This window comes from Opisthocomus hoazin, chromosome 6 (assembly GCF_030867145.1).
Source record: "Opisthocomus hoazin isolate bOpiHoa1 chromosome 6, bOpiHoa1.hap1, whole genome shotgun sequence".
Classification (NCBI taxonomy): domain Eukaryota; kingdom Metazoa; phylum Chordata; class Aves; order Opisthocomiformes; family Opisthocomidae; genus Opisthocomus; species Opisthocomus hoazin.
This window is the reverse complement of record NC_134419.1, coordinates 35,033,409-35,177,587: the sequence shown is the minus strand read 5'-3', so window position 1 is coordinate 35,177,587 and position 144,179 is coordinate 35,033,409. Positions and strand designations below refer to the sequence as shown.

The following is a 144,179-nucleotide window of genomic DNA, read 5'->3' as shown; positions in this document are numbered from 1 at the left end:
AAAGAGACAGAGCATTGCATCATCGAGGTGAGAGGCAGCCGCGCCCAAGCACTTCTTATTCCGAGCCACAGAAGGAGTCAAATTTGCAATTATGATGTATTTCTGTTGTGCAACTCAAACCCCACCAAAGACAGCACAGCCTTCCGCCTCCGTCACAAACCCCACCAAAGACAGCACAGCCTTCTGCCTCCATCACAAACCCCACCAAAGACAGCACAGCCTTCCGCCTCCATCACAAACCCCACCAAAGACAGCACAGCCTTCTGCCTCCATCCAGTTTTGAACACTCATGGAACAGCAGCAACACTTGGGGACAGCGAGTGCTTTGCTCAGAGGATGCCGCAACATCGGTTTCCCAGCACCTCTGCCATTTCAGAACTGCACATACCCAGTCCCATCACGAGCAGCGGGAGCTATTGCTCGCACAGTAGGAGCGGCTGAGAAGAGAAATGCATCCTTCAGCGCTAGGATGCAGGAGGCTTTCCCGTTCTCCCGGCCCTTTTCATTACTGTCCATCTGAGTTTGTCTCTGACTGCGAGACAGACACCTATTGCACCCGTGGTACCAGCTGATGAAAACAAACCCATTCGGAAGCACTTGAAAAAATACATAAAAGTGTTTTATTTCCTACATAAGCAGAATGAAGATTTTTGGGGGGAGGGAAAATTTCTGGATAAAAATGTGTTTTTCTCTCTCACGCTCGAGCTAGCTGGGAAAATGGAAAAAGAATAATTTAGCTCTATCTTTACTGAATCTTTTTGTTCTCGCCTGAGGTCCTCAATCATGCCTTGCTCAGTCTCTGTTTTTTGCATGTCTGTATTAAACCAGCATAGTTTACATTGTCTGGATTTTTGGTCTGTGTTGGATAAGCCTAGAGTTTGAGGTTTCAAACTACCGCACGCAGCTGAACACCCATTTCTGCACTTCTCCTTGATTGTACAGCATCTTAGAGCTGTGCAAAGCTGACTGCCTCGATAACACAAAATCAGGTGGGTTTCCCACGCCTGAGCCCAGGCTGAGCTGGGCTGAGCAGACCAAGTGGGGTTTGCCCACAGTAGATCCCTGCAGCTCTGTCTCTCCAATGAGCTGCAGAGCTCGGTCCCCTCTCCCTGCCAAGGGCTGCAGGCAATCGTCATCGTCAGCCACGCAGTCCAGCTGGAAAGGCGTGCATCCTGCAATACTATTTCACTTACAAGATATGAAGAATCAATTGTAAATATCATAGAATAAAAAAAGGCACCAACATAAAGCTACGAGAGTAAATCCGCACTCTTCTAAAACATTGTGGCATGTTTATCTCAGCCAAAACGCTGTACCCTTATGATCAGTTCTCCACCTGCAGTGTTGTCTCTTCCCCAGCTGCAAAGTACCTGAATGTTACATGAGAAGCTGTAGGCAATTTTTTTTTCCCCCCACATTATTCCAGAGAGGATGGTTTGTATTCAGCTGTGGACTTCTAGATGCTTCATCCTTGAGGCTAAACTTTAGCACCAAAGAGAAGAATGGAACCGATGTACAAGACTATACCGCTTCTTGTAAGAATTGGCCTGATCAGGTTATAATTTACTACTGCATGTAAATAGATTGGAGTGATTTTCTGTAACACTTTACACTAAAAAAAGTTCTTTTTCATATTTCAATTTGCGCTGATATAAGGATACATCTTTTTTAAAAAAAATTTAAAGTACATTCCTACTTCAAACAAACCCTTTTATCTAAAAGTGAGACCAGGTTGTTACCAGAGGTTCTTTGCATAAAATCTCATTAGCCTATTGATTCTAATTCTAACACCTTAGCTAGTACTTCATTACCATGCAAATAAAGACAGACTTCTTACATGTACCTTAATGCAGGACTGATTATTCTCTTTTACATAGCATGACAACAAAGCACTGTTAATGAAAGTCATCAATAATTGTTCAACAGGTGAAAAAGGTCAGGATTGAACCAAGCCTTTCTTATCAGCAGGAGCTTCCCTCTCCCCTCCAAAATACCCGTTTTGTTGATTACTGCCCTCGGGAAACTGAGTTTCATGTTTTTCTCCCACAGATGGGCACACCGCGTTAGCAGAGTGAAGCGTTCTGAAACTCAAAGTGCAAACCCGACCCCAACGAAGCCGTAGGGCTTGCAGCACTGGCCTGTGCCCCCAAACCCCAGCCCTGCGCCTCTCGGCTCCGGACAGTGACAGCTCTGAGGCGCGCACCCCCTCTGCTTTTAATTTAAACCTTCTGATACGGAAGGTCACTGCTTATTGTGGCACGCAGTTTGTGAGGAAGAAGAACATCTCCTGTGAACATGCACTCTCTTTATGATTTAGACTATAACAAGAACAGTAATATCCAACTAGCCTGTTGCTACGCAGATTTTAGAGTAAGTCCTTATAAATAAAGTCACCACCTGGTTCAGAAGGGATAGTATAGCCAGAGAAAGGAGAAAAGGCTGAGATTCCCGACCCTGCTAGGAGTCTTATTTTATACAGGAAGTCCTCAGATACTCTAGAGGTCACTTCTTAACCAGTGTTATACATTTACCCTTTTTTACACATTTACTTTTTTTGCCCTAGCAACTCCAGGTGGTAAATGCTGAGGAGTTTTGGTAGTTCCAGGAGTTTAACCTAGTTTTCGGAGCTTTAACCACCGAAGCCTGCATGCACGTGAAGCTAAATGGTAACTGGTTCAAAGAGCATAGGTCTGGGCAGAGATCTCGCGCTGCCCTCGCCCTGTGAAGTGGTATTTGCAATGCAGCAGGCTCCAAAGCCACAGTACATTTAACCACAGTTGCCCTGCAGAAGGCAAGGAGAATGTCACCATGACTCCCCTGGGGTCAGAAAGTTCTCCAGCAGGGAACGTTTGTTGGCAGAACAGCCTCCATCGGGGTAATGAAGCTGTCCCTGCAAGCAGGCTTGCCCAAAGTACCCGGCTTTTTCCAGACCACCCTCAGCACTGATCCAGCAGGAAAGAAACCAGATGAGGAGAGGAAAACACAAAAAAAAAAATCCCCAAAGCAGGTTGGAAAGGCAGCAAAAGGCAACTGGGCTCACCAGAGCAAAAATGCCTTGCCAGGAGACCCAGCGTGAAGCCCGTAAACCGCGAAGCCCGCGTGAACAGCGATATTATCGCTTTTCCTTGCGTGATCACGCACATGAGCAGCGTGTCGTCATTTCAGACATCACAAAGACATTAGTGGGGTGAAATTCGTGTAAAGCCTTGCCACCACCAAAAACCCATCTTCTCCAGCTTGCGATGTGCAGAAGGACCCAAGGGCAGCTGGGTACAAACCCTGCAGGGCGGGTAGCGCAGAGTCTGCGTGGGAACCAGGCCCCCCAACAGCAGAGATGCGCAGCGGGGAAAACCAGGGGTGCAACCAAAATGCAAGGAGAAGCTCCCAGCGCTGCTTCCATAAGGTGTCTAGACACAGGCACAAAGCGGCAGGCAGAAAACTGCAGCAGCAGCACTGGAAACGTGGCTGGGAGATTATAAAAGAAACCGCTTTTTGAACAGAGTACTGGGGGGAGAATAAAAATCCCTCAGATTTTAAGTGAGAAAACACTTCCTATCTGTTTTTTCATAAAGTTAACAGCAGTGGGGCTTCCCGCATAGGCAGACAGGACTTGGCTATTAATTTCTTTGGCAAAAGAGAGCCTGCGAGAAAGCAAGCATCAAGCAACTGGCCAAATCGAAAAGAAAGAACAGTTTTGGCCTCACAGTAAAAAGTGTAACCTCTGAATTTTTGGATTTCTTCTCTAACAAGTCCAATGTATTGCTCACTCCTCCTGTTGGCAGTGAAAATACAAAGCAGAGCAGCAAGATGCACACACCGATTGTATTCACTGGTGGCCGCATCTAGTTCTTCTGCAGCCCTGCAGAAATTCTGGTCATTACTGGAGTTTCAGGTTGAGCTTTTCCCCTAATTATGGATAAGAGATGCACAGCATTTTGGGAATATGTTTACAAAAAAAAAAAAGGAAGGAAATTTCTAATTACGTGTGCATACAGTATATAATGAATTGGGCTGAATTTCTGTACCAATTGCTAGCTGAACACCAGAGCTTTGCTGTAACTCAGTTTGATTACTGTTGTTGATTTTCTTTTCATTACTTTTTTCCAAAGAGACAGGTTCTATTTAGAAGAGTAGGAAAAGCTAAGAATCGATTATCAAAAAGTACAGCAAAGGGGGACGAAGGACTGAACACATGAAATGAGAAGTTAACTGTTCAGAGCAGAATCTCCTGCTTAAAAGAAAAGGATTTTGCTGCACAGGCAAATGTTGCTTAATTGCCAAGAAACAACAAGCAAAAGGGTAAAAAAGAAATATGTAAGAAGTTCTGTTCTGTGTAGCTAAAAGCAAACCAACTGTGTAAGTATACATAAAATACTAATGATATTATACAACTCCAGCAAAACCAGCTAATGAACCCCACGGACTAAAAATGCCTAGTTCAGTTTTCAGCATTCCAGTCACAGCTGCCACAATTTTCACTTACACTGTCACAGGACAGAGAAGGCATTAAAAAAAGCATAATCTTAGAAAGGCATGTATAATATTTACTAAGCGCCACTAATTCAGAAAGATTTAAGAATTCATATGCCTTGCACAGCCAAATATCATCTGAAATGTTTTAATGCTCCCCAAGATCCTGATTGTCCTTTCACTTGCAAGTTTTATAGACAAGATTTCATTTTCTTGGTGGTTTTTTTTGCGCAAAGAATCTACTCTATGCAAGTAATTAGCATTATATGATTAACACAGCTAAGAAACAAACAATAATATTAGTACTGCAAAAGCAGCACTCGAGTCATGTGTAGGGTAGGAAAGAAATGCCACGTTCCTGGTACTATTAAGTGAATGATGCTAACTCCTCGATAGACATCATGCAAAACACATCAACCAGAAAATGTGATGTCTTTAGTAGTAGAGATACCACTGCTTTTGTCATGAACAGATGCTCCGCTGCCAGTTCAGACAAATGTTGCTATTGATCTCGGACAACTTTCTCCGTGCTCCCTTCCTTTGACGCACTTCAGAAAATGAGAAAAATTAAATAAGCTGACGAAAAATGTAGTGCCAGAGCTTACCCAGAAAGGTGAGGGGCTTTTGTTCATTTTTTTGTTTCTTTTCTTTTTTTAAGAGCTATAACCTGCATATCCAAATTTGTATGTGATGAGCCAAACCCGTATTTTGTGAAGACGGTTAGCAAACGACCTTTCTGCTGGGAAGACAGGAAGCAGCAGCCCACTGACTCTGAAGGCTGACATCATTGGACAGGGTTGGTGTTAGGAAACACAAATGCTGTCTAGTTCACACTTGATACCAAGGCAACATACGTTAAGATGCAACTAGGTGTATGGCTAGGTTACTTGTTTCTTCTCCAATCCACTTTGAAAGCTATTAGGTTAAATTGGACCACTACAAATTGCAAGACAATTTGCACTCCTGTTTAAAAATCTATAGTCTGAGTAAATTGCCCTCAAATCTTTATCTCAGTTAAACTGAGATATAAGACTCAACATTAAAGAGCAAAACTTACCTGTTGACAGTAATGATGGACTATCTTTGCTTAAAAGACATTGCTTAATTAAAAACAAATTGAGTTAACATGAATTAAAGCTACTAGCTCAAGTGCAATCAACAGTCAAGTCAATCTGAGTGTGGTGTGACCTTTAAAGGAGAATGTTTTCACTCATTAAACTCATTGCTGACTTTTTGGAAAGAAATATAAAGGTAAAAAAAAAAAAAAAGAGAAGAGGATGTTAATAGGTGGTAAGAAAAGCATCTACAGAAAAGCAATCTTACATTTTGCTCTTCTGTGTCAAGTAAGTCAAAGACCTATATTTTTAATGAATATTTTCTGTACGCTTTCATTTCTCTCCTCTCTATTGTTCTCCCTAAGTGCCTACAGTTAAATCAAAAGAGATACTCACTAGGGAAAAATAACCCAAACGAGTCTAACAACAACACACAGTACTATTTTCCGCAGGAATAACACAACTTCTAAGAAAAAAGAAAGTCAGGGAACCGTTAATTAGAAAATTAGTTCCAACCAAGCTAGCAAGGTTTATTTTTATGTGTAAAATGGGAATGCTGCCGCTTACATCTCTCAGAGGCCTTTCGCGACACCGACTGTGAACAAAGTTAGAAAGACTCAAAGGTAGGATTTTTCCACACTTCAAAGCTCAATGGCAGAAGAATCAACCAGCGACCTCCAGTCTTCTCCACCCACGCATGAAGAACGCTGCAGAGCCCAGCTGCGGCGCTAGTGAACAGGGGAGCAAACTGCTCCTGAAACCACGCGGTGCAGGAGCATCCTGCAGACCAGCACCGGCACCTCGCCGCCATCAGAGAGGTCAGGGACTGACCACCAGTAACGGCCTGCCGGCGATGGCCTCCTTGGCTGGGCAGGCTCCCTGCAAGATGGAGTTGAAATGGAGCAGTGAGCACTAATCCAGTTTAGAGGTGCAGGGCTGCTCTTATTTTTGAATCATGGCAAGTTGGTAAAATAAAAGTGGTCTCCTTGTAAAGTATCATGAGTTTTCACATCATTTCAACTAATCTTGCCTTTAATTGGCAATCAATTAAATTAATTTTCCCCAAGTCAAATCTGCCTGACCTGTGGTGGCAACTGGTAAGTGTCCAGGTTTTTTTTTTTAATGTATGTTATCTTATTTTCTCACCATGACCTCTGAGGAGTGGGGAGTGAGAGAGCAGCTGGGGGGGGATCTGGCAGCCAGCCAGGGCCACCCCAACCCGCTGTTTACCCACAAAGATTCCTAAATGCTTGGGAAAAGGTTATTTCCTTCCCTTCCAAAAATTACTAGTAAAAGAGTCTTTGAAGGATGTCATGCTGCCAGTATAGCCCCAGCTCTGTTCATCTGGGAATTTGAGTTAGGAGAAGAACACAGGCCTCTGAGGCACTTCCCGTGCTTTGAATGGGATTGTAAGTTATAGGGCATAGGTGCCTGCAGAAAAGTTATTTTGTCTTTTACAACTCGCTTGATTGCTTTTTCCGTTATTATTGGAAAGTCATTCCAGAACCTCATTTCCTCTATCTATGAGCAAACTTCTGAAGTCCAGCCTAAATTTACGAGCAGACTATTTGAAACCATTCATTCTTATGCTAACATTTTCCTATAACTTTCTTCATTGATTACTTTTCTCTCACAAGTGCTTCTAAAGAGAAAGTCTATTACCTGTCAACCTTAATTTCACAAGGTATCATCATATAAAACAGATCTCTATTTCTTTGGTCAATCTAATAATTTTTAGAAAAGTATGAGGCATTTTGGAAGATAAATGTTGAAGAGTTAGGATTTAATGCGAGTATTAGGACTTTGCGTTAGAGAAAGCCTCGAGGCAGGAGGCCTTTCTGTTCTCCATCCTTCCTGCTTCCTTCTTTAAAGTGACACCTCCGAAAGATGCTTGAACAAGCCTGAACTATGCAGTAAAACTTTAGAAACACATATCATGTACAAAGAAAATAAACTAAGTGTTGTCCTCACTAACACAGGAATTTTCAGGGATTGAAGCATACAATTCTTTCCTTTCTTTCCAAAGCAAGGGCGTATGCACATCTTTTCTCAGTTAATAATCAGTTTGAGGGTCTCTTCCAAGGAATATAAAAGGCTACAAGACAGTAACAGTCTTGCAATTGATCTGCTCTGGGAAGTTCCCAGTGTCCCAGACTGGAGATTAAATGGACCAGATCAGGCTGATCAGGCGCAGTTCCCAAAACCGACAGGAGAACAAGCAGAAGGAGCGCTTTCTCTGCACGCTGTAGAAAGAAAATGTGGAGTTCTTCATTTATGCATAACTTCTGAAAACAAGTATGCAAAAAAGAAGAGTTTTCTGTTACACAAGGGATTCTGGCATTTGCAGACTCCAAAATACCAGGAAGTTTTAGACAAGTCACAGATTTTTCATGTCTCCTTCCTGTGTCTTTTCACGTGTGGTTTCCATGTACCAGGTTTTTAAACAATGTATTTTTTCAGGTGATTCAGGGTCCTGCCTTTGGGCCCTGGAACACACCCATATGACCCCACCCACGTCAGCCCACTGAGGGGAACACATTGGCCCTATGGAGTGGACTAAGGCTTGGGGATACGATGACATTCTGGGTTGAGTGGGGCAATGAGGAGCAAGGGCAAGGAGCCAAGAAGAAAGTCCAAGCTTTTAACGCCAACCTGTCTACCTCCACCCAAACCCTTCCTGCCTCAAGTGTTTGGAGAGCATTTACTTCACTGAGGATGCCTGACAGAGCTGCCACCCAACAAACCCTTTCCCACAATTTGGAAGTACTTTGGCAGTTTGAGAGTGTTTTTGTGGTTAGCACAGGAGCTCATTAACCTTCTCCCTGTTGGGCAAAGAGGAGAAGAGCAAGCTACCTTTGAGGGTGATCTTTAGTACAGTTGTCTTGTTAAACTGATGTCTAGCAAGACAGGAGAGGAGATCCCATCTTCACACAGAGACGGCTGAGAAAGATCATCCTTTGAATCCACCGCAAGGGATGTTTTGCAGGTCGGACGTATGCTGTGAGCCCCATGAAGGGCTGATGGTGTCAGTGATAACAGCCTCTCCTGTAACACTTTCATAACACAGAAACTGTTATATGATTTACTGGCGTTATTGCTTTTGCCCTGAGCACTGATAAAAAAGTTGGTTTGGACAAAGTAGAAGTAAACAAAACATAAGAGATATGATTTTTTTCTTATTATTTTTATTATCATTGCTGCTCTTATTTCAGAAGGAAGTCAGGAGAGGGGTCTCCCATGAAACACCGGTTTTCTTAAAGACCTACTAATTGAAACTACATCCAGCCATCACCACTATGTGAGTAAAACGAAAGCAAAGGGCATAAGGAAATTGCAGCCCTCAAGGACACTGATTTTATCACTGTAGCCTTCTCACCAGACAGCAGACAAACGCCTGGTTCTCTGGTAGCTGCTCTCTTGGTGTGACCACAGCGCAGGAGACACTCGCCCTGCCATGCATCCCTTCCACTCACCCTTTCCAGCTTTTAGAAAGCCTTTAGAGCGCGTTCACTGCTAGTGGCAATAGTGCACGAAGGTGATGCTGCTGCTGCTGTCTGATGCCAGACTAGCTGCCATTGACAACCCTGAGACACCACAAAACTTCAGGAGCACCAGGTGTCCACGATATCATTGGGACCAAAAAGTGCTTTAGAGATGCCTTGTCGATCATATGGCATTACTTCTTTCCTTCAGCAGCTCTTAAAGTCCAGTAGCTGGTTCTGATCCAGGAAGAATATGTGCCTGCCACCTCAGCTCTGCCAATTTGCAGTCTAGGATGCTATCTTGATTTATCAGTAATACCAAAGCGTGAATGGGAACAGCCAGAGCACAAATGCTTATTCCCTCCTGCCACTCAATAATAAAGTTAATAAAATCCATTAAAGGGGTAAAGTGGACAGTTCAACACTAAAATCTTAATCTGTTACAGCAAGAGGTCTGTAAGCCCTCCCTAATGCAAACCTCTTCCAAAAATATATCCCTCAGAGAAAAATAACAATGGAATTTCAGATAAAATGGAAAACACTGAGTTTACAGCACACAAATGCACTGGCAACAGGGTTTCGTGGTAGAGTAGCCATAGCAACACAATGCACCAGTGGCTTTAAAAGAAAAACAGCAACATGAAATCCCACACAGGCCTTGGTAAAGTCTGTCACTCTTACATCACTGGGCTGTTGAGGGGCTCTGGATTCACTCATTGAGTATGCCCCATCCAAAAAGCCCAGACATACACAGCTGTGTGTCGACTCAAATTCAGATTTTATTTCCCATTTTAAATACACAAAGAATACTTTGATCTGATAGTTGCAAACATGAAAATACAAATTTAATGCATATACAGCAATTAAAATTCAACTCACCAGCCTGTACATAGAGTAAATGTTATATCTCTCTTATGAACAAATAGTTGACAAGCTGGCTGCTTTCTGTAAAAAAAAAATAATCTTTACCACAATGCTTCCCAAATCCATAGCAGGAAACTGTAGCCAAATTAGAAGCCTATGATACTTACACATTATAAATTTACCACTCAGGATGTAGTTACTATTAGCCCAGATATAATTAGTATTCGCTTGCCTTGATTCCAGAAATAAGTATACTAAACTAGTGTAACTGTCTGTGGTATACATATATTATTGTAACCCTGGGACGACACAGCCAGGCACAATGCACAAGTGTGTGAGCGATGTGACCACCAAAAGGGTAAAGACAGGGGTGTGTAGCTGCACACAAGGCAGCCAGCAAAACTTTTCAGAAAAAGGACAAGAGAAGCACAGGGGACTACTCAGACTGTCAAATACACAGGAAGGATGGCTGGCAAGGCAAGAGAAAACAAGATAAACAGCAACACATTCTCCGTTTTGGAGGGAGGACAATAAAGTACAACAATCATGCCTCAGCAAGGAAAATGGGAGAAGACAGACAACCACCCACTTCAGGTTGGCCTTTTCTCCCTGAGGAGCTCTCATCCTTGTTCGCCTGGACCTCAGCCTCTAGGGCCCACCAGGGACCATGGTCACCAGCACAAGGCAGCACCACCTCCCCAGTCCTGTGTCCTCACAGCTAATTTAGAACATTAGTGGTAAAGAATAATGGCTTTGTGTACATAGGCCTGGTGATTAACATTGTGTAAGAACTGACCGCTAGCCAGCGGTGTGGTGTTAATGAATGGATTTAGTGCTGTCCTGTTTTTTCAGTCTTCATACCACCCCACCACAGCAATCTCCAACTCCGACTCATAAGTATATACACATATATTCAGTTCCAACAAAAAGCTGTTGGTCTTTTTATCAAAATATTGTACACAGGAAACTTGACTTCAGTTTTGGAGCTGATCTCTCCAGGGATTTGTCACATCACCTGGTCCCTCTCTACCTCCTTTCTCCTCTGCAATGCAGGCAATAAAAACCTCCATTTTCTCACTCCTCATACATCTCATTCATTTTCATTTAAACAGTCCCTTACAAGCTGTATAGCGTACACTTTTTACATGAAAACTTGCAAATGCACCGAGATATCCAGCATGAATACAGATAGGTTCCCTCGCAACACAATTCAGGGTAGCAGCTATATTTCCAGAGGTGTTCTGTGCCGAGCTGCAGAGCTCCTGCTCCCATCTCCGAACACATTGGTCCTCTGCATCCACAGTACTCTCAAGCTGGATATTCAAAAGCCCCAAACTGAACTAGCAGTCCAGTACAATTTCAGCATACCACTGGAATTAGAGCACAGAGACAGGAGGAGTCTTCCTCAGGCATCCTTGAAACTCCCTCCAAGAAAAGACAAGGGGATGTTGTGAATGTATTCTCTCTCAGTAAAGAGAAAAGCTGGAGTCATGCTGTGGTCATCGTAAAAACCTTTTCTCTTTTGGTTTCTGATGTTATTCCACATTTTTCAAACAAAGCTTCTAGCAGTTTGTTGTTTCTCGATAAATGTCTTCTTCAGTTTCCTCTCCAAGTTTGATTTATCTAAATTTTATCAGAGAGGCATGAATGACAGCTCTACCTGACTAGCAATCTTTCTGGCTATGTGGTGCCTGATAAATGAACACATGAATGTGCTTTCTGAAGCTGCTGAAAATCAGGGTGAATTCCTCATGGGTAATTTGCACATGTATCAGAGTGACACGCTGGCGGTACAGCTCCAGCAGGGTTTAAGAACAAGAAAGGAGCTGATAGCCTGTCTGCACAAACAAACAGTGGCATCTTCTCCGAAGACAAGCAGAGCTTGTTTCTAAATATCCACATCAACAGCTTGTTGAGGAGAAGTTTAGTTAAAATAAACACAATAAAATGGACATTGTTTACGAATGACTAAAAAAAGCCACAGTACCTAGATTTCTAAAGTCAGCTGAGGAACGTAGACCCACGTCTCCTGTTTCTTTCTCAAACCCTACCTGCTTTGCAAGTATCTTTATTCTGGATGCAGCACCTCACTCTCCAAACCTCTCTGCATGTTCTGGAGGGAAATATCCTTCCTGTGCAAGCCAGAGGAAGCTGAAATCAACTCCTGCATATGAAGTTCTGCTTATAATCACTTTTTTTTAAGGAGCTGGAAGTTTGGGGAGCAGATTCTGGTCAAAGATGGACCTGCCTGACAAGATCAAGTGATTTGTGAAGAGAAAATTGTTGCCACGTGAATGTAATTAGGTTGCATTAAAAAGAAGCTGCCAAAGTCACAGCACCCTCCATTGGGGTGAACTGGAGTAATTAAAGCAGCTTTAACACCAATTCACACCAGCAAAGAATCTAGCTCTGACACTAGCTGTCAAATAAAGGAAGGTAGAGGTGGTGAGATTACATAATTTCATTAAAAGCTATTACTAAATAGTGAGGTGCTAGTGCTGAAATATCTAATTATCCAGAGGTATATTAACCTCTTTGCCAACAGACGTCAAAGTGTGAGATGGAAACAGCGCATTCGGCGCAGTCGCACATTCCCCTAGCCCCTACCAGCGTGTAAAACCATCAGCCACAGCCAGCAGACGCAGTCACGTTTTAATCTGCTGTGAAGGTTCAGATCGTGTGTTCTGCTCTCCAGAACCCCCACAAAGGGTTAGCCAAAGTTTTCTGCGGCAAAAACGTGTCGACGGAAAGCCTTTGGAGGAGAGGAAAAGCAGAAAGTTTTAACTGCTTGAGCACAAGTTGGATAACCCAAAACACAAGTTACCCAAGCTGCTGACTTGAGAAAGCCCCCCCTCAGCTCAGCTCTCCCATGTCCAGACTATAATACTCCTGATCTCGTTTCTCTTCCTCTGTTTCCCAGGAAAAAAATTGCAGTTAAGATGTAAATACCATCCACAGGAACCCAAGATAACCTTAGCTGGTGAAGAGATAAGACTTAATATCTTAACTATTATCAATGTTTCTGTAATTCCCATATGTTCTTAAGATTCTAGGGGCAGAAGTTGTTTTGCCTTTTTTTAGTTAAACTAAGCAGAAAATTTGTGCTTACTCTAATTTTCCCCTTGCCAATGGAAGACTTTTGTACAACAATCGCTTCTTCCCGTTGCCTCCATTTTACCTACGAACTCAAAGCTGACTTCCCTCTATTGCTGACAAAGTGAGCTTGAGCAGTGGGACAGCAGCGAATCTCAAACAGCAGCGATGCTTTATGTACCTTAAGTACTGTAAGATTAAAAAAGTGGTTTTATCACAGTGTGATACCAACGTTAATAACTAGTCCAGAGCAAGAATTCAAAGCTTTCCGTATTCTGTAATTGAAAGTAGCCCAATCGCACATGGACTCATCTAGCAACCGAGCAGCTCAGATCATCCGAGTTGGTATTTCACTCGGATCGGAAAGCCTGAGAAAGGCAGCGAAGCATCACTCTGCTGTGTATTATCAACGGGGGCACGCCAAACGTGGGGCCTGCATTAGCGAATGAAGCTACATGCAAGTAACAATCTGACACCATCTGATTACAAAGAAGGTCAGGCATGCAGAAAAATTCATTTATGGCACTTGGTGAAAGCAGAGTGAACATTAAATTTTAGATTTTCTGGCCACCAGCAATAATTTTACCTGCAGCTACATCTTCAGTTGTCACAGCAACGAGCAATTCTTTTTCTTTCAGCTTTTTTTATGATTGCATCTCCTTTGCAACAGCCTTTTGTAAGACAATTATTGCATAAATCTTAATTGTTGTTTCATTTCATATTGAAACTGAACTGAACAGCCAATACCTACGTCATGTCAGAAACCAGCTGTCCCTCACAAGCACAGAAACAGCGACTGCATATCACACTCCAGGACTACCATTCGGCTGAAGTCATCACCTATCAAAAGGATGAAGAGCAACAGGAGCAACAGAGACCTGAGGAACCGCCGCCTGCTTTGAGTATGTGTAGACTGATGCACACAACACGAGAGCCCACCAGGAACCGCCACAGCTCCACGTGCGGTCATCGAGCTACAGCATCATCAGAGTAACAGAGACAGGGTGGGACATGGAAAAGTTTGTACCCTTCACAGTCAGGAAAAACATGCTTTGGAGTCTTTTTAGGCTGCAAGACACAAGTTTGAAAGCCAGAGATATCCATTCACGTTTTCTTTTCTGATGCCTAATACCTTTCCAGTTGCCCATTTGTGAGAACAGCCCCTGCAGGGGATAATGAGGAAAAGCAAACATCTGTACTGCAAAAATTCTTTCTTCCAGTAAAAACACTAACAGGGATATAGATGTTGAAGGCACTTTCTGTGCACTCAAAAAAACCTGATACGGAACTGTAGAAACATTTTTAGTCATATTTATCACCAGAAGTTACATTTAGAGATCAACCTGTTTGCAAAGTAACCAAAACAGAATTAACGATCACGGCCACACCTGCCAAACGGAAATCGAAAGCAAGGGGTGAAACTGTCACCTCCCCAACCTCGCCAGCTTGGCTTTACACAGACCTGCAAGAAAATAGGCACCCAATATATATTTGAATTTGTGTCAAATTCAGCAATTAGCTGTTTTGCTAAAAACCTAGAACTTTTGCTCTTGGTGTAGGGCAGGAATGTGGCAACTTTGTGAGCCACTACCACAAGACAGCTCAGTCTGTGCAATTTGACCAATTTGCATCCTTAAAATTGACGAAAATTCAAGACTGTTTGGCTGCCCTTTCATCTTCCCTGCCAAAAAGGCAACAATTAGTTAAAACCTTCAGTTGAAATAATAACTGAGAAAAAAGACAGAGTCATGCCACCAAAATTTAAAAATAAATGGCTTGTAGTTTTTTGTTCCATTTAGCTTGTGACCAGCTCTGGGAGTTCTGTACCTGCTGAGAGTAAGGGGTCAGGAGATCCTGAAACTGGTTCTATGTTTTTCCGGCTTTTCAAACAGAAGTACAGCAACAGTGCCCGAGAAGCTGCTGACACCATTTTACAACCACAGCAATGTTATGAAAATATACGTGAAAAATGCAGCTGGATTTTTTTGTTTGCCTATGGTTTAAACCATTAACTTGAAAATCAATGATAAAATCATACAGCACATAGCACGATTTCTGAATAGTCTGCTGGTGCAGAGGGTGCTGCCCACACAGCCAGCAAGGAGGACGGCCCCCAAAACGCAAGCGGGTGATAGAATATGGAAGAATTGTTTTTCCATGAAAGATTTCCCTGTCTTATCAGCACTGCGACTCCACACCAGTTCCTGGTCTTCATAAATACGAACTGGGCAAAGAAATAAGCAACTTCAGTGCACTGCATGAGGGGAGAAGTATTTCCCCAAGATTATGTTTTAAACTGCTTTAAATTTTAAATTTAAATTTAAAAAGTGCATTCTGGTAAAATTAAAAAGTGAAATGTACACTTGGAGAAGCATTTTATGATCTTGAAGGATCTGCTGTTTGACAGGAATAACTTGGCGATGGAGGGAGGGGAGATGAAGAAGTGGCTGAGTGAATAAGTTATAACAACACTTTCTTCTCTAGCTTTTGACAGCAGAATTCTTAGAAGAGACAGGAAAAACTCAGATCCATCATAATTTTGAGAGTCTTCAATCCTCTGCCAACCAAAGACAGTTATATTCTCTAATATTATGGGGAAAATTTTGTCTTTCAGAAATCTGTAACTTAGTAGGATTTCAAAAACCATGTTGCATCTGAACTCACGGATGAAGTGAGATACTCACAGGTTACAGCGTTCCCACTGAAAATCCTCCCTGGCTGGAAAACAATACCATTTGTAGTACTTCCCCCTCCTTTCCCCTGGCCACTGTGCTCAACAGACACACCCCCCTCCTCAACTGTTGCACATTCAAAAATTATGGCATTAATATGCTGGGGGAGGAGACAAGGAAATAACTCCACCTCTGTATTACCCGGCGAGTTTTTGCTTACATACAGGCTGGAAGAATTCTTGTGGATTTCTTTATTAACAGAACTGGCAAATCCTCATATCTCTATTAGTCATTTTCTGTCTTTATTACTACTGCCCAATTGTACTTTCAGCACTGTCACCAGCAAAATACATTTTCTAACATTTAACCAGCACCATTTGATCATGAGTCTGGAAAATGTCAAGATTTTAGAAGCTAAATCCAACCTAATATAAATTGAAGTAAACATGCAAATATGGTTAGGCAAAAAGTACTCTTTGTCTCTTAATCCTACTTATGTTCATGGTAGTTTCTGTGCCATTTCAATTATTTTGTTTTTTTAAACAGGCAAAGAGGAGAGTCACAGGAATTTAATACATTTGCAAAATTTAAAGGTTAAAATATGTAAATATATTTTCATTTATCCTATTTAACTCTGAAATATACCACTAAGCTGCTAATATCTAATAATCCATTTATAGAAGCTGAATGTTATCTGTAAATTTTAATTGTTTACATTCACAGTGTCATACAGTAAATATAAATGCTCATTCGTTATTTAAAATGTATGTGTCTCTGCAGCACATTTACATGATGGCAATTTTCTGCTTTCCCCACTCAGATTTGGCGAAACAACTCCACAGATACGTGAGCACCATCTTTTGGCTAAACTGTATCCTGACCTGGATTTACATCCTCTTCTTACAAAACCTCTCCCAAATAGGGTTGTGGTAAGGAGGCAGCAAGAAGGGTGGAAGACACATTCAGATTCATATTGCTGCCATAAACGCTAGTGAGAGTTAGTGAAGAGCTTTGGAAGCAAAGGGTAATGCAGTTGGTTACCTGCTCTCTCTCTGCATGGAAAATTTAAATTGGGCCAAGAAATTGGGACTGACTGAGGTGGGGGGACAGCTACCCACCATACCTACAAAAACCACTTCTGATATGTCCCTGGGCAACACCTTCTGAGCACGAAGAGCCAAAATGGGTGTTGAAGCTCAGGCTCTGGCTGATTACCCAACTAAGAGAATCCTGTTGGTCCCAACCTGTATTTACACTGAGGTGCCTTTACATTGTTATAGCCCTAAACCCAAATTTTTATCACTACTTTGTTGTCCTAGAATTATCCCAATGTGCTTTTGTGTACAAATGCAAGTCAGGCCCACTGATTATTAATCAGTTGTGGATACTTGTTTGCATCATAGTTTTCATAACACCTGTAATGGGAGCCTGCTCTAGCGATCTGCTGCTGCTTTGCCATCCTCTTGTACTTTTTGCTTCACATTACCTTGTGTCAAAAGCTCTAAATTCAGAGTAAAGATGATTTGTAGAAAGTATTTTTCCCTCCTTATGTTTTGTGTTGCATTTTTTTAAGTCTACTGAAATTAATAGGGGGATGAAAACGTGGCTTCTTATTTAGGCAGAAATGTCCACTTATTTCTGTATTAACATTAAACTTTTGCCAACAGACAGCATGTCATGAAAAAAAATCTTACATATATTACATCTACTAATGGATCCTCAACAGGATCATGTAAGAGCAAGGATGGCTACCTGTGCAGTGACCAGGCTGGAGGGAACATGTGCCAAGTAAGGCATAAATCCAGGACTTCAGGAGATTGCACAAGCTGAACTGCTAGTATTTGCTGGAATTCTGAGAATACTCCAAAAGAGAGAAAATAAATAACAATCTTAAAAAGATTTTTTTTTTTTGGCTTTTCTGGAATTGAGGTGATTCTGGATAATAGTTTATTTTCCTAATTTCAAAAATTAGGACTTGTGGAGCATAAAGGACCCCAGAAACAGTAGAATCACCTTGCTGTCACAGAGGCAGAGGGCCCTCTTGGTCCAGCCTTAGTTTCACCCAGGTGAGGTGTTACATTCTGCTTCCCCTGAAGTCTCTGAAGGTTAGTTAACGAGCTCAGTGAAAACATGTCAGCTGATCTGAACTTGCAAGGCGCACTAGGATGACCAGGGTGCTTGACTACTTAATTTGCCTTCCAGAGTTACATTTGTTCTCTCAATGCAGATCAGAGGATATCTGTTTCAGTGTATCACCACACGCATGCAGCTGGGTGCACCACCCTTTGTACCAGAGGAAGTACCGTTTTAGAGCAAGATAAAAACTGCAAACTGCAAACACGGGTGATATCTCATTGGACAAGGACAGAGTTTGAAGTACCTTGCTGTTGAGTACATGTCATCTGTAGAGCTATTAATCCCCTCAGAATTCCGTCTACCTCACTTGTAAAAACAGTATTCTCCCAGGGCAAAACAACATAAAGTATTATGTCTTTTTAGTATGATGCTTTATATTCCAACTACTGCAATATGTAATCAATTTGACATTCTGCTTTGCAAAGCAGTCATCATTCATCGTCACCCTGATCTATGAGTGTAGATACATCATGATTTGCCCATGGCATCGACTACTGCAGCTTTGTTAATCTATAGCAGAAAGATAATTTACTGCATGACAGCAGCAAATGCCAGTGCAAAACGTCACATAAAAGGCAAGTAATAACACTTAGAGAGAAATACGTGCTGTGTGTATATTTAACATGGACATACTAGAAATGCGTGCTTACTGGTAGCAATTACTGGAGTGGGATCAGATTCTAGCAGCAGTGCTGCTTTGGATTAGCCCACAAAAACTACGGTTTTTTAAACTGGACTACTTATGCCAAATTATTGTTATGAAACTGTTCTTTGTATGTCACTAAGTGCCAGTTTGATTGTAGTCTGGTGATCTGGCAGTTTTGCATGGTTTGCAGTGGGACTACATTTACAGTGCAGCTCCATCTCGTATAAAACAGGTTGAACCTGTCCAATCTAACAGCACTGTTACGTTCTTTTTTTTCCCCTCTTGAGTTATTTAGAGACAATAAATGAAACTGGCAATGATAAGCTAAACTGACTTGCACGTAAAGCCATGCAGTTCAAAAATCTCCTTTATCCTCTCGGCAAGTTTATACGTACCCTTAGAGAGAAGTGCAAGACAGCTGCTGTAACTGAGCACAGCAGGAAGGAAGCCCGTGCAAGGGCTTTGCAGTCTGAGGAAAGTCACAAGAATTTAAATAAAGGCATCTGATAAGGACTGTTAACATCGCCATAACCAGATGCCTGCTCAGATCTGAACAGCAAGTACATAGAAAGGTATTATACGTGTAATATAATGTATATAACTTGTATCTATATAATATAACATACCTATACCAATAGCTCTGCTTATGTAATTTGAATCTTCAGGGTTGAGAAATCTAGAAATCCTGAAGTAATAATGTATGTGTGAACAAGAATGTTTTAAGGCCATGTGGAACCACATCTGGAAATAGGAGCAAGACAACAACATCTTAAAAGAATATTGACCTCTATCTGAGGAAAATTATACTAGAATTGCTAGTCAAAAGAGAAACAGGTTATTTAAGAAAAGACGCACTGGTGGATAGCAACTTGAATGGACATGCTATCAAAGAAAAGAGGAACCTTCTGCTGCAGAACAATTACCCTTGTGTAGGGAATCACATCACTCATCTGTGCATAAATGTTGACTGTACAAACCACAAAGGTGGAACTACCTCTGGATTGTGTACCTAAAACTATAACAGACTGCACTTAGTTGTTTCTGCAGAACTGATCACGCTGCCATCCCACACACGTACCACTACAGATGTCAGTACTGCCTTGTTACCAGGACAGGGGAGCGTGCCTTAGTATTTGCTCTACACACATGCAGACCAGTTGATCGTTCTAGTCGCCTGCAGCTTGTGTGCGGTGATTGAATCCGGATGTGGCCAGGAACTGTGGAGTCTTCCCAAGCCTGTCTCTGGTGTCAGTCTTCTGATATTCATGAAGCTAGGTGAATTATTGCATTGGTGGATGCAATACCAGAAGTGAACCAGAAAGCAGACAAAAAAGCAGAAAAGGACGATAGCTTGCCTCATTCTAACTGGCAACCATTACATTAACAAGGAATTTTACAATACCATCACTGGAGCTTTATATGAGAGAGAACCCCATAGCCTGACATTTCAAAAAGGTGGGGGAGCTTTCGGTTCCCATTATTCAGTAAATGAGGGGGAAAAGTGGTAACAGAGCTACACTACTTGTAAGCTTAGACTGCTCATATTTTCCAGCAGGAGACAACCTTCAAGGAACTAGCAGGTTTCTGCTAACCACCTGAAGAGCCAGCATATCGCAGCTTTGCATCATTGACAGAGTACGGTGTTCATAAAATGGCTATCAAGGGACCCAGCCTGGCTGAATCTCATTCTAGTTGCTTCCAACCACATCCAGTGGAAAAGCTACCCTGACAACATACACAAATAATAAAATCTACTACAGCAAAATTTAATATAGGAAAAGCTAAGAGGAAAGAACAAAAAGGAAGGAAAACATTTCTCATTATGTGGACAACACAGACGCAAACCCTGAAATCACCTAGAGCAAGTTAAAGCTGGTAGAACTGAAAAATTGGAAAAATGAGTTTTACTTTGGATTTTGGAAGACAAAAACCTCATGACATACCTATTTGCATGAGAAAGTTTACGTTCAAGAAGATATTTTGGACAAACAAAAAGAAACCATAAAACCTGCATGTTCCTTTAAATGTAGTGCCCCAAGTTGTTGCAATTAGTTTAAATTGATTCAGAAAGAATTTAAACTGCACCAGAAAAAGTTTCTAAATGGAAATACACTGAAATAAAGGTGAGGGAGGAGTTGTGAACTTGCAGGAGTGATTTTTCTCCCTGTTGCACTGATTTTACTGTTTTTTAAAAAACTTCTGTAGGTCTTCTAGATCTATCATCCTTGTTAAATTTTTTAAGTGTGGAAGCTTTGAAATTTAAGCCTGAAAGATACAAATCATACAGGTTTTTTTCACCTTCACAGTTAATATTTGATAATTGGCTATGAAAGCGCTTATTTGAACAGGATCCAGACAATCTCGAATACTTTGGGTACCTACCGATAAAAGCAGTATTGTTATGCAACTTACAAATGGCAATTTTCCCATGCCAACCACAAATTATTTTTAACACTCATTTGGCTCACTGTGTGTCTGCTGTATCATTATCATGGTAAATGTTTTGTTTATTGAAAACCCACTCTCTGTGAACAACTAAGCCTAGTAACATTAGGTATTAAATAGCACTCTTCACATTGGTCCCCAAGCAAATGCTGTTGTGCTCATATCTTCAACCACATTATTGCAAACAGCAGAATATTAGCTGCTGCCAAACACTTAAATATACTTTTTTTAAACCAGCTATGAACATCTGAAGGAAGCTGACTCATTTGAGAGCATTCACGTTACTGTTGGAGGAGCTGAGGGGATGGCATTGCCGTTGCCTCCTTGTACACGGTTGAGGAACAGTGCAGGGAGACACAAAGCAAAGAGCTTGTCTTGGGGAGTCCCAGCTCCCAAAGTGTCCAGAGCTGGGTCAGCGTGTGGATAGAGGACAGGCTTTACCACCCTGCTGATCCCCACCATTCCTTCCGGGAAGCATCAGCAGGGGAGAAGGGTGGGAGAGGGAGCTGTCAGGAACATGATCTTTCTGAAGAGGGAGAGAATAACCAAATTTTTCTTGTGCATTGAGGGAGAGCTGGGAAAAATAGGTTTTGTCTCTCTACTATATTGTCCTCCACAAAAAAAAACCAAACAAAAAACCCCAAAACCAGAACAGGAACCGTACTGGAAGACCTTAAAAAAAAGGAGGAAAAACCCAAATAACAAACCATACAGGAGTTGTCATCTTGGATGATCCATCCCCTTCTATAAACCTGAATACTGCTTCCCTTTTGGCAGGAAAGGATCATTTTAAACATCCCTAACAGACACACTTCACTGCCCAACACTCAGGTTTTCTCACCGTATAAAACCATCCATCACAAGTCAGTGAAGACACAGAAAGAGATGAAATACTAAGCAGGCTGAGCTCTCCCCTGCATTTAAAAATCAACCTAAACATGAAAAAAGATATCAAACTTCTCACAAGCACTACATTTCACAGGCTAAACCATAAATGTATTCAACCAAGTCAGCCTTTGAAAGTTTTCATTTAGCTGTATGAAGATAAACATTAGATCAGCATTTTCATTAAAAAGAAATGTCATGGCTCATTCCTTTCTGTGATTGAGGAGGATGTAGCAACATCTTTCAAAACTCAGGAGAGAAACATACGCTTGCAATAAAAAAAATAAATAAGTGATCATTGTTCCAGTAAATGTTTCAGTCTGTGATTATAATTACCTCCTGATTGGGAAGAGCTCCCATGTTAAAAACCCTATGCGATAATAGCTGAAGTAGATCAAAACAGAAATGGGGAGGCTCACTGGATCAGCCAGGAGTTGCTTCCCTAGGCAAGGTGCAGGGAAGGAAACTTAATGGCTCTTGTTGTGTTCTTTTTCTATTATAATTGTGCAGCTGAAGCTACTTTCATCCCCAATTAGTTCTGTGCTCCCTCTCTAACCCACAGAATTTAGCAAAGACCTGGAAACAAAACTACTCATATAGCTGAAGTTACATCAGATTTTGATGGAGGCAGGTCAGAAAGTCCTTAGACAGGCAGTTGCAGAGGAGAAATAATATGAACAGTTAGGACTGGCCAAGACAGTGGGCTCCAGCTGGCACAGAGGCACCATGTACAGGTCTCTCCCTTTGATGTCAGACTGGGATGGCTCAAAGACTGGGTATGAACAAGTCATTATCGATTTACCTAGAAATATTTCTTCTGGATGAAACAACCAGTTCAAATCAAGGGCTGATGGAGAAAACAAGGGAGGAGGAGGGACAGAGCATCAAGCAGCAGTAGCTGACCTTCCCAACATTACAAGCAGTGTATCTAGTTCTTATCATGACCCAAAACTAAGAAATACGTAACATGAGAAACAGGAGATACAGCAGCTCTGTCTTACAGAGAACTCACAACAGCTCCTGTACAGGGATGCTCCATCCAGCACCCACAGTAGATTAACGGAGATGTAGCCAAACCCCAGGCACTCTTAGCCAGACTGGCCTCAGCCTCCTCTCACATCTTCCTGCAGCCCTCAGCAGTGCCATCTCCATTCCTCTCCTCCCAGCAAACCCCTTGGCTAGTACTCTGACATAACCCAGGATGGGAGTTGCACTCGAGCTGCCGGGTATCAAGGCAGAAGCTAACACTTCACTTAAACTGTAACATGGGGTCCAACACCTGGGGCCACCAGGGAAGCTGCACAGAAGCTCCTGCTCATGTGACAGGTTGTACCAGGAGAGCTTGTCAGAAGAGAGTGGAAGGAAACGGAAGTGGCAGGTTTGGCTTTAGATCCCTGGGAGAGGTAGAAGCAATAGAGATAGGAAGGTATTAAACCAGGGACTGGGAATAAGCTGCCCATGCGCTAAATCCATCTTTCAGAAAGTGGGACTCCTGGGAATTTGTAAAACCATTCAAAACACAAAGGGAATCTCACAATGGCACCGCGGTGATTGGTGCTCCATACGCTAAGCTGGAAGGCAAAGGCCTCCACATTCCTCTTCCTGAGAGGCAGTAAAATAGACACTAATTACTGGACACGCATTGCTGAGCAATCTGGAGTTGAAGAAAGCTTCTAAAGTCCATGCTTCTTCCCTTTTACTGAAAGCTTCTTGCCCGATTGGTGCATAAACTCCAGCCAAGAGCAGAAAACACTGGTGATCTTCACAAGAAGTCTTTCTGTAAGAATCCAAGCCCAAATTTGCAAACTAAAGTGAAGACCTGAAAGAGTTTTGGATGTTTATACAGGATTGTCCTCCAGCTCTTTAGTACCATAATGTGATATACTAGTGATTTAACATAAATATATAACTGTACATAAAAAATATACACAGAACCACTCAGGAAAAGCACACAGAAAGCCTAGAGACAAGGAATTGGAAACCTGCGGTGTTGATTATGACTACTTTCTTTGTGTTAACTTTAAACTAGTAATGATTTTCTTTTATCTTAAGCACATGAACAATGAAGTAAAACAGTGTCAAGTCAGATGAGAAAAATCCTAAGTCACTTCAAACAATTGGGATCTGATGCATACTGTAAGTATAGTTCTGCTTTCAAAGGATTAAAGTACTCTCAGATCTATTTTTTGTTCTAGTCAAAGAAAGACACGTTGCATAAAACATCAGGGGGCTTTCTTTGATCAGATGCACATCTTTACATTTCTTGTTAAAGAGTTATAAAAATAAAAAAGCCTTATAAGAGGTAAACTCAGAGGATATTTATACTTTTCCAAATGACAGGTCAAACAGGGTCTTGAATTTATTACTGCTTTCAAGACGTAAAAAAAAATTATTTGAACAGCAAGCTTTGGAGTTATATCCCTAGGGGAGATCAAGGAGTAACCCACAGCTCTGTGCAAAACAAGTCCCACTTGGAGAGGGTTGTTACCTGCAATGAAATAAACCTCTGCTGAATATCACTGGATTAGAAGAGCGAGAGTTTCTGAGCATTAACAGGGCCTTTTTGTGCCACTCTGGAAGTCCACAGGAATGATAAAACTGTCTTAATTAAGTCTAAAGATTTTCTCAGCATAAGAGATTATCCCTCCGAGAGACAGCCAGAGCAGTTCTTTGTCTTCAACAATTAGATGAGATGAGGTACAAAAAAAAAAGCCCAGAACAGGAGTTTCCAAAAATAAAGCATGGCAAGATAGTGGTGGTGTTCAGCCTCAACCTATAGCCTCGTTTATTGGGGGGTTTTAAGGCTTTTCCAAAAATAAAACTGAATTTGAGCTATCAAGGTTTTATATTGATTTTCCTCCGTGTCACGAAAAAAAGCATGTTAATCAACGGCTAAGAAATTGGAAGGAGATTAACCACAGAAAAGAACTTGTAATACGAAGGAAAATGGGGCTGTCAAGACCCCTTGTACTTAGGGTGAAAGAAAAGCCACGCCGGAATGAGGAAGGTTTATATCTCCATCCTTTCTTTATCTTGCAACTCTGCAGACTTTAGCATCCAGTAAAATAAATCTAACCAGGCGCTGAGAGCCTGCCTTTCCCTGGACTGCATCTGTGTGTCAGCTCACCGCATCGCACTGAGCGCCACGGATGCATGGCAACAGTTTTCCTTCTCCGTGTTACCTAGGCAACTTAGTTTTAACAGTCAGAGCAAGAGAGAAGGAATTCTTAACACATCAAGAAATCAAATAACATTCTGCCAGACTGAAGAAGTTTACCCTCGTTTATCTAAACTCCTCATCAACATGCTTAAGGTCAAAGGGATGTGGGTCAGCTGTTCTGTCCCTTCTTCAGTGGCATCTGAAACCATGACACAGCAACCGCTTTGAGCAGCATCTTCTCAGTCTCTGCTTGCTAATCCCACTCCATGTCAGAAATGATAACTTTCATCATCAGAGACATTTAGGGGTTTTTCAGGAGGGCCCTACTTTGTGTTGTGAAGTGCATTTTTTTCTTATGACAGCAATATGTCAAATACCAGAAAGTCTTGGTCTTTCAAGAAAAATGTTTATGGTTATGCAAATGAAGGCCAGCTCAACAATTTGTATTTTGAGTTAATCAAGATGGAGCAATGGATTTCTACAAACAATCTTTTCAGACTGCAAAAAGCAATTTCATCCTGATTTGCAAGACCACAGCCAGGAGCTGCAGTGCTCCATCCCGTTAGCAGCCCGGTCTCCGCACAATGCCTGCGTGAGTTTTACAACAGCTTTGAAGGCGTGGTAGAAGACCCATACAGTAGCTCAATTACAACCCTATGTGTGTTAAAACTACATACCTACACCTTTGCTGTATGCCTGCCAATGTATTGTTTATTCTCCTTCCAAATACTAGAATAGCTTGTGGAAGGGTTTTTTCAGACCAGCACCTCCAGCTGCACACTGCAGTATCTGTGCTGTGCAGTTACAACAAGGCTGACCGTTCTGTGTTCTCTCAAACCAAGTGCAGCTTCTGTACCTGAGCTAGACCTTCCATTAAACTGGTGTAAGAGGTGAGGAATGATTCAAAACCGCTTGTACTAGACCATCATTCTCTTTCTCTATAGGACTGGAATTTGTATGGACTACCAAAATTCATAGAAATAATTTATAGTGGTAGAAAGATATTTTTGTCTGCAAGTGAAGCTTCGATATTCTCAGACAAGAATACTGGCAAGATGGTCAAATCACATCATCCCTTGTAGAACATTTTTCATGCTTATGAGGTGAGGATCTGTCCACTAGGAAATCCACTGAGGCTTTTGATTCATCTGTCAACCGCATATCAAGCATTCAAAGATAAACATCCTCCTTGCAAACAAATACCTTTGGTAGCACAGCTTGGGAAAAATAGCTTCATCGTGACACCCTGCAGCAAGAGACATTCTCTCCTGTCCACGTTTGTGCAAAATAATTTCCAAATACTAGGTACAATGGGATAGGGGGAACGATGAAGAAAAACTCTTTTTTGAATTCATAGGCTTCAGTGTATTGTTTCAAAGTAGTTCAACATGGCCATGTGTTCAAATGTTCATGCCAACCATCTGCATGTTCCCCTCCAAATAATAGATAGTGGAGACTCACTGAACAAGAATCACAGCTCAATTCCATGTCTACACAGACACACCACTGACCTTACAATCTCCTTTACAAATTTCAGGACATTTTCTTGTTTCACATTCTTGGAAACTCTCACGCAATATTTTGCTTGTATTTTAGTGTTTATATTCACTATGATTTTTCCTTCATTGCACCGAACCCCCACTGGGTGTGCTTCTCCACCCCTTGGAAAACTTCTCGCCACACTCCGTGGTTTTCACGTTGGTTTTGACAGTACCTTCCCATATCTGCAACAAAATCCAAGATTCCAAGTAGCCATAACTTGCCAAATAAGAAATTCTGTTCGCAGTAGCAAGTGATCACTGGAAGGCACTGGGAAGAAACACCCTCCATCTCACAAGAATGCATCCAGGCATAGATGACAAATGGGAGCATGTTGGCAAACCAACACATTGGGACACAGCAGCTATTTAGCCAACCCTCATCTTTGTCATCTGGCCTTTTGTGCCTTTTTTTTTCCAATGAAAGAATGGCTACTATGTCATGTAAATAATGCATTCAATTCTTCATTTCAATTATGCAAAACCAAATCTACACAGGAAACTAAGTTTCCCTCTGGCTCCAATTTTGATATCAGAGAGTTTTTCTAAGCTGAAAATGCAATATGGGGCCATGGTGGAGACAGTAACCCTGACTTCATTTTGCAGCTGTTTGAGGGCAAAAGAGTCATCGCTAGAATGATTAAAAAGCTATAGTTCTCTCTCTCTTTCAAATTAACTGCATATGAGGCAGTACAAAGCAAGCACGCACGCAGAGCAGTTTGTGAAGCATTTGATTTTACCGGAAGTTTCTGCCAGGACCCAGACTCCGGACCTGCACCGTATATGCATATTTAGACTTGCCTGCATGAGTAGCTGCGTGGGCATGGTGGAGGTGGTTCCTTGTAGGACATGGCTGAAGGACACGTTTTGCAAAATGGAGTTTCTATTGTAGAGAACCACATTTCATGAACCCATTTCAGGTAAATTTTAGAGTATTGTACCTCAACAAGACACAGATTTGGGTCTGAACAGGAAGGACCTCGCAGCTGCAACCAGACAGCATAACCTAGAATCAAGTTAATTCTACTAATTTCAGCTAATTAAGCAGTGCAGATGAAAACCCCTTGGACAACTGTTACACACATACACACAGCCCTCCCAGTAAACCATTGCACATATACTTATGTTAAGGTTACCCCCAAGGCAAATTAAACTTCCAGGCAGCAGGAGAGAGAACCAATGTGCTGGTGAAGGCACTCTTCTTGGAGCTGACTTGAAAACCTTTCAGATAGAAGAAAAAGCTGTACTAAGGTCTGGTGCAGCACAGATGACCCTGAAACCCTACCTCTTCCCCCCAGGGTGGCTTTCATGGAAGAGAGACCCCTCCGGCACCAAACTTCAAAAGACAGCTCTGACCCTTCTCTGCCAGCCACAGAAAGCCATGAGCAGAGCTCGCACAGCCCAGGCTGGGACAGGACAGACACTCCCAGACTGCCCTGCTTGTCCACCTCCACCGCAGCCAAGGATCAACCAGCCAAATCACTTCTGCCTGGGACTTCTCTCCTAAAGCTACCAGACATTAAACAGTTTCTGCAAGAGATACAGTTGGCTTGGCCATGCCAAATTATTGAGCTATTACTACAGACAATTAAAATTTATGAACAACTTTGGATTAATTAGACTGTATATAAACATTTTAAAACAACACATGCAGAAATAACTAGGAACAGGAACTAAAGCCACCAGGAATTTCTTTGAGAAGTTTGTGGTTTTGCTCTGAAAGCACGTACGTGTGACCACAGGCTTTACACCACGCGTACGTAGTCATGTCTGGCGAGAGATCCATTCTCTGGGTTTTGTCCAAAGCTGCTGAACAGCTTCGAAACACCCACCTTCCCCCGAAGAGCTGGACGAAGGATTTGGTGTATATGTCTTTTCTGGTCCTTGAAAAGAACGTTCAAAATTGAACACAACCAGCTCTTCCACAGCATAAATTGTCTACTATTAATTAACATTCGTGCCACACTCAGCTGAGCCTACAAGCCCTTTTCCCTGGTCACTGCACACACTGATAATGAAGGATAGACAGGTGCAGCGATTAAAAAGTAAGACTGGAGAGGCAAGGCAAGGCTGAGGCCACCCAGCAAGTCCCTGATACAGGAACACAATCTGGGTTTTAAGCAGCTTAACCCTGCTGAGGCCAGTGTCTCTCTGCACATCGAGTCCCCGGGCAACCCGAGAAGCAGCTGCTGTTCCCCAGTGCTTGGGTTGGGGAGGTAGCTATTGATTTGGAATTTAAGGATAACCAATGCAACATCACCTTCCTGAGACTGCAGGCAGCCTGGAACAATTCTGGGGACGTTCAGTGGGATAACTGGATGGTTTACCATCCCTAAACTTCCCAGTGTGATCATAGATTGAAAGCCTGCTCACGACTTTCTGCACTGGCATGTTTTACTGAAGCTCTCCTAACCAGATGGAAGGAAACAAGGTAGAAGTCAAGCTTGTGAGATAAAACTCAGGAGCTCCGCAATGAATTAGGTCTGAGCTACCTAGAAGGTCAACAGTGCTGAAAGCAACAGGCTCACTCCTTCCCACCTCACACCAGGAGCTGCTTCCCACTGTCCTCAGCCAACCACTGGAGCTACTTGAATGCCAGTGAAGAACACAATCTCCAGGGAGGTGGAGGATGGGGTCCTGTCCCCCACCTCCTAGTGTTTGTCCACCACAAAGCTCACTTCATCGGCAGACAGATTTGCAACTTGTTTCTAGATTTGCAGGGATTTTTCTAGGTTGTTTTTCTGCTGGATTAACAACAGCGCAAGTGAAGTGCTGAAGCTGGTGCAGAGGAACCTACGACCACGTATGATGGGACTGAAATGAGTTGATAGGCTTGCACTAGCCCTCTTCATTTGGCTGTATCCCTAAGGGAAAGAAGGAGGATGAATACAACAGAAGAGATGTAAGGACATAACAATTCTCTTTAAAATAAATTTTCCTAACTGCTAAACAACAATAAAGATGAAAATATGAGAACCCAAAGTTAAAATTGTTGACAAACTTCACAGCATATTCCTTTAATCCCCACACTAGTAATAGAGAGTGTAAAGCTCATTATAATTCTTTGCAGGACTGAAGTCATAATCTCACGGAAGAGTTAAAAAGGATAGCTTTACTTTGTGCTGTTTTGCTCTTTAAGCTGTTGCCACGTGCTGGATGCATTTAATGCACTTAGAAAAAGGGCGAGAAAGGTCTCCGCAACCAGGAGATTTTGAAGGAAATTGTCACTTTCTACACTTAAGTGACAATTTTGTAAATTCGAGATGTGACAGTAACAATCGAAAAAGTAAATTATGGCGGGGGGAGGTTGGGAGGTTGCTGGTGATGGGGAAGGGTTCGACACAGAGAGCTCCTCATGCTCGGTGCCGGAGGTCTGGTCAGGAATTCAGGAGAGCTGCGTTAATGAACCTCTGCAGAGCAACAGTAACATCTAGTGGATGTGAGGGAAACTTCCACGGCAGGACACTGCGGCTCCGCATCCACCCTTAGGAACGGAAACAGATTTAAGGAGAACAGAAGGGTAGACCCTTAACACCCTCCCCCCTTTTTTTAAATATACACATACACCTATTTAAACAGCCCTAGTCAAATCTCACTGCTGCTTTGCCAAATTGAAATAGGATGCTTTGCCATTTCTGCTGGCAAGAGGTAAATTAACTGCCCACATGGCAAAAGCCCTCCCACAAAATCCACAGCAGACGGGGAGAGGATGATGGGCTGCAGGAGGAATGCTAAAATCGGTCCGCATGCACCCAGCTTCTGCACTGAAGTACCAAACTGAGCAGTCCCCTTTATTCACAGGGTCCCAGGACATTATTTCACATAGGCAATACACTAGGGCAGACAAATCCATCTGGAGACACTCTCAAAGCAAGGGAAACTGTATTTTGTATAGAGGCGGTCTAAAACTTCTGCCCAGAGAGGACCACATCTCCACTGAAAGCCAGTTGCCTCCAGCCCTTTTGCCTCATCTTGGCTTTGTTTTTAAAGGAAATTTCTGCAGCTGGACTTGCATTTTCTTTGCTGGAAGTAGTGCAATAGCAACCAGACAGAATGAAATACAGTCCAGCAAAAACATTTTCCACCATCCATACTCCATTTTTTCCCAAGTGCTGAAAGGTTTATAGGCCAGACCAACTCCCTACCCAACCCATGTGAGCCGAAGGAGCACACCTGATATGCAGGGCCAAGCATTTACTGAGCATCTAGTTAAAGTCTTAACAGTCTAATCCAAGAATTATTATTAGTCCAATTACAATGATACAAACATTTGTAGTCTGAAGCATCCAGTTAGAACAACTCTTTTGCAATGATAATATTCTTAAAATCCATACATGGAAAACTGTCTCAAAGGTACCCTTTTCTCTGGTGTCGTGCTCACCCTCCACTGAAGGTCACTACAGCAGCAGCATCCCACACTCCTCACCAGGAGGATTATAATGCGGATAATGCAATTTGTGCCTCTTCACTCTGGAGTCCGCATCAGTTATTTTTGTGACTTTCTTAACAGATTGCTTACTTGCTTTCTTCTCATTAGTGCATAAATTCCATGTTCTATCAAGTTTTACTGTATATGGTAGAGTTACTGGATGTTGGATACTTGTTCTGTTTTCTCTTTGTTATACCTAGAATCAGCTTTATCGGGTGTCCATGGTTACATCCTTTAAGGACCCGTAATAACCACTCATTGCAGGTGGTTACAAGTAGTTACTGTTCTGTGCCCCACACTCTCAAGGCTTCTGTAGCATCTCACACTTGTATTTCTGGGGACTGCTGCCATAATCTTCTATTTTTTGTCTGCTAACAAGTTATCAGCACAGGCTACTTGCACGTACACCCTCATTCCAGGGTCACCGAATGGTGCACTCTAAAAACAGTGGTCCATTAGAAGGCGCACAGACATGTGCAGACACACTTCTCTGGTAACCATAGAGTAACAATACAGTAACACCTACAGCAACTCCACCGGTATACCGTCAGGACTGCTCTGCTGCTTGTTGGACTCCCACACTACTTAGAGACCTCATAGCAGGAAGCTTCCTTCCTGGTGAAGAACCAGAAGGAAAGCTGCAAGCCCTAGAGGAAATACTATATCTCTCTTATTTACACATGAAACCAAGCATCTTTAAATTACTCTACTACCAGCAGACCTTGATATTTAGTTTCCTTCTATCTTTTGGCAATTTGAGACTTCCTTTCTACTGACTGCAGACCCTTCTCTGAACCTCCCAGCTGACAGTAATTAATGGTTACTTGAAATTTTGTTTAAAGATCTAAAGAACTAAATCTGAATAAGTCAGCTCACCCTCCTGGGGCAAATACTGCAGGACCATCAGATTTAGGTTCACTTATTCACCTTCCTAAATGTTCATTATTTCTCACTTCAGGTTCTGTTCTAGCTGTGACAAAGGAAGCACCCAGAAGGACTGGTGCCTGCTCCATAGGTTTTAATGCGAGTGCCAGCTTCTAGCAGCTTCTCCTAGAACCTGGATCCCACCTATGGAGGTCTTATTCTACCTCTTCAATACATCGAGAACTGAGCTGATTTTCTTGGGAGTCAAATCGATGGTGGGATTTGTTGTTTCTGGGTAGATTCTCACTGCAGAAGTCAGATCACTGCAGTCTGGTTTCCCCAGCCAGCTCATAACATGATAGGTGTCTTCCCCGTCCCTCTACTCTCTTCTTGTCATGCCTGAAAATATATTAGACTAGCTCTGAATAAGTGATTACTACTATTTTTTTTTTAAATTTCCCAAGGGTAGAAGAAACCTCATTAAGTTTGCCACAAACGCGTTGCCGCCAGGAATAAGCTGCAAGTGGCATTGAGGAATAGAAATCAGCTACCCCAGGCAGCAGGGCCCCGTGAGACGGCACAGATCTCACCTCGACACGATATACCTGTGCGAGCAGGGGTGCCCAGGGACCCGCTGCACTCCAGCACCAGGCTGGGGGAGCTCCTAAGGACCGAGCTGCCAGCAGAAAGAGGTCAATAACAGTGCTAAGTTATAGACTACCTGGAGCAAGAGGCACCGGGAAGACCCTGCACACTTTTTTAGCTTCCACAAAAAAAACCCACCAAATTGCATGCTATAGTACTCTAACCAAGCAAATTGCAAGTAAATGTATTCCTGCAGAGAGCTTCTCCACCGCTCCGTCCACGGGGAAAGCGATAAAGCCTTCTGCCACCTCGGAGGCAGCCACGGGTACTTCGCACTGGGGCCGGACTAACAACGCAGCCTTGGAATTCCCAAAGACTCCGTCCTTGGAGCATCCGACTTCATACTCAGCGTTCTGCGGCTGAAACGCCTTGCAGCCCTGAGGGGCAGCAGTGTGTCACGTTCTGCTCTTTTAGCTTTAAAGACAGATATGGTATCTAGAAGAGGCTAAATTCTCTTTTACTGTACCACCAGCTGAGCCACATCGATGTGCAAATGAGAATTTATCCGATGTCGCCCACATCCCAGGACTCAGTGCAGGCTTGCTGGACCCCAGAGTGGCACATCAGCATCATTCCCATCTCGATCTCTCTGAATCATTCCCCTCAAAGAAATAAAAATGTGATTTTGAACAAGATGTTATGAGCTGACATTATCAACAAAAGAAAAATTTCTTAAGAATAATTCTGTTTGTTACTTGAACTACAGATTGCCAGTTTCGATGGTAATCTATCCTTTCTCATTTATTTTTTGTATTAAAATAATAAGCCACAGTCAAAACTGAGGTTAAAATTAAAAAAGGAAATTCATAGCATTTTCAAAGCATTCTGTATGTACAAATACATCCATAGTGACTTCTTGGGATTCTTTTAATACTGTTCCTTCAAACTTCAGCTTTGCAAGCTCAGATCAAAGCATTAACCTGTTGAACTGTCCTTGGAGACGCTTTCAGTTTCCCCTGATCTATCCCTTCCGGGACTAAAGGAGTGGAAAAAAATTTCAGTCTGTTTTAGGCCCAGGGTACATACCCAGACTTTCAAAATCCCACATTAGCCAAGTAATTTCCACAGCCTGTGACTCTTCTTTGCTCAACATTGGCATTACGTATTTGCTAAATTTACCTGGAATTTCTGTTTCAAATGAAATTTTTACATTCACATAGCGTTTCAATCTCCAGTTTAAAAAAATTACAGTCATCAATTTTATTCCAGCTTGCTTCTATGCCTCTACCAAAAAGAAAAGAAAATAGAAAACACAATGTTTTGTTTATTTTTATCAGACTCAGTTCCTACCCGATTACTACCTATTTTTCTTTTCTTTCTCTTGCCTTTTTCTGCCCACTTCCCCCCCCTCCCCCAAAACCTTTGGTTTTCTAGGTAAGGAAAAAACAAGGTGATTCAATGGAATAATTCCAATTTTGCTGCTTACCACACAGGAGCTAGAGGAGGACAAACTCAAATACTCAGAAACACGATCCTGCGGTGCCACTACATGGGAAATGGGTGATGCCACACATCTGAGGGCATCCTCAGGGCTGGCCCGTGGGGAGAACCTGGCTGGACGGGCTGCTTCATCCTGAATGTTTTACAGTTATATAAACCAGTCTGGTACCCAGCACAGACTCCAAGAGTAAAGAAGTTATATTACCCAAGGTGAGTAATGCTCCCTGCAAACCCCTTTCTCTTGAAGAAAACTAGGCTTCAATTCATGCCTCAAAACTCAGCTCCAAGCATAATCCATTCAGAACAACTTTGTTTTTATGGAACAAATCTGGTCCCTTGAATTATGACTAGGGTAGCAGAGAACAGCCAGTAAGAGCATATTTTGTGGAGCGGACAGTCATCAGTACGCACTTGAAATAAAGCCCTGTGTCTGGTTGGGGAGGGGATAGGGGAACACAGAACAACCCATTTTCATCTTCGGGAAAAAAAAAAAAAATCTAATCAGACCCTGGCACTTTATTCCCCAGCGCTTTGCTCCTGCCATGCTGCTATTGCTGTCCCAGTTAATTCGAGCTGTAATGAGACTAAATGATCGACCAGTCAGAGATGCAGTGATTTCCAATTCCTTGCCTTCCTAATGATTGTACTGCCTCTGGACGTGACCAAGCAGAGCTCTGTGAAATGTCTGCTGAAAGGGGGGGAGGAAAACCCCACAAAAACCAACGCTGCCACTGCAAGCTGTGCCAAGAGGAAAGCATCAGCTTACCGGCTGTGCTTGCGGTGGTCTGCTGCTCCCGAGCATCACCACCACAACAAACAGAGCCCACCTGAGCCCCACGGCGCTCCGGTGGGCTGCCCACCTTCTGAGCGCGCAGGGAGCGGCCACCGACCCACCGACGGCAGGGCGTAGGCACCCCGGGACAGAAGACGGCCCTAGGCTTAGTAGGGCTGAAAACGATGTCACCTCTGGTTGTAAAACCCAGGGCTGTTCTCGGAGGTGATGGGTGTGCAAGTCACAGCTGTCAAGAGGAATGACAACCGCTTGGGTGCCGAACAGGGGAGCATTCCAACCAGCTTTTCACTGGTGCAGCTTAATCCCATGATTTTGTCTTTGCCTTCACTACCTGAACTTTCCAGCCTACCCTTTAGATATTTGTAGGGCTTCCTCTGCTCCTTTAAAGCTTTCTGTTGCTTCTTTTAATAGTCCTTTAATACCTGATTAAGATAGACTAACAGGAAGGACTATCCTCACAAGCCATCCCATAGTCCTGCTGTTATTAGTCACGCTGTTCTCTCTGCCTCCTGGCAATTAATGTTGTCTCCCCCAGCCAGAGCCAAACTGCAAATAAAGAGGAACATAAAAACGTCAAAGTCCCATCCATTACAAAACACAGAGGTTGGCACCCCTTGTTGCGGGAATTTACAGACTGCTTTTTAGTTTTATCATTTTATCTTCCTTTAATGGCAAAATCAGTTAATCCTGGGTGGCACCATAAACCTGGCAAACAGAGGCAGACCGTAAGTCAGCGAGTCATTTCTAGAGCTCTGCAGCACAAATCCCCGACGCAAAACACAGCAGCAGTGAACAACTTCCACTTCTGCCCCTCTCGCAAGGGCTCAGGGCAGGCTACAAAACCGCTGTTTATCTAATTAGCCCCACTAATAGAGCTGCAATTCCTGCCCTTTAAAGGTAGAAAGCAGCCCGGAGGCACAAGTCCCTTAACTGGTGAAGCACATTTAGTTTTGGAGCAGGGAGATAAGCTTGTTTGATGAGGGGGCTCAGAGGATGGAGGGCTCAGATACCGCAGGCGCGGAGCAGAAAGGTTCACTTCGAGTTAAGGTGATTTCACAGCGCGCCTTCCATCCCACCTGCCGTTACGCAGATGTGCAATTCTTCCGCTGACACCCCAAGAGCCACTCCAGCGCTCAACGTTCAGGCATTAACGAATGAGATTTTCATCCAAATGTGAACGCGGGATCCCAAGGGAAAGCCCTCGCCATCTGCTCGGTCTCCTTTCCACGTGCCACCGGGGGCTCGCAGGCGTTCATGTAAAAGCCTCCGACACATGCCACGCTGGGAAAGCCTGCTTCCCCGAGAACAGCAGCAAAGGAACTGAAACGCGGCATCTTAATTGATTATTGAAACTTTAATCAGTTGTCTAAGGGGTTGGCGGAATGAAGAGAAAAGCAACAGCGAACGCACCTGGGCTTCTGCAACTTCATGAACAGGATGCTGAGTCTCATCCTTTGATGTTTTCACATCAGTCTGCTTTCTCCCTGTAGGGTACTGTGGGTTTCTTTGAAAGCTCTGGCTCATCTTAGGGACTGAAATCCCCCACGAAAATAACAAAAATAAAACAAAAAACCCCCAATAACTAGACAAACCTGACCTGCTTCCGCTCACAAATGTGTGGTTTACAGACACGGTTTCTGAACTGATTTCGGAGATGCAGATTTTTCTCATTCCCTTGGGATGATGTTACTAAACTTCCCTATGATGCCAGAGGAATGCTTCAAATGAGCTGCTGCCCCTCACTTTCATGGCTGTCCCCACCAACAAACAGAACTCCAGGGCACAGAGCATCCACCAGCCGCACGTTCAAGACCAAATGGAGGAGACCTGACCACACACCCTAGACCTCAGTACGGTATAGAGAAGAAAAGGAGCCAGATATGGAAAATGCATTGAAATCGTACAACCAGGATCCACCTTTCGCTAACACCTGCATGTTTTGCTGCCAGTCTTCACAGGAGATGACCTCATAGAAGACCACGGTTGTAATATTGCTCTGCTTTTAACCAAATCGTGAAGAAGGTAAGGTTCTCATAGGCATTACAGCTGTTTTAATATCATTTTCCTGAAAGCCCAGTGTTGAATGAATAGAGCATGCCGAGCACGAGGGCTTCCCAAGCCCCACTGAAGCTGTGATCTATCTCCAGTGACCAAGAGATGGCGCCCAGAAACCAGTAGACATTGCCTGTGAGACTGGTTTGCGGTGGGGCACTGCCCAGCAGAATGCTGCTCGGACCAGGGTCAACAGGGCAGGTGAAAAACTGAGATGGGAACCTGACAGATTTTTGGTAAAATGCATAAAAATACAAACAGCCCTTCCCAGCCTCGATGCAGCAGCTTTCCCAACGCCTCCAGACATCTACATCTCAGGATACTACAGCTTTGCACGCCCCAAACCAAACAATTTGCTCCTTTGCCACGTCTTTGCAGACCGATTACTGAAGACAGGCCCTCGGCCTCTTCTGCCGGCCCCAGCTCCAGCTGTACTCAGCCCTTGGAAGGGCGTTTGAACACGGTGTGTGCAAAATTCCGTAATAAAACCCCATGGGCTTTTCTAGTCCCTTTTCCACTTCCATTGAGCTGAAATTTCTCAGGTTTAAAGTTAGAAGTGAGTATATAATGTTCACATTTTAAGCACAAATTACTGGCAGTTCAGAGATTTTTACTATACTGTCTTGAAGTTTTGGATACTCTTGATGCCTCGATCACACGTCTTGCACTTCTATACCGTGACACTGCGATATGGGCGGGGTTGGGTAAAATTGATTTACATGCAGTCTAGTTCATAGATAAACAGCCAACAGGAGCACTCACCCATAAAATAAAAGCATATGAATAAAATACATTGGCAAAAAGACCGACCTTTCAAGGTAATGTCAGAAGAGAGAGTCAAACATTTAGAACTCATAGGTAACAGGGTGGAGAACGCTAACCATAGCGTAACGTGCGCTCTGCTGCCAGCCAGCCATGGGGCATCTCCATCACTGCGTGCTTCAGTTTCCCTGAACAGGGGAGGGCAGGCCTGACCTGCAGCTTCAGTATATTCCCAGATGGAGAAAAATAAATCTTTTCATGTAGAATGGAAATTAATAAAGTTAAGCAAATCAAAGCACAAGTCTATCACTTCTTGCTCTTTCACATCACAAACACAAGCTGATGATCAATACTTTGACAAAAAAAAAAAAGAAGAGAATGGAGAGAGTATCTGGTTAAAAATTGTCTATGAAACTCACTGTCAAATGATTTCATTGTGGCCAAGACATTTTAAGCATTTAAAAGATACTTTTTTATACAAATAAATGAAATAATTTCAGGATTTTGAGAGGTTGATAAGCCAGTACTTCAGAATACCAAATCACTGACTAAGAACTATAACTATTGCGGGCTGAGTTTTCTATAGATATTTGTGCTAAAGCTTTTCTGAACACGAAGCTTAACCCCAATTAGCAGCACGGAAAACATCCCATAAATCCACCCTATGATTTTATCAAGGGAAAGGAGTTGAAGCTGAAGAAATCTTCTAACAACTTTATTTAATGGTATTTTTCTAGAGTCAGAACAGCCTTCCGCATAGCTGCCACTGGCCAAAAAACAGAAAAACATGGGGCGGCTGCCAATATTTAAACATACTTCTGAGAAAACTCTGAGATTTCATTCTGCACCAAACCCAGTGGACCCTCTTTTGTCTCTTGAAGAGGGAAATAGAGCTCTGGAGGTTTCACACTCTAGGCTTCACACTGCATACACCTGCTTTAAAGCCATGTTCCATCTGGAGTGCTGTAAGTGTTTTAATTAAACTATTTTCATGGCATAATAGCAAGACAGCAGAGCAGTAAAGTCAAATACAGCCACACAGTCTTCTTTCCTTTACACAAAATTCCTGGGAAGTCTATGGGTTGCTTTTCATCCCATGGCTTAGTTTTTTTCTCTGCCTGCGTGGCGTACCATTTTTTTCCTCGTTTTCCCCTTCGATTGCTCTCCAGCTGACAGCAGGATGACAACCGACTCCAAAGCCATCAGCACAATGGGCAATCTTCGTGCAACAGCAGTAAAACCAACACGGATAGAAGTACCCAGTTTGCCAGCAAGGTACTGATTTAACTGGAAATTCTGCAAATGGGAGAATATATTTATTCTCCCCATGAAGCTTAACAACAGGGTTGAATTATTTCACTTAAAAAGGGAGTCTTTCATGCATATATTTATCCGACAAACGCCTACTATATTCTTCCATTCCTTATAGCGTGCTTTTTTTGACTTATGTCTAAAGTCACCTCCAGCTGCCTTTGTAATTTGCTTGATCTACTTACTAGCAAGCAATCGGTGGAAAACTCTACTGCTTTTCATGCCTTTTACCTTTTTTCCCCTAAGCATAAATTACTTTAGAAAAGCACTCTGTCTTCACTATGAGATTTCTCAAGCACAGGAAAATTAACCTCTTATCCAACACAGTGCGTGCTCTGTATTTATTTACCTCATTTATTGTGGGTGCCAAGCAGTGTAATAGATAAACAAATTTCTTCAAAATACTCACAAAAATGACATTTACATTTAAATACTTCACCTACTAGAATGAAAAGCCTTCACAGTGATGTGTTTTCTCCCACCCTGTATTACTGGGTCTGTCTTATCTTCCCTGTCATTCTGATTTAGGCAACAACATGCAGAGGACAGCTGAACACTTCTGGAAGGATCGACTGGACTGGTTGTCAGGCAGCTAACACAGCATGGCTGAATTATTTTCTTTAAGAGGAAAAGGAGCAAAATCTAAGCCTTGCAGAAAACACAGGGTCTGACAGAGCTTACAAAGGAGAAACAGTGAAAAAACGTTGGACTATCGAGCCGCTAGGTAGATTTTGTGTCCACGCTGATGGAGTAACCCAAGCAGTGTTTTACACATGGCATGGGCAGCACTTGCACTCGCACCAGTCACCCCACGCAGCCCGAAAGAGGGGAGTTGTTTGGGCTCAGCTCAGCAGCAAAGCAGTAGCCCTCAGCTCACGAGACACAGGACGCAGCCCCAACCCCGACACGCGTCTGGCCCTTCTGCACTCCTGCTCCATCCTCAACAGTAACGGCAAACGACTCACCATCACGCAGGGGAACACAAGGGCTTCTTTGCCAACCAGGATCATTTCCAGTTCCCCCCTGGAACCACCCCCTTTCTGCAGCCAAATGCCACCCAGCTGACAGCCAATGTTGGCTTAGAAATGGGAGGATCTGTTCTCAGCTGGGAAGAGGCCCCTGCAAGCAACCAGCACCTGAAGAAATGTTGCTTGATTTCACCTCTGTAGGGTGGGGCAGGACCAGGCTTAACTTGCAAGCTTGCAGACATCCATTTTAGAGCTAAACCTGCCTTCAATTAACACCTTCACTGCAACAGCAGCAGCAGTCCACATGGGTGAGCTACCCTCATCTCCAGGTCAAGGGTCTGCAAAAGCAGCTCAGAAAAAGGTTTAAGATGTTGCTCCTCCTTCCACAGCCATCACTGCAGCTCGGTGTTTGCAGAGCCTTAACCACGTGGGATGCCCATACCAAGCCTTACCCTCAGCTGCCTAACCCATTCAAACGCTTACCAAGTGACAGTACATGAAATTAAGACTTTCCAGAAATATAATGTAAAATTACCTTATTTGCATTGCTAAAACCTTCTCTGGACTCTTTTTTCATTTCACACCAAATAAAAATATCCTGTATTAATTCTGAAACAAGGAACTGTTAAAGCCACTGACAAAATATCTCACCCTTACAAAATCCATGACCTTTAGAAACATTTCTAGCGGTTTTTACACATGTTCTGGTTTAGCCTCAGCTGGCAAAACAAAACCACACCGTTGCTCTCTCACTCCTGCCCCCTCCCTGGTGGGATGGGGAGCAGAATCAGAAGGAAAATACAAAACTTGTGGGTTGCGATGAAAACAGTTTAGCAGAACCACAAAGGGTGGAGAAAATAACAACCATAAATATCAATAAAAAGAATATATAGATGCAATGTTCTCACCACCCAATGGTCAGCTGATTCCTGAGCAGCAAAATCCCCTTCCCCGAGCCAGCTCCCCACTTAAATACTGAGCCTGACAGCAGAAGGCATAGAACATCCCCTTTGATTGGCTGTTTGGGTCAGCCCAACCAGCTACTGGTGACAATTAAACCTCTCCCAGCTGAACCCAATTCTGAAAGTTCTCTCAAATTTTGAAACAACTCTAATTATTGATTTATTTGGTGAATTCTAAAACAAATTTAGCTGTTAGCAGAGAGAGATTGTTTTGGATAAAAATACAGTTCCTGGTGCGAATGTCCTCAAGCAGAAATCCAGATGAATATGAGCTATAGTTCGATACGATATTTCATTTGTCTTCCAGCCTCAGGATTTTGCAATTGGTTGTCAGGAAGAGAAAATAAAACAATATATAAATAAAATAAATTACAAGACAGCCAGTGAAATAATCACATCCTTACTTTCACGGGTAAATATTAACTAAGAAGGAACTGAAAGTTTGTTTAGTTCTGGGTTGGAGAATTAAAACAATACTGTACACACCTGGGAAAAACATGACGGCTAATTAGTTCCTGTCTGGCTGGCTGGCGAATCCGGGCGTTTGAAAGCATTGCTAGCTACCAACAAGGGAAAAAGAGCAGGATGACTTCCATCAGCCTTTTCATGGATGTCCAGATATTAGAGATACCTATGGCTGTGTGTGGGGAGGACATGCTAGAATTTATTCTCTTTCACTTGGTCGACCTCCATCCCTCACGCTCTGCCCCAACCCCTGCATCTGTGTGACACTGCTCACTACGAAATTCTGATAAAGTGCATATTTAATCAGAGATTTTCACCTGCTGCTTACAAAATGCACAAGTCCCAGAGGCCAGGAGGTGGTACGCTCAACACCCATAGCCTTCACAGGGTCAGAAGCAGAGGAAAACAAAGATGGGAGAGAAGAGAAAGCAGTTTAGGAAACAGCTGCAGGAATTTTTGCTAGTGGTAAAGAAAAGGGGTTGAGATCAAACCTCCTATCATATTATCAGTGCATGCAAATCATCTACACTACATCTGGATCAACCTCTTTGTCTTCAAGCAGCTAGCCAGCAGATTCCACGTATGAAAGAGCGGCACGTCAACCTGCGGCAGAGCACAGCCAGCAGGCACTGCCCAAGGCACAGCCCAGCGCCCACAAAGCCGGGGGTCCTCCGCCGTGGGGTGTTAAACGCAATACATTTGGAGTGTTACGTCGGAGCTGTTGCTTCGAAAGAACATCTGCTGTAACTATACGCACATATGCATGTGTGTATATATATGTACCTATCTGCATATAAAATTATTCTGTGTAAAAATGAACTCCAACTCATTTTCTTTCTCACCTGCTCAGACTGGAGTGACACATCATAGTATATTAGCAACCTATCTGTTAGGTCTGTTACAGCTGAAAGGACCTAAAGGCAAGAAAAACAGTAAGGCACAGAGCAAAATATTCTCAAGCCTGCGGAGAAAACCCATTTCCCCCTGGATTTTTCTTCCATCCCCAAGGCCAGGTCCTCAGCAGGGATTTGTCACATGAGCAGGCTCACTTGGAGCATAGATGTCCTATGTTTTCTTCACTTTTTTTGTTTCCTATGGCTGAAATTCACCCTAAATGACTACCAACCCCTGTGTAACATGGCAGTGGCAGAGGAGTTTATTCGATGTGAAGCCCACGGCCAGAGCCCCGAGGACACAGCAGCCCATCAGTGGCCCGCAGGCAGGTACGGCAGGAGCCTGACAGGTGTGCCCGAACGGAGCAGACAGGCGAGGGTCACAGCTGTGGGCACTGACTCACTGCAGCTCCCAAGAGATAAGAGAAAGGGCCAGCAGCTCTGCCTGCATTTGCCGCCTCCACAAAACCACTGGAAATCTGAATTTGCCTACTTTTAGAAGCAGCAGTTTATTTTCTTTTTATTCTTACTCATGGTTGTCCTTGTTCATAACACAAGCTGCAGCCTGGCGAGGATTTTTATAGCCGCAGACTGCTACAAAGCAGGTGGACTGATAAGTTGCTTGGCAAATAACCATACTTCAGCTAAGCTAAAGGTCTTGAAGAGCATCTCCAGGTGGAGTGAGCCAGGGTGGGCTCAGAGGCTCAGTACATGGATGCGCTGACAATGTCTTCTCCATGCTTTCCTCAAGCTCCACTGCAGAACCCACAAAGCGCAAAGCTGCTCAACAATTCGTTCGTGAAAGTCTCGTATCGATATACGTAATTCTACTGCAAAAAAATGAATAGACATGAAATTATTTTTACTGCAACACCACTGAGAAGTAGGAAATGTTTTGGGATAAGATTGCTGAAAAAAATCCTTATGACAAACGGGCAGACATGCCTTACCATAAAGGAAGATGGAAACCAGTTCGGTTTTGCACTGCAAACATTTCTGTTCCCAGGGTAATTAGCTTTCTTTGCAGCTCGGTGGACTGATGCCGCGGTGGCCTGTCCTGGGGTTGCAGGAAGGACTCGCTGGGGTACAGCGGTTACGTCCTCCTCACCTGACGGCCGCCAGACCGCTCGGAGGCTCTCCGTGCTAATCTCCTGTGAAAAGCCTGTTTGCGTGTCCAGGAGAACTCTCATGAATCATTAAGTCCCCATTACTGAGCTGATAGATCACAGCATCTGGCACCTGGTTCTGTCTCGGGGAAGGAAGGGCTTCCTCACCTCCGTGGGGGGAGGGAGGCTTGAGCCTGCCCAGGAGCAGCGCGTCACTCCCCGGGACTGTCCTTACCATGCTGGACTACATCGCTCTGCCACAAACCATCAGCCGACAGCAGCAAGGAGGGGGAAGCGGTGGTGGTGCGAACACCGAAGAAGCCAAAGCTGGAGTTAGGGAGGTACTTGAGCACTGTTTCCCCTTCTGCCAGGAGATTTTTAAATTATTATAATTTTTCAAGAAAGATGAGGAGCTACTGGAGAGAGTCCAGCGGAGGGCTATGAGGATGGTGAGGGGACTGGAGCATCTCTCCTACAAGGAGAGGCGGAGGGAGCTGGGCTTGTTCAGCCTGGAGAAGAGAAGGCTGAGAGGGGACCTAATATATACTTACAAATATCTGCAGGGTGAGTGTCAGGAGGACGGGGCCAGACTCTTTCCAGTGGTGCCCAGCGACAGGACAAGGGGCAACGGGCACAAACTGAAGCAGAGGAAGCTCTGTCTGAACATGAGGAAGAACTTCTTCCCTCTGAGGGTGACAGAGCCCTGGCCCAGGCTGCTCAGGGAGGTTGTGGAGTCTCCTTCTCTGGAGATATTCCAGACCCGCCTGGACGCGGTGCTGTGCAGCCTGCTCTGGGTGACCCTGCTTGGGCAGGGGGCTGGGCTGGGTGACCCACAGAGGTTCCTTCCAGCCCCTGCCATTCTGTCATTCTGTAATTCCTGAACAACCTGTGCTTACTTGGAAAGCAAAAGACCATCACTTGGGTATCACCTGTATGAGACAAGGTTTTGTGTTTTGCAAGAGCTTTCCTCAGTGTCCCGCCACACGGGGAACTAGGAAAATATTAGCAAAGGTTGTTTTCTGCTGCGGGGGTTTGCCATCAGAACACCATGATTCAGCCGCATCCACGAAGTCAACACATTTTCGCTAAGTGCATCTTACAACATCTCGGGCAATTATAGAAACACATTTCAATGAAGCTGAATTCTTCAATCTGACATTTATTACATTACACAACACAGCAGAGAAGTTGGCTTTCGTCACAATGTAGAACATAAATGAAATTTTACGTCCTAGTAAAATGTTAAAACTCTACTGAAGTGAGTTGTTTAGATGTGGTTCGGCTACAGGACTCCAGCTGCTCCTTCTGCTTTGAAAGGAAACCAAATTCCAAATAGCAGATTCTCTTCAGGTCCATACGCAAGGTTCAAGTTAGCAACCTTTTTGTGCACAGTTCTCATATTTTTCCAGCTTAGCTGCCACGATGTATTTTTGCCAGAAGACCTTCGGCCTCTCCCCTCCAGCCACAGTCATGGAAGGAGCCGCTGGTTTTAGCTTGCCTGTGTGTTGTGCTCCCTCCTTCCTCTTCTCTTCTGTTTGAGAAACAACCGAAGCCCAGTGGATGTTGTTTAGATGACACATATGTTCCCTGTGACCAGACTGCAGAGCTCAGCCGTTGAAGGGAACCCACCACCTGCTGCTCGGCTCTCCGCCAGCCTTCACCTACTCCCGTCCACATGTGAAAATTCAGGCTGCGGAATGAAGCGCTGAGCTCCTGGGATTGTTTGATTTCAGTCAGCTCCAGCGACATCAGCTGGCCTGCCTTCTCATCTGAGCATCAGCCACGTCATGGGCCCGGTCCACATCTCTCCTGCTGTGTGCTTTGAAGTCAAGGCACCAAAACTTGCTTCAAAAACAAAGCATTAAATAAAAAAAGCACTGGTCCAGGCTGCCCAGGGAGGCTGTGGAGTCTCCTTCTCTGGAGATATTCAAGCCCCACCTGGACACGGTGCTGTGCAGCCTGCTCTGGGTGACCCTGCTTCAGTAGGCGGTTGGACTGGGTGACCCACAGAGGTCCCTGCCAGCCCCTGCCGTGCTGGGATTCTGTGATTCTGTGAAAAAGAATAAAAAAATAAAAGAAGTTGATCAAAGACCCGTTGGCTGCTTGGGTTGTGCTGTGTCAGGGATGGGTCAGAACGTCGTTGGTTCGACAGAAGGGGGAGTTGTGGCAGAAGGCAGAATGGCTGCATTTTGTGTAAAACATAACTATGGGCTGAAGTCCGTGCCTTTGAATTTTCATTCACATGAACTGAAGTTTGGCTGACACTGTGGGCAGCTAGCTGCTGGGGTTCGTTCTGTGCTGCAGATGACACCAAGCTGGGCAGTGTGGTTGTCACACCGGAGGGACAGGCTTTTCAGCAGGGCTTGTTGCGACAGGATAAGGGGTGTAATGGTTTTAAACTGAAAGAGAGGAGATGCAGACTGGATAGAAGGAAGAAATTTTTTACCATGAGGGTGATGGGACCCTGGCACAGGTTGCCCAGAGAGGTGGTGGATGCCCCGTCCCTGGAAACATTCAAGGCCAGGTTGGACGGGGCTCGGAGCAACCTGAGCCACGTGAAGGTGGCCCTGCTCATGGCAGGGGGGTTGGACCAGATGGCCTTTGAAGGTCCCTTCCAACCCTAATTATGACATGATGCTATAAGGAAAACGTCTGTGTTAAAGTATATGCCGTACGAAACACACGAGGCTACAGCCTGCAGGATGGAGAGCATTTCTGCCTCTGGTCGTGTGTGAAGCCCTTACAGGGCAAGTACGGCCAAATGCTCTGAACAGGAGTGGAAAGAAATCAAGGGACGCGACCTGCAAATGGCAGGTTTCTGTCTACAAAGGGCAGTGTGACGGAGGACAGGTTTCTCACACACTGCCCTGCCTTTGGCTCCCGCAGCCCGGCGACGTTTGGGACACGGCTGTCCACGCGTGTTCCACTGCAACACCCCGGGTCCGGCGATTCGGTGCGGGGAAGGATGGCGGCCATGGCCAGGCCTGTGGCTGGGCAGCATCTGCAGAGGTGTGGGGCTGGGGACGGCTCCAGAAGCTCCTCGGGGGAGCTGGGACCAGCAGCGACGCCGCGGGGAGCAGCTGCTCCCAGGGTGGCCACACGGCCAGCGTGAGGACCAGATGCTTTTCCTTTCCTTTGGTATTTTCCATACTGAAAGCGAGTTGCAAAACACCAAAATTTCCAGTGGACCGAAAACCTTTTTTGTTGTTTTTGTTTGCCGCGGCCGCATCCGGAGCCGCTCAGCTACCGGGCGGCTGCCCAATGTTCCACCACCCCACGCTGCTCCCCGCTGCCGGACCTTGGGGCTGCCCCGGTTCACAGCCACGCTACGAGACTCCATGTAACGGAACCAGAAAAAGGTGAAACACGTCTGGCCCGGAGCACGGCGTCTCGGCCGACATCGGGAGCGGAGCCCGGCAGCCCCTCCGAGCCGCAGGAGCGGGAGCCTTCTGGGGCAGGCAGGGAAGCGGGATGAATTTTGAGCTGTTCTTCCACGGAATAAAGAAAAAATAGCTGTGACCTTTCGCTATTTCTATTAATCATATTTCATAATGCAACCTACGGTTTCCGCAGTCTCCTTTACTGCAGGACGTGACCGTTATCCATCAGCGAGTTAATGAAGCCAGCTAATTACAGGCATCTCACTAATCTAGGCGTCGTTTCCAAACCTTGCTTCAGCGGTGCCACAAGCGAGCAGGAAGGGAAGGAGAGCACAGCTCGTCCCCCCGAGAGCTGGGAAGGTGCCCGACGGGTGAGTGGCTCCCGCCCCGGCTGCCCCCCTGCGCCGCTCTGTCCCGCTGCCGGAACAAGGGCAGAGCCCGGGCACAAGGGCACGCCACCGCAGAACACATCTACGCTCTGCTGCGTTACTGAAACCTGCTCGAAAGAAGCTTCTCCATCTAAAAAAGGGGGGGGACATGTGGCTTTAAACGAGGTGTTAAAAGAGACTTGAAGCTGAGAAACAGCAAACAAGAGTTAACCAGCATCACTAAACTATGGACCTCTGCAAGGTCAGATAAGGACCAGTTCAGAACATGAAGAGGTTACTGGAGGCAGAACTGCTGAATTGGTGTTTTCCATCAGCTTTATTCGGCAAACAGAATCACAGAATCACAGAATCACAGAATGGTCGGGGTTGGCAGGGACCTCTGTGGGTCACCCAGCCCAACCCCCCTGCTGAAGCAGGGTCACCCAGAGCAGGCTGCACAGCACCGCGTCCAGGCAGGGCTTGAATATCTCCAGAGAAGGAGACTCCACAGCCTCCCTGGGCAGCCTGGGCCAGGCTCCGTCACCCTCAGAGGGAAGAAGTTCTTCCTCATGTTCAGCTGGAACTTCCCCTGCTTCAGTTTGTGCCCACTGCCCCTTGTCCTGTCACTGGGCATCACTGGAAAGAGCTTGGCCCCATAAATGGGAAGATGCTCAACACCGTGCAGGCTGCCGGGACGTCGGTTCTTCCCCGGCTCGGTCGCCAGCTGCGAGCGCTGCAGCGGGATGGCAAAAACACGGCTCCGCGACGGCCCGTGGCGCGTGTCCTGGGTCAGCGCCGACGCGGCTTCACTCGCTGCCTCGGCCCTCGTCTCAGCCGCTGCTCCTGCCGCCGTCGCTTGTCCCGGCCCGAGACCCGCGGGAAGCAAGGTCGTGCCTCCTCGGCAGCCATCACCCGCGGTGTCCCGACCGAAAGCGAGAGCCCGGGGGCCACAGGCAGACGGATGGACCTCCACCGCCACATCTGCCAGCGCGCAGGGACCATCCCGGCCGTCGGACTGTGGCTGTCCAGGCTGACAGCTGGCACGGATGAGCGAGTGTCACAAACAGCATTCGACCATGACACAAAAACGCCCAGTAGCAAATCCCCGGGGTTTAGCGAAACGGGACCGGAAGGAAGGGTTTGCATCACATCCACAGCTGCAAAGCATCAGCATTCCTGAACAGGCTGGAAAAGTACTTGCCTCAATTTCTTTTAAATTCATCGCATTAATTCCATTTCATATTTTCCAGAACACACCCTAAACAACGTGCTGGCAGCAGCAAGTCCATAGCGTGTGTTCCGCACAGGCTGGACGCGGGACCTGCCTCCTGCGTCACCTCCGCGGCTCTGGCGCCCGCCGGTCCGCCTTGCAGCAGAGGCGAGCGTCCACCTCCCGCGCAGAGCAGCCACTGGCCCTGCAGCCCTCTCCATCCACCCCTGCCACCCCCTCCAGAGAGCTGGGCGAGGAGCAGACAGGAAGCTCAACTAGGAAATGCTAACGGAGAAATTGTACAACTTTACCTATGTAGCTTGTTCTGCAATGGCAGAAGTGACGAGGAGAGGCTGAGGGAGCTGGGCTTGTTCAGCCTGGAGGAGAGAAGGCTGAGAGGGGACCTTAGAAATGCTGATAAATATCTGCAGGGTGGGTGTCAGGAGGACGGGGCCAGACTCTTTCCAGTGGTGCCCAGTGACAGGACAAGGCGCAATGGGCACAAACTGAAGCCGAGGAAGTTCCGTCTGAACATGAGGAAGAACTTCTTCACTGTGAGGGTGACGGAGCACTGGAACAGGCTGCCCAGGGAGGCTGTGGAGTCTCCTTCTCTGGAGATATTCCAGACCTGCCTGGACGCGGTGCTGTGCAGCCTGCTCTGGGTGACCCTGCTTGGGCAGGGGGTTGGGCTGGGTGACCCACAGAGGTCCCTGCCAACCCCTGCCATTCTGTGATTCTGTGATTCACATCTGAGTAAGAGTGGAGCTGCCTATTTTTCGGTCCCTTCACAGGCTCCAGGCATCCCTCCCTGCCCCATCCCTTGCCCTGGGGTCCTGTCGTGGCTGGGGTTCCCCTTCAGCACCCCATCTGCCCCCACCTATCTCAGACCCGGTTGTGTTTGCGGCACGCCGGAGGTCCAGGTCCCCCCTGCCGTGCTGGGGATCCCCCAGCTCATGGCTGCCTGCGCTGGGACTTCTGTTCCCCTCCGTCTCAGGAGAGCAGCAGTCTTCTGGCTTGGCCTTCGGTCCCGCATTTCTGCTTGAGTCAAGCTTGCGTGGCTTGACACTCGTGGGTGAGATGGTCACATACGGAATTCCCGCTCCTGGTGCACCAAATATTGTATTTATCGGACAGTTTAAAGGTTAACCAGCTGCCCTGCCAGCTCCACCGCCGCACTGCCTGTCCTGGGCACGCAGAGCAGCCTCCCGGCTTTGTCATCACGGGGAATTCCTTGCCTGCGGACTGTGACTGTCTTTACTTTCTACCCAGCGTGAGCGGGGCCAGCATATGGAGCTTCGCCGGCAGAGTGACCCCCATGGACAACTCCCGCCCACGTGTGCGGTGCCAGAGCCGTCAGAGTGACGGGTGAACCTGCAGCTCCAGGACACGTCTGCCTGCCTCTGCTCCGAGCCAGCGCCGTGGCCAAGGCGCGATGTCCGCGCCCGCGGTGGCACCATCCGCTCCCCAGCGCCGCTGGTCCGGCAGCTGTCACACCGCGTGGCTCTGCAGCCAGCCCAGAGCTGGGGAGATCCGGAGGGAACGCACTGCCCACCGACGCCGGCTTCTCAAGTTCCATTCCGCAGAGAAAACGCCGGGTCAGACCAGAACGGGTGGCCGTTGCGGCCCCGTTCACCTGCCAAAATGATGCAAGTGCTCTGGGGGTCAACGGTCTCACGCTTTCCGTGTCGGGAGGGTTTGATTCCGAGCGTTCGCTCCCGCTGCTAAGGAAAAAAGGGGAGCAGGGATTTCAGATACCCGTTGTGGCGGCAGCTCCTGCGGGGAGGAAACCAACCTCGGGGCCGGGGCTGCTGCCAGGCTTCCCGGCTGGTGCCAGGCAGGGACAGGTCAATGCCATGCAGGGACGGGTTGGTGGCAGGCTTCCTGGGAGCGGGATGGGTCAGTGCCAGGCAGGGACAGCTTGGTGTCAGGCTTCCCTGGAGCAGGACGGGTCGATGCCAGGCAGGGACAGCTCAGTACCAGGCTTCCCTGGAGCAGGACGGGTCGATGCCAGGCAGGGACAGCTCGGTGCCAGGCTTCTCTGGAGCGGGATGGGTCAGTGCCTGGCTTGCCCGGAGCGGGATGAGCATGGAGCCCACGCCTGCTTTTCGGGAGCCGCGCTTACCCGCGATGCTGAGCTGCTTGCCGTCGCTCTGGATGAGTGTGGCAGTGCCTCCACCTCCGTCAGGCATCACCTGAAGGAGTTTCTGACATCTGAAATCGTTCTCTGAACCCCCCTTTCCCTGCCTTCAAGGCATAACACTTTCGGCTGGGAAAAAATATTGCCGGCAGAGACCAGGTGAGCCAGGGAGTGGAGGAAGGGAAAGCGAGAACCACAGGACTAATGGCTTCGGCTCAGATAAAACATGCAGGCTCTTGGTTTCACATCAGTTTTCAGAAGTGGAAGACGTTTTTTCCTGCATTATTACTCTCCTTTGGCATGATTTTTAATACCACGTGTGACTGAGGCTGTAAGCCCTCACACTCTGCTCTGCGGCTGAACTGAAGGAAGGTTCCAGCTAAGCTGGGTTTTTCCATCTGAAGTTTATGGACATAGAACTAAGAGAGTTTTTTTGTTCGGGACTGTAGTGAAATCAGTTATGAAGTTAGCAATGAGCTTGCGGGGAGCCCAAGAGGCTTCAAGTATTTGAAAAAGTCAGAATTGGTTTTTTTTTGTTTTTTTTTTTACGACAAACTCGCTTTCAGCAGGGGCAGAGGACTCCAGCCCAGCAGACAGAGAACGAGCAGACCCATACCAGCCCCGACAGCCCCGCACAGCACCGGCTCCACAGGGCTCGGCCCGCGTCAAGACCCTTGCTGCTCCCTCCACCGAGGCGTTCCACCACGACGTTTTGGTGCTCTCTGACCCGCTGGGCACAGCTGGCTCAGCGGGGAGAAGCGCTCGCAGCTCTGCTCCCAGGGGTGCCCGCGGGGACAGGCCATTCCTGGTGGGCAGCAGCCCAGCCACGGTCCGAGACCCCAGCCGTGGCCCGAGACCCCAGCCGGCCGAGCGCTCAGAGCGAATGGTGTGCATGGGACTCGCCGGGGCCGAGGTGCTGTCCCCAGGCACCGGACCCTCGTGGGCGGCACAGCTCTGGCGCCGGGACCGCAAAGTCCGCCGGAGCAGGGGAAGCTCGGCTCTCCCGGCCGGGAGCTGCCCCAGCCGGCCCGTCCCCCAGCGGCGGGCAGCAGGAGCTGCCAGCGATCAAACTGCCGGAACACAGCGGGTGCCAAATACAGTCAAGTTTTATTCTTTTGCTGTCTGATCACACTGTGACAATATAAACTGTGTAAAGCACGATAAAACATCCCATAAAACAGAGTAGGTACATATTATAAAATAAAAAATACAAATGTTGGCAAAAGAAAAAAAAACCCTCAAAAAGAAAATATTATAATAACAGTACCAGTTTCTTCCTGTATTCCAAAATAATGTTTAAATTATGCAGCGCTAAGATAAGTTACTTTTATTTTCTCTCTCGATTTTAAACATGCACTAAGTCAAAGAGGAATAAAACCTATTAATCAATACAGAAAATGTTATTAATCATGTAACATTGCGTGCGGGTTTGAGGGGGGATGACGCAGTGGCCGTTAAAAGAAATGCATTATCAACACTTCCCTTCCCCTGGGCTCACAGATTCTGGCAATTAAAAACAGCTCGATAACTCACAATAAAAGGAACAGCCACTGAACTGGCAATAAATTCTGATAAACAAGGAGTTCTTGTAATAATTGTCAGGAAACCATCGAAGCAGCGACCAGCCGTGCCCCCAGCGACGGCCCTGGCCACGCTCGCCGGGACCGCGCAGCCCGGTCAGGAGGACGGAGGGGGATCCTGGCCCCTACTTGCCACCGAAGCCCCCAAACCCGCGTGGCTCCTGCCCGACCCGGCCCGCCGCCAGCGGCATTCCTGGGGAGCGGCGCGCTCTCCTCCCGCCCTCCCGCGACATCGCCCCAGAGGAGCCCGCAAGCGCGCAGAGCTGCGATGGCCGTTTTCTACGCAGCGCCTGTTGAGGCAGCCCTAGAATCATCTCTGCCTCTCCACGGTCTTCCATTACTCAACGTACCAAAAATGTGTTTTTAAAACCAGCCCTTAAGGCACCGGCTACTTCGCATCCCTACCCAGGAGCATTTTATCTGTCCCAGTGAGCACTGCCACTCTCTGCAGACACGTGCTGCTTCGAACCATGACCAAACGCAAAACCACTTTTAATTTATTCGTAAGCATTTTGGCCAGAAACACATGAATTATCGATAATTTTAACACGTAGGTGCTACTAGCTCAAGAACTCAAGCAATGAGATTTTGCAGAATAAAAGAAAGAGCGGTGGGAGTTTCTGCTGAGCGGATACACGCACTCTGAAACAGCACTAAAGTCGACTTTGATTTTTGTGAAAATATTTGAGACTGAGATTCAAGAGCAGATCCTCCCTAGCACCAGTTACAACAACTCTACCAGCATTAGTAACCAGCTGAGGATCCTACTCATAACGCCCAAGCTGTATGATCCCCCCTGCTTTGATACCTGCTCCTTCTCAAAAGGTTGCTGGGGGTTTCTTAGGAGACACCACTCCCGGCAGAAAAGCGGCACCTGGAACCCCGCGTGGTGAGGGGGTTCGGCAAGGCCCGGGGTCAGCGGCAGGCAAACCCCCCCGGCAGAAGAGCCCGCCCTGGAGGGGCTGCGGCGCCGTGCGGATGCGGCACTGCGGGACGTGGTGAGCAGGCGTGGTGGAATGGGGTGGCGGTGGGACTGGGTGACCTCAGAGGTCTGTTCCGACCTGCGTGATGCGGCGATTCGCAGCGCTGGCAAGCGGCCGCGCGACGCAACGCGCCCGGGAGCTGCTGTCGCCAGGCAGGAGCGAGCAGTCACCGACTTCTCAAACCAAAGTCGGGGGAAGCCTCCTCACTCACACACAGCGGGGCAGAATTCGGGCACAAGCCCAGGTCTACACGTTGTCTCTGCTGTTAACAGAGACGATAACATAAACTGTAATAAAGTTTTTTTCTGTTGTGTTTCCAATTCCACCTTACATGGCAAGATATGCCCAGCTCACATCAATTAAACCCCAAACAACTGCCCCACTGTGAGAAACCAGCGTGTGGTTACAGTTTTGTAAGGAAAAAGACACTGAACCCAGTGACCACAGTCAAAATAAACCAATTCCACAGTTTTTAAAATAAAGATATCAGCGTACTGAAATGTTTTCATTGTGTTTAGTTTAAAAAAAAAGCAGTACAAAATTATGTTGAACTTGAAAATTCACAAGCCAGCATTTCCAGGAGCTTGGCACAGCCCTGCCGAGGAGCAGCGCTGCTCCGGTAACGTCTTTTCGACTCCAGTTACAGAGACAGAGCCGGCTTCCGGGCGGAGCGGACCTGCGCCACACCGTCTACGTAGGGTTGTTGTTCAGATTGTTCTTGTTAAAGAACCTCCTTGCTTCAACACTGCTCAGAGACACGGAGCAGCGAGACGGGTTCTCTTTTCTGTACTCGATGCTTTCCATCATAGCTTGCTTGATAACCTGGAAAACAACAAGCAAGGTGTCATTACGGGAAACCCGCCACGTTTCCAGGATTGGCCAGCTGATAGAAAAGACCCCTTCACATGTTAACGACTTCTGCTCCTTTTTTTGTCACTGCTCCACCATGAACAAAGCGATTGCTGAGCATTATTACGAATACTGCTTCTCGATTGTGTAAGACCCTGATTCTAACGTAGTCAATAAAAATGTGACAGGGTACCACCAACGGCAGAGAAGTCACACGAGCACACACACCATCGAAACCCAGTCCCAGCAAAATTCCAAAGGGTAAATCAGAACACTGATAAAATCCATACTCAAAGGATATAGAAAATAATTATCTTGAGAAAGATTAAATCTCCACTTTTGCTTCCTAAGTCCTGAAGTAACAGGATTTCTTTGGCACATTGAGGAAAAAAAAAGTAATTTCTTTATCTGGATGATTATTTACACTTGTGAACACGGCAAGTCATCTGTGGATGCTGGGGTCATGGTGTCATGTCACAGCTCGTATCAATGAAAAACAATTACGATTAGTTGCTAAATTTCCAGGGAACTTTACAGAAAACTCCCAATTTCTTTTTTTCCCAGCCAGAAAATCAGCGAACATAAGGAACGGAGTATAAAATCCTGAACATAGTGTCTCCATCCTCCAGAGCCACCTTTGCTCGGTTACCCCGCAGGGCTTGTGATGGCTAAATGCAAAAACAGCACAGGGACCCAAACAGCAAGGCGGGTGAACTGGAAGGGATCCTAACAAGCACAGGCTCAAACGTTCTGGAAATTACACAGCGTGCACCCCCATCGCTCCTCCATCTGGAAGATGTCCACAACATTACATCGATCTCAGCCCCAGAAATACTGTTCAGACCTTTTATCCCCCCACTGGAAAGCACCTCTGGCCTTTTCAAAAGCCACTGCTCAGAGGTTTATTACTGAGAGAGGACCAGGTATGGTAGTACTTCCCACCACACTGCTATTTCAGTCCTTCAGAGACAGCAGTCAAGTGAACAGAGCGAATTCTCCTCACTGAATTCTCACTGCGTGTCTCGTCCAACTCCCTTCAGGTAACTCCAGCTGCTGCGTTACTTACGGTGCCTGGACTCTTCCTTCCTTCCCAGGCTGGAAGGACGCAAGCTGATCACACCACAGGTTGTGCAAGCTTCTGAGCAAGCTCATGAAGAACTTACCTAGGGTATACTCCAGCCCTCATTAAAATCAAGCAGATTTTTTCCACTAATTATAAAGGGTTTTGATCCGGCCTCAACTTTGGGGACAGCAAAGGGCACAGCTAAGTGCAGGAAGCACTTCATCTGTCACGACAATCTGGCAGACGCTGAAGTAAACCCCTGCACCTTCTGCATGACAGATTTAGGGCTTTACTCGCGTCACCTACTTCCCATGTGACAGCCTAGACCCTTTCAGGCCCTTCCACACTGGTGTACGTACGTCGATGTTATTGAGGGTGTTGAACTCCATGAGGTCATGAAGCCTCTTGAAAGCCTCGTTGGGATACTGGAAGTTGAAGGTGGAGAACGGTGTATTCGGATCATCAAAAATGTCAAAGTCTGCAAAATCCTTCTCTTCCTGAGTTTCTCTCAGAATGCCTGCGTACAGAACAAATACAAAAACAGAATCTAAATGTTCGGTCTGACGACTTACCACCTTCCATTTTAACGGCTCTTTTCAAATCCCCAACTACTACAGAGACACTTACGAGTTATTTCTGAGACAAGCCCTTTCTCGCATATAATAATGACTACGTCACTACAAAGCTTCACAGGAACAGCCGGGCTTGGCGTCAGTGCCTGCGCGCTCACCTGGAGCTCTGTACTTCCGGAAGTTGATGTTGGCCAAAACAAAATGGATGATGGTTGGACAGTCCTTCTCTGAAGACGTATCCTTCGGTTTGAAAACATAGCACTCCTTCATGCCCTCTCGATCAAACACGTTGGGGTCTATTTTCGGGAAAGGAAGCTTGTTCATTTTGGCCCACTTTTCAGCAAGCAAAATTTCCTGAAAAGATAACAAAGAGTCAGGGGCTCGTAAGCATCCGCTGCGAGGTGAGATTTTATGCAGAGAGACACGGGTCAAACTGGTTATGAGAAGCAGTTTCCTTAACCCACGCTTCTTTATGGCAGGAGGACCGATCGAGTCAATCTTTGTACAAACGACCCAGCCTGGCAAACTGAGCACCTAATGGAGCCCGCCCAACCTTCACCACCTGCGATGATTCACAGGAAGGAAAGAGTTGGTCTGTCACATAAATCTGTGGGGGAGCTTACAGGGCTGACAGCTAGAAAAAACCATCCGTAATTTCACATGCAAACCGAGCATCAGTGCTATGGAAACCAGCGAGCGTTAATAAACACCAATCCACGTGTTATGTTCAGTCACAGCACAGCATCTGAAAGCATGCTCAGCGCAGAAGTCTGGAAATCAGGCTTTTTTTTCCTCGTGACAACTCAGTAAACAACATAATTTGTAAACAATGACTCAAAAGCGTGTAATGAGGGTGTGTGAGAGGGAGGAAAGGGAAGGTCAACATCTTTAATCTTGCTTTTGAATGAAATAGGACCCTTCTTTGGGCAACTGTTTTTGATACGCAAGAGATTAAAAGATAGTGGGTGTAAAATGATGAAACTCCAAGAGCAAGGTCATTGACTTCAGCTGGCTGATTTCCCCATGTGCTGGAGTAATGAAAATATATTAGAGTGCTACCATCGATACAGGCCAACTCCTGAACGGGCATTTACTCTTTGTAGTGCAAGCAGAACCAATGGGATCCAGTAAACGAAACTGGTTTCTGTCCCTCAGGCCATGGGCACACGGCTTCTGCTTGCAGACTGCAGCGTCTATGAGCTGGAGGTACGTCACTGTTACACACACCTTGGCGCTCCAGAAACCATGAACCATTCCCTTCCACAGTGGCTTCGTGAAAACCTAAGGCACCATTTAATTTTCCCATCATGTTTTCTTGCGTAAAAGGATTTAGCCCTTTTACAATCACAGAAAAACCTTCAGGACACCGCTTGACTTCCAATCAATCTCTCCACGTTCTGGCTTGCTCCCCCAGACGACGCAGAAAATGCACCGATGGAGACAGAAAGCTCCGTGCACAGGGCAAGGGTATCAGAGATGCTGACACGCAGCCCTCTGCAGACTCCACGTGCAGAACACAGCGTAGGGAGGGAAGAGAAGACCTTTCAGAGGAGACGGCAGTGTCGGGCCAGTAAATTTATCTGATGGGGAAAATACTCAGTCGTGACAAAATCTTAAACAAATAGAAAATTAAAGGAATAAACAGGCTGTGGGATTCAGTCAGTCAAGGACAAATGAAGGCTCTCAGCCACTGAGTTCTCAGTGCTCTGTTCTTCCAAGTCGTTCCCAAGAGACCTAGAGATTACGCTGCTTACTCCTCTCTATTCTCCCGAAGCTTGCTTTAAAACTTTGCATTGACGACACTGATCTAGAGTTCGTTTTGCTACTGCTGTTATTTTATAGCAATGTTTGGGAGTTTTGGCCCTTGATAGCAAGAGGAAGGAAAAAAAACCACTGGTTTTGTTCTAATTGAAATTTGCCTGTAAAGCAACAAAGAATGTGAGTTGTTTCTCAAACAGGCATGCTTTCTTGGTTTCCTTAAAAATTATTTTTAAAAATCCACTTGGGTTTCAGACAAATATTGCCATTTTTTTGAGAACCTCACAACAGTCTCACAAGAACTGCTTTTTCTCTGTCAGCTACCACAACGACCCGAGGTGAAGCCCTCCTGGTCAGCTGGAGCCGTCTGGATGCAGCTGTGCTCCCCACACCTGCTACAGACCACAGCCACCTCCTTTAATCCACATTGCTCTGCCCCACATGGATTTTGGAGTCCTCCTTAAACCAGTACTGGGATTATCTTACTGAGATGTAAATGAACACTTAGCCCCACTTCCAAAATGTTATAGATTTAGCAATACCAGAGCGACTGAGGCACATTTCTGCAAAGCGATGACAGAAACCCATTCATTTCCACCCCAGCATCACAGAGGAGAACAGCTGTACAGAGCTAGAGCACTAGCACAATGGTAAATGACTGACTTAATTGTTTAATACTGACATAAACCAAAATTCTGCAATTCAGTGTGAAGGCAAGACTTCCATAAAAACAACAGAGCTACTACTTCAAATGAATGATCTTAGCCGCCTTTGTGTCAGCCGTCTCATGTGAGTCATGTAAACAGGAACCGAGGCAGAGAGCAATATTCTGCCTTGACGTGGAAACAAATTGCTCCAGTGCTGTCGATACAATAGCACTCCAGCCTTCTGGAACCATGAAATGCGCAACCAACCCAACTGGAAGAATGCAACTGGGTCAACTTCTATTTATGAACACAAAGAAAGGAAAGGCCTCTCTTACTTACTTTGAAAGGAGGACTGGAATCACTTGGCCTTGCTGAAAAATCAAACGAGATGATGAGATCGACGCCTCTCTGAGGTCTTAAGATAAGCGGGTACGGCAGGTTAAAGGTGAGCCCACTGTCCACTATATGAATCTTCTTGCTCTTCACATCTAGCGGCTCATATATCCTCTCAAACTCATCAGGATCTGTGTAGGACACAAGAAAACAAAACAAAACAGGAACACATGAGTTAAGAACTGAAATTCTGATGGGCTTTCCAGTGGTTCCCATAGTACTACAGGTTCCACAGAGTTTAAATTGTAGAGTATCCCAGCTAAACACACCATCAAATCATGTGTAACCTTCAGTCTCATCTTATCAACTGGAGGATGAGGGGCAATAAACAGAACTGGAAGGAACCTCGGGAAGTCAAGCACAGAAACATCCCATCCCAAGGCAGAGGTGGTTCGAGGCAGTGCTGAAGGTGACAAACGCCCAGCTTTGACCCTAGCCTTCCCACTTTTACCCTGACATCCCTAATGACCCATACACAAAGTAAAGCATTTACGGGACGCTAAGAGACAGATTCCTGGCATACAAGCCCTGCCCAAACCTCGTGGTCCAGGTTCCCTCCCAATCCCCCGTCCTTCCCAGCTCCGCTTCCCCAAATAACTGAAATTTCCCTAAAAAGCCTTGATGTGGCTCAGTTCTTGCTTGACGCTTCTCTATGTCTGCTTCTGCCCATTAAAATTAGGACTATCGAGTCTTGTTTGTCAACCTACGCCAAATCTCATGACCTCGTACTCACTACTACAGTAGGGAGAAGAACGGTGACGCCTGTCCGTCGCAGAACCCCAAGCACTGGGCAGGACTGCACACCAGCCGGTCACTGCTGTCCCTGCGCCGGTGCAGTACGGAAGAGTCTCCCATCTCCAATGCCCAGACAGGGGGCTGGAGGGGATGGTGTTTCCCCTTTAGCCCCAATACTTCCTGCGTGCAGCTCAGGAAAAAACAAGCAGTGTTTCCTAAGTGTCTTTGCATTTATTCAAGTCTCTGGATGCTACTAAACGACCCCTGCAGTACTTCAAACTCTTCCCCTGACAGTTTTTCCTTGTCCTAGATTGTAAAACGATCCCCAGTGCACGTTTTTGCCTTTCGACTAAAAACCAAAGCTCATATCTGTAGAGGGCAGTGTAATCTAAGGAATGCTGAATAGAATAATACAATTAATTCTTGTATAATTAAATTTCCTAGCACCTACTTATTGCCAATGGGAGAAATCTGAAAAAAGGGCATTTTAATGTGAAGAAAATCCATCAAAAATAATTCAAACTCTATTTCCTATAATTTCAGAATCCAGGAGAAGTACCTATTGAAAAAAATCTCAGAACAGATATTTTGACTTTTTATTTGTTATTATTTATTTAGAGGGCACTTTGCCAAGAAAAGGGGGTAACAGTTTCCTAATATTTGCCTTGATTTCTAAGGGGGAAAACACTTGCAAATCATTGCCTGTTGCTAAGGGGCTAAGTGTGGTTTTAGACCTATAGAACCGGATATATTTCATCATCATGAATTACCATAAATTAATGGAAATATATTGGTGTTTATCAAATTCATCATAATTAAGAAAACTGCTAAAAAAATACACTTACTATAGATCCTTTTCGCACAATTAGAGTAGTTTCATTTCCCCCCTCCTTTTTTAAAGACGTTTCAAACATCATCTAACCCTTGTTCTCAACAGAACGTCTAAAAAATCGCAAAAACATTTTTGTTCAAGTTTTGTATTATCTTATTTTACAAAACCTGACTTTGACAGTCAGCAGTGCTCCTTTAAGCAAGAACAGTGCCACATATAATAACATTTGTGATAGCAGTGCTACTGCCCACACAAACTTCCGACCCAACAGGCACTGAAGAACACACAAGTTCCTACTGCTTACACTCTTTGGGACTCTGTAATCAAACTGATCACAATGATTTGATGATATTTTAAATGATAAAACATCATAATGCCATCAACAAATTTATAATGACCACACAGATTGTGGTCTTCTGTGACTACAAGAGAAATTCAGCTTCAAGGTTTTCCTTTTTACCGTAACTCACTTCAGAAGTACATTTCCAGCCTTTGAACTGAGAAGCAAAGCTCCAAAATGCAGGCTGTGTCCACGCTACGTGGTCAGAATTCCACAAGCAATGAGGATCACCCGGTGCGCTTCGAACGCGTCAGAGGCAGACCAAGCAGGGGGGTCGGTGTGACTTGCAGCAGACAGCCCCGCAGTGAGCCGTGCACGCAGGCAGAGCCAGCGGCGGGTCGGGACACCGCCAGGGAGCCTGCCATCGCCCCCAGGAGAGGGGTCACGCGCAGCCGGCACCCCGGTGCCGCAGGAAGCCTCACCTGCTCTGTAACCCATGCGGCAGCTATTCTGCAGGGCTGGCTGCAACAGCGTTGTTCTTTGTATACCCCACAACCCAGGAACCCAGGACCATCGTTCCATGCAGCCTAGCAGCCCTGGCAAGCCAATCCCTCACTCTTCATCAAACAGTCTGAGGACTGCACAGAGTATTCACGCTCCAAGAGCCCAGGACATCAACCTTCAGCCCATGCGGGCTGCTTTTATGAGAGGTGCACCCATACTACCAGCAGCTCTCACTTCACCAAGCTGGGAGAATCACCAGCTGTTTACGAGCACCGTGCCGTGTGGCACCAGCACAGCAGGCCTACCTGATCCGCGGTCATCAGATACATCGACGGATATTAAGAATTGTTTGGAAATAAAAAAGGGAGCACGTTCTAGAGACCACACTTTGTCACAGACGGCAGCTTCAGTGGACGCATGGGAGATGAAAAGGGCATTTGCTACTGACGTGCGTCCACTATAACAGTTTCCATAAATACTGAAATAAGGAAGCAGAGACTATGAGTTATTTTTTCCCCATTGTTATTTACTTGGCATTTTCTCAAGTGATTTTAGTGTGTTGTAACACCAAGGCACAGAAACAGAACAAGTCTGGGTTCACAGTGAAATCATTGCAGGGGTGTAAAGTTCTAAAGCATATTTGAGGTCAGTTAAGAAAATGCTCAGCATAAATAAAACCTGTAGCAAAGCGAAGCCAAGCATTTGACTTGCAGATTGAGCAGCCAGGATCTCTGCAGCATGCACTGCGGACCCTAACTTCAGTCCTCCGCCACGACTGTAACACTGCCTTAGGTCTGCCACTGCTCATCCTCTGCACCGCAACTCTGGGGTCTACACAAGGTTTGAGCCAACTGGAGATGCAAAGTATTATTTATATCCCGCTTGATTCATTTATTTCTCCTTTGGAGTGTCTGGTAATAAAGAGAAAGTAAGCCCCAAAGTAATTCAGACTACCCTGAACTCAAGCTGACAGGTAAACTGCCAGCGGTAGGAATCGATGTGCGAAGCCTGACTGCACCCAGCACCTTGGTGACGCACACTATGTCAAACGTACCCCAGAGCCTCCTTGCCATCTGCGCCTCTGGGCTCCCAGGCTCTTACATACATTAGCAAAACCCACAGCATTGTATTGCGGATACACTTACCACACTACTGAATGGTTAAATTTTATATTAACTACTGAAATCTCAAGTGTTTTTTAACTATTCTTGACCATAATATTGCAACTGCTCATAGCTGTTAGATTTGAGTTGTTAGTTCAGGTTCATGCGTGTGGGCTTCAGGTAACGCTAAAAAAAAATGCAGGTATGTCTAAATTTTTGCCACACATTCTACCCAAAGAAATTTCAGGCACTCAAAAGTAATTGTCTCAGAAGTGCAGGCTCATGCTGTCAAAGCAGCATTTCACCTCAATTGAAATTCAAACCCAGGAAGCTGATAGTTGATTCTGAAGATTCTCCACGTCTTCATTATGCAAAATTCTCATCAACTGTCATTTTTTCCAACCATAAATTTACTACCCGCTTTCCTGCCTCTTTTACAACTACTATAAATATTAAGATTATCCAGTTGTAAACACCTCTGAGATGACAAAAATATTTGGAAAGTGGAGTACAGATGGAAATTACTCTGCAGCCACTCAAAGGGATTTGTTACATTAACAAATACACATTAGAGCGCGTCTGCTACTTAAGCTTTTAAACGACATCTGGTATTTACTATCGCATAAGGACCAGACAGACTATCTCTTTCCTCTGAAGAGAAAATAAGTGACTGCTGTTGTCACGAGGGAAGGCTGGCAGTGCTGTGCCGCTACACAGGAACGTGGAAGGGACACCACTTTCAGAAATTTATAGCTCCTTGGCTTGATGGATGCTAGTAATAATCCATAATAATCTCAAAGCATTACAGTCTGTATGACAGGAACTGCATGTGGAGGCTCCCCAAGTCTGCACCTTTGCTGTGACGCAACTTCTCTATAGAGCAACTCATGTCCTTAACGCGCTGCGCTGCTGCCTACTGAGGAAGGAAAAAAAGCACCAGTGCCAGAAGAATACTAAGAAATTTATTGGCTTTCACTGAGAAGACTGTAATGAACACTGTCTATAGCAAATCTTCAAAATACTAATTGAACTATATTCCTAATTCCCACACCACAGACTTCACGGAGTGGGGGAAGACAGTGAACTTTCTGCAAATTAACATTACTCTGAAATTCTTATTTCCCTTCCACATTCTGGCTTCCTGCTTAAGCCAAGGTGAAACGCAGATGTACCCACACATCAGTCACAGGCAAAACGTGAATGCACCTGACAGATCAGTCGCACCGGCAAGAACACGGCGTCAGCAAAGCGAGGATCTACAAGCAAAGAAGTGTGTTGCCTCCATAGGTTTTTCAGAGGAAGAAAAACACAGCAGAAGAGCTGCCAAAGTCTTGCAACAGGGAAGCCCTATAGGAGGACAAGGAAAGGTTTTCTTTCCACCAGAAGGCTTAGCACCAGTTTGAGAAAAGCAACGACACGGGATACTCTCCTGGAGTTCTCCAAAAGGTAAGCAAGTGGCCTTACTGGAGGGCACCACACACGAAGGCAGCTTGGTGACCTCTGCCAACAACTTCCAAACAAAGAGCCAGTGCCCCCCCACGGCCCCGAGTGTTCTGCAGACACTGCCAGGGACAGCGGAGGCAGGCGGCAGTCCCTGCGCGGTGCCCTTCGAGGCACCGCCACCTCCCCACCTCTGCCACCCACCAACACGCACGGCTGCTGCCGCAGCAGCGCTCTCCTGCCCTCGGGTACGTGCTGTCGTAAGCCTCGTGGTTTTACGTTATCACACTAAGAGCTCGCTGCTTCTGGTGCTGCTAACGAACATGCAGCCACACAGGCCTTCTGCGAACTCACCTGCCACAGCCGCATCCAGCTCATCTTCCTCCACGGACTCCTGGGTCAGCAGGTCTGCCAGCGGGGAGAGCGGGTAGCAGCTGTTGAGGTTCAACCCCAGCATGAAGTTGTGCACCTTCCCGGCACGCCCTTCCCTCGTGTTGAAGAGGGCACTGTCGCCCACCAAAGCCATCAGCATCCGCTGCACCCAGCTTTCTTGGCTGCTGTTCTGATATTCTTGATTTGCCTCGGCATTTTCAGTGCCTGTAGAGGAAAATGAAAATAATCAATGGTGAGACAGTTAACATAAAAAGTATAAAACCAAGATTTCTGGGACTACTAAAATAAAGGTCCTATTAAAATAAAAGGAACTGGGTCATAGCCTTCTTTCAAGGAGCCGTGGACTGAATGCAGGAGCTTTGCTTCTAGAATTTCAGAGGAACGGAGAGAAACCACCCTCTTTAGTTCACAGGCCAGTGAAACTTCTCATCTGTGGTACAGTTGTGTGGATGCGTCCATCAGGCAAACAGACTGGGAATGTCTTAGATGACCTGAGCCAGACGTTATTAGTCTGGATGGAAAGGGCAATGAGCGTATGGCTTTCTCTGTGCTGGCACCCAGAATGCAAACTCTGCTGGGCTCGGAGGACAGACCAGAGTCGCCAAGATCCATACTCTGTGTAGACCTAAATTTAATTGGATGTGTACTTGCACCCTTCTCCATATTTTGCTGATTGCTAGAAACCCAGCTTTCCTTAAGAAGGCAAAGTTAGTCTCCATAAAAGAGAATGCTCTAGCATAGGAATTCTAAAATTTCTGAAAATATCCTTACAGTAAACTGTAGACTACAACCAATATCTGGTTTTACCTAACTAAAGAGTACAATCAAATGTCCAGACTCAGATGTCTATAACTAGACGTTGCAGTAACAATTATTTGGACTGGCATCACCTTGCATCTGTAAACTGTCAAAACTGGACTTTTTGGGGTGTTTTGTATAAGATAATTCAGGGTCAGGCTTGACACTTTCATTCCAGCACTGAAATGTGCCTCTTTAATCCAGGCTTCAAAGGAGCTGATTTCTATACAAGCAGAGAGAAAACAAGCATCAAACACCACTAAGTCCAACATCTGTAAAATAATATTGTATAGCAGTGAGAGGGATTACCAAGTGTTTACAAATCACAGATTTGTAGGTTGTCCACTATGGCTACAAGCTATGACAGAAATGTAGTGTTTCATGCTGGCTATAGTGCTCAAACAGGAAACCCACAAATAAACACAAAATGTGGTATTGCCCTCTCCCTATTACTTTGCACACAGGGGGAACTGAAGAAGTAATCATTTAACTGAGCGAATGACATAATTCACTGTCTCATTGCACAAGATTTTCTTTTCTTCCTGTAGATCCCAAAATTACAGAGAGCTACATTGCCATCTTTGCTTTAGTTGCTAAAAACATAGTCAGTTTCTTCAGGTGAAAGTCACTGCTGTCCCCACAAGTATCATCAAACACAGAAAGCGTTATTAGGACGAGACAGAGACCCTGAGTAAAATCACAGGAATCCCCAGGTGGCTTAGGGACCCAAAGATAATTTTTGACAGGACATTTTCTTCCCACTGCCCAACGTTCCCCTTGTGGCTGTGCCTCTTCTGGGAAACTGGTCCTGGGCATTAATACCTTGTGCCAAGCACTAGGAATTTCCAATATCACACGTCATTCGCAAAGCTGCTAGGAGGCATCTGTGAATGCTGGAAACACAAACTACACCACTCTCAGGTAAATATTTGATCAAGGCACCCTTGAAAGCAATGGATAGTGCTAGTTTGCTGGCTGGTAGCAATTTGAACATTCCTCTGAGCTCAGCAGCTTGCTGGGAACAGACTTGTGGAGATCACTGGTTCAGCAAGCCTGATTTTGGGGTGTATGTGAAGTGACAGACCTCTGTGAAGCCCTGCTGGGCTCACCCCTAGGCTGAAGACATGTGAGAGAATCACTCAATCACCAGCTTGAGCAGGAGGCACAAAGTCATCCAAAGGCCCTCCTGAGGTCTCCTGTCCAACACTTCTTGATTTTGCTGAGCCACTGGCTCCTCTAAGATCCTCAGGCTAGCCAAGTTTTACCTTTGGTATAAATGAGAGCAGAGCTCTCAGTGATATGAGACTGCTGGTAAGATCAAGGAAAACTGCTTGACCATGCCGCATGAAAGCTGATGAAAAAAGTAAGCTATGAAATAAAATGTGAGGATTTCCTTACCTTTTGGATGCTGTGATTCATCTTCACTGTCTGAACTGTCATTGCTTACAAGGTGCTTTAGCCTAATATTTTCTGTTGAAAGAAATATAAAATTATTTCAAACTGCTAGGGCTTAATTGTCAGAACAGATAAGAACTTCAAAACAATTTGAGTCGCAAAATTATCATAGTCTTCATAACAGAAAATACAGCTGAAGAGATTTCATCTGCTTTGGACATCTCTACATTCAGAATCTGATTAGAATATATTGGCTTTATATATATATGTGTGTGTATATATATATATATATATACACATAGCTACAGAGACTGGAGACAGGGACCGAATTCCAGTGATGCCAATTTACCCAAGACCAGACTTTTGAAAACTAAAACTTTTTATTCCCTAGCATCATGTATGCTAGGAATCATCTCTAAATGAAATTTGAAGCCAGTTAAAATAAACTGAATGAGGGCTGTTTCCTAACGAACTTGAACATATTACCAACTAATTGTTTTTTCCCTTAAAAAATGAAAAGAACATCTACTTTTTCTCACAAAATGATAATGCAGACATTGGTCTCTGGTACCATACCTCTGCTTTGGGCTGTAATTTCCAAGAAATGCTGCAATTTCTACCAAATGCAGTATCAGAACAACGACAACTACACTTTGCACTTCTCGCTAAAGTCCGAGTCTAATTCCTATAAGCACGCCTGGCTAAAAGAGAGTCACTGCAATAACAAGCATAAAAACCCACAGCCTTATTACCCTTGGTAATGAATACTGGATACAGCTGGCCACCACTGTTGCTTTTTTTCTAAAGGGGATTATGCCCTCTTCGACTTACACACAACACTGTAAAAATCCCCACAGGAACAGAAGAGCTTAGTCACCGTGTATTTTGCCTTAAATACTTTTTCTTTTTAATACTCAGTGGGTCCTCAATCACTACTCAAGAAGCGTCAACGGACAAACACGCAAAGACAAACATGTACAAATTCCTGAGCAGTGACACAGGAGACGGGGCAAAATAAAAACCAGCAACCAAGAACGGAAGCTAACAAAAACAACCAATGCACTTTCTGGACATCAAATTATCTCTTTAAAGCAACCCCTCTGCAGGATTTATTATTTACTGCTCTAGGAGTGATTTACACATGCTGTGCGCAACGCTGGCTCTCCTGGTGCCCACTGGCATTTTGCCATTCACTTTGGGGGTACCAAGGCGTCACCGGCCATCTTCAGCTCTGCTAACAGATTGTCGCTCCAGCCACATGAGTATTTTCACATCTAATCCCACTTCAAAGCATATTTTTTAAATTGTATGTGAAATCAGCCACACATGAGAGATAACATTCTGTCTCTCAACATCTTAGAAAAGCAATAACACAGGCTTCTCCAGTATCAAATCTACTGACAGAGAGCCTCCATCAGTAGGTGTTAACACTCGTGAGGTGTATTCAGAAATAGGAACCTGGAGCCACAGCTCTCACTTTCATCCACAAATAAGTACGTTATCTTAAGCTTATAAGTTTACTTATAAGCTGAATACCATCTATTAGGAGACAGAGAGAGCTAAGGGGCTCGGGGATTTTTGTTTTTCTTTTTTTTTTTTCCCCCAGATCAACTCAATCCGCATTTTCTCTCCATGCTCTTCAGAAAAATCTGGCCGTCTGGTACAATTTATTTATTGGTTATATACTTCCCTGTAATGTCATTTTCTGAACAGGAAAAAAATTTAAAAAAAACCTTTCATTATCAACTGCATTCTTGAATAAAACACAATACAGTCTACCCAAACCAAGCTACAGCTCTTTCCTTACAGTCATTTGTGCATTAGAAACGAAACCAAAATCATTCAAATAGTAAGGAAAGGATCAGATACCAACAGGTAACTTGTGGTTAGCATGGAACAATCTAACAACCCAGAGATGACAAAACGTGGTTTAACTTCATTAATCCTTTGACTAACACAGCCCAGTGTCACGAGACTACACAAGTAACTACCAAGTATTTGCCATCTTCTGCTCTCCAAAAACTAGCATAACCACCTAAAAAAGGGAGCTGGATTCTTTTAACTTCATGAAAATAGTTGGATACATGCGTGTGACTGTCAGTACCTCTGATACTGATCAGAAACAAAAGTGAAAGCAAGCCATTACCAACCCTCTTTCCCTGACTTCGTCAGCATCTCGTCATGTCAGCAATTAGTCAAGCGCACTCCGCATTCTTACAATGACTGTGAGCATAGTGCCATCCCTCCGCAGAGTGAGATGACACCGATTAGAGAGGACTAATTGCTTTGCATAGCAGAAGAATTATCGACTAATATTACCTAATTCTTCCTCCATGGTGGGACCTTTATTTTGAGAATTGGAGACGCCAAGGACTCTGTTAAATAATATAGAAAACGCGCTGCCCCAGACGCCTGAAAGGGAAAGAGTAAACAATGAATGGAGGCTGGCAGCAGAAAAAAACCACCCACCCACCACACACTGCACTGTTCAAGCAGTTGCTTGCTCTCTGAACGCAGCTCTGGTTTTGGAACACGCTAAGTCAGAAGCTCAGCCGTACACACCAGAAACAAAAAGAACAGGGAATGCCAAGTCAGACCTCTGAAGTCTTTCAAATGGATGTCTTCCAACAAGCTGAGGACTCTCCTCCTTGTCTCACACTTTGTGTGATTACATTTAAAAGTCTTCGTCCATTAACCCCTGAAATTAGTTTTCTTTTAAAGTCTCTTTCTGTCACATACTCACCCATCAAGAAATGCAAGGGATTTTCACTATACTTCTTCACCACTGTCCCCATAAAAAATTTGCTTCCAAACAAATCGGGAGACATGAAAGTGCCGTACTTTGCCATGCCAATCTCATACGGACTGAATTCCACCCAATCTGCAAAAGAAGAAACAAAATTTGCCTAGCGATCTCAAACTGAATAGAAACAGAGGATGGAAACACACACACAGAAATGAAACCTCTCTCCAAGCAAAGAACTGTAGTTAAATAGGAAGCTAAATAACCAACAGGAAGATCTCTTCGGTTGTGCAGAAGTCAAAGTTTTGATTTCAAATGAGGACAGCCTAATGCCACAGCAGAGAAGGAATTCTCATTCTTTCTTATCACAACAAACTTCAGTGAAAAACTACGAGGTTGTAAAAACAGAAGTATCAAAGCAACGATCATGAATGAGAAAACAAAATGACATCTGGTTTTTATCTTCTGCTGCGGTATGGCTCCCTGTCATGTGAAACGCTACGAGGCTCTCAGTTCCAAGTTTCTTTTCTTTCACTGTGATCCTACCAAAAATTTGGAGGGCAATGGCAAAGGCAACACAAAAATTATTTAATATCACAAAAGTTGTGAAATATTCTAGGAGAGGCATTTGGATTCCACCAAAACCCAAAGTTTCCAGTGCAATCCAACATGAAAAGGCAAAGCTGAGAGGCAGCTGAGAAACTCATTACTACCTAACAGTGCCAAACACATTTTTAAAAGTACATGCCATTTTATTGGAGAGCTCAATAAAAATACGGAATAAAATGTTCAAAGGCATTTTCTGATCACAGAATCACAGAATGGTAGGGTTTTAAAATGGATTTTAGCTGATTTTGAAATACTTTCTTTGATACCGGTGGAGTTGCTTGCATCAGAGAATTCATTTCAAAAAGGGAGCAACAAACAACAAATACCCTACATTTCACCTACTAATCTATTTTATCATCCACATTTTCAGCTGTGATTGATTTGACTGCTTCTGTAAACAAAGGAGAAGTAATTCTGAAGAGGAAAGGCAAAAGAAACAGCTTTGAAAAATCCCCACAAGTCATAGCGTGCCATCCACTCTCAAGATATTCAGTGTTTCCACTGAAACATCCAGCACAAGGTTAAGCACTTCTCCTGAAAAGGGAAGATTTAATCACGACCGCTGAGAGTTTCGTTTCATGGGGCAATGCTTATCTATGCTAAGTCAAATACAACATCCCATTTTCCAAATAAACCACCCACAAATCTTCACATTTATTGGAGCAGAAGGAAACTCCTTTGAAGACCCAGTCCCGGAGTTCAATGGCATTTCCCTTTAGATATCTAAACTGGAATTGGCAGATATGTATTCAGAACCATGCTGACAGCAACGCTGAATTTAGAATTAGAATTCATTTAACCTGTGATAGTCCACTTCCATTTTGATTTGCACTGAAGATGATTTCTCAAATCACATATTCTGCTTCGGGAGATAAGATTTCTGCCTTAAAATGAAAGGGCTTCAGCATTCGTTTCTGCCATTCCAGAAGCACCTTGAGACAGTGGCCTTTTAAATGAGTAAGACTCGAATGTCCCAAGAGACGAGAACTCTGTATCAAGAGAATTACTGACTGTTCATATCCCAGTAAACCAGGCTAGTTTCTTGGCTGTGGCTTAATGCAAATTGTACTGCAGTCAAACCTCTCAGCTGTGTTTGCTGCATTTTGGATGTGGCCCTGGTGTAAGTCAGCTCATAACTCTGCACTGCTTCGTATCAGCTGCAGATGCCACGGTTCCTTCCCATTCTCCGGAGAGAAGACAGGTAACACTTTGCCAGTCTCAAGCACCCGGCAGCCTCAAGACAGGGCATACATACGCATGGACCGTACTCACACAGCGAGACCAGGCTCCCTGCGCAGCCCAGCCTTGCTGCGTGCGGGCAGAGCAAAACCCCACAGCCAGTCCCGTCCGCTTGACGAACACGGCCAGCCGAGCACCGGCTGCAGGAGCCTGCTGGAACCCGGAGCCTGGGATCCGCGGGCTGTGAATCCACGCCTCAAGGCAGCCCTGCTTCCCAAATGAACTCTGCAGCACTTACTGGTATGGAGCACCACACACACTCACCCTCCCACAGACCTAAGTTTATCATAACGACTTTGAAGAGCGAAACCCCAAAATCCAAATTTTGACTGGTCTGGCATCGCAGCAGCCAAGCTGGTGAAGAGGCTGTTCGGGGATGGAAGCACGCAATACCACAGCTGAACACTAAATTCCACTCCCCTCTTTAACACTGGGTATCAGTATCTGCACGTAATTTTTTATCCTTGAAGAAGATACCATAATTAAAAAAAAAAAAAAAAGAGCTGTCTAACTGAACCACCATAACGATGTTCAATTAAATTGATTACTGCAGGTTTGGGTATGGCTGCCGCCGCCTGGCTCCAATGCTGTTGGGAGGGAAAATGTGCAGAGCCCGGGGCATGAAAGCTGTCAGCAGCTGCATGAAATCCTGCACCATCGCTCCAGGAAGGAATGTTCTCTGACACAATTAATGCATTTCAACTTGAAAAAACACGAGCAATCTCAACTACAGCTACAATCTAATAAATAAAAAAAGTGTAAATATTTCTGTTGAAAACTTACTATGTATTTCACATCGAGAACAGCTGTTCCATTCTAAAAGCAGGGAAAAAGCTTACAATAGAAAGAATCAAGCTCTAGCATCCTATATAATGATGTAGACGATAGCCTCAATAAAGCAAAAATCAGCTCGACTGGCAGAAGCAATACCTGTTTTAGACCAATTGGTAAGGCTAGAGAAACTACACCAGCCTTCGGGTGCTTCTGCTCTCGCTTAGAGAAGGCCATTACTAACTAAAGATCATTGTTTTTAAAACGGTGAATACGTCACCCAAATACCAGGTCTCAGAAAACAGAAGCTCAGCAAAAAGCAACATATGTTTATTTTCAAACACAGAGGTTTCTGTTTCCTAAGTAGGAACGCAGACGTTCTCCCATGAAAAATTTAACCTAATTTACAACCTCCTTTTCCATTATGAACAAAGTTTTGACAGCAACTTTTCCAAAGAATTTTGCAGGAAATGTAGATACAGTGTCTGACTTATAAACCTTGGGCAAGCCACTTGATGTTCCCCTTCTCGGTCTTCTATATCCAACTCTACAGCTACAGAGATGCTTTTGTACAGCACCTAGCACGACTGGACCCACTCTCAGCTGAAGCTTCTAGATGGGACACAAACCTCTGAAATAAATGAAAGCAAAAGCCCCTTTTGTGTTACCAGCAGTACTTTACACTGTGCAAGAAGTAAAAAAGAGGGAGTATATTTAATTTGTTTGTTCAATTCTAATTTCACTCGTCTTGGACAAAGGAATAATCCTGTATGACTGAAGACATTTCCCTTTGCCTGCCTAATAAACTGATTTTAAGCAATTTTCTGCCGCTGGAGAAACACCAGCTTTCTCGCTGTCTTGACTCTACTTCGCTACTTCATGGATAACCGATATTCTTTTCAATTGCTAGGAAATAATTTTGTTGTAACATACAGAGAAAAAAAACTTGGCCACCACTTAACAGTTCACAGAAACCTAAAGAGGCCATTACTCTGTTAGACTTCTTTTCAGGCAAAAAAGTAAAAATAACCTTTGCAAAATGGTCTAAGAACAAGTCTCCAAACCCAAGAATGATAAAGAAACCAAAGGCCACTGACCTAAAATAGAGTCTGCTGACTTTCCACGGACAGGAAAAGATGCATCTTCAACACCAAGAACCGGCTCCGTTCCACGGTGTGCCATGAGGAGCACGTCCTTTTGCTGCCGGTTCTGCACAACCGTGTAACCTCGGTGCAAATACTGCACCAACCCAATAAACTTCCACCTACCTCAGTATGTGATCACTTGTCCCCGAGTATCTTCTGCTCATCATCCTCTGCTGTCAGACTCCCAGAAGCTGCTGAACACAAATGTGTCCCTTTCCCCACCACCTTTCAAAACCCTTCAGAAGTGTCCTTACGATGTACCTGTTCGGCATATCCTTCAACGTCACAACTTCCTCCTCTTTTTACAAATTTAAATCTCCCTGTACTCAGTTTGTAACAACACCAATTCTGTTAAGCCCCGAAGAATGTTTCATATCACGGCAAATTCTTTCCTAATCCTTGCCATGAGACTAATGATTTCTGTGTGTACAAGTTGCAGGATACAATTATTCTCAGAAGTATTAAAAAAACAGAGTTTTTTTTCAGCCACGCCCTTCTCTCTCCTTTTCTCAAGCGACTCCATACATAGAGTGGGAACGTACCTGCAAACATCAGCTCGGAGACGTCTGGTTTGACATGGAGACACGTGAAGAGTGGGAGAGCACACTGCGCATTATCGATTTTCTCCTTCATGTCACTCAGAGTGGTGTCCATTCTCTGCATGGAAAGAGAGACATTATGTCCAAACGGGTCCTGCAAAGGCCTGCTGATCTTTGGGAGGCTACACACTTCTCTGAAACCCTCACAGAGAAGGAAAACGGACAAACTCCGCTCCTTCCAGGAAAAACAGAACAGAAGGCCTTGTAGAAGGAAGTGATCTGCTTGAATACCTTTTAGATGCACAGTTTGGGAAGGAAGGAGGGGGAGAAGACATGAGAGGAAGATTAAATGAGCATGTGTGGTAGAACCCTAAATAACATGGCCAAGAAGTAAACAGCATTGCTGGACAAAGCAAGTTTTTTCCCTCTGCTACTTTAAAAGACCAAAACAAGGGAAAACCTCCTGGGAAGAACTGCCATAAACAATCACGTAATGTTTTTCAAGCTGTGCTGTTTCTGAAAAGTCAGCAAAGATAACGAAGAAAAGCAAATGGACTATTAAGAGGCCGACATTTGTTAACCAAGGATCTGCATCTCCCGCAGAAAATACTTTGGAGTCTGCAACGAAGCAAGACTGAAAGCCATTCTGGCATAACGGTGCGAAGCTGTCTTCTCTGTGAATAACCAAGAGCCTTCTTGCCGCTTTTCGCTGACTGTGTCAGGTGCAGGCTTAAGCTCAACATCTGTGCATTTGTTTAACTCCTTAGCAAACAGGGACTTCTAACCAACCTCACAGGATCATCAGCATCCCTTCATTGCCAGAAGCTCACCCCATATATCACAATTACTAAAAGCTGCGTTGCCTGTTTTTCAGTATTTTAGAGTGTTTAAAACCGAACGGCAATGCACCCTCATGACAGGTACCGGTGCATAAAACAAGTCGGTGAACCTGTTAACACCTTTCAATCTTACAGTAAGATCAAACCCAAATTCTGCTCACCTGACTCATTTGAACTTGAAGTCTGTGTACCTGATTCAGTCATTTAAGATTTGTCAATAAAAAATACAACAGTATGAAACCCTCCTGTTGTCTCTTTTTTCAGCAAAACAAGTACTAATCAATAGATAGGAATCTTTCACCTTGAAATTAGTACTTTGTTAAGCAAATGTTGCTAATAGCGAAATGTGCTTAAAGACGTTACACCATTTTGCAATTTTTTGTTGAAATTGTTTGAGCAGTCATTTTAGTGGTTGATACACAATGTTAAGAGCTTGCTGCAAGTACCCATCAGTCGAGTTCTTTCTGTTGCACATGAATGCATGGTGTTTTCCTTGCTCTTAACGAAACGAGGGCCATTCAGAAACATGTCCCAGAGCAAGGCAAGCATTTTATAAGTTTCTTCTCCAGTATCTCTTCAGCTGTAAGTATCGGTATTGCTAAACATGCTTTGTTCAATGTTACCAAGGTCATTTAAAAAAAAAAGTCACAGCAGTTACTACACAACAGTTTCACAACTCTAACAATCAGAAAAATGAACTCACATCATGGATAAGGGTTTCACCTATCAGCATGCCAAAGATGTCGGTGAAGGTGACAGGCTGGCCGGAGCTCTTCTTATTCCACAGTGCTTCAATGTAGCGTTTGACTTTCTGAGGAGTGAGCAGCAGAAGTGGGTTGTGACTCACAGAGTTCATCAACTCTTGATTAATCTCCTTTGGTCCTTTTTCTGGAAAATCCGGGTGTGAGTACAAAGTTGACATGTACCTGCAACGGAACGTAGGCTCCGTGAGTATCCAAGCCTGCTTCAATGTCAGCTGCCTGAAGCGTACAATAAGCTCATAAATAATTTCATACAGTTACTGAGTAAGTCAGATTCATTTACTCGCCATTTATAAAGTAAATTGTCATTTCTTTTTTCTCAGGGCATAGAAAGCTAAACAATTTGTTCTGAATGTAAGCATACAATCACCCACTCCACACACATTTCCATCATGTGCACGGGGTAGAAGATTCCCGTGTTCCTCATCTGTCTGTTTAAGGGACAGTGGATCATCGTAAGCTGAACAAACAGCTTCTCGCGTCGTCACAGCGTACCTCCGTTCGGCAGACCGGAGGTCCTAGCGTACACACATGCAGTTCTTTCACTCGGAGATCTACCTCTCTGTCACTCTCCAGTTCATTATTACTGTTCAAAAATTCCTAGCACATGCTAATATCTGGCATGCTTTCCCCGATCTAGATGTTTTCATAATCAGCTGCAGCACAATAACAACCACCTCTGCAGAGGCAGAACTGACCCCGAGGATTCAGCAGAGGCCTGTCAGGCAAATCTTGGTTTTTGTCACTGACTAACTCTGGAAACTGAAGTTCTGTTTACTGAAAGTTTAGACACCCACGCAGGTAACGGTGGTTTGCACTTGGTTAGCTTAAGTAACACTGCGGGTGAAGTCTCAAGATAGGCTTCCTCATCTACTAGACGCTCGTTTCGCTGCTATTTATTCAATTAGCCGGCGCAGGCACACATACCATGCTGCAGGCATCATTCTGCACAGCAGTGGGATCCACAGCGTGTAAGCCTGGCCCTGAGCTCACTGCCCAGCAACTCACTCCACAGCACGAGGAGCCCTGCCCCACGTATGATGTCAGAACCTGATTCACCCGTCCTTGTGCAGCCTCTAAGGCTCAGCGTGCACGTCAGCTCACGGGTGGACCGAACACGGCAGCAAGTTTCCACGCGAGCAGAGAAAGGAAAATGCAGGATGAAGAATTCAGTGCGAGGTTCAAGCAAGATGACAGAAGCAATCAGGGAGGTAAATGCATTGCTCCGAGATTAGGCGTGCGTCCGAGGAACAAGCAAAAACCTGCCTCTCCCTGCAGGAAAGGATTTCTCCACCCTTCGGAAAAAAAGAAAAAGAAAAAAAAAAAAGAGATTATTCCCAAATAAAGAAAAAAAGAAAAGAAAGGGAGTGCCAAAGTGTCAAATTATTTACTCATCAAGCAAGGGAAGTCTGAAGAGATGACATCACCAAGACTGCAAAAGTAAAATTGTTTAAATACAACTGTTTCCAACAGATGTTCCCGACTGAATCAGGTCAGATAACCTTGCCACGTTAATACAGATTTTACAGGTGTGCATTAGCTCAACCATGCATTCACACCTGGGTTCTCCCAAAACAGGACCTGATGGCCAGCTGCCTGACGCCTTTCCAGAGCGTGGACCACAAGCCGTTCCCTAGAAACACAGCCAAAGTGTTTCACGCTGCACCGCACTATCCGCGTCCCTCAGCCAGCCAAACAGCATCTTCCACCTTTTGCAAAGTGACAACAGCACATCCAGGTCTCTCCACAAGCAGTGACAAATCTGCACCCCCCACCAGGGACAGAAAACCCAGGGTCCAGGGATACCAACTGATGTAGTCCAAAATCTGAGCGAGAAACGTCCTCTCGTTCGTAGGCACCCTGGCATTTCAACACCTCCTGGCAGTCCGCAAGCTCCCTCTCTAGTCTGGGAGGGGGGAAGCCAGCGTCACACCAGTGAAAATCATTGAAAAAAGCCAGCGAAGGAATGGAACAGATCATTCTGTGTCGAAGCAGTTGGCAGCTTTGGGGTTAGTGTACTGCCTCAGGAAGTGTGGAACTCAAATTCACGTGCTTCCTTAGAGTTAACCCAGCGGATAAAAGTCAGCCCCGGCAGATCCCCTGCTCATTGACATTTAGCTACTCCAACAACAGCCTTTCTCCCTCACTCTCAAAGAAAGGTGATATTCCTATGATCTTGTACTTCTGGAAGGAACCTTGAGGTCTCTATTCCCGCTTCCCGCTCAATGCAGAACCAACTCCAAAGCCAGATCAGATTGCTCAGGGCTTTGTTCAGCCAAGGTCTACTTTCACATGGAGCAGTCACTGAGCGAGGGAGAGGATGACACCTCACCCAGCCCAGCCAGCTAATGCATTCCAGCGCGTGACCACTCTCACTGCAGAATAATTTTCCTAACAGCTAGGCAAATTTCTCTTGACATAAATTACGGCCATTAGCCCTGTCCTTCCTCTGTGTGTCTCCAAGAAGAGTCTAGTTTCTTCACAACCCCAGCTGCCTCCCTTTGTCATGTGCTCCAGCCCCCTGCAGTGCCCAGGTAACACTGATGGGATGAATCCATTTTGACAATGCCTTCCTTCTAGTAGGTGGCCCTAAACTGGACTCAGACGCAGCTCCAGTATTCAAACTGGTACATATAAAAAAAATGTATGTAAAATATATGTATAATGTATACTAAAATAAAATCGTATTATGTGACATTTGGGATGCTCCCTTGAAAAGTTCAAGATTTTCTTACGATGTAACATCCTTACTGCAACCTGATCCAATGACATTAAAACCAAGTTTTAAAGTTAGACAAAAAAAAGGTCTGCAATTTTTCACTTGGTGAAAAATCTGTAGCGTTACGGTGTTCAAACAGTGAAGAAATTTGGATCGAATTTCTCAGATGTCTTTGGCTGATGAAAATTAAACAGCTTTTAAATTTGTTGCATCATTTCGTTCAAGCAATATCAAAACAAATAGTTTCAACGTTGGTAATAAATGTAAATTGGGCCAACTTTTATAAAAGTCAAGAAGACAACAGGCTGCAGGTTCACAGCACTGGGCAGGGAGCAGAGAAACCCTCTCATTCAGCAGAGTGGCTAGGGCAGACACAACACTGGGCTTCCAAGCATTCTGCTGCCTAAAGAGCCCCGAGCTCGTAACGCCCGGCGAGTGCATTTCACGCAGTGACGTCACTGATTTTCTCCCGGTGATGCTGTTCCTGCTCGTGGGCTGGAGCATTCACCGAGTCAGGCAGAAGGACACCATAACTACCCGATTAGGACACGCTCACTGAGACATCCTGGACAACCCACAGCAGGGTGCCCTGCAGCACGGCAGTCAGCCGGTATTCTTTCCCACAAGCTGAAATACATTTGCTCCAGTCTCCTCACGCTAAGAAAGAATCAGTAAACAGGTCCTAGGCATCCCCAGCAAATCCACTAAGCAGGGGTTTACTGAGCCTAGAGTGGAGCAGAAGATCTTACAGTGATTTTGAGAATCTCTAAAAAGGGGCCTAAAGGATATAATCCATTTTGGGTTGAATGAGCCATCACCTTCAAATTGCAAGAATTTTTTTTTTTTCCCCATTTCATCAGGAAATTAGAACAATACAAAAAATATTTTGGATTTATACCAACAGATCAAGTTCTTCATTTTTTTGGTTATCAAGATGGAAGAATCAGTAGGTACAGTGTTGGCTGTCGACACAGAAATGTGGTGCATACGCGTAACGCCTCTCTCCATCCCTTCGTGCTGTCGAAGCTGCTAGGAAGATCACCTGGAGACGAGCAGCCCTCACCCCCCCAGGCACTCTGGAACACCTCCACCAGCAGACCTGCTCCACTGACCTGCTACGCTGCAAGACACCTACCTCTGCATGTCCTTTCTGTACTGGTTGTGCATCCATAAAATTTTCTGTGAATTACAAACTTAGCAATATGTCAACTCTCATGAAAATTTGTTCTTGAATTTCCTGAAGGAAAACTGAAGAAAAACAAAAGAAAAAACCCTTACCATGTGGATCCTGAGAGCCCAGCAATGTAAGTCGCACAGTCTAAAATTCCTGATTCATAAAGTGCTTTCATGACTCCAGCAAACCCCACCATGGCACGAAATCCACCTCCTGACCCCAGTATCGCTATCACTGGTACCTGCACAGATGAGAAGAACGGCACATCACCACATCAATTCTGATAAAGACTTCACAGTACTAAATAAACGTTATCCATCAATCGTCGGCCAAAGGTACCAGCCTTGTGCAGTTAACAGCTCACCCTCCAGAGACCCTCCCAGCAGAGAAGAAACCTGCACTTTTCCAAATCAATGCACAAAAGCTCTAACAAGCCAGAAAGTAAGTATTCTGCAGTCTCTCAGTGGTACCTGTGTGCAAGAACAGCAAAATACCTCAAGAGAGCACTTTGAGATATGACTTTAACCACTGTACGTAGAATGGAGCAGTACTGTAATCCCACCCACGAAGTTCCCTGTCCCCCTCAGGTTCTCTGGCCCCAAGAGCGATGTGCAGTATCTGTACGTCATCTCTCAGCCCCTTCTGCTTCACCGAGAGCCGGGCGGCAGAAGCACTTCGGGGCTGCAGCACGGGAGGAGAGCGCTGCTGCTCACGAGTAAGGGAAGCCAGGAACCAGCCAGCAGCACGAGAGGTTCTGCCTGCCACGGCAGAAACCTCACCAAGGGCAGAGCAGACTTCCTCCCACCTTCCTATTTATCCTGTACCTAGGGACCACGAGCAACCAGTAGGTAGCGAAGCACCTGGCACACAGGGATATAAGGGGAAGCTGAATGCGCCTGGCTCCTGCGCAGGCAAGAAGGAAAGTATGAACAAGGCAACACCAGGACAGGAAGAAAGCACATTGCCCCACGACACCCTGTTACTGACAACTCTGACTGCCTGGTATCTGAAGAATCAGAATTTATTTGAAGAAGTCACCACTTGTAGCAATATTTCTAAACAAAAACATACTCAGAATTTTTTTCTAATGTCTGTCCTTCTTCTCTATAACGCGAAATAGAGAAGATATTAAACTTAATTATTAAATAAACTATTTAGTTACAAGACCACATAAATTTTTAAAGCAATCTAAACACCAGCTTTAATCCGAGCGATATCTTTGTGACAGAGCCAAAAGCTGTAAAAGTTACTAATCAGAAACAGAAGAGAGACAAATAATATTTTGGCTAGGAGTTTAAAAACATTTTATAATAAAAACATCTGATATTACCACATAGCACGAAGACAGTCTCAAATTTACAACTACCTTGCAAAAACTACAGGAGAGATAAGGAGAGTTTCTGCGTGTCTGTACACCTCCTCAGCTACCAAGAGACAGCAAAGTGACCAAAAGCAGACCCAGTTACAAGCGACACCAGACTGGAAATGTATCTACAGGGTTTTTGTTTTATGCTTCTTTCCCTCTTACTCCCCAGCCTTCCCAGCCCTGATTCAGAGCTGTTCCCTTCCACTGCACAGTTTCCCCAAGTGTCTAGAAAGACGACAAAATAAAATGAAAATTCACTTGCCACCATCATCAAGGGTTTTAGGCTAAGCAAAGCTCCCATCTGGTTCCCAGTTTCTGAAACCCTGAAGAATTTTCCACCATCAATGGTAATAAGGTAACGCTCTCTCAGTTGTTACTAAGCATAAAAAGAATTACACAGTTGTGCAGAAAGCCCCTATCTGATCAAACTAGTCATCAGTCAAAATGTCACTGAAATGCAATTTAGGGTGCCAATGGATGGGATCAGTTATACGAAAGGCAACCACGTGACTACTGAGTTCCGCTTCTTCCTGCAGACCCACTGCAAGGCGTGAAACTCGCCCGCGGACTGGAAACGCACAGTCGCGCCGAAATGACCACGCAGTGACCAAGTCAGGTGAGACATTTCCCGAGGCTTCCATTCCGCAAACACTGCTCATTCTTGATGCAGTGAGATTATCTAACTGTCTTCTTCATAAGTGTTCAGCTTTAGTAACAGAAACCGCAGGTATTTACTGGCATCAGCATTCGTCATGCCCCTCCAGAGATAGCTATCTACCAAAAAATGACAAAAGAAAGGTGAAGATTTAGGACATGCCTGTTTTGTTAAGCCAACACCCCAATAACGGAGCAGTTGCTTTGAACAGAAGAGCCATATTACTAATCACAAATTTAGTAACGTACATTAGGCTTTGAAAGCTCTTTACAAACACTACCTAATTAACCTACAAAGGCAAATCCCAACAGGATGAAGATGGTGGTGTGCAGGTGGAAAAAGTATGTGAGGAACGCTTCCAAAGTGCCACTATTCAACAAATCTTCGTCACTGAAGTGGCATGAGCACAAGGGAAAATCTGAGTTTTCTTCAGGATGCAGAGACATCTGTAAGGAGGATCAACCAGGACAGCTGAGCAGAGTCACCAGCACCCTGCCCACAAATGCCTCCTGTCTACCTCACCCACAGCCCTTCTGGGAACCACAGACCCCTGTACTGGGGGAGGGTGGGTATACCCAGGGGTAGGTGGATGCGCAGTATTTCTTCATTTCCCCTTGATATCAAAGCAAAGTATGAAGAGTTGCAATCACTACTGTATTTCCAGAAATGAAATTCAGCGGAAGAGCTCTAGGGTAGAGGGCAGCAGCTTAAGCCAGCTTCCCACAGTAAATCCAGCTTTTAAATAATGAAAACAATAACTGAAGAGAAGCATCTACCACGCATTTCCATTCATCTGCTTCAGCCAACTGAATACAAGTTGACTCGTAGGCGTAAGCCAGGTGTTGAAAGTCAGGAGTCCTCTCCTGCTTTGCAGAGGAAGGTCGAGCACATTTGCAAGCAGGTAGGTTTGTTAAGGCAGCTTTTGAGCTGCAATTCAGTTTCCAACATGTTTAAAGGTAAGAAATGGTACAATGTGAGATTACACACACCCATCTTACAAGTTCCTCTGCAGGATACATCAGCAGAGGCAGAGGGAAGTAGCTGCGGACAGAGTACAAAGGGAAAAGAACCACCAAGAAGCCATCTCACAACCAAGAAAGAATGGAGAAAAGGCAGGAGACCAAGGCATGCACGCTTCTCCACGTACACCAGCTGGGGCTGACGCGCTCCGCTCTTGAGGCAGTCTGAACCCAAAGTCCTTTGCACATGATCAGTAAAACCTGGGCAGAGGTACTGAACCCATTCCAGCAGATTAGTAAACGGGTAGTAAGGTGACTCACAAGAAAGTGACGCTGTGAGTCAATGGCAAAAATGTGAATGAAATTCAAGAGTCTTGGCAACAAAAGCCCAATTCTCTGATCCCTGGCCACACTGCCACGCTCAGTCCCATACTACCAAAAGGCCGTGCCAGCACGGCTTTCTGCTTCCTATGGCCGGTCCGCATGGCACAATGCTGAGGGACCCAAACTGGTTTTGAACAAACCAGCTTAGCTATCATCCAGACAAACTCAGCTGAGAAGGATTTAACAAGGCTAGTGAAGTGTTTGGTCAGCGCATCTGCACCGCTCCCAGGACGCTCAGCACAGTCCAGTTCCCCTTCAACCAACAGGTGCCTCACCTCAACAAGCGCCGATTGCTTAATCGCCAGACTGGGCACGAAAATGAAAAGGATTCAGGAAACAAGATATGTTTTAAGAAAAACGGGCTCCAAAAAAGACAATCTCAATCATATTTTCCAGTAACCTGGCAAAAAAAGCTAAAACATACGCTAAAACTTATTAAATCTTGTTTTGGGAATGAGTAGTGCAGACATATTTATCCCGATGCGCTGGAAACACAGCGCACAAAATCTGGACGAGAATGCCTGTGGTGGAAAAAAAATTGCCACAGGGTCCACAGAGGACTATTAAAAATTGTGCAAACCCAGTCTTATATGCTTTCTTTAATTGATTGAAGTATTTTTAGAAATTGTTTAAATCAACAAAAATTACAAAAATAAACTGAGCGATAAAACAAGTATGAGCACTGTCATCCTCTGCGTTTCCAGAATGTGCCTCAGGATTAAGTACGGAAATCTGAAAGCACTCACTTCCCCGTCTGGGGATGCGTGATGATTTCAGAGGTATTAAAGTCTCACAGCATCCCTGCGAGGCACACGTGTTGCTATCCACAGATGAAGGAACTTAAGTGAACTTTGAGTAAGTGACTTGTTTAAGATCAAACAGTGACTCACAGGCAACTATGAATACTCATCATGTCTCCTGACTTCTGATGCCATGTTAAGACTACGAAACGTCCTATAAATCCTCCTGCTATCTCCCATCTGTAGCAATAAAAGGAAACATGACAGGCTATAAGGACAAAGCTATATTTTAATTTGAACGAAACGGGTTTTTCATTGCTGGGAGCAGCTAAAAATTCTGACAAGTCAGCTTCAAAACACGCACTTGGCATGTGAAAAACGGGCGGATGACATTACCTCAGTCCTTCCTAGGGCCGATAAGCCTACAATCGGAGATCGCTGTCTGGTCCTGGAAGGTGCCAGTTAACTGATAAGCTTTCAGTGTTTTAGACAGTGAGGGACACCAATGGCAGCTGATGCCAAAAAGCAGATGAAATCTCACCTCGTGTTTGCAGTAATTCCTGCACGCGTGCCACCAGAGAACTGACACTGCAGGCACTAAGTCTCCGTCCGGTCCCAACTGGACCTTGGCAGAATACCCGCATCCTTTCTGAGAAAGGTATTGTTCTGCTGCACGAGACCAGACCAATGACATATCCACATCTACTCTGACAAGACCTGCACGTGTTAAGATTAAAATAACTGAACTGAAAATTAAAAAAACCTTGAAAATGTTCCTTTACAATGTGCACAATTTGTATCTCTACAAAGAAAATACGTACAATACTTGTCAAATTCTTTCACCTTCCTCAGAAAGCTCTCACGGCACATTTTACTACGCAAGACATTTTAAAAGTACACCACAATAACACATTTACCACCTGCTCAAAACGTCAGAGAAATTTAAAAGGAATTCTTCAGTGCTGGTTCCAGCTTCTGCAAAAGACTGTCAGGTTCTGCTTGTACTAAAAATGCACAAAAGGAACAAAAATCAATGAAATAATCAACCCAGATTAATTCATTGACTCTGTTCATTGCTTGACACCCCGCACATACACACGGTCTTCCCGTCACAATTCTCGGAGCAGAACAGGACGGGGAAGCAGCAAGGAAGAAAGAGGATGGAAAAGCTAAAACAAAACCAGTCGACCTGTACCGAGTGCATCCTTAACTATCACAAAATAATGGAGTGTTTCACTAAACCACTGAACAGATCAGCAGGGGTCAGCACCCTTTGCTCACTCCCAAAGCACCACCCGTCCCTCCAGACCTGCTGGCCTGGCAGAGAGCACCAGCCCGTCACTGAACGCTGCGGTTTCTCACAGTCGCTAAGGAATAAACTTCCTCACCCTAATCCTATCAAAGGGGCTAAAGGAACAGAAGAAAGGAAGGAAAGAAAGTCATTTCCAAGCTGATTCTGAAACTAAACCAGCTCATTCCCTGCCTAACCCTTCAGACACGAAGGCCGCGGCGCCCCGGCCATTGCCAGAGCACGGGCTGGATCCCAAGCACGCACGGGCACCCAGCGCCGCGGCCCGCGGCCCCGAGCAGGCGCCGGACAGGCCCTGCAGGCTTCCCCAGAACCAACGCCTCAACGACGCACCGCATTCGGAACCGGAGCAAAATGAGAAGCATGGATTTATCTCCCTCACCCGGTGTTCACCTAGGCACAGCCTGCTGAGGATTTAAATGATAAGGAAGCAGATAAAAGTTACAGCAGTTTCTTTAAGGTGACAGTTCAAGCGAAAAGCTGTGATGTGTATCCTACGATGGCATTTCAGCAGTCTTGTCCTTCTGCACATAATGCACATATCTTATTTATGTGAGGCTTCATTTTGGCAGAGGATTTTGTCTCCTTAAACTTTGATGCATAAACTCAGAGCACAATTATTCTCCATTCTAAATATTGTATGCGCAGAGAGGTAAAGGAATTTTTTTTGGTCCTGCCACCTGCCTTTGCATTGAACCCTTTAGCTCGTATGTCTCATTCACGCCTCTGAGAGACAAATGCAGGACTCCACAGGTGAGATTAATCCTGCTGTGAACTCTCCAAACTTACATCACGGGAAGTGGTCAAGCTCTTGCTGTTTTCCTCTCCTAGGAATGATTTCATACTGTGCATGATATTGTCTTTTCTCTGCTGCCGAAACTTCTTCTCCTCATCGCACAGAGCCATGCTGAACCGGAGATCAGTCGAAGAGCTGTTTTGCAAAACAAACAGGCTTTAACACAAGGCATAATTCAAAACAGAATTAAAAATATCACCTAGGGAAATGAATGGAAGAGTAAATTCCTCATCAACTTACATAAGATGAAATAAAATAAAGTTATGATTAGTCAGGCGACAATTGCACCAGCTGATTTCACGGAGTGATGGACGCAAAGCACAACAGCACGACGCACCTTTAGGATGTGCATTTGATGTAGAAACCGCATTGTTCACAGACTGGTGGAAACCAAACAAAATATGCAGCTTCTGGTGGTGTATTGGGTGGTCTTACTAAATTTAAATACAGCGAGTTCACCACTCACATCCAATTATAAATTTAGTCTAGAAATTGGAATTCTCTGCTTATCCACTGAACAAAAAACTGCAATGAAAATTTTTCATACGTTCCTACTAACATACACTCTTCTTAAGTCAGAGGTGAACGTTAAGCGAGGAGAGGGTGATTTTGACTCTGTTCCATTCAGCCTTACAACCAAAAACTGAATGGATCTCAGCACAGGTTGTGCCGGCTGGCCCCAGGAGAAGGCTTTCTTCTCTAGCCTCTTCCCCACATTGTCTGATCAGACACGTACACAGGGCTGCATAAAGACCCCACTGCTGTACTTAAATAAAAGTTTTTATTATTATTATTATTATTTTTATTTTACTCTGTTAGAATTTTCTTAAAAATTATATTTGTTACTAATACATTTTCCATCTTTTTTTTTTTAATGAGATACTTACCACACTTCAAGAGACAATTCCAGAGTCATTTCTGTGACCTAAACAAGAAATATTTAAATATGGTTACATCACTCACAGAGCGAAAAAACCACAAACACACCTGGAACAAACTTTTACTGTCAGATTTTTTCTTTAAATCACTGTTTAAAAAAAGGAGGACGCTTCTGAAATACATGAAAGAGTTTCTTTTCTACGGAATTTTTTTTTTTTTAAAAGCACACGACTTGCTTCCAAAGCACACCACGAACACTGAATGCAGCAGAAAACGCTGCTAGGTCCTGACTTCCATTCACCGGAACCCATTGCCTTGGCTTTCTTCCCCTGACAATCACTTTCGATGCTGCTGTTCATCTGTGGCCTGAAGGGATCTGGTTGTCTTCACACACATGATCCCTTGTTTCTACTGCCAGCCAGTCTGTCTGCCACTCGCTTCCCCGTTCCCCCGGTAAACTTCATACTCAACTGGTATCTAAACGAGACTGGTAAGGGAATGACTGCTCTGTGATCCACACAAGCCACCAAGTGTCTTTCCACAATTCAATACACAACCAGGAAGAGCGACTGCTTACAAGTTTCTGAAAGATGAAAGTAACTTTTGAAATGTCACTACGCAACGATCTCACCTGCCAACCACAGAGCTACCTGACCCACAGGCTGCGGTCGGTCTCCTCTGCCTTTCAGAGAGCAACTCCAGGCACCAGGGTAAAACACGATGGTTAAAGTGCCAGTTGCATTGGTTAGGCAAAATCCAAGAGTACGAGGCTGCTGGAACTAGGACAGAGCTGACGGGCATTTTAACCTCCCCACCATGGCCATGGCCACCGACACAGCGGCTCAGCTTTGCAGGTGTGCAGCAGGCTCACACACAGCGCCTTGTTTCACTCCACCTCCGGCTATGAACGCGTCGCCCTCCCCGTTCCTGGCACACCATCGCTCGGAGCGGGGCTGGAACACCTCACACTGAACGCCTGCTTGACACTTCCACAGAGCAGCTAAGGACACGGAAGCGCAAAGCTGCCTCCGGCCTCCCGCATCCCGCGTACCTGCCGCCGGGCCAGGGACAACCTGGCACTCCGCTCCTGTCCGCTGAAACGGGAGCTGCCAGCGAGGCGGCGGACGGACAGGGTGGTGGGAGAAAGAAAAGGCAGAGAAATAACACAGGCAGAACATGAAGAAACAGAGTGAAGAGTCATTTACAGAAATACTTCAAAGGGCAGTAATTACATTACTCCAGCAACTGATCTTACTAATTTAGAAAGCACTTCGGAAACCACGCAGTGATCCAACGGTCAGAAAAAAATGTACGCACACGGTATTAAATAAACCCTTGAAGTGAAATGCTCCAGCAGGGAAACCGCACGGCATTTGCTATACTTTATACAGACCGCCACCGAAACGTCCGGAACACATGGTGTGTGTGCAAATCAGCTACGCGGGGCTCACTCGGACTTGATGCTCCTTTGCCATTCACTCAGACATTGCGGACTGTACTTGGCTTTTTTTGACTGGTTTTTTTTCCCTATGTTCTCTACCAATCTTTGATGCGTGCTGATGAGAAGTTAAAGCACACCTGTGATGTGGCAAGGCCTTATGTTATTGGCATGAGCTTTGTTAACTGCGTCTTCAAAATTTATTGCCAAAGGACTATCAGCTCTTTCTCGCTACCTCACCTCGTGCCTGGCAGAACCAGGCAGCAGCACTCAGTACACATTCCAGCAGCCCAAGAGCTGCTGAAGCACTTAGTGAAATAAATATGCAGAAACTTCAAAAAAATGCAGTACATTAAAAAAAAAAAGAAAAATAAGGAGAGGAGGTTACCAAAATTTCAACTGCCCTAAGGCTACGCCTAATTAAATGCTAAATCTTGCATATCAAACTCTGACTTCCAATAAACAGGCCTTAAACAGCTATTTGCTGTAACTACAGTTTTAAAGTTAAATCACACAGAAAACAGCAGAGAAGTCACAAATCAAGACCTCTGATCACGTAATAAACCATAGCCCAAAACAGAAATGCAAACAGTATTTATACATATAGCATATGTATACAATGTATACATATGAAGATAGACAGATGCGATGGATAAAATTACAAGTGCAGAATTATGTTCAGAATGGCCTCTGATACGTTACTCTAATAAATGAGGGTATTTTAATACATGCAGAACAAGCTTAATTACCCAGAGATTTAACAACAATTTCCAGGAGTGACCGTGCAGGCAGACAGCCCCTGTTAAACTGACTCCATCTGTTTCATATTCATGTTTAAAGCAAATAATCCCATTGGGACTTGCCTCTTTTTTGAGAGTGTTTGCATTAACGCATCATTGTATGGTAACTAGGGCTGTGTTACAACACGCCGCTTATTGAAAGTGAAACACACAGCAATAAAAGAATTCCTGTCAGCTTCCCAGAAGCCACAGGCCTCCGCAGCAGAGGCAATCTACTGCCCAGCAAACTCTGCATAACCGCTCGTGCTAACGCAGACCATTACGCCAAATTGCACCAAGGGGTGCAGAAACTGGTTTAGCAGGCGAAAGATTGAAACTAGACCTTTAAAGAGGAGTCTCTCAGAAGGGACACTACGAAATGCAGGGGCACTGCGTTTTTTAATCCTCTCAGCAGGACTGCGAGCAGATAAACGCAGAGCCCTTAGGCCAGCACTCTGTGTTTAACCATGGACGGCAGCGAATGCTCAGAAAACGAGCTTCAGAACAGGGTATGCAGAGAACAGCCCTCATGTGAGATATCCCCTCCCGTGCCCCCTGACTGAAAGGCTGCCACTCTTACCCCCTCCACGACGCGTTCTAACCCCTTCTTGAGTTCAAAATTTAGCTCCATATTAAAAGACACACACATACACAGTATACACAGTACTGAGGAAGACTGATGGGATCTGAAATGGTCTGGGATTTCCTTTCAGCTAGGAACATGTACTTCTGATGAGTATCAAGAGCAGGCCAAATGTTTTTCTTCTGCTTCAACAAAATGACTGAGGGAATACTCAAGTAACATCAGGCTCAGTGAGAGTCCCTACGACACATCACTTTGCCTTTACAAGCACCGTCCTCTACCGATTCATGAAGAAGCTTTATCTAACCAGAAATGTGGCACAGACAAAATCCAGGCACCTGATCAAGGACTGAAACGTGGTACGCCCTGGTCTACACAACAGTTTAGGTGTCTCAGTTAAGTCGCTCTCTTCAGAACTTCCCATCATGTGCACAGCTGCGCCCACAAAGGCAAAGCTCTGAACGTTGCAACTTACCTCATTGAACGTTAACTGGACCTCCTTCTTCTCTCCCAGTTTCAGAGAAGATATAGGAAATGCGGACGTGCCAAGAGTCTCATCCATAACGTAGTTGGCATCCATCAAAGTAACCTAGAAAAGACACGGGGGTACTCAATTCTACTTCAATAAATCCCTTTTTTAATTCCACCCTGCTATGCCTAAAGTAAAAAACAAAGAAAAATAAAGGAATAGGCCTAACCCAACCCAGGCAATGCCCAGTGCCAACAGACACGTTCTTTTAAAAGAAGACCAGCTCACGTCTACTGCAGGTGGCATCTTCAAGACACTCAACTGCAGGAGTACAACAGTGTCATTGACAAAAGGGTTTTTATCCGAGAACCTTTCTGTCAGTACATCTCGCCATCCTTCTAAGCAGACATAACTTCAAATTATATGTATAAAATACCCGGTTACTTCACATTTCCAGGTGGTAAAACTTCTCTGGGGAGAAACTTACATAGTTTTAAATGCGATATGCCAAAAACCTTACAGTAGCTTTTTCAGTGAAGCTAGAATCCCTATATGCTAGCTTTGTATCTACAGACCAATGACTTGGCAAACTGTGCAGCGCTCCAAATTACACAAAGCTTTCCCCTGTGGCCAGCCAGATCTTCAAGTCTCTTCTCATATTCTCCATGTCAGAGCACATACCTTTTCAAAACGTGATACTATCCAAAGACGGATGTGGATACCGCAGAACACTGTTCAATGCTTTTGCTCTAATCCATCTGGGTCTACACCTAGCAGTCTTTTTTCTCAGTGACAGCCTTCTCAAATAAGATATTCAGAAAGAATTTCCAGTTACCACTTACATGGTTTCTATTAAATGAGTTCTCCAAACTCACTTGGCTTACAATTTTTTCCCACTTTGTGGAACTGTATCTTCTAAAATATCATATGTCTGTGGCTTGGATCATATCTTATGCATAAAACAAACGGAATCAAGATACAATCACTTGAATAACCGGTTGCTACATCTATGCTCAGCCTCTTCTCAGCTACAAAGAATCTTCTTCATCTTGTGCTGCAAGCAATCCTTTGAAACGATGAACCATGTTTTAGGACAGAATTCCCTATTTTAATGGCATCTACGATCTTCTGCTTCCTTGGAGAACTTTATGCCCATTGCTGCAGTCTTTGAGGGCTGTCTTTTAAAGCCAACAGCAATAGCAAAAACTACTTAATGGGATCTTGGAGAGCTTGTTACATTTCAGAGTGAAAACTGCACGTGGGATAAAGATTTAGAATAAAATAATCGGAGGAGCTGAGAGGAATATGGAGTCTGCAGGAGCTTGGGAATTCAGAAGGAGGTTTTGGGTGGGGAGGTGGTTTCAGGGACCTGAATTCGGAGGCTGCACGCCATGCAGAATCCAAAGGCTCTGCCGGGCACTGCGTGCGCGTACAACAACGGCAGAACACAAACAGCAGTTGTAGCAAATTACAAAAGATGTTGCAGTAACTGGGGGTTCTCACCCTGGTGGGAAATGAGCTAGTCACAGAAGCAAGCGAATGACCCAGGCTTCCACGTGGTCTAAAATATCTAAGATCACGTAACAGTAAGAAATTAATGGCTTGCCAGCACCTCAGCTTCTTCACATCAGAATGCATACAGACACAGAGCAGAAGAGGTGGTACTGTTCCCAAGCAGGCAGCAGGTAAGCCACTGGCCACTGCTGTTTGTGACTTCAGTAATTCGTCCTTTAAAAATCCGTGAACCAAGTTTTGTACTCCAATTCATACATTACTAGCGAAGTGGCCTAAGTGTAACTACAAGCAGAATCTGACCCAGTCTTTATACAACCCCAGTAAAAGCAAGGGACTATATTTTAACTACTATTTGCTACTCCTCAGTTTGCCGTTCCACTCATCTTTCGGAGATCATGAGAACTACTATAGATCACATCAACTATTCAGCCAGCTGTAGCTCCTGCAGATCTTCCAAAAAAGCACAGGATCTGCAAACAGACAGGTAAAACTGTCTGCCCCAGGAATTCTGTTAGAATCCACAAAGGCTTTATCAGGCGAAACTGAAACAATTTTTCTTTCCCATACTGCAACAAAGGCAGGTTTATGAACCCAAGTTCTTCTTTTATTCTTCCTATTTCCACAAATGCTTTCTCACAAAGAAAGCAGAATAACTCCATCCCTCTTTCTAATTCCTGGTATTTATTTGCCTGTCTCGTTATTACAGAGCAAGAACTAAGTTAGAGATTTCAAACTTTTCTCAAGTTTCCCGCGGCCAGTTTGCATGTCTCTGACCAAAACGCGTAGTAAGAATCAACTCAGGTGACGGCTGCACCTGACCAGCTGGTGGCAGCTACCTTGGGTGACCTGCTTTCTGAAGGCTGTGATGAAGTTGTCGTGAATTCCCTCGTATGGTTGTCTCCTGTGCAGGTCGCGTATGATGCACATCACTGGGTGGGCTACTCAGCCCTCGGCTCCAAGCACAGAGACAGCAGAACCATACTGCTGCTTTCTGTCTCCTCTGGGAGAAGCAGGGAACAGGCAGAGACTTGACTTTACCTCCACCTATTCACTGTCCATAATAGCTGAATCAGTGTAGGAAGCAGGGAGAAAATAATTTATGGCTGATGTGATGAACAATAAGCTACCAGCCCTTCAGAGCAGTGCGAGAGAGAACTCGGAGGCAGATCTTACAATGAGTCTCCAGGCTACTCTTTGAATAATACAATTTATATAACACCTCCTCCTTAGCATCATGCCTAAAGGCAAAACCAGCCTACAATGTTTAAAAAAGAAGTTGTAATTTTGAGACAACAGATGCCACAAGATACTACTATTTTAACCTTCCAGACATTGTACAACGTCCGTTTCACAGATGCAGCTCAGCCATGTGATTTACCTCGAGAACATTCTCTTGGTTGGGGTCCAAAATGAACTCAAAGGTCTCGTTCCAGACGGGATTCACATCGTTATTGAAATGTTTCGTTCTCTTCCTGCAGTCAGGGGCAGATGGAATGAACAACTCCACATAAGGATCTGGAGTGTCAACTGCAGAGCAAAACAGATACTGAAGTGAGTCGGAACTCAAGCTTGGGTTGTAATAATCAATACAATTATGTGAAACCACAGGTTACCTCACGGTCTATGACAGAAAAATATTCAACTATACAAATTACATAAATAAAATGACGTGAATGATACAATGATATTAATCTCCCAGAAAGAAGCAGACATTATGCTTTTAAGAGGGGAGAAGAAAAGCCTTGAACAAACAGAATGGCACTGGGACTGATTCAGGTTTATTGGAAATATGTATGCTTCTACCAGGCAGTGGTAACTAATTTTAAAAGCTTTTACCCCTTCCTCTCTTCCTAGCCTTTAACTACTTCAGCTTGTGTCACAGCAGTAAGTATTCTACAGTACTACACAGCTTTGGATCCTCTTTCACCTTTGCTGGTTTGGCGACCACGAAGGAAATCAGCCCGGCCACCCAGGTACTGCCAAACACAGCGCAAGGATCGCTGTTCAAACCTGAAGCCACTGCAGTCACCAGAACTCTAGGGAGGTCACCACAGAAGCTTACCAACACATTAATTTGGAATAACAATTGTGCAGAACACTAACTGAAAATACAGAACCACATGCCAGCTGTAGCTCACCAGAATTATCAGCAGAAGAAAGACATGCGTTGACAAAACTCCTCTGAGGTGTCTAATAATAGCCATTCCCGAGAGCAAAGAACGCGTTGTTGGCAGCCCTAAGAATCCCACCTTTCCAACCAGTTAAAGCATGTAATTTCTTTCTGTCCAATGAGATTTTATTTTTCTGCCAAACTGGGCCAAGGCTGGTGTAGTCCCTTGCAGATTTCTCTTAAAACCTTGCTCAGATGCTTCACAGGAAGGCATGGCAAGTTGCTTCTGTGGTTTTGGTGATCATAAACAGCCACCTGCTCCGCTGCAGTAAACCTCACCCATCTTTCCAGTATCCTCTCTTCAAAGTTTGTCCTCGGCTTTCGTGAAACGATTCTAGGCCAATGCCATACCCACCATGAACAAGAATCCTTCTGCCAAAGCTTTCTTTTCAAAAGAGATCAAAACCTATTACTAGGTGAAACAGGTCTGAACATTCCTCCTTGTACACACTTTAAGGCTAAAGACACTTCTTTCAATAAAGCCAGGTACTTTTAGAGTCTCATGAATTTCAGTAATACTTTCTCAGTGAGATCGCTGAGGCCCGGAACCACATGGTTATTTCAGCTGGGAGAAGGAGCAAAAGAGCAAAACAAAGAAGCTTGATACTTTCAAATCAGAATCAATCAACTTTCGGGAAAAAAAAAACCAACAGCCAACCACCCAACCAACCAAAGGCTTTCTGCAAGCCCACAGGAGGTTCTGTATCTGTACCAGGGCAGAACAGAGCCAAAACTCCAAATGTTTGGCCTCCTGGTCATTCCAGTGGGGAACACCAGCCAGACCTGACGCACCTTCTAATGCCAAACATAAATGATACTGAACTTACTCACAAAGTACTTCAAATACGTCTGGAGATGCACAAGAACACACAAGGGTCATGCTTTGAATTAAGCATTCCTCTAGCTAGGGAAACTTCAAGGACAGGAAACAAATCTTCTGCTGGACTCAGGCTCCTTCAATCCAAAATTTTTATGTCAGTAGACTTCGCGATTCACAGATTTCACTGCGTGAGCGCTTCCCTGGACCGCTACTACACTCCGCAGAACTTCCTCGGGAGTCTTACAATGTGCTCCGTATCTGCGGGCTTTGCTAATTGCTACGATTTGGCAGGTCAGACTGCTACCCGTGCAATGAACAAGCAGCTGTTTAAAGTTGGGGACCGGAGTGGAAAGCCTTTAAATAGCAATCTTTATTAGCTCCTAAGAATTTATGTCTGATCTTGTCTCTTACTTAAAGTCAGGGGAACAGGGGGATCAACCCTCCGGTGCTTTTTGAATCTGTTTTCTCACTGGCAGACGTAACCAACTGCCAACTTTTACTGCATGCATTAGCTTCCTGGAATCACTACACAAAATTGTGCCAGAACGCAGGGAACCAAGGCCCCTTGAAACCAAACAGCAAAATATCTGCTGAAATCCAAGTGACAAGATCCCATCCATTAAGCCTGGACATCGAGCACTGCTCTGGCAACACACCCGACAGACTTGCCCTGCCAAGAGACTGAAATTGTCTACAAAAGCTCGGTTTTTAACCAAAACACTGGTGCTAAACAGTGTTCTGGGCAAAACATCAACGCTTCCCTTTCCATGCTATTTTTCACGCTATTCTGTGATCAGCCTATGTATTACTGAACTGTAAGCTACAAAACTGACTCTTCCTTTCAAACACAAAGAGTGAGTGGTTTCCTATCTGTACCCCAAATCCCAGAGCACGTGGAAACCCCGCGCCACCGCACAGCCGGCACCCAGCTGCCATTACTAACTTCCTATCATGCAGGCTCCAAACCCGTGTCGAAACAGAAACTAAACCCAAGGCACGGAACAACTAAACTTAGAAAAATCAGTCTTCGTAACTCAGTAATGCCAAGCCGCCCCCTCATTCCCCATCTTTATTATCTTTTCTAACCCGAGGCAGAGTTAATCATCTGCCCTTTCATGTTTGAAAGTTTATTTTGTGCTCTTTTCAATTAAGAAAATGAAAATCTATTTTTTTTATAACTTCCTTCTTCCGATAAAGAGGAAAAATACTGGAAGGCTGTGTGCTCTGATTAAGATATTGCTATAAGCTACACTGTATTAATCAAAATCTTACTCCTCGTTAGTGGTTGGGGACCAAAAACTAGCTCCCAACAATCTGGCATGTAACATACCGGTATTAATTTCACTTATTTCAAAACACTGAAGTTGTCAAACGCAGATAAAACCGAGAGAGCGTGTATCCTTGCGTATGCATGTACTTACTCCTGTTTGTGTTTTTGCTACTTGATTTTGCCAGCTATGTTTCTCAAAAAAACTAATCTGAAAACGCAAGTGAAAAGCAGCTTGATCACTGCTGCTATCTGTATTTCGATTTTAAAAGGAAGCATCTCGATGAAATGGTTTATGGGTCAAAAGGTGATGTTTTGTGAGTGTAATCAAAACAAGAGAATTATGTATGTCGAGAAAACAGTGGTGGAATTGCTCTTTTCTTTTAGCAGCCCACTTCAAACACCAACCACGGGCTTTTTGAAAGCAGCAGCGTGTAAGAACTGGTACGTCTTCCTCATGACACTGCTGAAGGAAGCGAAGGTCCTGCACAGCTCCGCGCGGCTCCGGGCTACTCTTTGCGCAAGCACTCTCGCACGACTCCCCCACCATCTGCAGGCTAGCTGCCTGCAGCGCATCTCGCCTTTTACATGCCGGTGAAGCTGGGAAGGTTTGCCAAAGGACACGTTGACTGCCACAAGACAGTGACTGCCCGGTACGATCCCGCAGTCCTCTCCTCCCGGCACTCCAGTTACGGCACGCACCTCAACGCGTGCGCAGCTCCGCGTCACGCTTCTCCCAGCATCAGAGCTCCACGCGCGGCGGCATGGAGAGCGCTCCGGGACCGAGGGACCAGACTCTGTCAGCATTGCTCAGGAAAAAACGAATATGAGCTGACTATTAAGTACAAGTGTTTCTAAACCCCCACCTCTACACTGAAAAACAAAACTCGGAGTTTCAGCACTGACACCAAGGGAACTAACAGGGGTCCTGGAATTAGCGGCTTACAGCTAGATGAGTTACAAAGGTCAGTCACAAAATAGTCATCATAATCTTTTTGTGAGATTTACAGCATCCACCCAATCTCTGGGGGCTGAAGACAGATACGCAACAACAAAAGCAGAGCTGGCATCTAAACTGTTATTTTTAAACAGTTCAGAAATGTCTGAGAGGTAGGAAGCAAGGAGTCAAGAACTTTTTCTCGTTTGATTTATCTCCTGCTTAAGTAATTGCTATAGAATTCCATCTCTAAATTACATTATGAATCATGAAGTGAAACACATAACGGACAGTAATTAGGATCAATCATTTTCACATTACAAATGACTAATGTTTTAAGCAATCTGTCTATTAAAGAAACCTGTAAAATTTTCTACAGTGACTGGAAACCACTTGATCTTATGTTACGGATCTGGTGAGATGACTGTCATCAGGCCCCCATATTAATACAATTAATATTTCAGTCATATAATTAATATTTCAGTCATTCCAATTTCAATTATTTCAATAGCGTAATAGACATAAAGACACAATAGAAAGCCTGTTCAAATATAAAATACCAAGGATGAAGCTGCCACCATCACACCTTAAATTTTATCTCATTTGTCCAGCAAAAGTTGGAAAAAATTCAAAGTTCTTAAAGCATTCCAAAATCTGGTTTGCTACAAAAGAATTCTGCACCATAAGAATTTGTCTTTTTTCTCTCCACATGAGTATGTCAAACGCTTGTGACTGTAATGGATATTAAATAAAACTATATTAACTTTAACTGCACTTAACACATGCTTCACCACTACAGAACGCACAGGATCTGCAGATCCCACGTTTATGCAATTACAGGAATATTCCAGCAAGCACATGGCAGAACGTCCTTAAAGAACGACGTTAGTTTGGTTCGTTAAGAGTTTTTCGCCTTCTGGTTAACCAACACCCTCCACCCCTCAGTGCAACCTCATTCACAAACTCTTCCTAGGACCCACAGGACCATCTCTGCCTACTTCCCACCGGTCTCCTCGCTTACTGCGCTGCGGTGCAACCTCCTTACGTGAAGTTACGCGGAGCCGAGCGGCTTGACGGAGGCCAAGCTGACAGCGGGACCTGCTGGGTACCTCCCTCTCCGCCGAGGGGAAGGAAGGCGAGGACGCGGCCATGCCCTGTGCTGGGGACGGGGGCTGGCGCGGGCTGCGCAGCGCACACCGCGGCTGCCTGGCCCCAGGCCTCCTCGCAGTTTTACGGAAGCTCTCCAACCTACCGTTCACCCAGAGGAACCCACAGCACGGAGCATGCAGGCGTTGTCAGCGGGCTGAGCGTTAACTAGTCTCGATCACACTAAACCAGCAGGGCACGAGCTACACAGATCTCTTCCTAGGCCAGAACCATATTTTTGTTGTGTGCTTAAAAACAGTAACCGAGTTTTTATTCAGATCGTGAATTTTACAGGGCTCGCTGGACAATACGCTCCACGGTGGCACAGAAATATGATTTGGTCTCTCTGCCACAGTCAGGCAAAAGCGTAACGCATTTTAAAATTATGTTTTTTCCCAGTTTAATGTGATTTTCCAGTTTAAAAAACAGAATTCTTAAAAACCATCTTTATCAATAATTGTCAAATGTCATTAATTCCCAAATAATTACTGATTCCCAAGCAACATATTAACAAATATATGGATTATTAGATTTTTGGCTCACACCGCTGCAGACTAGGGAAAGGACAGACTAACACGAGGCCCTTAGAAAAGGTGTCTCTGGTGTTCAAGAGAACACGGGTGCCACTAATCAATTAATTAACTCGGCATCAGACGGGCAAGGGGGAATGAAGCAAGGCAGAGTGGCCACGTGCCCCGCGGCACAGGCAGTGATGGCTCCTGGCCGGCGACCGGAGCGGGGGGATGGCCAACACCGAGCAGGACGCAGCGCTCCGGCTCGGACATGGGCTCACGCACCCTCCCCGCCAAGGCACGGGCAGCAAACACGCCCGCAGAGGCTGCGCGGCGCAGGCTGGCGGCGCGGTTTTGGAAGCCAAGCAGCTCTTCTCCCACCCGAAGAGGTGGAGCCCAGGAATGCCAGGAGCAGAACTGGCTCCGTCAGGCTGCCCCGGACAAAAGCACCTCGTCAGCCTCTTGGGCAATCTTTGGGCTAAAAACTGCCTCCAGCCCTCCATTCAACACCCCAAAACCCCGCAGCAGCCAGCAGCGACAGGGCCGAACGTCTGATCTCTCTTTTTAGGTTTGTTCTGAATTTCCACTGTCAAAGAGGACTGCAGCTGGGTCCGCTACGATCCAGGGCTCCTGTTCACATGGAGCAGGTACTTCGAGAGTCTCCAAAGAGACACAGTCATAGCCCCGCAGTAATACTAAGAGCCTGGAGACATGCCAGCAGGCCACAGGGAACCCCAAACACCCAGGAGCACTCACAGAGATCACCAGTAAGGGGTCCCAAGGAGGGGGTGACAGGGTATTTACTGCCTGTGTTTAAGGCACTACAGGGAATGCCACGGCTTTTGGCCTTCATCTTCAAGAGGGATTTTGCAAAGGGGATGACGCAGTGTGAGCTTTCATGAGCGGAAGGTGACTACACGTGAAGTAAGGCAGATTCCAAAGCAGCAGCTATGCAATGAGAAATCCTGCAATTGGGTAATAAGTTTATAAGTTTATTAGAGATTGTAAGTGCCTTTTATTACAGTGCTTTTCATCTCCGGCCTTACTTAAGCGAAGAGAAGAGCCGAGCTCCCAGCACCGGCACTGCACTACCACCCAGTTTACTGGGGTGGGACAGCACTACCTGTTTCGCTGATCCAGCCTTGAAAGAGGAAAAAATCCAGAAAATCCAGCTCAGCCCTTCAGCAGGTTCAAAACAAATTTATAGAAGAGCCAAAGCAAACAAACAAAAAAATACTAACTTCTCTAGGTTATCTGTCCAGATCCCTTTGCAGACAGGCAGCAGTGAAAAGCAACTAAAGTATTAGCTCGCAACAGCCCAGAGAATTGGTTTTCTAGTAGTGTGCCAGAATCTCAGGGGTTTGGAGTTCTTTTTAATTAATTGAAATGCCTAGCTCTTAAGAGCTTTTTCATTGTTAAACTTGTGAAACATTTCACTCTGCCAAGGCAGAGAGCGGCAGGAGGGAAGGAAGAGGCGGCATGGCAGCCCAGCTCAGCCGTGACCATGGGCCCATGGCAACGCCAGATCTGGGCAGCGATAGTTTAGGTTTAGGCACATCATCACATTCCTGGTAAATTACTCAAAACCCACACTATGACTTTTATTCCAGATTTATGTTAGCTGATGGAGTATAGATTACTCCTAGTCTGGCATAAAGTCTGCTAACACAAATTGAAGCTGGCAGTGTTTTCTGAATCCACAGAACAAGTTTACACTGGATCCGTGTTTGGTATCATGAGGCTTTAGAGGTTTTGGTCCAGCACCAGCAGCTCCAGCGATTGATTTACTGTATCGCTGAAGTGCAGCCTCCAGGCCTCTGCGCGAGAAGAGGCTCCTCCCTTGGCTGTTTAATTCAGACGATTGTCAGGAATGTTTGAAAAACCTGGAGCTGCTGTCACTGGGCAGAACGGTAGCTAAGGATGGGCTCAGGCTGGACACGTAAACATCAAAGTAAAACCATCACCATTGCTACTGCGAGCAACTGCTGCGCTGTTCAGTTGGGATTTTACAGGCACTTCATTTACAGGACTAAAGAATGGATTGCAAAGCATTTAGAACAGCAACAGAGAAGGCTTCAAATCACACTCTTAAAAAAAAAAAGAGTAGTAGATAGCAACCTGCAGAACTCCTCATCAGAAGAGCTGTAGATGAGAAGACTTGCATGCACTCAAGGAAAACCAGTGAAGTTGATGCTCCTACTTACATCAGCAGCACAGCCAGCTCTGGGAGTCCCTTACCGAAGGCAGCCAAGTGCTTGGAGATGATCAGAGGAAAGCATCGCGTGCCTATCCTGTTCATATCTTTCCTTCATATCTAACTACGACTGACGTTCTTCCTGATTCCCCCTTAGGATTAGGCATTAGCCCAAAGCTGACAACTTCAAAGCCCTCCCTGGGAAGGAGGATGAGAAGGAAAAGAAAAAGCAGGAAGAAATCAAATCATTGCAGAGGAGAACCAGAATAAAAGGAGGGAGACCCCCTCCTACATGGAGGGAGCAAAAGGCTCAAACTGGAGAAACAGTGGTGTCCACAACGCCCTGCAGCACAGCCCCACCACAAAGTTCTGCCTGGAGACATGACAACACATGGACCAGAAACAGCTCCTGATCACCAGCAAGCTCCACTCTCCTGGGGCGGCAGCTGGTCACAGCACGGCAAGGGCAGGGAGGCAAGGAGGCCCTTCAGTCAGAGGATCAGGCAAGATGGATGCTCGGTCTAAGCCAGCATGGCTGCTTTGATGTTACCATTACGGATTCCTCTGCGATGAAAACAAGTTTTCACTTCATTTTACAGAAACAGCCCCTCCCCAGTTACTGCATGGCAAGTATTCGGAGACAGAATTTGGTTCTCATCGAAAAGATGTATTTGCAACTATAAAGAGCAGCATTTTCTGGATCCATTTTATCACAGAACACGAGCTGGTTTCCAACACAGCTTCCACCTCCCAGCACCCCTTCTGGCTAACCCTACAATGGGGCAAAAATATTGCACGTGTCTAGGAAACGGAAATCATGGCTATAGCTGCCTCAGTGTTAGACTGAGATCTGCAGCAGACATTTCACGAGCAGTTGTTAGCAGCATTGTTCATTTTTGAGGACATGCAGCTTTCAAGGATATATTTCAGTACCAGCCTACGGCTATAGAGCCAGGCAGCTGCCGCGGCTGGTGATGGAGCACAGACCACTACAGGACACGATCAGCAACAGGGCAAGTACAAGGGCTGTTGGAAGAGTCAACCCAAAAGCAGTTGCTGAAGCCCACAGAGCTTGGTCATCTTGGGACTCAGTTGCCCATCCAGGTCACCCTAGCACAGACTGGAGCAGCACGCATCCATACGGGAACATTTCTACGTCCTTCCTGCAAGATACTTCCAGCGCTCCCCCTCTGCTTTGCTCTGTCAGGCAGGCAGTACATCTTGTGGCTCCTGCCCACGTGAAGATCTGCATCTGCAGCTTGTAGGACCTGGAAGATTGACCAGCTCTGACCTACTTTCTCCAGGCTGTCAGCCTGGCAAAGGGGAGGAGTTTGGCTTGTTTTCCTCTTAGAGCTCCCTTGCAAAAATCAGGTCCTGCTTCACAGCCTTGCAGGAAGAGCATTCTCCGATGACATTTCCACAGCTAGATCAAGTATACTGTAGCTAAGTCAGGGTGCAAGGCCAGCCAGCTGTGGTCCAGAGAACAGCTGGATTAGCCCTGAACGGCTGCTGTAACACAGACTGTTGTGTCCCTGCTCTAACACAAACAGGCAAATCTCCCATTCCTTCCCTTTCAGCCAGCTCAGATCTAAAACGCTGCATACACATTCCTAAACTGCACGAGACTGCTCTGACTCTGGCTTTAAAGACACCAGCTTCAACACCAAGAGCTACAGCTCACAGCAGCCTAACTGCAGTGGGAATGCATCCTTCATTCCAACTGGGTGGACAGAAACCGGGATAGAAGCTGAGTACTAGTGCCAGGAGCTATCCAAACTTTAGACGTTTTTATTTTTAAGAAAAGACTGTTTCCTTAAAATGCCCAGAACTGGTTATTGTCGTAACATCAAAAGTAGATGAAGCAAATGAAAGCTGCAAATCCTAAACAGGATTAAGCAAGATTGGTGATCATTAAGAGTAGAGTCATACAACTGGTTTTCTTTGTAGATGCTAGCAACTGTTTTGACAGCCAGTATACTTACAGAAATAAAGAAAAACAGATCTTTAAAGATGCAAGACAAATTTTACAATACTTCCTTTGGCCCAGTTTTCCACCAATCCCCCTGAAAATCCAGAAGAGGAGACATCCTATGGGAAGAACCACCACAGTTTGAAAGCACTTCTCTTCCAGAATGCCGCAGCTTGAGATTCTGGTCTTTTTTTACAAGTTCTTGTACCGTTATGGAAGGAAAGGCTTTATGGTATGATGTGGTATCTGGAATAGGTTCAAAACTAAACATTCTCTATATAAGAACTCACTGAACTAGAAGCAAGATCTTTTCCAAAAACTCCAGCCAAAGAAGTGATTTTACAAGGTCTTTTGACCCCTGCGACCAGCAGAAAGCTAGCAATTAAGATGATCACATCCTCGCCAAACCCGCACAGATTTTGCGATATCCTATCTCGTACTGGGTTTACATGGCAGGTTTTGGGCAGCAGGGGGGCAGGGACGCTGCAGGGGTGCCTTCTGTGAGAAGACACCAGAAGCTGTCCCCAGTGTCCGACAGAGCCAGCTTCAGCTGGCTGCAAGACGGACCAGCTGCAAGCCAAGGCTGAGCCCACCAGCAGCACTGGCGGCACCTCTGTGACAACGTATTTAAGAAAGGGTGAAAAACACGGGACAGCAGCTGTGAGAGGAAGGAGAAAACGTGAGAGAAGCAACTCTGCAGACACCAGGTTAGTGAAGAGGGAGGGGAACGAGGTGCTCCAGGCGCCGGAGCAGATATTCCCCCGCAGTCACCCAGGTCACACCCCCCCAGCCCACAGAGGACCATGGTGGAGCAGAGATCCACGCTGCAGCCCGTGGAGATCCCACATTGGAGCAGGCAGGCATGCCCCGAAGGCAGCCACAGCCTGCACAGAGCCCACGCCGGAGCAGATTTTCTGGCAGGCACTGTGGCATGGGGGGACCCACGCTGGAGCAGCCTGCTCCCAAAGGACTGCACTCCGTGGAAAGGAGCCATGTCGGAGCAGTTCGTGAAGGACTGCAGCCCATCGGAAGGGCCCACGCTGGAGAAGGTCATGAAGGAGTTTAAGCTGTGGGAGGGACCACATGTGAGAGCAGGGGAAAAGTGCGAGGAGGAAGAAGCAGCAGAGACATGTTGTGAACTGGATGCAGCCCCCATTCCCTGTGCCCCTGCATCACCTGGGGAGGATGTTGAAGAGTCAGGAGTGACACAGAGCCTGGGAAGAAAGGGGGGGGAGGGGGAAGGGTTTTTTAGTTTTATTTCTAACTATTCTGCTCTGTTGCTCTGTTACAATTAAATGGCAATAACTTAGTTTCCTCAAACTGAGTCTGTTTTGCCTGTGACAGTAACAGGTAAGTGACCTCCCTGTCCTCATCTCGGCCCCCCGTGAGCTTCTCGTTGTATTTTCTGCCCCTGTCCTGTTGATGGAGGGGGGAGTGACACGGCGGCTTGATGGGCAGCCGGTGGCCAGCCAAGGCCAACCCACCACACATCTGCTGCAGCTGCTCACCTCCAGCCTTCCAGCCTGTAAAGAGGCTTTGCCAGCAGAGCTGAGCGCAGCTATTAGAGCAGCAGCCAATGAAACAGAATTTAAATGTTTTGTAAAGATACGGCTGCATTGATCGGACGTTGACAGGAAGGTACCTAGGATGTGAGGGTCACCTTGAAAGGGACACCAGAGATTAAACTAAGCGAAATCAGTAGAGGAAGTACTCCTACAGGAAGGCAGCAGTAAGTGGGCAGCCACCTGAAACAAGAGACTTGACTGAACTCCTGGGAAAGAGGGAATCTGCTCTCCAAACATCCCCCGCCCCCAGACACCCCGGGTCACGCGTTCTTACAGTTATTCTCCTTTATCACACAGTCACAGAACGACAAACTGGTGTAAGTACACCAACTTCCGTCATATTTGACAAGCATTTGCATGGAAAATTTCTATGATGCAATTATTGCTGTTCTCTTTTATTTTGATGCGCCTTATCAGCGAGAAACAAAAGCAGCTACTGTAGCTTAGCTGCTCAGACCCTGGGATGACCCAGATTCAGATTTGATTGCTTGTCTTTGTCAGAACACCCTACAGAAGTTTTAAAGCTTACAGAAACAATGGGAAATCTCAGCCAAACAAAATAAAAATGGAGGGCTGGAAGCTATCCTAAGCTCCAGCTTTCTCTGTTGTTCCAGCGACCCAGATCAGCCAGGACACTAAAAAATACGCCTTGAACCAGTAGTGCTGCTCGTGTGAACTGTTCCCTCAAGGAAACGCAGTGTCTGTGGAAGTGACGGTGTAGTGGGCATCTATCACCTAGTTTAAGGGATGACACAACTATTTATGCTCTCCATTAATGAAGAGCTCAAGAAATCTTGGAAAATTTGCTTAAAATACTGCCTGCCTCCCCAGCCTAGGCTTGAGGAGACAATGGTGTGGATAGCTATGCCAGAGAAGCCAGGCCCTCCATGCCCACCCACAGAGATGGGGCACCACACACACTAGACCTCTCACCTAAAACTCCTTGAGCAGAGGCAAAATTCTAAGCACTTCCACACATTTGATAAACTTAGATTTACTCAGATCTTTCACAGCTATTCCAGAAAGCCTTGTAACAGAAAAAAAAAAATCAAAACATTATACAAAGTCTCTCATGTCCCCAGGACCCCCATCACCACCATAACGTAAAATTACCTCTCTTGACCACAGAGCAGTCACTGTCTACACAAAGTGGAGCAACAACAGCAAAATAAACCAGGAGAAACCTACCAGAAGAGCCAACTGCTTGGTAGTGTCTGTCATGGGAGAGCGACGCCCCGGTACCCACCCCAACCACAGCATCTCATAACCACCCTCCCTGGTAGTGAATCCTATCCTGCAGATCAGCAGCTCAGTGTAAAAGTTCAGAAATTCCTTCAACAAGTTACAGTTTTGACAAAACAAACAAACAAAAATATTTAGATATATAGGCTGGCACAATCACCTAAAGGCCCTCCACCGCTCACAGCATCATGCATCTTTCTTAAGCATTTCACATGATTACTGATTTGACCCAATAGCTTCCAGCCTACAACACACCACGTTTTGTATATAGATGTGATATAAAAACATTTTTCACTTTCCCAAAGCCAGAAGCAACCATCTGTTTTTTTTCCACTTTGAGGGATTTGCCAGGCCTCCAGACTCTGGGTGCCTCGGGCTTCGGAGCCATTGTAGCTGCCTCAGACAGGAAACCAAGCAGATTTCAGGGGCCCTTGAGCACAGTTCTGTCAGGTTTTATCAAAATAAAAAGTTCTTCCTGGGGAGCTTCTCGGTTTTGATGATTCTGTAAGATAAGCATTTTGTCTGGAAAAAACCCAACTATATTAATAGATATTTGGGACTTCTGTTACAGGGCCATACTTGTGCTGGGTGGAGGGGGAGGCACACCATGATATTCTGCCTTTCTTCACCCTTTCCACTCTCCCTTTACTATCACCTCATGGGGTCCTCACTTCAACCCCCTTTATTCCCTTCCCATGTCCCCCACACCGTCTCACACCAGAGACCTCTGTGTCCCAGAACCTGTCTCTCTCTTTCCATTAATTTTCCTCCCAACTGCCCCTCCCTCCTACCCCCAAGTTTGTAATTAGTGCCTACTGCTGATACTAAAAACCCCAGCTGTTAATCCGCTAAAGCAAAGCCGAGCGTCAGAGCAGCTGCCTTATTTGACCTGAAATCAGTTTCCAGGAGCGTGCTGGGAGAGCAACCACGGCCGTCAAACGAGCCCGACGGGCGCGCAGGAGCCGGGCACACACTCGCAGCCCAGCTGGCGGCCGCGGGCTGCGCATGAGGCACGGCGCAGAGGCGACCCGACAGCAACCCGCCCATCATCCAGGCAGCAGGAATGCTCTTTTCACAGACTCAGCCGAGGTATTTCTCTCTCTCTCACCCCCTGAAGAGCAGAAAAGTGTTTTCACGGGTCATTCTTCCTAGTGGCTTCCAGCTCAGCTACTGAGCCCGGTGGCTCGGAAGCCTCAGAGAAAGGAGAAGCAGCGCTGGTGTCCTGCACAGCTCTCCACCATAAGCTCTGCTATCTGTTTCAGATTTTTTTCCTTCTCGCTGCATTGACTCAGCAGAGCTCTGGGCTTTTTTCTTTTTAAGCGTTCCCACCACCAAACCACAGCCTTTTGAAGATACAGCAATTGCCAGTTTCACTACACAGAACAGCACTTCCGACTGAGCCAAAAAACGAAGTGTAGGTGTTGCTTGCTTGTTGGAAAATTGTTTACAACTCACTCTGCTCTTTTGGATCAATGGAAAGGAGCGGCAAATCTGCTTTCTGAGTTAGAATGAGTGAGCGATGAAATGGGTACCTTGCCCGAGCTTTAACAAGCAAGACAAACAAAAAAGCCACCAACTCAGTAACAAACATTGACTGTATGACAAGCTTGATGTGTCATCTCCCCCGGCCTACGGCAACAGTCTCCTGGAAGAAAGAGGCAGAATAGAAAGAGTAATACTCACGCATGTCACCAATCGCTCCTTTTGTGACATTGGTGGCTTTCCTTACTGTCACAGTGAATATGTGTGAATACTGGTGCTCCACCTGGAAGTCAGAGAGTTAGAGGTGATTAAGCTCCAGCAGCAAAAACCACCTACCAAAACAGGTTTCACTTTGTCCAAAAACAGAGAGAGAAATCACCCAGCCAAAACGTAAGTGAAGCTCATACTGGATAGAGCATCTCAAAGCTGCACTGCACCCCGTAGCTTTACTGAAAGGTCAGACCTTATACCAGCGCTGCTTGATTTTCCTGCAGCCACACCTACTAATCTTAATGAATAACACTCCTCCTCTCCACAGAACCTGCTTTAAGGCATTTAGTCAGTCAGGGACACCTTGGTACGGTAGGAAAAAAATAAAAAAGGGGGCTATTATACAATGTGCTTGTCTTTGTAATTACCTTCCCCCAGTAAAAAGAATGGGTGCAATTATTTCAAAACATATGTTCTGGAACAGACACATGCATCCTGCACACGCCAAGGATCTAGTTAGTAACGCATGGAACAGATCTCTTCCGTATACATCAGTATTCAAAGTGCAAGTGCCCGTAAGACAACGGAGGAAGGTGAAAGCAAGCTGTTAAAACCTTCACAAGCAAGCTTCACACGGTTTCTGGAGCGTCCCGTTTCCTGCGGAGCCTGAGCAGGCAGCTGGAGCTGCCCTCCTAAGAGCAGGTCTGTCCTGAACAAACTAGGGGAGTCGCAAAAGGCGTGAAATTCAGAAACAACAGTAAAAACCTTAATGACAAGAGGCCAGTAACTCGCATTTATTGTCACTTTGCCTACACAGTGGTAAGTTTGACCGACCTACTGAATGCCCTTCTGAGAAGCACCCCTGCACGCTGCAAGGCAACGGCCTGCACAGGGACACAGCACCGAGCCTGCGGGTGAGTTCCCGGCGTCGGAGCCAGGATCAGGCCTCGCACAACCGCCTCCGGCACTTACATCTACGCTGCCATCCTCAAGCCAGCCCTCGGACACCGCAGCTGCCGGACTGCCACAGTACCCACGCTGACTGGCGCCGGGACAGGCTGGAGGGCCCCAGCTCGCCCTCCCGCATCGGGCACCAGGAGGGCACTGCTGCTCAACGGAGAGCACCAGGTCCAAGCTGCCCGGCTCCTGCAGCTCGGGCCGCTCTGCCAGAAGCAGATCTCCTGTAGGACCGCAGGTCGTCCCCTCTCCTATGCAGCGATAGACCCCTAGCTCAGGTTTCCCTTTCTAAAACTGAAACAGCGATGTTTGCTATCTTTTCCTAACCATCCACTAACTCTGTGAAACACACTAAAATAAACACTGCATGTCAGCCAGGAGGACCAAAACAACTCATACTACAGGTCTTACAACATATTCCACCCAGAAGGAACAAGGGCAAGTACCAGAATCAGGGAATTCACTGAAATCTCTTTAAAGTGATAGACAATACCCTTGATGTGGGACATGGGACACACTTGCTCTGGCTGTGCCTGGTGCTTTCTTGCTAAGTTTTCATCTGGATACTTCCCTTTCTTTTCTAAACTCCTTTTTAAAGGGACAAACAGATAAGCCACCAAAACCCCTCAACCCACTCATGGCTCAGTGTTCAAGAGTGGCACATGTCTCCATTTAAGCCACTGCTGCTTCAACTGCCAGACTTCAGCAAGGCCTTCAGGAGGTTCTCCTGGCTGTTTCAGAACTGGTTGTTGCAGCCCAGCCTCACTATTTCACATCTACAACACGCTTACACCCAGAGACTAGAACCAAACTGGATCTCTAACACAAAGCAACAAAAAAAATGACAGTTTCTTATAGGTTATGTACAATTTTCTCAAAAAAGAAAAAAGCCAAACCCAAATTCTAAAGACAGTGGCTTGCGAATGCTTAAGAACAGTTGAGTCAGGGTGTGTTAAAAGCCAGGCAACGATACCAGCACAAACTCCTCCACAAGTCTGCAGTCTGGAGGTCTGCAACCTCGGGGAAAATGCCCAAGGGGATTCCGAGGGTGTGACTCCTGCGTAGACACTGGCCGGCCCAGACACTGAACTGCTGCACCTTCATTAAGGCTGTAATCACCCACATGCTGTGACGACTGCTGGAGGCTCATTTCATGATGGTCTGCCCAGCAGTAGATTTCAACTCTGTAATTTTTCCCCTATGAGCTGTAGTTGTCTGGTTCAAAGAACAAGTCAGCAGGCAGGGGGAAAAACTGTGGCAATGCAAACTATAACCTTACAAGTGGTACGCTGAAATGGTCACTGCACAGCAAGTGGTTTGCCAGCCACAGTAAAGAGGGAAGCCAGACTCTCCCAGCCCAGGACTGTTCCCTCCCCTTAAGCGTATCAGGCCCCACAGAACGGGTTTGGATGTGCCAACTCAAAGCTGTTAGGAAGCAGCACCTATTCACCCACCTGCCTTGCACTGGCACGAAGACACACCAGTGATTTTGTGACACCCATCACCTTTTGCATCACAGCCTCCAGAGCTGATGCATAAACGGGAAGAGGACTTCTCTCTGAACAAACTGCTGCCTCTGCCACGTGGCAAAACAAGCCCGGAGTTTCCCATCCAGCAGAGTAAACAGGGATTTTAGTGACAGTCTGGGAACAGCTGGTACTACTGCGAGCACAGCTACGTTGCCTCGCTTCAAGAATTTTTACAAGCTGTGAGTCTCCAGAAAACGACTCCTCTCACTGCCCCTGTGCTCGAAGCTGTTTGAGCAGTGTGCCACCTTCACACACGTCAGCTCGCTGAAGGGTCGGTTTCACAACGCGGCCCTGGCCCAGAGTTTGCTCACAGACTGATGTCGTTCCTTTGTCATATACAACCTTATAATTAAGAGAAACAGCCCAAAGTATAAACAAACCACCCTTCACCTTATTCTTAGCTGTCAAGAAAGAGCCTGTCCTCACTAGAGACCACAAATCAGAGATCACTGAACATTTAGCAACCAAGGGAAGGATGGAGCCACAAGTATGGGACATGGGTGCGCTGGATTTAGTTCTCAGCAGCTACGTGGAATTCGCATGCAATTCTGGTGCCCCAGAGTCCTGGCTGTAAAATGGGGATACTACGAGATGCTTGCTGACAAAACACACTCCTATAAAGTAATGTTCTTGCATCTCCTAGTCCTACTCATGAAACTCCTATGCCTAAACAAAATGCCTACCATCCAAACCAGGCCACACCACCACCACCAGTGTATTCCCATTTCAGCAGTACAGAGGTTGTCACTACTTTCCACTACGAGCTGATAACTGTTCGGCAAACACTACTGTGAGAACTGCTTTTGATTGACTTAAGCAGCAAGCCCTGTCATTCCAGCTGTTGCTCTGCCACGGAAGTTAAGTCTGGTTTAAGACCTGGTATCCTCTGCAACGAACGCGAGTACACAGAGGTCTGGCAAGACAGAAAAACCACTATCTTCTTTCCCTGCACCTCACCCGAAATAACACACTGAGGCTTATAATTAAAGAGTTATTAATATTTGGCCATAATCACATGCTTGGAAGACATTTGCAACAGAAGATATTAAAACAAATGATCTCCCTCTTCATAAAAAAAAAAAAAAAACAAAAAACACCACACAGATACACACAGGAAGCTCAAAAGTCTAGATCTTTTCTTACCCCAAAATAAACATTCCTCATGCAACTTCAGTGCAATCAGAAATTATGGCAATTTTCCAGTTAGGATCCAGTTTCTAAGGGTATTAAGAGGCCTAAATGTCCATAGTAACAGCTAGCACAACTTTCAGAAACATTATTTTGGTTAGTTTGTGGAAAGACCCAAGTTCTGCAAAAGTTAGATGTCCACTGAAAATACCACAAGAAATATACTGACTTTAAATACCTTTATAAATCCAGCCCTTGCTGGTTTAGATGACTAAGCTGCATTTTCTAAGGTGGCTTATGTTCACCTTAAGTCTTGATAAAAATCTGTACATTGCCAACTCCTCAATTACTTTTGAAAAAGAGATGATGATATATAAATCACTTCAACATTGCAACACTGAGTGGAGCAACATCTGCATATCTTTAAAAATCTAAGCCAGGTTCAAAGTTTCAGAAGCTCATAATTAACTCAAAAACCTAAATCCTATCACCCAAAGTGACCCAGCTTTACGTATGTGCTTCACTTCACTTCCTCTTTCTCCGTAAGTTTAGAGAAGAAAGGAGAAAGAAAGGAGTTGTCAACATGCCCTCTCTGAATATGGGTTTTCTCAATTACAGAAGCTCCTGGGGACGGCAGTCACTCTCTGCTGGTTCAGTCCACAACGTTTTCCAAGTACCCTGCACAGCCGTGGTTCAGCTTCTCCTGTTCACACACCACAGCTCTCCATCTCCAACTCCTCTTCCTGCCTCCTTTGCTCCGCTCCCACCTCCATGTGCCTTTCTCCTCCCAGTCAAATTTCCCTGATTATCAGATCTCCTGTTTTACATATCACCACATTTGTACGTACACAAACACTACTGCCTTTCCACTGGGGGACTGGGAAGCAGAACAACGTGCTAAGGTCTCCCGTAGCACCTACTCTCCACTCTTACTGAGAAAGTGAGGGATTTGCATGCACTGAATATAACATTTTTCATATCCCAGAATGCTGAGTCACAGAAGGTAAGTCAATCAGGAGATATACTTGCACATGAATACCAATCAGGAAGCTCTGGTATAGACAGATTGTGTAACAAGCACTTATTACTTTTACTTCCTTAACATTAAGGATGCTTGAGCTGACAGCTGGGCTGGACAAATGAAAACGTCTGCCAGCTTTCTTAAGTAAGAGATTTTCATAAAGTCCATGCTCCTCTTTCACAGGATATCATGAATTAAGACAAACATTTGTGCATACACACACAAATTTTATCTTGAAGTGATTTTACCCCATTGTTATAATACATAGCAATCTATCAACGTAACTGAAGATGTATTATGCATTTTAATTCTTTATTCCCTAAATCTAAAAACGTTTTTGGTACAGTCATTTCTGTCTGTACCTGCAGTAACTTTGTGAACACCTTATTTTATTCCAAGCCTCTCATAAAACAGAAAAAAAAAGAAAAATAAAGAGACTGGAAAACACAAGGAGGACTCCCGGAAACTGCACAATTCTTTTCAGACATTTAATGCCAAATGTCATTAAAAAAAATTTCAAGATTTTTGCATTGATATGACCCTGCTGCACTTAACTGTTCTAAATTTCAGTAAAACTTCCCATGCAATTACAATTTTCAAATTAAGAAGCCTCGAGGATTCCCATTCACTTTTCAAGCAATTACAGGATCAGCTCTGGCACCACCAGCGTTCCTTCCTGTGCTGGGAACATTCCCCCAGCAGCCGCTCGGCACTGCCAGAGGACTGCAGCGACGCAAACTTCTAAGGCTGCGTTTTGTTCATTACGGTATATGTATCGGTATCAAAAAAGATGTTACGTGAATGATTCCACAAAACACAACCGAGTGCCTCAGAGACCTCTTCCCTCCAGGCACGGATCAGGCCAGGCATTCCATCCAGGGGAGGGCACTGATGCGGCGAGGAGGAAGGTGGTGTGTTGCTTTAATGCTGTGCAATCCAGACGTCAACCTGAAACTTGTCTTTACAGCAGCGGTCACAGAACTACAGAGTGAGTAAAACACCAGTTCGACATCTGCTGGCTGCACATTCATACAAAGGATGTGACTGTGTGGGCAGGAACCACAGAATTGATAAGGGATCATTTCAAGGAAGCGTATGCTGTATTTTTAGCAGCGTAAAAGTTCAGCATTGTGACAAGTGTATGGTAACTATCTTTGAGTACATATCACTTTTCCTGCCGTGAGATTCTGGGACTGTTACGAAAAGCGCCTGATATGCACACACCCAGCTCGTTTCAAGATTTCAGTCTGAATAGGAATTGCAATTTCAGTCTTTACTGTGGAAAGTCACTCAAAGATACACGAGTGAGCATTACAGCTGAAAACCAGCATTCAACCAGCTGCTGAGCCACTCCACTGGCTGGCCGTGCAAAGGGCAGCTCTGCTCCCATTTCCCTGCTCCTCCTAGCCTTGCCCCTACTTCTGTGCTCACATGGTCGTACCCTTCCCTTGGGCCAGCTCTGACAGCAGAGCAGCAATCATTTGCTTTGAACTGCTTTTCTCCCAATTCCACAGGGTCAACTGGCTCACTCCAATCAGATACGTTTGAGATCATGATGTTACTTCTGCAGACTACAGCTCAATGTGACAATCAGTGTGTGGAAAAACTTGTATGAAACAGTGAACTACGTGCACTCTGATGAAACACTTTGAACAGGCAAGTCCTTTAGAACAATACCCTGTGACGCCATACCCATGAGGTGAAGTTAGGAGCCTGTACTCCGTTTTGACTTACACATGGCTTTTAAGCCATGATGTGCTTTCAAAAAGCTAAACTGAATCAGATTTCATTTAAATAAGTTTCTGAAGAAATTTTCTGTAACCACACTTACCATTTCTTTAAGGAATTAATGGTAACTCTAATGCTGTGTGCCTACTGAGAGTAACTCCTAGTAGGATACACTATACGAGACAGTATCTATTATACAAGACAGAAGATTCAAAGCTACTTACCACAATGTGTTGATAAGGATCTATGACGGACATTTTTGCCTTGATTTTTGTTCAAGACAACTGTCAAAAGTCTACTTCAAGTCTACACAGAAGAGGCTTCCCAGTTTTCCAAAGCAGGGTTCAGTATGACAGCTATGAAATAATGAAAAAATATTATTAAAATTCTTATGTTCCTTTTAAACTGTATTTTGTAGCAAAGCAAATCAGTTCCTCCACTTTTGGACAGTTCTCCCACTTCATCTGTCTACCAAGAACTTAATTTCATACAAGCTATGGAGGTATAGATATTTACTTGCCTGAACTAGAGAAATTTCTTGTGCTTATTTCCTCTACCTCAGGGTAAGAGCACGAACCAGATATCCTGAATTCCAGTCATCCAAGTGTTTCTAGCAGCTCTACAAACAAACAAAAGAACAGAGCAATTACACTGATCCATTACATACATTCCAATGTACATGCTTCCACGCATTACAATCCTAGTTTAAAAAGATAACTAAAAACCAGTGTTTAGTTAACAGCCCTTTTACTGTCGTGACAAGTTCTTGGTTCCTGTGCTTTGCTTCTAAGTTAAGACGCTCCCTTGGTGAGGAGAGGGCTGAGATGAAGCTCCTCTTTATCTTCCTCCCAGTATAAGGTGAGGTACGAGGACAAGTCCTGCACTCACCAAGGGACACAAATTTCAGAACCGAAGAGCCAGTTGGAGAACACTAGCACGACAGCAGCAACTTGCACCAGTCAGCTGCAACCCTCCGCAGCAAGGGTCCGTGCAGCGATTTTAAAGCAGCTTTTCATACCACCTTCACTTCAAAAGCTTTTTCCACAAACAGCAAATTCCCAAAGTTGCACCTAACCGCACCTAAGAACACAACGGAAAATCAGTTCCAAGATCCAGCCGACAGCAACAGCACAGGAGAGCTCCTTCGGCAGCCGCTCGCCCAGCCACCACGGAGCAGCAGCGGTGCCCTCTGCAAGCCCGGGCAGGGAATTAATTCCAGCAGCAGCAGCGTGCAGCCTTCCCGGCCGCCCAGCCATCCGCAGAGACCCCCAAGAGGCTTTGCTGGCCAAACCACGTACCCACTGGCAAGGTTCAAACAGGTTCTTCACAGACCGCTGGTTTCTGAACACTCTGTGAAGTTTTCTACTGAAATCAGGGACCACCAGGGGCCTTCAACTTCAGAAGTGTTTCCAACCATCAAAGTAAGATATACAGAGAGAGGTCATTCCTTTCTGCATCACTTCAACACACAGAGAAACTGCGAGACAAGATCCGCTCTCAAATTCAGCTGGACCACGGTCCGACCTGAACCATCACCAGCAGCTTCAGAATGAAAATTTAAAAAGGCACCGCATGGGGTTTGGTCTCAAGGAAATGATTCCTAACTCCCGATTTTGAAAGGGGGGAATAAATCCTAAGGAAGGATGATTTATGTCACTCCCAAAACCCTTGCTCTTGAGCAATGATGTGCAGGCATTTCCATAAAAATTTTATTTCATTATCATCACTAGAATGCTATCCCTTCTTTGATCCTGTCAGGCCTAGCAATAGCTCAAGGCTAGAAATTACCCTGGTTTTGTTTATTTGTTTTTTAGCTAAGGAAGCCTGAACAAGCAAGACTAACATACACTCAGTTCCTTGTTTACACTGAAGGCAGCTCAACGCCAGGCACGGGGAACAAGGCATCTTTACCACAGAAAGCAAACAGTTGCTTAAAGGAAGATCTCTAACAAAAATTGACCGTAATTTCTCCTACTGTAATGACAATTATATATTTTTATTAAAATTCTACCAGCAGTGGCTTCAACAGGCAGATTGGAGGAAGCGGCGTTGTGTTTATAGGCATATTGTACAGCTGGTTTGTTACACTCAAGTTTATTTCACTCTGTGCCTACTTAAAGTAGGACACTGGAGAACCCTGGTAAACAACCCCTGCCATATCAGTTTTCAAGGAAACGCTGCAAACTCCAAAGGCCACCCGGGAACGGGAACAGTGAGGGCTACCCAACCACTGCCATGAAGAGGAAATTTGTAAGTCATAAACCAGAAAATACGCCGTTTCCCCTAACTGCACCTTCATCTACCAGCAAGGCACCACACTCGTTTTGAGCAGACACACAACACTGGGCTGAGGATGCTGCTCTGCCTGTGGACATAAGAAAATGGGTTAGGCCTAGGACAGGACGCCTGGTTCAGTTATCTGTCCAGCATCCTAGAGGCAGGGTTCCAGTTCTCCAGCTCATCACTCAGCTGCTCGACCGGCTTAGACATGAGATCATCCTCTCTTTTCCTACAACCCCCCGCCTCACTGCTTTCAACATCTGCTGGAAAGACATTTGTGACCCTGCAAACAACAGTCTCTGCCTACAGAGCCGTAGCGAATCCCTGAGCACCATCTGCCCTTCACGTTGAATGAGGCAAGGATCATGCAGACAGACAAATACGCAATCAGGTCATCAACAACTGCATCCCAACACACAGGCACGAGCTGCAAGCAAGAGATGCAGGGAGAGTCTCCACACAGGGAGCCAGCAGACCCTGACGCGATGCACGCAGCCTAACAGCCGGCTTTTCCGTACGGCTCCAGTCAGCGGCATGATGGATCCCAGCCCTAGGCATGCTGGTAGCCCTCCAAACCGGAGCTCTTGGTCTGCTGTCTTACTCGCAGTCCTTCCGGAGGCGTTAAGCAGAGGCAGGACCCCAACGACAAGCATCCAGTGCCATTTCAGACTGGAGAGCATACCTGAGGCACCCTGGGGCCAGCAGACGGACGGGTATCCATGCCCTGCCAGAAGCCAGCAGGACAACAGAAGTGGCAGCAGACAGCTACGCTTAACTGACTTGAACACCTGCGTCCTTTACAGTGGATTTAATTCAAATCACAGTTACTTGCCCCTAATGCAATTACACCACACACTTTACAGAATCACAGAATGGTTGGGGTTGGAAGGGACCTCTGTGGGTCACCTAGCCCAACCCCCTGCCCAAGCAGGGTCACCTACAGCAGGCTGCACAGCACCGCGTCCAGGTGGGTCTGGAATATCTCCAGAGAAGAAGACTCCACAACCTCCCTGGGCAGCCTGGGCCAGGGCTCCGTCACCCTCAGAGGGAAGAAGTTGTTCCTCATGTTCAGCTGGAGCTTCCTCTGCTTCCATTTGTGCCCGTTGCCCCTTGTCCTGTCGCTGAGCACCACTGCAAAGAGTCTGGCCCCATCCTCCTGACGCCCACCCTGCAGATATTTGTAAGCATTTATTACGTCCCCTCTCAGCCTTCTCTTCTCCACGCTGAACAAGCCCAGCTCCCTCAGCCTCTCCTCATAGGAGAGATGCTCCCGTCCCCTCACCATCCTCGTAGCCCTTTGCAAGCTTGCACTACATTATCAACAGAGTCTGGGTTAGGCCCACTAACCTATTTCTGTATCTAAAGTCTTGGTGCCACAGAGGAGCCAAAATACAGCATGACCAGAAGCCACCTATTAAGCTCATCAAGGGTCACAAGGCAAGCCTTTGAGAATGTTTACTTCTAACATCCACAGTACATAAAGCTGTGAGTATCTTAACACTGCCACAATACCCTCTCCATCCCACAGAGCCTAATGGAAAAATCACCAACTCATTAAGGACTGTATCGCAAGCGCATACAAAGAGCTGAACTCCAGCTGCAGTGGTGGCAGGCCAACCCTTGACAGCCAGCAGAGCAAGAACCAGCACCAAGCAGATCCTCAAGGACACCTTAACGTTATTAACACATCCTGTTTTGTCCCGCTGACAGCCGGCAGCATCGCACTGGCTGCGCGCTGCGCCCTTCGCCGGGCTGACCGCACTCCTTCCAGGGGCTCACCAAGCACTCGCAGGCAGCGCCTCTGCAACACCATGCGCACCAGCTCTGCCAATTCACCTGGTGCCACCAGAACGAACTAAGCTGGCAGACTGATTAACAATCTATTTCTTGATGTTTTATTGACAAGTGTCCAAGTTTACCAAGCACCAAAGCAGGCAGAGCCTCTTGAGCAGGCCACAGTTTAGCTTGGTCTTGCAACGCAGGGACAGCTTTCTGCCAAGCTCCTGAATCCCCCTTTCACCCAAAAATGAACTCTGCTTTGGTCAGCCCAAGAGCATTCAATTGCTCAGCACAGTTTCAGACATCAAAAGGAGGAAGCTGCTCCCTGACAGGTGTTCAGCTGTTTAAATCAAGGCTCTTCTGTGATCGTAGCTCATTTTCACTTGAGGCGACAGAGTGAAATGGGTAAGGGATTATTGTCCCTGAAGACCTACAGTCACAGAGCAATTCCACAGAAGGAAGTTCACGCACAGAGACAGAGATTACTACCGGAACATTTTCATTCTCAGTGTTGATCCAAGAAATTCCTACAGATAATTCAGTTTTACAGGATACGTCGAGGACAAAGGGCAAGAATAATGAGATTTTCCCATTTCATGAGTATGAGCTTACTTCACAGTTAGTCTCACCAAGCGGAAAAGCTCTGAAAATGAGTAAAGCAGAACACAGAATAAATGTTAGCACCAGAATCAGAAGACATCCTCGAGAGTGTAAGAAAAATCATAAAAGGGAGATTGTTTATATCAAGCTGGCCAATTCTTCTTAAAAATTAAAGACACAGACAATTAAAAAATAAGTGAAGAAGTGTGACTCCCCAGTGGAGTCATTAATGCTCAATCTAATATGACAAGAGTAAGGGGTACGCAATAAGCTAAGTATTGACCCAGGCTTTTAGTATGTCACCATCCATTTTCACCAAATCAGATTACAGAATTTTATTTGGTTACAGACTGATCCTGCGATTGCGTAACAGAAATAAATAATCTGTTCCTGTATGATTCTGCCTAGCATCCTGGAAAATCACTGTAGTGTTATTTCCCAATTTAGGTCTTCCCACACAAGCAACAAGGTTTACCTCTTACTCTTAGAGCACCCATCACTCACTTTTCATCACAAAGGAAAACGCACATGCTTTGCTGATGTGCAACGACTGGTCTTCCCACGGCCTCCCAAGAAAGCACGGGTGGAAGGAAGGATTCTGAGCAGAAAACCAAAAAACTCGACCTCTGCGCCACGCTTTTGGAGGATGCTCGGGGTGAAGTTTGACAAGCAAGCTGACAGCGTGAATAGCTAGACAAGAGATATTAAGATTGGGAAACCACATCTGACTTCCTGCTAATGAGGACGTAACATGAAAAGACCATGAATCCCCTTCTGAAAGGCCACCTGTCAGCCTGTAAGGCAATTACTGAAACTACAGGTGACACAGAGTAACCAAGGCTTCCTCTCAGTGGGAGGAGAGCACTATAAAATACTCCAGCGGGGCTGAAACTCTGGAAACCTTGCAGAAATCTCAAGCAAGGTAAATTTACACCTTATCTCATGCTGGAGGCTACTTTAGAGGCTAACAGTCAGAAAGACAGAAGTGGTAGTATGCTCAGGCCAGTTCTCTACATCCAGCTGCCCAGTACCTCCTGGAGAACCCGTAACAAGAGGCAAGGCTTGGTGAGTCAGGGGAAATCAGACATGCTCTGGTAACAAACTTAATTCAGCTGGACTTAGTCCAAGAAAAAAAAAAATCCCTACCTTACATTCTGCAAACAATGACCTTACCAACAAGAAATATTTCAGAGGTTGGAAGCATTCTGCCTGAATACCTGCACGCATTTCACATGGGCCATGGAAGTTCCCTCTGCGGTTACCGTATTTTCCACCATGAACACCAACTACAGGCCTGAAGGAAGAGGCCACTGATTCAGGGCATGATGGTTTAATCTTACGGTTATACCGCTTACGCAAAGGAGAGTTAACAAGAAACACTCACTGCAACAGTTTGCGCGAGGTTACGAGAAAGCCATGTCATCATACGTGATTTTACTCTATAGCAAACTTACAGAGATTTTAATTTACTCAGTTCCACTTTCTAAGTAAGGAGTTAATTTATTCTGAGAATGAAAGAGTTCCCTGAGTTAGTACCTTCACGCAATTTTTCTCCAGCATCTTATATTTTACTTCAGTTGAAATTGCACCAGAAACAAAAAACAGCTTTGAATGTAAAAAAAGCTCAGCTGAGGGACGCCCAAGAATATTGTTTAAAAATGGCAAAGACCGCTGTCTTTTTCTACAGCAATCTAAGCCACAAGACAGATAGTTTAGACAGCGGAGTCTCAAAATCTGCCAAAAAACCCTCAAGCAGTAGATCAGTAACCCCCACTGTGTAGGTCAGACTCCCTGTAGCTTATGTGGGAACCAGCAAACAGGCCAAAAATCAAAAGAAGAATGTGAAAAATCTGATGGAAGTTCCATGAAAAAGAAGAATTATTAGGACGTATTCCCTGTAAATCAATTGCAGTATGCTAGTCAAGTCTGCCTCTTATTTAAATCATTTCAAGATGATCATCTACACAGGCTATTTTTTATACAGACAGTGCAATTAAGAAAAAGCAACATTAAAAAATGCTCAGCATTTCTGTACATTAGGATTTTGGAATTTAGTTATTCCAGAAATAAACTTTTTATGTATTATAGTTATTTGTTTAAGGGTATTCTTACTTTTGGAAGCCGAACTGAAGGCAGCAGAGCACAAAAACTCACACTTCAAGAAAACAGGTGCCCCAAGTACCTAGCAGGTCTGAGATGCCGAGCCAGGCTCTCTGAAAAGCAAAAACTCAGAAGCAGTGGCAGCTTTGCAAGTGGTGTCAAAACCACACACACTTCAATAACTGCTACAATTAAGTGGTACACATCTCCAGTGCAAGCCCCGACTGAACAGAGCTGTTTGTTGAATACAGCCCTTTAAAACGTCGGTGAAGGGAAGAACAGAACTCCCCAGCATTTCATCCTCACCCGGATCTTTGGCAAAACTTTCCACTTCCTCTGCTGCGCTGGCCAAGAGCTGTTGCCTGTCAAAACCTCCAGCAAAACCTCACTGCTACTGTGGAAAGAACTGTTGCTAAACGGTTTAGAGCACTAGATTTACACTCCAAGGATCTCAATCCAAATCCCTCGCTCTCCCTCAGTGACAGCAGGGATGCCATCCAACTCCTAAATATTTCTGGGCCAATATCTTTTAAAAATTATATTAAAATGAGAGTTTGGTTCTCATGTCTAACTTATCTATGCCCACATTCCTTTTGCTTCCCTGCTGTAAAATAAGGGTGGTTTAAAATATAAAACTTAAAAGTTTATTCTAATATTTTCCATACGTCTTTATGTTTGACCTTTGGGGGAAAAGACAAGCCGCTGCAAAGCACGCAAAGCTGCCCAACACTCTCAGGCTTCAGCTGCAGCCACCAACCCTTCATCACTGGAGTTACACGGTGGTTACACACAAAAGAACCACCACAGCAACAGCTAAAAATGCAAGGAACTGGTGAAATTAACAGCTGGCTTCTGTTCAGGTAACACGAGTCAACGACAAAACAAATTCAGCTGAAAGTTAGGCCAACATTTCCTTTAAATGTCATTTTCAATTCTTTTTCAATTCACTTAGTATCCAGAAGCAGTTACCCAAACGGCTCTTTTTTCCCCCAGAGTTCTCTGGCACTGCAGTGCCAGGCGCGACGCCAGCCAGCACACACACCGGCTCGCGCCACGCCGGCACCGCCGTGATGCGGAGAGGACTGCACACAAGGTGCCTTTGGTCACCCTACACTCACAGCATCTGCGCAGCCTGACTCAGCATGACAGCTTTCATCTGCTGGGTTTGGACCATTTACTCAAAATGCGAGTCCTGCTCACTGTCCGCAGTGAAGGGGACAACCGTGCTGCGCTTCCTTTGGTCTCCGTGCTCATAACTAAAAGCATGACACAGCAGTTTGTGACTCAGGGAAATTTGTCAGGACTTTCTAGTAAAAGCAGTCATGGACAAACTTCTGACGCTGAGATTTCAGCCTCTTCCACATGATGTCAGTAAAATTTATACGGAAATATTGTATAGCTGCTGCCAAGCTGGAGTTTGAGTAATACAAGTGTTCTTTTACACACAGAGACACAAATATGGACATCCCTACTGCATATATTATATTCTGGAGAGGAGAGACTAAGCGGTGAACTTACACTATGAAAGGTTTCTTTGCATTTTTCACATATGAATAACTTTATAGTCAACTGATTTAATCAATAAATACTAGACCCAGCAGGACAGCCCTACTGCCCTATTCATTCTCTCGAGAAGCCAGCAGCTGGCCACTGCTGCAGTAGAAGGTGCATCAATACCAGAATTCTTCGTCTCGCACCCAGCTTCCAGGCAAAGCCAAACAGCCGGGGACAAAGCCTGCCCGGCCCCACGCAGCCCAACCTCCAGCCAGCCCGCCCTCCAGCTCAGGACCTGCGCAGCTACAAAACAGCTCCCGAGCTTCCAGCTTGTGTCCAAAGCCAAACTTGCACCTGCAAAGCATTTACTCAGGGGGTTCGACTTCTCCCCACAAACGAGAGAATGAGGGGACAGATCTAAGCCACTTAACAGATGCACAGCATTACCAGCTAAGGCTCTGGAGATCAATAAAAACATTATTTTCAGTTTTAACCTAGCACAATTATTGGAAATTTTTCTGTTTATCATGAGCAGGAAGCTATGTCAAACCTTGCTGCAGCCAGATTCCACCAGTGCCAAGAGGTTCGCTACACCAACGGTTACACAAAGCAAACAAAAACCACAAAACTGGGAAAAAAGCAGCAACTGCTACTACCCAGACCTGAGACGTGGCCTTCAGGAACGCGATACAAACAATCTCATTCACTAGGTAGCCACAAACGATGACTCAAGAAATGAATGGACAGCAATCAAAGTCAGGAAGAAACCCCAAATTTACATATTCCCCTGTTAAGAGAGCTTTGCACAATTAGGGACGTACGGGGGACTTCCATGCACTTCTGAGGCACAGGGGATTGGTCAGCCAGAGAAAGTTCAGCAAAACTTCGATGAACTATGACTGCTCTCTTACCAAATTCTCTAAGCTTTTCATTTCACCACTTCTTAAGACAGCGAGGGCTTCCTCCCTCCCCTGCCAGCTCAAACTCTCTCTCGGCATATTCACACACCAGCTGATGTGCCCACTCTGCGCTGAAAGGGAAATGACTGAAACCAATCACCGGCCAGAGGAACACCCGGGAGAGGCGGTCCAGCACTTTCCAGCAAGAGTTTTTGTTCAGAAAATGTCAGTTTGTCACAGCAGAAAGCTGCCATTACAGAACCACTTCAGTTTTATTAAAACTCCTTCTGGGAGAGTTTAATCCTATTCATACTCAGAACCGAAGCTAATTCAGTCGATCGGTTGGTAGGCAGCCAGGTGGCCCTCCGTTGGGGGACAGACCAACGCTCACCTTCCCACAGCACTCATTTCAGACCAGGCGTATGAATCTTGGGCTCCATCATCCCCAGCGCTTGTCCTGCCCCCGGCCCTTCCACAGCGAGCGATACCAAGCAGCAGGAGTGCCCCGCAGCCAGCCACACACGCCGCTCCAGCACGCAAAACAGTCAGGGTCACCCTCTTCATGGGGGTACGCCGAGAGCAGGCTGGACACCGCTCTCCTCCCACACTCACCCATGTGCCAGCTCTGCTCGACCTAGCACTGGCATTTTTTCTGAGCTTCTTTCAGAAACATTTACACAGCCTTGGAGCTGATCATAGACAGACCTACGTAAAACAGACATTTTAACGAGAAGGAACTGGCGGGAGAAGCCAGGTTCAGTCCACATGATCCTCCCTACTTTGCATTCATGGCTGAGAAAAGTTTCACAAGCAACAAAACCCATTTTCCTTCCACTTCAGCCATATCCAGCGCCTTTGTCATGCTTGCACTACTGCAGTTCCTAAATTACAAGAGACAATCCTCGGAAGCACACAGAAGACAAGCAAAAAAAACCACCCCACAACTCTACACCTTAATTTTATTCATACCTAATAAAGTGGCCATTGTTTCACAACGCTGAATGTGGGAGTGGAGAATGTCCAAGGTGAGACCTTAAGATACAGTTTCAGGTTTTTATACATGATTTTGCTTCAGATTTTACTTAATGACTAGGAAGAAGCTATTTAATTTCTCTACATCAAAAACACCCTTAAAAAATAAACATATATTCACTAGGCTACAGGAGAGCTGAAGAGCTCATTAAATTAGTAAATTTGGGATCTTTGGACAAAAAGGAATTTAAGTATAAAAAGCAAATACTGTACTTGGAAGGAAGTCACAGCTGAATGCAGTCGGTCACTTACCAGGAAGGTCTGTGTGAGCATGTGCTATTCGAAGTGGGAAACACCAGAGAAGTGCAAGATGTCGGCAGATGTTGCAATTCAAAAAAAAAAAAAAAAAGGGTTTTCATTACTGTCAGCACAGACATCACGCCAACTTCCTACAGGAACCTTAAACTGCCTTGTAAAAAAAAAAAAAAGAGCCTGCAAGTACCATCGCTGAACACACACAAAATAAACTAGGCACAAGAAAAGCCAGAACTCGCTTGCTAGCGCCTTCCTCTCAGAAGCTGCATGAGCTACTATTCTCATGCGTCTTGAGGATGTTCACCAGCGCTGCCCTCGATTCATAGTGGCAGGGCTTTGGTTATGTGAAGGAAAAGTATTTTTCCACGTAAGACAACAGTCTAAAAACACCATGGTTGTGAAAAATTCACAGATTCACGCCTGTAGCAAAAGCTGAAGGGGTGTTGCACTGAGTGCTATGGTTAGAAACTCATTATCAATTCTCTTTGGATTGGGAGGGAAAAGGATTCAAACAAAACAGCAACTTAAGCATGGTTATGCTGCCGTGAAATTTATGGGTATCAGTTAGTTTCCTGTTTTCACAGAAATTGCCTAGGTCAAGATATCATCATTACTCCAGATGTTCATTTAAGCAGGCATCCATATTTATGGAACTTTTAAGAACAGAAGTGCCTCAAAAGTGCGTTATGTTTTACAATTCTCCATCATAGGTTATTTTTTAAAAAGGTACACAAGTGCACCAACCAGCGAATTTCTCATCAGTGACATTCCGAGGCTCTACACAGTCCCCTTCTCCCCAACGCGATTTGCCGTTCCGTGGCTCTGCCGCAACCGCAGCGCAACGCCAGGCAGCGGCTGCTGGCTTCGCACGGAGTGACACGCTCGCACGCTGCGTCCAGAGGCACAACTCTCCTGACAGGGCACGCAGAGCCATGGGGCAGGCTGCAGCGAGCGCGTCCCCGTGCTTGGCACAGCAACTGCCCCGGAGTGCGCTCTGTTTTCCCACCGACATTAACGGGCTTTGGAACAGGCCAAAAGGAACCCTCTACTTGGGGGCACCGCTACCAACGCTACAGAGACTGCATCTCAAACCTTCAAAGCGTGCTCAGAGCTGTGCAGCCTGCCCAGCAGACTGCTGCGCTCAGAGACACAGCCCCCTGAGGTCGGATTCACCTCACCTAACTTCAAGCGCCTACCACAAAAGTCTTTATCTGTGCTTAGCTAGCAGAGAGAGGCACTCCGAGCAGAGATTTTACGCAGCCTGTTGGATACCTGCCTTAGGATCACATCAGTTTTATCCTGGAAGCACCTGGTTTTCCTCCAGGGACTACTCAAGTGAGAGTCTGGGCAGCTCACTCACACATCGACTTCTGCATCGGTATTTGTCAGTCCAGATCCCAACAGCTTCGCTACGCACGCTGACAGTCTTGGAAGCCCCACGACGCAGCAAAAGCACCAGCTGAGATGGAAGTCATCCTTCCTGGAGGAATCCACCTCAGCGACCATCCTTCTGGGAAAGGATCTTTTTCCCCTCACCAACACCATGGTCTTATTTTTTACAGAAATCATTTCACTCCATACAATAGTTTCGAGCTGAAGAACTGATCTTTCTAAGGAAGGTCCACCAATTCTCTCTTGTAGTATTGCCACAATACCACCCATTTTAAAAAAGTTAGACTAAAGTTTAAATGTTCATTAGTTACTTCTACTTTCCCCACAATCTGTTAAAAAAAAATTCTTTGGAGCTTCTTGGCACGCTGCGGCCCGCTTTCGCAGGTCTAGAGACCACCTCCCGCCCCTGTTCCACAGGCTGAGTAATGCTGCTCCAGATGTTGACACACAGGCTACTGGAAACCGGGACACTCAGGAAATTCGTATCATTTCTCTGAGGTAAAGAATAAATGAAAGCTCTCAGGAAAGTCTGAATACCAGGAGTTTTTTTGTTTTATTTAGGAAAAAAAAGAGAAAGTTCATTTGAAAGTATTCTGTTACTACATCACGTTATTATAACCTAGGGCAGGGATGAGATCATTTCCATTACTAAGACAGGTTCTGGGATTTGTTTTCCAGACTAGTGAGAAAGACACAGCTGTATCACCAAGGCACGGCAAGCACGCACGAGAGAGTTCATCACCTTTCAGGAAGACGACAGCCAAGTCTGCCGGCACTGCCCGCAAAGCCAGAGAGAAATCCATCCACAGGTTAGGCAGAGCTTCTGTTCAGAGAGAGGCAGATGAAAGCAGAACAGAGCTGTAAACTCAGCTCTCGCGACGGGTCCCCCAGGCTTCGGCTGGGAGCTGACACACCAGCTGAGCCAGAGTTGTAGGGAAGGACTCGATCTTACTGGTTAAACCACCTCTGGGCTACATGTCACAGAGATGTCTGACATGCACTTCTCTTCCGAGCAACCACTGAAACGTAGGCTTCCCCATCAATGTCAAGTATGCAATTAGTCAAAAATTGGGTTTTGCTCCCTCAAGGTCACTCCCCTTGTGAGGTTATCGCCCTGAAGGATACGGAGACTTTGATCCACGTCAGTGTTTTCTGTCAGGTAAAGAATAAATTTGAACTTAATGTCCCAACTCCATGCACTGACCACGGGCTGCACCATACTCTGAGCTTCTGCTTGTCGTGCCAGAAAGCTTCCACAGGAAACCAAGTGTTTTCTCATATTTTGTAGCCAGTTTTCATATGCTTAGTCAGTTTTCACATGCTTGAACTTCTGCCTGGGTACAAGCAGGAGACACCTCCTTCTCTGGCTGCTACGCAAGTCTACCCTGATGTCTTCCAGCCCAAGCTGGTCAATTAACTTAATTCTATCTGAATTCACAGTACCCAGGTATATACACCTGCTTCAGTTCTACTGCTAGCGCTGCCCTCTTCCAAGCTACATGCAAGTCACAGAAGCTGACACATACCTGGATATCGCATGTCAATTAAAACAGACTCGAACAGAGCCACTTGCTATTACTCCTGCAGCGATGCGCACCCAGAAAGTCGCTGCTCCATCCAGTCCCTCAGTGCAGCCGGGAAAACACGCCAAGGAAGCGAGCAGAGGGCACCCAGCACGGCAGCGAAGCCTGCCCAACGGCTCTGCAGGAACACCGCCGCAGGCAGAGCCCGGGCTCGCCCCACGCTCGCCACTTCTGCCCTGGGCAGGAAAGGAGCGACGGGCTGCAGGACACCGACACAAACGCAGGCTGGCTGAACCGGCTGAAACATTTCCTGCGCCGGCTGCGTTAGGCCAGGCGACCACAGCAATCTGTTCGACGCATCACAGAAACTTGAGCAGGACACCTTACAATAACTACGTTCAAGTCAAGATGAAATCAAGGATGCGATCTTCGTAAAGCAATGGCTTTGGGATTTTCTTTGCTTTTTGTCATCAGCAGCACCTGGTGCCAAGAGTCAAACTGGTATTTTTCCAGCTCAGATTAACTGGCCATGCGTGAGGAGATTAAATCATGTAATTCAAGCACAAATAAGCGTCGCCCTCTCTCTTTTGCCGTGTATCCCTGCCACAGCAGAACCAGAGGGTGCAGACAGGTGGTCGCAAGGGGACAAGGCAGAGATTCTGGGAGAGAACAGAGAAGCACTTAACCCCACAATGTACACCGAAAGCCTCCCACCTAACGGACAGGACGCACACCAGCTTTAGGTTCATGTGCTCTCTCTGGAGGCCTTAGCATGGCAAACGGCTCTTGGTAACCGCCAGGCAGCCGACCCTACGGATCACCACGTCACACGGTGCCCGAGGTGCTGAGGCGGCACGGAGGAGCTGCGACCCGCTCTGCGGGGTCCCGGGCCTTGGTATCCCCCACTCCCAGCCCAGCACGGCCCTCCCACCCCCCTCGACGGAAGGCAACCGAGCTCATCCCCACACGCCGCGGAGCTATGGCGGGAGGCACGGCTGCCAGCACGGGACTGGCAGCCCGGCCGAGGGAGCAGCTTCCCCGGGCATCGACCGGCCCAGCTCCACCATACGTGTGCGGGCCTCGTCCCGCCGAGGAGCGGCTGACACCTGCCGCGGGCCCCGGCTCCACCCGCCCCGCTCTCACACCAGCCCCCAAAGCGAAGCCGCTGCCGCAGACACTCGGCGGGCTCTCCCCTCGCACACGCACCGTCCCACTTCCCTCTGAGTCTCACAGCGCGTCCCGGCACGGCGCCCGCTCCGGGAGAAGCCGAGGAGGCGGCACCGCTCACAGCAGCCACTGCCAAGGCCACCGGCCGGCGGGGACCGAGCCCGCCGCGCCCCCCCGCCGCCCCTGCTTTACCTCCCAGACGCCTAGGCGGGCAGCGCAGGGCAGGTGCCTGGAGCGGCGCCCGCGGGAAGACGCCGCTCCGCTCCGCCCACCACTCGCAGCCGCTCAGCTCAGCCCCGCCCCCAGCGCCCCGGACCCCCCGCCCCCAGCGCCCCGGACCCCCCGCCCCGCCGCACTCACGGCCGCCGGGGTCCGCCGGGCGCCGCCATCCCTCCGGCCGGGCCCGGGCAGCCGGCGGTTTTCAGCCGCGCGGCGGGGGCGGCGCCAGCAGCGGGATGGCCGCCGCCCCTTAAGGAGGCGCGAGGGGAGGCTGCGGGGCAGCGCCCGGTGCGGGCATGGCTCGCTGCTTGCGGCGTTCCGCGGGCACGCACGGCCGGTAGCGGGGGGGCTGGCTCCGCGAGGGGGCGGTGGGCGGGCTGCGCCGAGGGGCCGGCCGGCAGGAGGGGCCGCGGCGGGCGGCCTTAAGGGCGGCCGTTGCTCCGTGAGGAGAGGGGCGGCGGCGGGGCTCCCCTGCGCGGCCGGGCGGGGGGCGGTGGTGCGGCGGTCACCGCTAATAAAGGGAGTTTAATTAATTCCATCTCTTTTCCCCTCCGTGGCCTCAAGAGTTCCCTTCCGCACCGTCTCCGGTGTGCTTTGCGGGGTATGACAGCGCAGTGTGTCGGAATGCGCCGCAGCGCACCCGTGAACAGGAGGAACCTTTCCCGGCGGGTCTGCGGGCCTGGCAAGGAGCCGGCGGGGAGCGCGGCGGGTGGCGGGGACGCGGTCATGGAGCCGTCGCGGTTGGAGGAGACCCGCAAGAGCGTCCCGCCCAGCCGCCATCCCGTCCCGCCAGGCCCCGGGCGCCGCATGCGCCGGGCGGTGACCCGCTGCGGGGCTGGGGACTGCGCCCTGCCCTGGGCAGCCCCGAGGGGAGAGGAGAGCCCGGCCTTGCTCCAGAGACAGTCCTGGGCAATCCTCCTCCAGAGACAGTCCCGGCTGGTTCTCCTCCAGAGACAGAATCACAGAATGGTCGAGGTTGGCAGGGACCTCTGTGGGTCACCCAGCCCAACCCCCTGCCCAAGCAGGGTCACCCAGCACAGGCTGCACAGCACCGCGTCCAGGCGGGGCTTGAATATCTCCAGAGAAGGAGACTCCACAACCTCCCTGGGCAGCCTGGGCCAGGGCTCTGTCACCCTCAGAGGGAAGAAGTTCTTCCTCATGTTCAGACGGAGCTTCCTCTGCTTCAGTTTGTGCCCGTTGCCCCTTGTCCTGTCGCTGAGCACCACTGCAAAGAGTCTGGCCCCATCCTCCTGACACCCACCCTGCAGATATTTATCAGCATTTCTAAGGTCCCCTCTCAGCCTTCTCTTCTCCAGGCTGAACAAGCCCAGCTCCCTCAGCCTCTCCTTGTAGGAGAGATCCTCAAGTCAGATGCTCTCAGATAGTCCTGGGCAGTCCTCCTCCAGAGACAGTCCTGGACAATTCTTCTCCAGAGGCAGTCCTGTCCAGGTCTTCTCCAGAGACAGTCCTGGACAATTCTCCTGAGATAGTCCTAGCTGGTTCTCCTGCAGAGACAGTCTTGGACAATTGTCCTCCAGAGACAGTCTTGGAGAATTCTTCTCCAAAGGCAGTCCTGGCCGGTTCTTCTCCAGAGACACCGAAAGGCGAGAGCGAGTTTCGCTTTGGTGTTGGCGTCAGGCTCTTCCCAGTTTTATGCTGGGATTTGCCGGGGCTCGGCACACACTTCACGTCTGAACGGGAGCTCACCTCTTTGATAAATGCGGCCATAAAAAACCGCAGAGATAAAAGGAAAAAAAAAGCAGCTGAAATGGCCCAGCTAGGACCCCCTCAAAGCACAGAAAGCCAAAGGGCACGCTTCCACGAGTGAGAGGGATACAAGCGGCGTTTGCATTCTGCTGACGAGGTTCCCTAACGCGCAGTGAACTAGCAGCCAAATTAGAGGACAGCAAGCCGCGCCTCGGCGCAAAGCGACGCCAGCCAGACACCTCATTTTTTCCATCATCTTACTCGCCTCCTGCTGTGATGCCCTGCAAGAGCTGAGCGACTCCGGCCATTGCTTTTAACCTCGTTTTCCGTCTCATCACTGCGAGGACAAAAGGCATGGTAGGAAAGCGCTGTCACAAGGACGGGCGAGTTTGTGTTTGGAAAGCAAACCCGGGACTGCCAGCTCAGAGAGCACTTACTGATGTGGACAGCCTCTTCCCCCACGTCCTCCTTGTGCCGATTTGAGGGAACGCGAACCAGAAAAATGCAGCAAAACCACGGCGGTGACATTATTCAGGTCCTTTTGCCTTCCACGTCAGCTGCTGTCTGCAGATCACCATCAAGTCCTCTGCTGGTAGGAGAGGACTCTTCGAGATGCGTTAGAAGACCTCAGTGACGACAAAAGGCATGAACATGGTCGCTCTTCGCAAGTTGGTTACTTTCTTCCCTGGGACTGGTGGTTCACGGGCGAGGCCGAGGGCACAGCCACCTCTCCTGTGCTCTAAGCCCCCCAGATGTTCGTGTTTTGAAGTGTCCAGGACCCGCGCTACAGACGGCAGAGCGAGGAGAGGCTGGAGGTGCCCACGAGGTGCCCACCGCTCTGGTGCGGGCATGAGCTGTGCTCCTGGGGCTCTCCCCCCAGTATCTGCCCCTGGCACGGCCCGGCTCCAGCCACACACAAACCCCATGGAGCCGCGCGTTGCTCGCAGGCTCCGTTCGCTGTCCCTGCACGGTGCCGAGGAAGGGTGATCTATCTGCAAAGCCAGGCTTCACCTCCGACTCTGCTTCTTGGCATTTCAAACTTAAGCAATACCCAGTTCCCAGGGTATGGCTCTGCTCATGTTCTGCCTTTGTCATTTTGCAGATAGAAAATGCAAAAATAAACACAAAACCCCACAGCGAGGGGAACTCCAGGATTTCCATCAAACCTCCCTGACTTAATTCTGAGCAGCACAACTCCGATTTTCCCTGTCCAAGGAAACAGCGCAGACTCTTGATAAGGAGCTGACTAACTAGCGAGCAAAAATTCCTCTTCCCTTCTTCTGACGCAAGAAGAAATGGAAAGCTTTCTTTCACATTATGACTGTTCCTGTTATTTCATATATTGTGGAAGTTATTTTTGGTTTTAATCCTATTTCTTCAAGAAAATCACGGGCAGGGTTTCGTGATGGTTTTTTTCCTGTGACAAAACGGGTTTCGCAGATGCTTCCCCCACCTCTCGTCCTTCCCCCCACACTGCAGGTCCTTACTCACCTCGCTGAGCCCGGGCAAGGCTTTGCGGGGTGCCTCGTCAGCCAACCTCCGAATGCTGCGGGCTGAGAAACCGCCCTCCGTTCTCCTTTATGTGCAGGTTTACTGTTGCATTTCAGGCGATTTCAACCCACCAACAGCTCCCCGTTGCTGCTGCTGCTCGTTCTGCAGCACCCCGTGGCATGAGATGGCCCTCCTGTCACGTGCTGTAGACACGTTCCCGTGAACAAAAAGGGACATTTTGTCAGATGCTTAGCACAAACCCAGTATTTTCTTCCAGTCTTTTTTAAGCATGGACACTTCACAACGTATCAGAAAGAAAATCACTCTTTGACTGGGCTTACACCCCCCAGCTCCTCCACAGAGGACTGCCTCGTGCTCCGCGTTCCTGAGGCCTGCATGAGGCCTGAGACATTTGCTCTTGTCGAGATAAAACGTCTCTCCTTCTGCAGTGAGAATAATCGAATCCATTGCATGTAACACCACAGGGAGAACAACTTGTAAATCTTGCTGTAAGGTTGTTTCTAGTGAAAAATAGCCGTTTGCTTATCAGTTGCATAGCCTGAAATTTTCAGCTCGCAGCAGCTATTCTGTGCCTCCTATCAGTGACACTTGGCAGAACAAATGCGGTCTTAATTTCCAGTTCGCTCCTCTAAGACCATTTATCAGACGTATCCACACGGCAGAAAAGTGAAATTTCCTCTAAGCCAGTTTGCCTCTGCCCTTACTCCCCCGCATCCAGACGCAAACACTCCCCCTATCACTTAAAAACCAAGTAATCACTCTGCAGGACTTTCCACTGTGAAGGAGGAGCGTTTGCACCCGAAGGGAGCTCCGCTCAGGTGTCTGATGCCTCGGCAGACCCCTGCTTTCTGGCCCTCCCTCCACCTACGCCGTGGTTTTCTGGGGCTGGGGCCAAGTCACCCATGGCAGTTATGGAAACAAACATGAAGGGCTAAAATAACAGCAGGTTTCAGACAGTCCTGCAAGCCTGAAATAGCGGCTGCGAGCCTGAAGTACAGCACGCTGGGTGACACCTCCATGGCAAGGAAGAAGTTCGTCTCTGTAATTGTCTGCTATCGCATCCATAACGTCTGACCTCATAAAATTACGGGATTGTAGGATAACCTCACAGCAGCTGATGTTTCAAGATAGTTTCACATCGTTAAAGCTCACACGTGGTACTACCTGCTTCTTTGCCACATGCTAGACAGGAAAATCATGTGACTTTTCAACAAATTCGAATAATTCTACACTAAGGCTGATGTTATTTATACTAGGACCCCTTAAAAACATTCATTTTAAAGGAGATGAGTACAGGACCAAATATTTTATTAAAATACACCCTGGAGTACCATTTACATTACAGAAGTAAATAAAGTTGCCTCAGCCTAAACAAAAATCAGTCGCAGAAGTAAGCAATAGACAAAAAAAAAATCATTTTAACAACATGAATGGTATAGATTTCCTGATTCTGAAGATCTGCTGTCCTCACTGTAATTTCCCACCTTCATTCTCGCCCAGTACCTTGTCTTCAACCATGACCAGCAGCGGGACTTGAGGCAAAAATGTCGGAGCAGGAGCGGGTGCAGCGTGCTCGCTTCCCTGACGGAGATGTGCAGGTGAGGGACCTCCTCCCCTCGGGGCTGCGCCGCCACCCTGCTGTGTAAATAGCTGCCTGCGGACATCACTCTTATCGTACCCCTCTGACCTCTTCGCTGGGACGCCTTCAGCCTCTGTGCCTTCCTACATCTAGAAATCCTCCAGTCTGAGTCGACAGAAAGCTTCCTTTTGTTTGTTTGTCCACAGGTTGGTCACTTATTAGCTGAAGCTGAGTGTTTGTGCAGTAACTGCCTGCAATTTCCTTTACACCTTTTCCAAATCACCCATCACTTCCAGGCTTTTGTCTATCACTTCTTTTCCAGGCTGAAGAATCCGTGTTTATTTAGGTTTTTTCCTGAGGTGCGTAAGTCACAGGTCTTTCATTTACATCTTCCGTCTTCTGTATTCCTCGTAAGATGTCCAGGTAGAATGGCGTGTGTCAGTCAAAACACGGGCTGACTGGGAGTTCACGCAGTGGCAATTGTTTTGCTTGTTTTCTGTTTCCCAGCTATTTTTCACTTTCTACTCGTCTTCTGCTGGCTGCTGAGCTAGCCACGGGGATGGCCAGTGCTCCTTCCTAAACAGTAACCCAGAATTTGGATCTCCAGGTCTGTAGAGGTATGGCAGTTCCAGCTACACAGAGTAGTTCCATTAGCTGCAAAGCCGGTTCCTTTGCGATTAAATGTTTCTTTTCCTGAATGAATACATTAAATAGCACAGGCTCCAGCAAGAGATTCCACTGGTTATCGCTCTCTGTTAGGAAAATGGAGCGCTCCTTCCTCTCCTTTTTCCCATTTTCTAACCAGTTACTCATCCGTGAGAGGACTGCGGGTATTTCACCTTCTTTTCCAAAAATCCCAGTTTATCAAATCGTATCACCTGCAGGGTGGCTGACATCTTCAGAGCGGATTTGTAAGGCATGATTTCCCCTTGAAAAAATGATGCTGTTATCACGTATGTATAGGTATAAGCTAATATTACCTGGGAAAAAGTAAGAACTCACTGGTCTAGAAGTCTCAGCTCCGCCCTACAACCGTCGTTAAAGAAATCGGTAGCACAGCGGCCCCCGGCCTTGCGGTGAAGCTGCGTCAGGTGACAGGCTGCGCACATCGAAATCAGCAGGTCACAACTGTGCTACACGAGCTACGCTTGTATTTGTGTTACCAAGCTGTCCCAACATTCTTTTACTACGACTGCCCCTCTAGCCCTGTCCCGTAAAGAATGGCTCCACTGTGGGAATCTCATTCCCTTCTGCTGTACGGAGGATGGATGTGTTAAATTTCTTTAGATTTCCTACAATTTGCTATCACCCTTGAGTGCTCCTGTTACACCTTGCACACATCTAAAGGAACAGAAAAAGACAGTGTAAACAGAAAACTATACGAAATACATTTCAGTTTGGAATTCAGACTCAAAACCAGTAACTAATGGAGACTTCATGATCTGAAAAAACTGCATCAACACAGAAACCCAAAGAAGTGAAGTCAACCGCGATGCCAAACAGTAGAGTGGTTTAAAATATTCAAAGCAAAACACCCAGGAGTGCGGAAGGCGGCTCAGTGGAACGCAGAGGATTACACACGGGGACCGTACTGTTCGTCACAGCAGTAACAAGCACACGAATAGGGGGCATCCGGGGACGGCGGCACGTCCCAGCCTTTCCAGCCATGTTCCTCCTGACAAACCTTTATTCATGGAAGCTGTTCAAATACAGAAGGTGCTACTGCTCTTGGGAATCAGGATTTGCAAAGCTCCCTGCTTTTTCTATTTTTGGAGGTGTTTCGCCTGCAAAGAGACTTACGGAAAAACTGCATGATTCAAAAAAAAAAACCACGGAACTTTTAGAAATCAGGCAATGACAGTCTGGAGCACCTTGAGTGCTTGCTGTGCCGGAGCGCACGGTGCTGGAGAGGCCAAGGCTTCCATCCAGCAAATGGTGTTTTCTGCAGAGAACTCACGCAGGTGTCACGAGAAAGCTGAAAGGAACCCACACTCTATATCTGGGAGACACTTTTCAGGAGATGAAATATTTCTGTTAAAAAGCTGAAGGTAGTGTTTGGACAACCTTGCTTGCCCTTTTGAGAATTATTGCATAATAAGCGTTCTCTCGACACGCTGTTATTAACATCACGGGTCACCGGTTTTCTACATACCTCATTCAGGGTCTTCAAAGGCAGCACTGCAGTTAAAGGTTAACTTGCACATTTCCTCTCCTAAATGAGTGCATTTCTGTTATAATGTGCTTTTTTTTCTTTTTTGTGATGGCAAAGATTCTCATTGCATTATTTATGACAAAATTTCCACTACCGTAACATAGCACTGTAATCAAATCCCCAGTGTCTCATTATTGGCATTAATTTATCTTCCGAAGTATTTTTTTTTGGTGTTTCTTCTTTTACAGTAGTCTGTTTGAATTAAACATCAAAAATACTCCAGAAATGTCTCGCTCAGATTACCACAGTTCTGTCTGTAGGGGAACGCTTTGCTTAGCCAGTTAAGAAGATGAAAACTTGTGACAATACGAAGATTAAGCATTTTTTCAGCTGCATCCTCTTCAATGAACATTTCAACTCCAGTCTTCTCTGCTGCAGATTTCCAATTTCTCCTGTATGCTAAAAGAATTTTTCTCTTTTTCTCACAATGCCTGTTACCCTCCTGCTTCTCCTTTGTCCAAAAGCAACCTGGGCTTTGCTGTGACCGCACGAAGAGACTCCACACCCGCATCAGCAGTTCAACCGGGAGCCGAGGAGCGGTGCAAAGCTCCAGTGCAGTTTCCAGTGGGTGCCGCCAGCTGCTGCAGAGCAGGGAATTCTCCGGGGCATGCTCCCCACCCAGGGATCCAGGAGTGACAGCCTGGAGTGAAGAAGCTCTTGAGAAACGTGTTTGCTGAGCATCGCACCTTCTGCTGGGAAATTCTGCCTTCATCTCTTCAGGTTACTTTGTCTTCATTCTCATGAACGTTACTTCGTTTGTCTCATGTCCATAAATGAAGTTAGACATAAAAAACCTACATCAAAGACCAACAGGAGAAACTACACTAGGCAGAGAGGTGGCTTCATTTTTTAATATCTTCTAATATTCAGTAAAGTTCCTAGAGTCTTCAACTATCAGGAGACCTTACTCCCTAATGCCCTAAATCTACCCTATTCTTGTGACAAAAGCAAAGCACATAGAAATGTTCCCTAACCGCAAAGAAGCACTCTGTAAACCAAGTCCAACTCAACTGGGAAATTGTTCTACCAGGAAGAGTTACGGGCCCACAGTCCTTCCCCACTGCAAGGAAACGGAGACTTTTTGGTGTACTGAGGCTGAATTTGAATTTTCAGAATACTTCTACAACAGCTGAACCTCAATGTACAAATGCTGTCTGGTACCAGGCACCTAATAATCACAAATAAGTCTTGTATGGAACAATCTCTCCACCTGCAATTTTTAAAGCTTGGGAAGATTCGAGTCCAGATTTGCAGAATGCAAATGCACAATTTTTTACATTTGCAGAGTGAGAAAATTGTATATTTCTCTGGCTTTGTCTTTGTTTTGCACTACCATCTGGGAGTTCAACACATCTCAAATGTTTGCCTTAAGAAAATCGGGAGCCAGCTGTTTCTCAGAGATTATACAGATTTACACATCTCTCACTGAGAAACTGCAAAATCCTTTCCTTATCTCATAAACAGTCAAAGGCACTCCGGAGTAAGAGTAAACCTGGCGGCTTCTCACTATTTGAAAGCTGAATTTTTGAGTTGCTGTTACTTATCAATTTGATCCTGGCAGTTAATTGCATGTACTATTATGAATACTCCCATTATTTATTTCTGAAGTAAAGTATTCTAATGATTAAAGACATCTGGTCCCAGAAATGGGTGGGAAACCTTCAGAGCAGACAAACAGTAAGAACATCACCCCGCCCAGCAGCAATCTGTCACTCTCCCCAGAATAACACACGGACAGTCGGCTTTGCAAGGAGGAGTTAAGAAACAGAAGTAAAACCTGGAAATATCCAAAGCAACCAAGACAGACCTCAACAACACGGGAGAGCTGCTAAACACGTGAGGCACTCAGAAATAAGTTTGTGATAATTCTGCAGACAAACCTGGGCAACCCAACAGAGCAAGAAAAAAAATCTGCATTTCATGTCTCAGAACCCGGGGCTTGGGAATATCTTGATTTGCCTTTTTGCACAGCTTTGAGTGACAAATATACTCTGGGTAATTTCCCTACACCTTCCCTCATGCTCTGAAACCTCCAGTGTTTTTTTTATTTCTAGAGACAATCCCTAGAGCAGGACCTAGGCGGCGGAGGCTGTTCCAGCCTGCGGGCAGACTGACACGCACTGCGCTTTGTGCTATCGGTTCAGTACTGGAGCAGACTGAAAGCTGCTGGGCTCGGATTAATTCTTTTTTTTTTTTTTTTTTCCTCCAAATACTTGTCATTTCTATCATTAGGTGTCTTCTTGTTAGCCAAGTTATTAGGCTTCCACCACGCCTCGGGCCCCAATGTGACTGACCGCCAGGCGCAGGGACATAGCGGTCTGGGGAGATCTGTTGAGGCTAAAGTATTTAACAAAGGAATAAAATCTCTGCAATGGGCGATTCCTGAATAAACATGGGTTGTGCCTTGGGCTCTGCACTCCTCGTGTCTCATGGTAATGAGCTGGACCCTCCTAAAGCCAGGTAGTTTTTGCCACGTAAGAAAACTGGGGAGATCCCTAGCCAAAGATACTGTAAAGGTCCAAATACTAAGTGCACCCAGGGAGTAGAGAACTCCACGGAGGATATGTCCATGTGCCGCTGTGAAACGCAGCGTTACGGGCACGGCCTCAGCCCCAGTAAGTTCTTAAGTCATTGCTCGCCGAATGCTGGACAGGGTAGCTGACCCTTTCTCATTTCCCTTGCTCTGGCGCACGCTCCCGACCAAGGGCAGCAAACGACAGCGCAAGCACCTCATCGGACACGGTGGGTGCCCGTCCCCCTGGCAGTGTCCCCGTGGCGAGGGCCTCCCCCCACAACCCGTCCCTGAAACTGCAAGTCCCGGGGGAGAGCCAAAACCCAGGCTGCAGCAGACCAGAAAAACGGGTCCCTTGCCTGGAAAAGAGCCAGCTGCAACCCCCCGTTTCGGTAACGACAGCCGAACAGATCGGAGGATGGTGTTGCAATTTCTGAAACACCCTTCAGCTCGTGCTTAATCTGCTTGCCCCTTGCAAGTGTCCCTATCTGCTGGAAAGGAATATGCAGTAATTTGCCAAATGAAACAAACCTTATACATGAATTAGTAGAGTATGTTGTTATCTGATAGAGCATAATCTCTTTTGTTAATGACTAAGTGGGTGCCACAGCTTAGTTCTGATTAAGCTGCTTTACATTCCTGGATATGCCCAAATTAAATTCTCTGAAGGGACCCAACTGTGTTTTCCATCAGTGCAACAGGCCTTACTCCTGTGAAGCTGCCAAGTAAAACAGCTGAAGAAAAAATAATTACACATTGAAGTATAAACTATATTTTTGTTAGTATGTGGCAGTGGAATGTTTCAGTGAGACAAACCAGCCCATTACTGGCAGCAGGACATCGTCTTGTGTTAGGGTACTCGGAGCAGCGGTCAGGTGAAGCAAACGCGTCAGAAAAACAGCAGACAGACCACGTCGCTATGTCCACGAAGACGCCAGTGAAGAATTGTGATGGTGACAAGGAATCCAGTGCACAAATTACTAGAAATAGTAAAGAAGCAGAAAATAAAAGGGAACAAAGCAGTTCTTATCCTTGGGATGTTTCCAGAATTTATCCTTTCGTCATTCCACCTTTTATTGGGTGGAGCTCTGCAGAGCTGCCCTTGTGAAAACAGCGCTGAATTCAGAGCAGGCACCTCAGCTGCAGTTCCGTTCTTCACTGCTGGGGTTATGGACCCTGTCCTCTCTGTTTGTTCTGCTTGCTTTTCGTCTTTTTAAACTACAGAAGAGAAATCACCACCACCCTTCAGCAAGCATTGTCAATACCCAAATCTCAGCAAGCAGAAATCTTCTTGCTAAACAGCAAACCGGACTCGACAGCGAGTTCAGCGGCGTTTACATCAGCACTCCCTCTAATTCGATGCCAGGAACGCAGAGCTTGTCCCAGCACTGTGCTTATCAGAACAAAACTCTTGTTTCCTCGCTGGCTACCTCTTCCCCCCCTTCTCATGTGGCAGGACGGCATTTAATTCAGAGCATGTAAAAACCTTCCCTGCTGCCTCTCCCCTAACGAAACAGCTTTCTGTACGTCCCCAAACAAAGCTTATTGTAGACTATTGTGCAAAAGCTGTATAAAAATTTGCAATAAATAATCCAGCTAGCTCTGGTTCTGAGCATGACTTGTCGCTGTGTTTGTACTCTGTTGGGCACGTACGTGCCAGTAGGACTCTAACACCACACAACAGGGCACGTAGATCTTCGAAGGCTGGTGTTCCAGTCCGGTTCTACATCAGCAGAAGTATGAGGTGGTGGAAGCTCCTCTGATCAGGATGTCACGTTAAGCCCTGTTGAAGTCCCATTGATGTCAAAGAAATTTAAGCATATGCTTTATTTTAGTTGTACACTTAAAGGCTGATCTGAAACCTTCTACATTTGTTCAAAATCCTATGGGATCTTGTATTTCCCTCGGGGAATTAATTGTCGTGTTCGCACATTCATTTTTTCAAGACAAAATCCTTTCTCCATTCTGTATATGTAAACCATCCTAAGCCTAACGAGGAGAAATTTCTAAAGCCTGAGTAATAATTCTCAGACATGACATTAAAACACTTCATTTCATATAATAAACTGTTGAAAACAAATCACTACTGTGGTTAATGGTTAATTTGCTACGTCTTTGGTTTTAAGCTTTGCCTAAGGCTGCAAATTGCTCTTTCAGGCCATCATTTGTTTCAAACAACCGATTTCCTAGGTGTATTTCCGTAGAATTTATTATAACACTACCGATGGGTAAAGGTCACCAAACAAATCCTTCTGCCCTAAGCCTTTCCCACTCATACTCCACCTTTCCAGTTCTGTTCTCCAGCCTTCCCATATCTTTTCCGCCGGCCCGTTAGGAATATAACACAGCGCTAAAGAACAGACACAGAATATTACCATTTCTGAAGTGACTACCCGATTAGCTGGTGTCACTGTGGGCGATGCGCATCTCTTGCTCCGCTGCCCTGGATGGGCGTGCATCCTCCCTGGTCCCGGGCCAGACTTGAATTCCGGCTCTCTCAACATCAGAGCTCCTTGCTACCAATCACTCGGGGAAAAAAGGCAATTAACGTGTGGGCTGCTAACTAAAAATCCGCTGTCATTCACATGGAATGTATGCTCTAAGCAGGGCTGAATGAATTCTCAGTCGCTGAGATAAAACATGCAAATAAGCTGGGCCTGGAACGGCTCTCGTAGATGGAACCACTGCTGCTCTGCAGAGCGGTGGTCCTCCAGAAGCCGGCTCCAGGGCAGCAATGGGAGGACCGGCCCAGCACGGTCGGGAAGAGGAGAGAACGGGACATCTCATTTCTTCCCCCTCTCCTGCCTCTTCTTTGTGCCTGCTTCGCTCCTCGCTGCTAGGCCTCCTCCTCCCCACTCCTCCTGCGCTGGTTCCACCCTCCCGTCTTTCCACCGCTTCCCAAAGAGGGAATGTGACGGCCTGCGAGACATCACCGTCAAAGGGTCCCCTCCCTCTTGTCCAGACAAATGGCTCCTCCGTTACCGTGCCTGCTGTTTTTAAAGACACCTGAAACTCTCCTTCCATCCTCCCGTGTGCGCCCTTCCCATGTCCATAGACAGCTCGCTGCCTGGTCAGCTGCCATTCAGCCAAGTTACGCAGTGTATTTACTGACCGCAACACCCTCTCGTGACCCAACCTGCCAGCCACTCACCTTTGTCATTTCTGGGTCTGCTCTGAGCTTCTGCCAGCTGTCTTCTGCCCAGAAGGGAATGCCATGATCTAGGGGCAATTGCACTAAAAGTCACCACGTCCCAGTCCCGTCTGTGATGGGACCAGCCTCAGAATCACAGTGGGCTGTTCTGGGGGTTTGTGACAAGCTTGCTGTGAATTGTTATACCGGGGCAGAATTCTTTCCCTATTTCTCTCTATACTTTTCAGATTGTTTTCTTTTGGCTGCAAATTGTTGCATCTCCCGTCCCAAATTTCATTTTGTATATTTTTGTCCTGACTTCTTCAGCTATCCATTACTGCATGTTTACTTCCAGCCTTTCTGTCCTCGCAACTGCCTGCCATACAGTGGCATTCCAGGCTTTTCCACACACAGACCTCTTTAACACCTCATCCATTTGCAGCTTAAAACCAGCAGTACAAGAAAAACATCATGAAATATTACTGTATCTTTAAAGTTTATGCCCTTTTTTTGTACCCACATATTCAAAGGAATATGATATCCTCTTATGAAGCACCACCAGTAATCAGTTTATCAGTTTAAAAATGATCACAGTCCTCACTAAAGCAGTTCAATCATTGCAATTTTTTTTCCAAACATCCAAACTTTAATTAGTATTCACTCCGAGATAATCAAATAACTTACTGATAACAACCGACTGGGTAGTCACTGCTGGCAGGAAACCATTACTGTTGATTATCTTTGATGTACTGTTCGTCAGCCCATTAGCAGTCTACTGGAAGTTTCAGTGAGTGTAGCACTTGAGATGGCAGGATTTCATTTTTATTCCTTTTGACTATGTTTCACTCAAGCTTTGTTTTACAACATGCTGTCATATCTTCAGCCACCAGTTCTGTAAAACTCCTTTAAGAAGAAACGTTAGAATTTTGGAGGGGCGGATTACCATTCCTGGGTAGAAAGCAGCTTTTTTAACCCAAGCTTGAACCAAATAACACCTGAAGTTCTGAAGGTTTGATTCACTTTTTAAGTCTTAAAAATATATCTTGGATCCAGACCCTTCTGCCCTGAACATTTTTCTTTTCAAATGGTCATTCTTCAATGTAAAACACCCAGATGTTTAACGGTTTCTAAGAACGGAGCAGTGATTCTAACATTTTTGAAGGTCCCAGTTGTTACAGTTCAGACTGAGCTCAGTCTGTAAATCCAGGTTAACAGTGCTTGCTTTTTGTGACAGAATCCCCTGGCTGCCAAAGCGAACCCATTCCTCCTGACATGCTTACTGAAACTTAGGAAAATCTTGCACAGAAATAACTCAGTCCTGCTCCCCACACCCCACCCTTATTTCACGTTAGGAATACCCGTTATCAGTAGGTTTTTCAGTTTTATACCTACACAGTATATTTTATTCATCTGCCGGACAGGTGTAATGACTCGGAGAGAAAACACCAAGTAGTCCAGCACACACACAGGGTCATTAGCAAGGACAGATTAGGTAGGAAAACCTCACTGCTCCTTTCCTAATAACTAAATGGAAATTATATTTCTAGTTTAAATTTAGCACCGTGGCACAAGCTCCACAGCATCCAAAGAATCTCAAGGAGGGCATCCCTGGGTTTGCACTGCTTCTTAATAGGGAACTGTTTGTTCTAGCGAAGCACGCTGTTCTCTCCGGTGCCAACTTCGACAGCGCCAGAACAGCTCTGCATGCTGTTATTGCAGCTATGCAATGCCTCAGATTATGCTGCCCAGCGCACGCGCACCTAGTCGTGAACTTCCTTCCCAAATTAGAGCAATACCTGTGCCATTTCTCACTCACGGACTGAAGCGATCGAATGGAAACACAGGGGGAAAGGATGAGTAGGGAGGCCAGGAAACCGATCTGCCATCACTAGTTGTACCTGCTTGGGTTGCAACAGGCGCCCAGCGCAAATGGGACCCACAGAGCACGGCGACACGCGGAAACCATCAGCAGTGCACAAAACCGCTGCATCCCTGTCAGTCACTTGGTTTGCTAGCTTGAAATACTCTACATCTACACTGAGATGACTACAAGTCCCACAAATGGTTAAAGATTTTATCTACATTTTATCTAAAATTTTATCTACAGCCAGACCTTTCAAAAATTACGCACTATAGATTTCTTATCCAGATTGGAATTAAGTTCAGAGTTTCAAACACACCAGCTTATTTTTTTGCACTGGACTCTCAGAAAATCCTGTAAATACATGTTTATGTGGCTGGATGTGCCATATCTGTACACACACACACACACATACACACACACACACACACACACACTCTGTATCTATACATCTGTCCAGTATGGTATGAGCCACTAACATGCACAAAAAGCAGGGCAAACACAACCAGCATCATAGTGTATATTATCAATTATTCAAAACCAAGAAGGATAGAAGAAACAAAAGGAGAAATATTTACCAGCTGAAGTTTTCTCTATACAACTGGACCTGCTGAGATTTAAGAAATTGTCGTTAACGAAGCTGGAAGATTAAGAATGATGCTTTCCATCGGGACGCTCCTCACTTTCTGGCAGCCAGCTGCTCTTCTGTATAGCAAAGATGTCCCCGCATCAGCTGACTCATCATTCTCTGGGTCCTTGTTGATTCTGGATTTAATTTTCACCTTGCTAATGTTCACCAAAGACTGTGACTCTTGGGCATTTCCCCAGGACACAGTCCCATCCAGCCCTTCACCGTGTGGAAAGATGGCTTGACTAGGCTGCCAGCTTTAATTCTTTGCTCTTCTCTCAGATGATTTATCTGCTGACTTGTCTTGACACCTCATAGCTTCCTAGCTGCGATCCTGCTCAGCCACTCCTTTGCCTTTGTTTGCCTGAAGGACTGGGGAAATCTGATCTTTTGCGTAGTGACAGGCACGTACATGAGACACAAATACCACCGCGGTGTGTTTTTCGCCAAAAGTGATACAAGAAACAGCTAAAACCGTTGCTGGCAGCAAGACATACATGAGTAGATAGTTAGGTATCAATATCAGGATCATAAAATTTCAGAGCCAGAACTGGAAAACCCGGGCTCATACTCAGTCGACAGCACGTCGAGCAGCAGGGAGCCCATGGGTTCGCAGACGGAGCCGTCCTGGGAGGAGGGATGTCACGCGGATTCATGTATGAAAAGCCATCAAGCTGGGGCTCAGCACAGAAGCACCTAAACAAGTGTTAGTACAATCCTTTCATGTAGGGAACTTACATTAGTTTGAAAAACATTCTCATATTCTTCCTGTGGCTTCACATGTTCAGAGCATAGGAGCTCCACGGTGCCTTCCTCGAGGGGAGCTGCTTTAGCATCCAAGCAGCCCCACAGACTCCATCTTCCCTGTAAGCTATGAGAAGTAAGAACAGATGAACCTCCACTTTTTTGTCAGCTATGTGCATTTTACTCTCAGGTGATTTTCCATCTTAAAGTCCGAGCAGAATGACCTGTGCTTGCAGGAAGGCAGCACCATACCTCCAGATGTGGCAAATGGCTGTTGCACATAGATGCAGCTGTCGTCAGAACAGCTTCAGCATCTCTTGGATTTCACAACAAGCTGAAGCAGACGGCAAGAGGCCTCGGAGCGTGGGCCACAGGCTCACTGCGGCCGTTTCAGCAAGTGATCCAAGCGAGTAGGTGCACCCCAGCCCTGAAGCGAGGTGCTCCAACCCGCCCTTGGGTGCCACCTTGTGCTGCCCCGCGCCAGGCAGAAAGTGCGGTCCTTAAGTCACCCCTGCACCCATCAAAGGTAGAGACACAACAGCCACGCATCAGGAACAGTACCCCTCCACTTTTTAAATACTTAGACTGTTTGAGCACTTCTCAAAACATTTTATCCAAATACAACTATTTTTGCAGATCCCTTCTCACCATGCATTAAGAGGGACCTGAAAATTTATCTTAACTGAGAATGTATAAAGAAGGCCAACCCAATGACCACAAGTCACACCTAACGTCCAGAGTTTATAATCATAAACCTTCAATCCGTCTTGCTGGGGAGATCAACTGCCATCTCTAAGAGCAGACCCTCCCACAGATGCTGCAATCCCGGAGTGTTAAATTCTGCAGGAACTCAGAAGAGTCCCCCTGCCCAGAAGGCAAGGCAAAGGTGACAAACGAGTCCCGTTCTCTTGCTGTTAGCAATTTGGCACAGGAGCCTGAACGATGCTCACCAGGTTACACACGAAGCTAATGACAAAAACCTAACTTTAATCTCAAAGTCATCCCTCTTCTTCCAGTTCTGGAAGTTTCACTTACCCTGGTTGTTACATTTCTTCAGGGATATCTTTGATGAGGCTTAACATGCAGTGCCTCATGTAAAAAGGGAAACATGTAAATTTGTGACAAACAGAAACACACAAAATAAATATTCACTTCCTAATATTATGCTATCTTTTAAATAAAACCCTATTTTCTTTTCCCACATTCTGTTAGAATAAGTGAGATGCTTGGTCACAAACGACAGAAGCTTTGAGACTGCAATAAGGCCAAGATTTGAGAACATTCATATGATCCATACGTTCCTATGTTATTAATACAGAAGAGAGCAATGGTGTTGCTGTTAAGAACACATATCTCCTTACACAACTATCTCTAATCCTACACAGAACGTAAATATCTATGATTGGGGTGTGAAAATACATAGATGGATCTTCACCCTCCTCTAAACTGAATGGGTCACAAGTTGGAACAGCAGCAGAAGCATCACACAAAAATCTGTAACATGATACATGCACCTACATTATCTTTGTTCTTGGTTTTCTGGTAGTAGCTTAAAAAAACAACAACCCCCCATTCAATTTTCTCCAGGCTTAGCTATTAATAAAGCTTTTCCAGTAGGATCTCACTTGTATTAATTCCTACTTTTGTTACCCTTATAGAGATGCTTGGCTCTTTAGAGTATGCCACTCCAAGTCAGCAGTAAGTAATCAA

General features: G+C 45.9%; 1 protein-coding gene across 3 annotated transcripts; it reads right to left on the bottom strand.

Moving 5' to 3' along the window:
• Nucleotides 1-51,350: 51,350 nt before the first annotated feature.
• On the bottom strand, nucleotides 51,351-126,810 carry PLA2G4A (phospholipase A2 group IVA). 3 transcript variants are annotated; one of them, XM_075422731.1, is made up of 19 exons: nucleotides 126,726-126,810; nucleotides 112,365-112,463; nucleotides 112,069-112,200; nucleotides 105,473-105,554; nucleotides 91,346-91,494; nucleotides 88,459-88,572; nucleotides 85,192-85,229; nucleotides 84,298-84,439; nucleotides 78,200-78,336; nucleotides 74,145-74,367; nucleotides 72,606-72,720; nucleotides 68,300-68,437; nucleotides 67,876-67,968; nucleotides 65,560-65,631; nucleotides 63,325-63,567; nucleotides 58,023-58,207; nucleotides 55,437-55,632; nucleotides 55,066-55,223; nucleotides 51,351-53,616 (listed from the first exon to the last, which is right to left on the bottom strand). In XM_075422731.1, exons 3-19 carry the CDS (start codon nucleotides 112,099-112,101, stop codon nucleotides 53,485-53,487), a joined length of 2,250 nt encoding a protein of 749 aa, XP_075278846.1. In that variant the 5' UTR covers nucleotides 112,102-112,200; nucleotides 112,365-112,463; nucleotides 126,726-126,810; the 3' UTR covers nucleotides 51,351-53,484. The 3 variants fall into 3 exon arrangements, with proteins under 3 accessions (XP_075278846.1, XP_075278847.1, XP_075278848.1); XM_075422732.1 differs by lacking the exon at nucleotides 126,726-126,810 and adding an exon at nucleotides 126,558-126,629; XM_075422733.1 differs by lacking the exon at nucleotides 126,726-126,810 and adding an exon at nucleotides 126,405-126,528.
• Between the last annotated feature and the right edge of the window lie 17,369 nt (nucleotides 126,811-144,179).

What these genes read in the sequence shown, in the direction of transcription:
- PLA2G4A (XM_075422731.1), bottom strand. Translation starts at nt 112,101, where the DNA reads ATGTCCGTCATAGATCCTTATCAACACATTGTG. An exon ending in ACCAAGAGAATGTTCTCGAG is followed by an intron (nt 88,573 to 91,345) that starts GTAAATCACATG and finishes TGTCTTTTCTAG; the next exon opens with GTTACTTTGATGGATGCCAA. An exon ending in ACACCCTCAATAACATCGAC is followed by an intron (nt 53,617 to 55,065) that starts GTACGTACACCA and finishes GTTGTTTTCCAG; the next exon opens with GTTATCAAGCAAGCTATGAT.